The sequence below is a fragment of the Garra rufa genome, chromosome 1, assembly GCF_049309525.1.
Source record: "Garra rufa chromosome 1, GarRuf1.0, whole genome shotgun sequence".
Lineage (NCBI taxonomy): Eukaryota > Metazoa > Chordata > Actinopteri > Cypriniformes > Cyprinidae > Garra > Garra rufa.
The window spans coordinates 91,487,201-91,627,749 of NC_133361.1; the positions used below are offsets into that span (position 1 = coordinate 91,487,201).

Sequence of the window (140,549 nt, forward strand, 5' to 3'; positions counted from 1 at the left end):
AGTGAGTTCTGCTTTCGCCCACTAGAAAAGCGAAATAGTGTAGTGATGGGTACTCGCGTCACAGATGACGTAATGATTCTTGGATCACATGTCACTTAATGTGTGGTAATGAGTACATCACATAAGAAAGATTGGTGGGATATCTAGCTTGTAGAACCTCTCACTGTATTATCAACACAAGGAAGACACAAGTGTAATAAAATAAATTTTATTAACAAATGATAGACAAGAGTAATCAACTATTAAATGAATACAATAAATGCAAAAGGAATAAAGTGCATAAGATGCATAAAATGTGGTTCAGTTGGGTGTTACTATGTCATAGCTATGTTATCTTATGGAAAGATAAACTGTTGCTACTCTGAAACAAATAAGGTGAAGAACCTTATTTTGCATCAAACAAATAAATGAGCTATTATTTGTTATCAACTGCAATCAGCTATACAATATCTAATGTAAATTAGAAAAATCATATACTGATAGTACACAACAATGCCAAGGTCTCTGGAAGAGGATTGGAAGTGATATTTACGTTCTCTGTGGTTGATTGAGCAGTCCGGTAGCGGTGAATTCTTCCACTGGTTGTGCTTGGAGCAGTCAGTGGGAAAAGGAGCAGGAACCGTTTCGACAGCCTTGAGCATGAAGCGCTGTAGGATGCTGTTCTCCTGGAGCACCAAAGGGTCCTAAGATCTGGAACACGCAGATGTGGCCCTGGTGTAGGTGCTGAAGGCCCTTAGCTTGGAACACGCAAGCAAAGGTACCTGAAGTGAAGGTTTGCTTGCTGGAGCTCAACCTTGTTGCAAATGTCTGTTGGTCTTCTGCCTCTCTGGGCTAGAGACTCAGAACTTGTTCAATCCGCTTTGTCTCTCTCGGATGGAGACTTAGGACGTGCTGCATCTGTTGTTGCCTCGCTGGACGAAGACTCTGAACGTGGAAAATATCTCTTTCTTCACAGACAGAACGTGGTCGTATCTGCTGCTGCCTCAAAGCTGGAGACTTGAAGCGTGGAGCGTCTGTTTCTGTCTCTCTGGACAGTAGGCTCAGAATGGTTGTGTCTGTTAGTGTCTCTCTCTTGTGGAGCTGGAGACTCAGAATGGAGGTATCTGTTGCTGCCTTCCCAGTAACGGGCCGCAGACTCAGAAAGAAGTTTGATCTGTTACCGTCCCCTGGACGTGCTGGAGACTCAGAACTTTGGTGTTCTGTTAGTGTCTCTTCCTTCACAGGCCTCAGACTCAGAACTTTGTTGCTCTGTTAGTGTCTCTTCCTTCACAGGCCGCAGACTCAGAACTTTGTTGCTCTGTTAGTGTCTCTTCCTTCACAGGCCGCAGACTCAGAACTTTGTTGCTCTGTTAGTGTCTCTTCCTTCACAGGCCGCAGACTCAGAACGAAGTTTGATCTGTTAACGTCTTACCCTGCCGGGCCTCAGACTCAGAACTTTGTTGCTCTGTTAGTGTCCCTTCCCCTACGGGACTCAGACTCAGAACTTTGTGTAACTGTTATGTCTTTCCCCGACGGGACTCAGACTCAGTACTTTTGGTGCTCTGTTATTGTCTCTTCCTTCACAGGCCGCAGACTCAGAACTTTGTGTAACTGTTATGTCTTTCCCCGACGGGACTCAGACTCAGTACAAGGAGTGTCTTTTGGAGAGGTACCTATTATAACTTTCCGATGAGGAGGAGATTGCATTTTGGTGCTTCTCCATTTCCATGCTGTGATTGGCTGGTTCCATCAGAGCGGGGGACATGGGGTAGCCCACCCTTCTTTCCTCTTGTGGAAGTCATTTGCATAGTCCAAACACAAAGTTAAAAAAGGTGTCAATAATGTTTTACTGGTGCATTTCTCATTTTCCAAAACACAATCAGAAAACATTTGGTCATGTAATGAACACATTAAGTCCAAACATGATGGGAAAAGATTGAACTGTCATGCATGCATTAATTTGTCCATTAACAGCTGAGTTTGTGTAAGATGTTGCACTACACATCGCTGTCAGTGAGAATACTTATTTCTCTGAATAAGTATAAGATGTGTGTGTTATGGTTCGCATCAGTTCAAGGTTTGAAAACATAGTTATGAATGGATTTGGATGGATCTTTGTGATCTCTCTTTGTTTCCCCCACTGCGTGCTGCGTCTGGAGATCCTAAGGAATTTTTATGGCCACCACAGGCCAAACCTTAGGAAACAGTATCAAGGTGGGTGAAGGGCAGAAACTGCGTCTTGACCAATAGGAAGTTCTGTTCTTCCTGGGTTTTTGTCCCAAAGGTCTCTTCTTGCCCTCTAAGAGGTGTCTGGCAGTTGTCCTGGCATCCTTATCTGATGGCGTTGGACAGTTTGCTTATGTTAGTCCACCAAGATCCAATCAAAATGTAGCAAACCTTTGTCCACTATTGTGGCCAGGGAGGGGCCCTCGCCATAAACTGGGCCCTGGAATGCGTGGTCCACTACATCCCCCCCTGATCGGCTTGATCGAGGACCTGAAGTCGTTGATCTGGGCGATGCACTAAAAGGAACAGCAGGAACAAAACACACACACCCCACCTCCTCCATCTGACCATTGGCATTCAAGTACAATTTGGCTCAATATGTTCTATATAGAGCTAAATTAACTAAATAAGTGGGTCATGAGAATCATTTCTAAACAGGTTAGAAGTATTCTGGAGAAGGTTCTTATAGGTGTAAGGAAAAATTGTCCTAAAGATAATTAAAGGCTATGTTTAAAATCTCTAAAGAAGTATCAAGGTAAGAGTAAACATCAAAACTGTTTGGGCAGATTTAGCAGGAAACCAATTCCTTAAATGTCTGGATTGACATAATTTGGTATGGCACTCTTGAAGCTGTAAGCTACGTGCACCTGCAATGTTTACATAGTTCCTTGCAATGCCTGAATAGAGAATCCTCAACTTGTTCGCTTGGTACCACAAATGACAAGATTGTTTATATTGTCTAATTATTGGGAGCAAAGCTCACTCAAATCATTAGTATATATTGCATTAATATACAGACCAATTAATGAGAGTGGTCATGTTGTATGACATTCATTATCCTGGCTACCCAGTGAATGGTGCGACTCAAGGGGCTGTATATTGACCAGCAGTGTAGGTTGTAAATTTGAGTGTCCTGTCTAAAATCTGCAGCTGCCTCTAGAGGGCTGCCTCACGGGTCCAATCAACTACACCTTTCTTTGGAAGGATTCCTTGTAAGGGAGATTGGTTAGAACTGACAACAACAAATTAGAACAACCCTGACTGTGATCTGCAATGTTTTACTTTACATGTGGGAAGTAAACTAGTTGATCAGTAGTCTCATAGGGGCTTGACCCCCCTTTACCTGACATCCAAAGGGATTGTCATGGGCATACAAAATTATAACCTTGTAGGTTATAGACACTGACTGAAAAGTCTAAACTAGAAACAAACTGAAGTGGAAAGTAAAGAACCCTTCTTTGGTTGAAGGTGATGTCTTGTGTGATACAAGGACTGGGTGTCTGCTGACACGGATAGACCTTGTTCAACTATGGGGTACCCCCCTTTCCCCATGTCTCTTGTCAACACTCTGATGTTAGGTGGAGGGGGAGGGGCCCCCAACCTGGTTATGCTGAGAAGACCAGGTCTCTGTCAGTGAAGGTGTTCTCCCCTGACTTGAGATCCTTGAGGGCTTTTTGAAGTAGGCGCTGGATCTCTGCTAAGTTCTCAGCATCCTTACTCTCAGTTCCTCTAGATTTCCTACTTCTGTAATTACTACAATGTTTGTGGCCATTCTCATAGCCATCTCTACCCTTCTTCTGTCTTTGCTCTCTGTCCTCCCACTGTCTGCTCTCCTTTCTGGGGGCATGTCTGTGATTGTTATGTCCCCTGTAACCTGAGAACCTAGGGCTCTGGCTGTTCTGCTGGAGATTGCTGGAATGGACAAACCTGTTCCTGGGAAGTTCTGACACTTCCATTTTCAGGGGAGCCTTACAGTCATTTCCTGGTTCGAGCACAGATGTATCTGGCTCTCTGTCTTTCCTGTTTGTGCCTACCCTCTCACTGTCCCATGCTCGCACTGCAAGCTGTCTCAGTTCTCCTGCAGACATACGGTCAACATCTACCAGAAGTATGAGTGGTTTTCTAACAGTTGGGTATAGATTACTCACAAACAAACTCTTAAACATGACATCCTCCTCTGCCCTGGGGTCATCTCTGCCAGCAAAATACATTTTCCTCAAGCGCTCATAGTACTCTCTGGGAGATTCATGACGGCCTTGCTTGATTCGGAAAGCTGAGAAACGAGAGGCAGATGGGTTCTGATACAGAGTATATTCTAACAGAAGGGCTTTACACAATTCGTCATAATTGTTAGCGATAGCTGGGCTCTGTCTATCTATGAAACCATGGACGGTTCGTGTGGTGGTCTTTCTCAGAAGAAAGACTTTGTCAGCCATACTTGCCTCAGGGAAGTAAGTCAACGCTGCATTAACATCCTTTAAATACAACTCTATGTTGTTATCAGAAGTCTCGGGGTTAAACACATCTATGTCACGTGCTAATTCTCTAAGAATATGCAGGCGGCTGTCTCTAGATGGCTGTGTGCTAGGAGACTCAGGTAAGGAATAGCTAGCTTTTCTACCTAGGGTGGAGTTAGAAGCTGCATTATAGGAGTGAGTGAAATCAGCACTCATGGTGAGGCTGTTAGGGGCTGTAAAATTACCATTTTCCTGGTAAGACTGTCCCTGTGAAAGATTCACCAGGGGTTCCCTCACAGCTGAACTGGTGGAGTGGGTATGCACCTTCTGTGGTTCAAGTTGCTTGTGGGGGAGGTGCCTGCGTTTTTCTAATTCACTCATCCTTGTTCCTATTACTTCACATCTCTGTTCTGCAATGCCATCTTTATTTGCTAACACAGATGTTCTAGCTGAAGCTTCAGCTCGTACTCTACTCAACTGTTCCCTATGCTGGACTTGAGTAACGTTCGAGTTAGAAGTTTGTTGCGTGAGCAGATCACAATTCTTGCGTCTAATTTCTTGTTGCCTTTTCAGCTCAGAAATTTCAAGCAATGCTGACCTTAACTCAGCTTTGGTCTCACTCAGATTAGTACTTACTGCACTTAATGTCTCTGTCTGTACTGACATGTCTTTATGGGAATGGGTCAACTCTGTTTGCAGAGTGGCCATGTCAGTTTTCAGCTTTTTCAGCTCTACTTCCTGACTATCAGTAAAAGACTGTAAGAACTTAGTATCTGAAGACAATCTGCATACTTTAGCTCTTAACTTCAAATTGTCCTTACGCAACTCAGCCAACTCGTTTTTGAGTTCCTGAAACTTTAAATCCCTATCTTTATCCTGGTCATGGGCAAAGGTTAATTTGTCTATGGCCTGGTTTGGTTGGATAGGCCAGTTTAGTGCTAGGCTGGATAGAAGCTTTAATAGTGAAGCGCCCTTTAAGGCCTGGTTCACTGCTTCAGTGGTCAAGTCAGCCATATTTATTTAGTATATAAATACTTGTGTGTATGTATATAATAAATAAATACACCACCTGTATTAGTTAGCTCTTAAAGTTCACCACAAGTGTGAGTAGCTCTGAGCTATTAGGACAACGAATGTCACACACAGACAAGGGGTGCGAATTCTAGCATGCGTCTATAAATTGTCAGAGGGCGTTACCCTTACCTGACAGGATCACATAAAAAAAAATTCTAGAAACTATAATAGACTTACAAGGTGGAAACTCTATGCTATATTTCTAGTAGCAATTAGTTATAATCAACAATTACAACTAGGCTAACAACAATTTGGGAAAAATATCTGCAAGTTCTATGCAGCAATAAAAATCACAATTCTATACACTTTGCAACCGATCCTATTCATAAATAGTACCAAAGTTGAGCAGGGAAACTATCAATCAGGCTTAGAGGAAAACACTCTTGCTATGCAATTGGTTTTTGACTCAGTGAAAGACTTAGTTGCCTGCTAAAGTTACTTCTATTGTTATCTTTAGTGTATTGACTTGAGTTGATAAAACAGGAAGCTCATTTCATTCTAAGCTAGCCCACCCAGGGACGCCAATTTATGTAGTGAATTTTACAGGAGACTCAACTCATTTTAACTTGGTCCACCTAGGGACGCCAATTATGAAGTGAGTTCTGCTTTCGCCCACTAGAAAAGCGAAATAGTGTAGTGATGGGTACTCGCGTCACAGATGACGTAATGATTCTTGGATCACATGTCACTTAATGTGTGGTAATGAGTACATCACATAAGAAAGATTGGTGGGATATCTAGCTTGTAGAACCTCTCACTGTATTATCAACACAAGGAAGACACAAGTGTAATAAAATAAATTTTATTAACAAATGATAGACAAGAGTAATCAACTATTAAATGAATACAATAAATGCAAAAGGAATAAAGTGCATAAGATGCATAAAATGTGGTTCAGTTGGGTGTTACTATGTCATAGCTATGTTATCTTATGGAAAGATAAACTGTTGCTACTCTGAAACAAATAAGGTGAAGAACCTTATTTTGCATCAAACAAATAAATGAGCTATTATTTGTTATCAACTGCAATCAGCTATACAATATCTAATGTAAATTAGAAAAATCATATACTGATAGTACACAACAATGCCAAGGTCTCTGGAAGAGGATTGGAAGTGATATTTACGTTCTCTGTGGTTGATTGAGCAGTCCGGTAGCGGTGAATTCTTCCACTGGTTGTGCTTGGAGCAGTCAGTGGGAAAAGGAGCAGGAACCGTTTCGACAGCCTTGAGCATGAAGCGCTGTAGGATGCTGTTCTCCTGGAGCACCAAAGGGTCCTAAGATCTGGAACACGCAGATGTGGCCCTGGTGTAGGTGCTGAAGGCCCTTAGCTTGGAACACGCAAGCAAAGGTACCTGAAGTGAAGGTTTGCTTGCTGGAGCTCAACCTTGTTGCAAATGTCTGTTGGTCTTCTGCCTCTCTGGGCTAGAGACTCAGAACTTGTTCAATCCGCTTTGTCTCTCTCGGATGGAGACTTAGGACGTGCTGCATCTGTTGTTGCCTCGCTGGACGAAGACTCTGAACGTGGAAAATATCTCTTTCTTCACAGACAGAACGTGGTCGTATCTGCTGCTGCCTCAAAGCTGGAGACTTGAAGCGTGGAGCGTCTGTTTCTGTCTCTCTGGACAGTAGGCTCAGAATGGTTGTGTCTGTTAGTGTCTCTCTCTTGTGGAGCTGGAGACTCAGAATGGAGGTATCTGTTGCTGCCTTCCCAGTAACGGGCCGCAGACTCAGAAAGAAGTTTGATCTGTTACCGTCCCCTGGACGTGCTGGAGACTCAGAACTTTGGTGTTCTGTTAGTGTCTCTTCCTTCACAGGCCTCAGACTCAGAACTTTGTTGCTCTGTTAGTGTCTCTTCCTTCACAGGCCGCAGACTCAGAACTTTGTTGCTCTGTTAGTGTCTCTTCCTTCACAGGCCGCAGACTCAGAACTTTGTTGCTCTGTTAGTGTCTCTTCCTTCACAGGCCGCAGACTCAGAACGAAGTTTGATCTGTTAACGTCTTACCCTGCCGGGCCTCAGACTCAGAACTTTGTTGCTCTGTTAGTGTCCCTTCCCCTACGGGACTCAGACTCAGAACTTTGTGTAACTGTTATGTCTTTCCCCGACGGGACTCAGACTCAGTACTTTTGGTGCTCTGTTATTGTCTCTTCCTTCACAGGCCGCAGACTCAGAACTTTGTGTAACTGTTATGTCTTTCCCCGACGGGACTCAGACTCAGTACAAGGAGTGTCTTTTGGAGAGGTACCTATTATAACTTTCCGATGAGGAGGAGATTGCATTTTGGTGCTTCTCCATTTCCATGCTGTGATTGGCTGGTTCCATCAGAGCGGGGGACATGGGGTAGCCCACCCTTCTTTCCTCTTGTGGAAGTCATTTGCATAGTCCAAACACAAAGTTAAAAAAGGTGTCAATAATGTTTTACTGGTGCATTTCTCATTTTCCAAAACACAATCAGAAAACATTTGGTCATGTAATGAACACATTAAGTCCAAACATGATGGGAAAAGATTGAACTGTCATGCATGCATTAATTTGTCCATTAACAGCTGAGTTTGTGTAAGATGTTGCACTACACATCGCTGTCAGTGAGAATACTTATTTCTCTGAATAAGTATAAGATGTGTGTGTTATGGTTCGCATCAGTTCAAGGTTTGAAAACATAGTTATGAATGGATTTGGATGGATCTTTGTGATCTCTCTTTGTTTCCCCCACTGCGTGCTGCGTCTGGAGATCCTAAGGAATTTTTATGGCCACCACAGGCCAAACCTTAGGAAACAGTATCAAGGTGGGTGAAGGGCAGAAACTGCGTCTTGACCAATAGGAAGTTCTGTTCTTCCTGGGTTTTTGTCCCAAAGGTCTCTTCTTGCCCTCTAAGAGGTGTCTGGCAGTTGTCCTGGCATCCTTATCTGATGGCGTTGGACAGTTTGCTTATGTTAGTCCACCAAGATCCAATCAAAATGTAGCAAACCTTTGTCCACTATTGTGGCCAGGGAGGGGCCCTCGCCATAAACTGGGCCCTGGAATGCGTGGTCCACTACAATTGCCTGAACCAACTTTGTTCTGCGCTGAAACGCTGTTTTCTGACATTTCAGGGTCTAACTTCAAAAATCATGCAAAACACTTCTAACACCTTCAGATATGTTTCTCTGTGTTGCAAAATAGCTTTTATTCATGCACAGAGTGTAAATTTAAAGTGGGACAGAGATTCAGCTTGCATTGCCTGAACCAACTTTGTTCTGCGTTGAAACGCTGTTTTCTGACATTTCAGGGTCTAACTTCAAAAATCATGCAAAACACTTCTAACACCTTCAGATATGTTTATCTGTGTTGCAAAATAGCTTTTATTCATGCACAGAGTGTAAATTTAAAGTGGAACAGAGATTCAGCTTGCATTGCCTGAACCAACTTTGTTCTGCGCTGAAACGCTGTTTTCTGACATTTCAGGGTCTAACTTCAAAAATCATGCAAAACACTTCTAACACCTTCAGATATGTTTATCTGTGTTGCAAAATAGCTTTTATTCATGCACAGAGTGTAAATTTAAAGTGGAACAGAGATTCAGCTTGCATTGCCTGAACCAACTTTGTTCTGCGCTGAAACGCTGTTTTCTGACATTTCAGGGTCTAACTTCAAAAATCATGCAAAACACTTCTAACACCTTCAGATATGTTTCTCTGTGTTGCAAAATAGCTTTTATGTATGCACAGAGTGTAAATTTAAAGTGGGACAGAGATTCAGCTTGCATTGCCTGAACCAACTTTGTTCTGCGCTGAAACGCTGTTTTCTGACATTTCAGGGTCTAACTTCAAAAATCATGCAAAACACTTCTAACACCTTCAGATATGTTTCTCTGTGTTGCAAAATAGCTTTTATTCATGCACAGAGTGTAAATTGAAAGTGGGACAGAGATTCAGCTTGCATTGCCTGAACCAACTTTGTTCTGCGTTGAAACGCTGTTTTCTGACATTTCAGGGTCTAACTTCAAAAATCATGCAAAACACTTCTAACACCTTCAGATATGTTTCTCTGTGTTGCAAAATAGCTTTTATTTATGCACAGAGTGTAAATTTAAAGTGGGACAGAGATTCAGCTTGCATTGCCTGAACCAACTTTGTTCTGCGCTGAAACGCTGTTTTCTGACATTTCAGGGTCTAACTTCAAAAATCATGCAAAACACTTCTAACACCTTCAGATATGTTTCTCTGTGTTGCAAAATAGGTTTTATTCATGCACAGAGTGTAAATTTAAAGTGGGACAGAGATTCAGCTTGCATTGCCTGAACCAACTTTGTTCTGCGCTGAAACGCTGTTTTCTGACATTTCAGGGTCTAACTTCAAAAATCATGCAAAACACTTCTAACACCTTCAGATATGTTTCTCTGTGTTGCAAAATAGCTTTTATGTATGCACAGAGTGTAAATTTAAAGTGGGACAGAGATTCAGCTTGCATTGCCTGAACCAACTTTGTTCTGCGCTGAAACGCTGTTTTCTGACATTTCAGGGTCTAACTTCAAAAATCATGCAAAACACTTCTAACACCTTCAGATATGTTTCTCTGTGTTGCAAAATAGCTTTTATGTATGCACAGAGTGTAAATTTAAAGTGGGACAGAGATTCAGCTTGCATTGCCTGAACCAACTTTGTTCTGCGCTGAAACGCTGTTTTCTGACATTTCAGGGTCTAACTTCAAAAATCATGCAAAACACTTCTAACACCTTCAGATATGTTTCTCTGTGTTGCAAAATAGCTTTTATTCATGCACAGAGTGTAAATTTAAAGTGGGACAGAGATTCAGCTTGCATTGCCTGAACCAACCCAGCAGGCACACAACGTCATAAGACGTTAATATTAGGTTAGATTTAGGTCGTGACGTCAGGTAACCAAAATCCAACGTCTAGCCAGCATCTAAGGACAACGTTATTTTGACGTCCAATATCGACGTCAAATGACGTTGATATTTGGTTGATTTTAAGTTGTGTTGGAAAGTGACCAAAATCCAACGTCGAGCCAACATCTTAAGCCAACGTCATATTGACGTCAAATACTGACATTTATTCGTCAGGTATGGCAACCAAAATCCAACGTCTGATAGACGTCATAGTGGTAACGTCCACACAACGTCAAACTCTAACATCATTAGACGTTGATATTTGGTTGTTTTTTGGTTGTGTTGGAAAGTGACCAAAATCCAACGTCGAGCCAACATCTTAAGCCAACGTCATATTGACGTCAAATACTGACATTTATTCGTCAGGTATGGCAACCAAAATCCAACGTCTGATAGACGTCATAGTGGTAACGTACACACAACGTCAAACTCTAACATCATTAGACGTTGATATTTGGTTGATTTTAAGTTGTGTTGGAAAGTGACCAAAATCCAACGTCGAGCCAACATCTTAAGCCAACGTCATATTGACGTCAAATACTGACATTTATTCGTCAGGTATGGCAACCAAAATCCAACGTCTGATAGACGTCATAGTGGTAACGTCCACACAACGTCAAACTCTAACATCATTAGACGTTGATATTTGGTTGTTTTTTGGTTGTGTTGGAAAGTGACCAAAATCCAACGTCGAGCCAACATCTTAAGCCAACGTCATATTGACGTCAAATACTGACATTTATTCGTCAGGTATGGCAACCAAAATCCAACGTCTGATAGACGTCATAGTGGTAACGTACACACAACGTCAAACTCTAACATCATTAGACGTTGATATTTGGTTGATTTTAAGTTGTGTTGGAAAGTGACCAAAATCCAACGTCGAGCCAACATCTTAAACCAACGTCATATTGACGTCAAATACTGACATTTATTTGTCAGGTATGGCAACCAAAATCCAACGTCTGATAGACGTCATAGTGGTAACGTCCACACAACGTCAAACTCTAACATCATTAGACGTTGATATTTGGTTGATTTTAAGTTGTGTTGGAAAGTGACCAAAATCCAACGTCGAGCCAACATCTTAAGCCAACGTCATATTGACGTCAAATACTGACATTTATTCGTCAGGTATGGCAACCAAAATCCAACGTCTGATAGACGTCATAGTGGTAACGTCCACACAACGTCAAACTCTAACATCATTAGACGTTGATATTTGGTTGATTTTAAGTTGTGTTGGAAAGTGACCAAAATCCAACGTCGAGCCAACATCTTAAGACAACGTCATATTGACGTCAAATACTGACATTTATTCGTCAGGTATGGCAACCAAAATCCAACGTCTGATAGACGTCATAGTGGTAACGTCCACACAACGTCAAACTCTAACATCATTAGACGTTGATATTTGGTTGATTTTAAGTTGTGTTGGAAAGTGACCAAAATCCAACGTCGAGCCAACATCTTTAGCCAACGTCATATTGACGTCAAATACTGACATTTATTCGTCAGGTATGGCAACCAAAATCCAACGTCTGATAGACATCATAGTGGTAACGTCCACACAACGTCAAACTCTAACATCATTAGACGTTGATATTTGGTTGATTTTAAGTTGTGTTGGAAAGTGACCAAAATCCAACGTCGAGCCAACATCTTAAGCCAACGTCATATTGACGTCAAATACTGACATTTATTCGTCAGGTATGGCAACCAAAATCCAACGTCTGATAGACGTCATAGTGGTAACGTCCACACAACGTCAAACTCTAACATCATTAGACGTTTATATTTGATTGATTTTAAGTTGTGTTGGAAAGTGACCAAAATCCAACGTCGAGCCAACATCTTAAACCAACGTCATATTGACGTCAAATACTGACATTTATTCGTCAGGTATGGCAACCAAAATCCAACGTCTGATAGACGTCATAGTGGTAACGTCCACACAACGTCAAACTCTAACATCATTAGACATTGATATTTGGTTGATTTTAAGTTGTGTTGGAAAGTGACCAAAATCCAACGTCGAGCCAACATCTTAAACCAACGTCATATTGACGTCAAATACTGACATTTATTCGTCAGGTATGGCAACCAAAATCCAACGTCTGATAGACGTCATAGTGGTAACGTCCACACAACGTCAAACTCTAACATCATTAGACGTTGATATTTGGTTGATTTTAAGTTGTGTTGGAAAGTGACCAAAATCCAACGTCGAGCCAACATCTTAAGCCAACGTCATATTGACGTCAAATACTGACATTTATTCGTCAGGTATGGCAACCAAAATCCAACGTCTGATAGACGTCATCGTGGTAACGTCCACACAACGTCAAACTCTAACATCATTAGACGTTGATATTTGGTTGATTTTAAGTTGTGTTGGAAAGTGACCAAAATCCAACGTCGAGCCAACATCTTAAGCCAACGTCATATTGACGTCAAATACTGACATTTATTCGTCAGGTATGGCAACCAAAATCCAACGTCTGATAGACGTCATCGTGGTAATGTCCACACAAAGTCAAACTCTAACATCATTAGACATTGGTATTTTGTTAGTTTTAGGTTGTGGCATTAACCCTTTAATGTGTATGTTTACATCATTGTGATCACCACTGGCTTGGTGTAAAAAAATTGCATTTTTCAAAATATAGCTGTACATTTAATAATAATTTGGATTTGTCTGTGCATGTTTTTGTTTACTTTTAAAGGTCTGGTGCAAATCTATGTCCATTATTTGGCTGACAGACTGCAACGATTTTCGTTAAAAAATCTTCGTCGCTCTGATTACGTCACCTTCTTCGTTGCTCTGATTGGTTGTAGCAATATCCTATTGCGTGGAGAGGGAGTTTGAAAGACAACCGTTTATCCCACCCCTCCGGTTGAGCCCTGTCTATGGAGAGTGCCCAGACCCTACATTTATGTGGGTCTGGCTTGTCAGGCTAACAGAATGCAGTAGCTGCACAACTCTCTCTAGGTCGAAACTTTCAGGCCTCTGCCTACACATCAGTTGATTCAAATAGCTTTACAAAGGAAATTGTGAGCAGAGAAAGTAGAAATAATCTTTAAAAGCTCAAACTCTCCAAAAAACAAACAAAAAAACATTGACCAACACGTCATACAGCCATCGTAAAGTATTGGTATGTTATCTGATCTGATCAGAATATGCATTTTTTTTGTGTGAGAGAAACCCTATACCTATGGGAAATTTGAAATCAGAAAAAAAAAAAAAAAAAACAGCATAGAGAAAAGGGTCTGAAAGGACTGGAATGCATACAAGGGTGCAATGTGTAGAAAACGCACAATCAAATATGAAAAAAAAATTGAATCCTCAATTTGTTTGTTACTAGGAGTGCCTCTGTGACTCCCTTTTCGGGCCATCAGAGGGAATTTTCCCCTTCCCCATTTTGACTTCACTACATTTCACATAATCTCCATACCTGGTACTGATCTTGCATGCCACCTGTAGCTCAATACCTGCTTTACTATCACAAATACAGCTGCAAATGGATCCCAGTCTGATTGATCACTATATTGTCATATGTGCATGTTTGCATTAAGGAAACACCTTGCAGTGAGGTGCCAGGTTAACCACTGAATCATCTTGCTGCTGCAAGCAATGCAGTGACAAAATTAATAAGAGTACAAGTCAGATGATGTCATCAGTGTGATTTTTATTTCAAAATAACAGATTTTTGTTAAAGGTAACAGTGAACTCCAGGGGACCACTGTTTGCATTATATATTTTATAATATTTTAATATTTATTCAGCATTTTGTTTTATTATGCCATTTTTATCATATATTAGATAATTATGAATACATTATTGTGTTGATAAATTATTTTAAATGACAGAAAAACCTGTTTTTTTTTTTTTTTACTTCAAAATAAAGCACTTTCCTGCTGAACATGGCTGTGGGGACAAGCAATATTGTGGTGCTTGGAATTATTTATAATTAAAACCAAATATTGTCTCAGTGATGGAGCAAAAAAGTCTAATTGTTCAAATAAGACATTGTTTTAATGTGAAAAAAAAAAGAAAAAAAAAAAAAAAAAAAAAAAAAAAAAAATATATATATATATATATATATATATATATATATATATATATATATATATGTAGCCTATTGTATATAATTCAACCCCAATGTGTTTTTCATTTGTAATATTTACAAGGTTAGGGTCAGAAAAGGTAATGCATACATCTATGTTAGCCTACATATATGATGGAACATATTGCTTCTTTAAAATATATATAAAAAAACAATTTCTGTCAGTAGAACTAATTTAAATAATAGTATTATTATTATTGTTATTATTATTAAAATCATATAACAAGTTTACTTTTTAACTTATTTATTTATTTTTGAATTGCGAACTCCCATGCCCCCCTTGTGCAAACATGCAACACGGTAACGCCCTTGCGCCATTTTGTACTTGGCGGTCTTTTTTTATTTTTTTTGGAGGATCAATTTATCACGAGGTCTGAGGTGCACAGCTGGCAGCTAACTGTGGTAAGTACATTTGGAAATTTGATTATATATGATGTAAAACTGTTTACTACAGCCTATATAATATTACATGTACGTATTTGAAAGAAGATGCGTAAAGGTAATTAAAGGTGTTAATATTCCTGAAATAAAAAATGCACATTAGTAAGCCATAAAAGCCATGTAGCGCTGGAAAACTGCAATTTCTCGGATAAAATGCTCGCACAGTAGTTATGCAGATATGCACATAACGCATGCACAGTGGTGGACTGGCTATCCAGAGTACCGGGAGTTTTTCCCCTTTGTGTAACTTAATGTAAAATTGATTGTAACGTTAGTTACGTTATATGTATATTCTACCATCGGCCCAGCACGCGGCCCACTTCAAACAAAAATTCGAATTAATATAGCACGCTCTGGCTCAGTGCAGCGGTTCAAAGGCGCTGGTCATTAGCAAAATGTTTGAAATGACCAATCAAAGTGTAGAACGCAGGATTTAGGGACGCTGAGCTGCGCACGACTTGAATGCCGTTTGCGAAAAACGATGAAGGAAACTAATTGCAAATGAAATGTAAACTACTAGGGACCCTTTCAAAATTCTCAGACTTCTCAGACTGTCATTTACGTTATTCGTCACAATGTAGGTTATAGCAGTTTTCTATTTAAAATGTACCTAATTTATTTCTTATTTCCAGTCTTCAGTGTCCCTTCAGAAATCATTCTTATGCTGTTTAATTATTATGAGTTAGCCTATTATTTGTGATATATTGGTTGTATTGTTGGTGTAATGGTTTTCAGTTAAAGAACAGCAATTAATTAATAAGTGTAAATATCAATCATATCAGACTTTTTACATTCTATATTTGTTTTAATGCAACATTGTTGAAAAAAGTATTAATTTATGTCTTTTCATCTTACACAAGACTGAATGGCATCCCATTTTTCACAAAAAATATGAAGCAGCACAGCAGTTTTTAACACTGATAATAATCAGAAATGTTTCTTGAGCAGCAAATCAGCATAGAATGATATTTGAAGGATCACGTGACACTGAATTGGAATAATTACGCTGAAAATTCAAATTTGCAATCAATTATATTTGACTAAATATTTGCATAAAAGACAGCTATTTTAAATTGTAACATCATATATTTCACAGTACTGTTTACTGTATTTTTCATCATCAAAATAATTTGTATACTCTTATCCACAATTGGAGATAATTTCCTTAAATGATTTCCCCCACTCATAGCTGCTGCTTTTGTGAAAAGAGGGGAACATACTTTTCTAGCTTTAATGATTTATCTATATTTAATTTTAAATTTAGTGTTTGATAACTTCAGTTTCAATTTCTGCATATTTCTGATGAAGGGTACAGGTAAATATAACACTTATTATAATGGGTTTATGTGAAAATTGTTTTAAGTTCAATAAAATTATAAGTTTATTTTCTAATAAATGTTAAAAATGATAGCTCTCAGTAATACTGTAATGTTGCATGGCTATAGTATATTTAAAAACTTTAAGTAGGATGACTTGTGATTCATTTTGGAAAAATGTGCAATTGATTTATTATTATTTTTTGACAGTACTAATTATTAGTAGGCTATTTAAAATTGTGTGATTTCAGATGTTGTGGAGCTATGAAATACGAGGTTATAACATTCGTTTTGTTTCTGCTTCATGCTTTTATCTCCTTGCCATGGTCTGAAGAAGCTGTATTGTTGCAAGGTATGTTTTTTTGTTCATTTATAAATGAGCTGCTAAAGAACACTGATGGTTGTACATGTACATAAATTATTATATAACATTAATTTGATTAAAGGTATTAGATTGAAGGTAGTTAATCTGATTCTCCTGTAACCTTGTCACTCACAGTGGGTTTTCTTGTGTTCTCTTGTTTGCGTATTATTTATGTTTTATAGACGACTTCAAAGTGTGTGAAAAACTGTGACTTCACAACCACAGAAGCTGAAGAAGGTTCACTGCAACCAAAAAGAAGAAAAATATCAAAAACATTTAAGGACTGTTTGACAGGTATGCTTTTTACTTTGCAGTTGTCAATATTTTACTAAGTTGTACTATCATTTATGAATCAACAATATCTCATAAAGCTATGATGGATTTGCATAAATTCCAGGATTCCTGCCTGATTTCTTCAAAGTCTTGCATTTCTCAAATAATGTAAAAAAAAAAAAGGCTACAGATAATATATATAAAATACATTTAAATAAAAATGCCATGCTATGTTGCTGGTTTAATTATTTTCTGCTTGAATGTCTGAGTATTGGAGACTGAGAATGATTCCCATGATCCTCAATCTCTAGTGCTTTGGCTCTGAGGAAAGGATGCAGTTAATGTAAATGAAAGGGTGTTTGACCCCCCTTTTAGATTTCAAACTTTGTAGGTTGTTTTCATTCACTTAGAGCTGTGTTACACACTGCATGAATGGTCATTCTAATGGTCATCTAGCACCAACAAGCTATGTATGATATCTGCATTACAGTAGATGATGATGAACCTAAGACAAACACAAACAACTGGCTAATAATGTGTCATGTATAATTAATTATGTATTACTCTTGTATCTACAGGTTGATGACAAATGAGGTCAATATGAAGGGGGGGGCAAACTTGCCTTCATCAAGCTCAAACTGTACACTGTTGTCACAGGTAAAGAAACCAAACTACCTAAATAATAAGAATATTAGTGTTGCATGACTGTGATAGATTTGTTTAGCTTACTTTTTGGTTGTTAAGTGAAAACCACATATTGTAGTCAGCAGGTTGGTCAGCTGAGTAGATCAATTTAAATGATACCCACAAAAACTGTCACATCACTGCACTTTTTTAAAATTGTTTTCTTTATTGTTTTCAGTGTGGGCCTGTCAAAACTATTTTTTCAGAGTTACTTATGTCACACAGAAATAACACAAATGTTCAAATATACACTGATTTCTTGATTGGCCGGTCATTCCTGTTGCTAGTCTACCTTTCTGTTTGAGATATTGTTAGTCAGAACTTGAACAATTGTTTTTGCATTCATACTGATGTCTTTCATCTATTGTGAATTTACCTTAAAACACTCTTATTTCTTACAGAGAGTGTCCAGGAAACATCAAAAGAGACAGAGGCAAATATTGCAGCAGTCATCGCCTTCTGTTTAAAATATGCCAAAGACAGAGTAGGTGGATGTGGCAGAAGAAAAAGCTGTGAATAAAATTCATGTTAATATGTTTTGAAAAATATTGGAATTACAGGTGGATCTTGACCTCTGTCCAATCTTACTGTAACACTCTCACTCTCTCTCTCTCTCTCTCTCTGTGTATATATACAGTGGGTACGGAAAGTATTCAGACCCCCTTAAATGTTTCACTATTTGTTTTATTGCAGCCATTTGCTGAAATCATTACAGTTCATTTTTTTCCTCATTAATGTACACACAGCACCCCATATTGACAGAAAAACACAGAATTGTTGTCATTTTTGCAGATTTATTAAAAAAGAAAAACTGAAATATCACATGGTCCTAAGTATTCAGACCCTTTGCTCAGTATTTAGTAGAAGCACCCTTTTGATCTAATACAGCCATGAGTCTTTTTGGGAAAGATGCAACAAGTTTTTCACACCTGGATTTGGGGATCCTCTGGCATTCCTCCTTGCAGATCCTCTCCAGTTCTGTCAGGTTGGATGGTAAATGTTGGTAGACAGGTCTCTCCAGAGATGCTCAATTGGGTTTAAGTCAGGGCTCTGTGACTGTTCTTGAATGGCCCAGCCAGAGTTGTTGTGAAGCCACTCCTTCGTTCTTTTAGCTGTGTGCTTAGGGTCATTGTCTTGTTGGAAGGTAAACCTTCGGCCCAGTCTGAGGTCCTGAGCACTCTGGAGAAGTAGTACTTGATCGCATTCATCTTTCCCTCAATTGCAACCAGTCGTCCTGTCCCTGCAGCTGAAAAACACCCCCACAGCATGATGCTGCCACCACCATGCTTCAGCGTTGGGACTGTATTATAAAGGGTCTGAATACTTAGGACCATGTGATATTTCAGTTTTTCTTTTTTAATCTGCAAAAATAGTTTTTCTGTCAATATGGGGTGCTGTGTTACCCTGGAAATCCAGAGGTCTCGCGAGAGCACAATTTGAATTGTCTCTGCAAGACACTCTGGTATCGAGCAATGATCCACATTACTGCATTACGTAAGCAGTTCTGGGAACCAATCAAATCGGTGTATCTGATGTAGGCGGGCCAGAGGCGAACTAAACTGATGACGACTGCGCTCCGACGTCCGGAATCATTTAGTAAACAGATGAACACCCGTTGCTTGAAACGGCTTTGGCCGCTACAATGAACGAGTTAGACTTGGCTTTTCATATAAAAGATGAACAGTAAACCGCGCTCGAACCGTTAGTTTGCTAGAAGGACGTTTTTGCTGTTTTGCCGACTGGATACGGCAAGAGTTTAATCTATCAGTTCGCTCCGCTGGTAGCTAAGCGTATGGGGTTTAGTGAAAACTTAGTGATTGGTCGTGGCGTGATCCAATTGCGTGCAGTGAGAGTTTCAAATGCATGCTTGGTGCCGCCCCTCGAGCTAGGCCCTTTTCATTGCTCGATGCCAGACTCTTAATCTTAATAGATTAGGGTCTGGATTTTTGCAGGCTAGTGCTGTGTACATTAATGAGGAAGAAAATGAACTTCAGCAAATGGCTGCAATACAACAAAGAGTGAAACATTTAAGGGGTCTGAATACTTTCCGTACCCACTGTATGTGTGTATATATATATATATATATATATATATATATATATATATATATAGATAGATAGATTCCAATTTGCTGCTTATTATTTAGATTTTTTTAAGGTTTGACGTCATGCCAACAAAATCCATATTAAAGGGATAGTTCACTCAAAAATGAAAATTTGATGTTTATCTGCTTACCCCCAGGGCATCCAAGATGTAGGTGACTTTGTTTCTTCAGCAGAACACAAACAGATTTTTAACTCAAACCGCTGCCATCTGTTAGTGATTTAATGGTATTGGATGATCACCAAACCTTTGAAAGAAAAAAAACAAAAAAACATGCACAGACAAATCCAAATTACTCGCTGCGGCTCGTGAAGATACACTGATGTCCTAAGACACGAAACGATCAGTTTTCGTGTGAAACTGAAAAGTATTTATATAATTTTTTTACCTTTGATATACAGCCATGTCCAACAACTGTCCCGAGCGCGTGCTTAGCATCTGGCTTGTTACACGTGTACGCGCTCTGGCGTAGTATACGCAAACTCTGTAAGCGATCTGTCGCGTGTGTAAGACCTTCATTGTTTACACAGAGCACAGAGATTGTGGGTATAACGGCTATTCAAAATGGTAATTACTTGCGCTTATCCTGACTGTTCAAACCGATTTAAAGCTAAAAGATTAAGTTTACTTGCACAAACTCATCCGGGTCTGTTGACATTTCACTGATTTTTCCTTATGGTGTTTGTGTATACTACGTCAGAGCGTGTACACAGGTAATGCGCCGGATGATGAGCTGAGTTGGACATTGTATATCAAAGGTAAAAAATTATATAAATTATATAAATACTGTTCAGTTTCTCACAAAAACAGATCATTTCATGTCTTAGGACATCAATGTATCCCCACGAGCCGCAGGGTGTCATTTGGATTTGTTTGTGTGTTTTTTTTTTTTTTTTTTTTACTTTCAAAGGATTGGTGCCCATCCACTGCCATTAAATGACTAACAGACTGCAGCAGTTTTCTTTAAAAATCTTCATTTGTGTTCTGCTGAAGAAACAAAGTCACCTACATCTTGGATATCCTGGAGGTAAGCAGATAAACATCAAATTTTCATTTTTGGGTGAACTATCCCTTTAACCACATTTTTCTTTAAAGTTGGAATTTGACAGCTTAACAATTGGATGTTAATGTTTTGAAAAATGTTGGAATTACAATTGGAAAAAGGTTGATTTTTAAAAATGTTATTTTGAAAATGTTCTATTTCAATAATGCTAATATAATAAAACAAATATTTTAATATATAATCCAGTCATCTCTTTTGTCATTTTTCTGAAATAACCACCCCACATTTGTGGATTCCACTTTCAGATTAAGTTAAATTCTTTTTACTAATGTCTTAAAAATTTTTGTCTTAAAGCCCGATTTTCATTTCCAACCAAAATGCAACGTCTGACTTACGTTGGACATTGACGTCGGTCTGACGTTGGGTTCTGACGTCAGCCCGATTTTCATTTCCAACCAAAATGCAACGTCTGACCAACGTTGGACATTGACGTCGACCTGACGTTGTGTTCTGACGTCAGCCCGATTTTCATTTCCAACCAAAATGCAACGTCTAACCAACGTTGGACACTGACGTCGGTCTGACGTTGCATTCTGATGTCAGCCCGATTTTCATTTCCAACCAAAATGCAACGTCTGACCAACGTTGGACATTGACGTCGGCCTGACGTTGGGTTCTGACGTCAGCCCGATTTTCATTTCCAACCAAAATGCAACGTCTGACCAACGTTGGACATTGACGTCGGCCTGACGTTGGGTTCTGACGTCAGCCCGATTTTCATTTCCAACCAAAATGCAACGTCTGACCAACGTTGGACATTGACGTCGGCCTGACGTTGGGTTCTGACGTCAGCCCGATTTTCATTTCCAACCAAAATGCAACGTCTGACCAACGTTGGACATTGACGTCGGTCTGACGTTGGGTTCTGACGTCAGCCCGATTTTCATTTCCAACCAAAATGCAACGTCTGACCAACGTTGGACATTGACGTCGGTCTGACGTTGGGTTCTGACGTCAGCCCGATTTTCATTTCCAACCAAACTGCAACGTGTGACCAACGTTGGACATTGACGTCGGTCTGACGTTGGGTTCTGACGTCAGCCCGATTTTCATTTCCAACCAAAATGCAACGTCTGACCAACGTTGGACATTGACGTCGGTCTGACGTTGGATTCTGACGTCAGCCCGATTTTCATTTCCAACCAAAATGCAACGTCTAACCAACGTTGGACATTGACGTCGGGCTGACGTTGGGTTCTGACGTCAACCCGATTTTCATTTCCAACCAAAATGCAACGTCCCTACGACGTTGGGGTACAACGTCAATCTGACGTCATGTTGACGTCCTGTGCCTGCTGGGCTACATCTCTGTTCTGCTCTCCAGAGCAAATACAGAGCAGTGAAACTCTCGATAAATGAGCGATCAACAACAGACATCTTGTAAAAAGATGGCTGCCAACGGGGTTCGAAACTTTTTGAAACTTTCGCCTCTGACGCACCTGACGTACGTAAATTTCGCTTCAAACTTTTGTTTTTATGCGCGTCCATTTCGCTCTTGATGGGTGAATGAACACAAAGTGGTCACGTGTATAAATAGAAGCGGCAGGCGAGAATTTAGACGCGTATTCGCGTTTGGTGTGAATTTAGCATAAGGCGCTGGATTAAGGCTCCAGTCTCTTCAGGGGTGTGGGTTTGAATCCCACTGCTGCCAAGACAGAGTTTTGGAAGGCTATTGTGCATACCCCCCAAAAAAAAAAATTCTTTGCCCGCATTCCAGAGGCTTTGCAAAGAAGGTCCGGCGGCCGACGTTCTCTCTATCTTTGGGGTGGGGGAAGAGGGCAGAAAACGTCCCACAAAAGTGCAAATCGCAGGGTAGCGTAGCCGAATGGTCTAAGGCGCTGGATTTAGACTCCAGTCTCTTCGGGGGCGTGGGTTCGAATCCCATCGCTGCCAGCAGCCATTTTAACCAAGGCAGGGAGGTCGTCTAACCCGCTTGGCAGCGGGATTATTTCTCGCAAACAGGATTAGACTGCAGCAGTTCTGCAGAGTAAGTATTAGGGAGGCCGTTCCACGTGTCGAAGAGACCCTTGGAACGCAACCCGACGAGGTAGCATGGCCGCGCGGTCTAATGCTACATTCACACCAAACGGGAATATGCGTCTGGTCCGAGTGATTTCAATGTTAAGTCAATGGTAAGACGCGTTAACACGCGCCTGGAGTTCTTGCGGCGCGAATGAGGCGCGGCACGGTAGACGCGAATTCGCCTCATCCGCGTGTCTAGTTCGCGCGTCTGGCGCGTTAGGTGCGTTAAGCGCGAATTGTGCTTTTTTGTGAATCACGCATCTGACAAGAATTTGCGTCTGCTACCCGAGGTGAAAAATCTGAACTTCTGTGTCACTTCACGCCGTGTTAACCAATCAGGAGCTGCTTGATGCTGACCTCCACTCTACAGGAAGGGGGCCACCAGGAGTAGGACTGCATACCCCTGTATAAAGGATGCCTTTACGGCGGCGAATTACAAGGCATCAGCTTGCAGCGAAGCGCGACAAAAAAAAAAAGGGCCCACGAGGGTGAATGTGCCAGGGTAGCGTGGCCGAGTGGTCTAAGGCTCTGGATTAAGGCTCTAGTCTCTTCGGGGGTGTGAGTTGAATCCCACTGCTGCCAAGACAGAGTTTCGGAAGGCTATTGTGCCTACACAAAAAAAAAAAACGTTCTTTGCCCGCACTCCAGAGGCTTTGCAAAGAAGGTCCGGCGGCCGACGTTTTGTCTATCTTTGGGGTGGGGAGAAAAGGGCCCACGAAGGTGAACATTCCAGGGTAGCGTGGCCGAGTGGTCTAAAGTCTCTTCGGGGGCGTGGGTTCGAATCCCATCGCTGCCAGCAGCCATTTTAACCAAGGCAGGGAGGTCGTCTAACCCGCTTGGCAGTCAAACAGGATTAGACTGCAGCAGTTCTGCAGAGTCAGTATTAGGGAGGCCGTTTGACCTGTCGTAAAGACCCGTGGAACACACCATGACAAGATAGCGTGGCCGAGCGGTCTAAGGCGCTGGATTAAGGCTCCAGTCTCTTCGGGGGCGTGGGTTCGAATCCCGACGCTGCCAGGGAAGTCTTTTGGAAAGCTCCTGAGGCTGCGAAGCGACTGGAGAAGTGACGCTGCATGCTCATCCAAACTTAGCCGCTTTCGCATTCTTGGCCATTTAGCAAAGTCAGTGCTGGAAGCTTGTCCCAGCCTCTGCTCCATTCCAACAGAGGCACACCAATAATTTACAATCATAGGAGAGGTGCAATAAAAAACAAACAAACAATTCAACGAATTTGAAAATTATATTAATGAAAAACAATGAGTAGTCTACAAGAATGGAGACAACCCATGTCACTCATGGAAAGTTTTGGGTGAAATAACAGCTGCCTGATCATTTTGATTTTAAATGCAACACAGCTGGCTATCGTTTTCACATAAGCCCCAAAGGCCTTGATTAGCGGATTCAGGTGTGCTTGATCAGAGATGGACCTCCACTCCACAGGGAGGGGGCCACCAGGAGTAGGACTGCATACCCTGTATTAAGGATGCCTTTACGGCGGGGAATTACAAGGCATCAGCTTGTGGCGAAGCACAACCCAAATACAGCGACGATGATCACTACATCTCTGTTCTGCTCTCCAGAGCAAATACAGAGCAGTGAAACTCTCGATAAATGAGCGATCAACAACAGACATCTTGTAAAAAGATGGCTGCCAACGGGGTTCGAAACTTTTTGAAACTTTCGCCTCTGACGCACCTGACGTACGTAAATTTCGCTTCAAACTTTTGTTTTTATGCGCGTCCATTTCGCTCTTGACGGGTGAATGAACACAAAGTGGTCACGTGTATAAATAGAAGCGGCAGGCGAGAATTTAGACACGTATTCGCGTTTGGTGTGAACTTAGCATAAGGCGCTGGATTAAGGCTCCAGTCTCTTCAGGGGTGTGGGTTTGAATCCCATTGCTGCCAAGACAGAGTTTTGGAAGGCTATTGTGCATACCCAAAAAAAATAAAAGTTCTTTGCCCGCATTCCAGAGGCTTTGCAAAGAAGGTCCGGCGGCCGACGTTCTCTCTATCTTTGGGGTGGGGGAAGAGGGCAGAAAACGTCCCACAAAAGTGCAAATTGCAGGGTAGCGTGGCCGAGTGGTCTAAGGCGCTGGATTTAGACTCCAGTCTCTTCGGGGGCGTGGGTTCGAATCCCATCGCTGCCAGCAGCCATTTTAACCAAGGCAGGGAGGTCGTCTAACCCGCTTGGCAGCGGGATTATTTCTCGCAAACAGGATTAGACTGCAGCAGTTCTGCAGAGTAAGTATAAGGGAGGCCGTTCCACGTGTCGAAGAGACCCTTGGAGCGCAACCCGACGAGGTAGCATGGCCACGCGGTCTAATGCTACATTCACACCAAACGGGAATATGCGTCTGGTCCGAGTGATTTCAATGTTAAGTCAATGGTAAGACGCGTTAACACGCGCCTGGAGTTCTTGCGGCGCGAATGAGGCGCGGCACGGTAGACGCGAATTCGCCTCATCCGCGTGTCTAGTTCGCGCGTTAGGTGCGTTAAGCGCGAATTGTGCTTTTTTGTGAATCACGCGTCTGACAAGAATTCGCGTCTGCTACCCGAGGTGAAAAATCTGAACTTCTGTGTCACTTCACGCCGTGTTAACCAATCAGGAGCTGCTTGATGCTGACCTCCACTCTACAGGAAGGGGGCCACCAGGAGTAGGACTGCATACCCCTGTATAAAGGATGCCTTTACGGCGGCGAATTACAAGGCATCAGCTTGCAGCGAAGCGCGACAAAAAAAAAAAGGGCCCACGAGGGTGAATGTGCCAGGGTAGCGTGGCCGAGTGGTCTAAGGCTCTGGATTAAGGCTCTAGTCTCTTCGGGGGTGTGAGTTGAATCCCACTGCTGCCAAGACAGAGTTTCGGAAGGCTATTGTGCCTACACAAAAAAAAAAAACGTTCTTTGCCCGCACTCCAGAGGCTTTGCAAAGAAGGTCCGGCGGCCGACGTTTTGTCTATCTTTGGGGTGGGGAGAAAAGGGCCCACGAAGGTGAACATTCCAGGGTAGCGTGGCCGAGTGGTCTAAGGCATTTGAGTTAGGCTCCAGTCTCTTCGGGGGCGTGGGTTCGAATCCCATCGCTGCCAGCAGCCATTTTAACCAAGGCAGGGAGGTCGTCTAACCCGCTTGGCAGTCAAACAGGATTAGACTGCAGCAGTTCTGCAGAGTCAGTATTAGGGAGGCCGTTTGACCTGTCGTAAAGACCCGTGGAACACACCATGACAAGATAGCGTGGCCGAGCGGTCTAAGGCGCTGGATTAAGGCTCCAGTCTCTTCGGGGGCGTGGGTTCGAATCCCACCGCTGCCAGGGAAGTCTTTTGGAAAGCTCCTGAGGCTGCGAAGCGACTGGAGAAGTGACGCTGCATCTCATCCAAACTTAGCTGCTTTCGCATTCTTTGCCATTTAGCAAAGTCAGTGCTGGAAGCTTGTCCCAGCCTCTGCTCCATTCCAACAGAGGCACACCAATAATTTACAATCATAGGAGAGGTGCAATAAAAAACAAACAAACAATTCAACGAATTTGAAAATTATATTAATGAAAAACAATGAGTAGTCTACAAGAATGGAGACAACCCATGTCACTCATGGAAAGTTTTGGGTGAAATAACAGCTGCCTGATCATTTTGATTTTAAATGCAACACTGCTGGCTATCGTTTTTATATAAGCCCCAAAGGCCTTGATTAGTGGATTCAGGTGTGCTTGATCAGAGATGGACCTCCACTCCACAGGAAGGGGGCCACCAGGAGTAGGACTGCATACCCTGTATTAAGGATGCCTTTACGGTGGCGAATTACAAGGCATCAGCTTGTGGCGAAGCGCAACCCAAATACAGCGACGATGATCCCTACACCTCTGTTCTGCTCTCCAGAGCAAATACAGAGCAGTGAAACTCTCGATAAATGAGCGATCAACAACTGACATCTTGTAAAAAGATGGCTGCCAACGGGGTTCGAAACTTTTTGAAACTTTCGCCTCTGACGCACCTGACGTACATCAATTTCGCTTCAAACTTTTGTTTTTATGCGCGTCCATTTCGCTCTTGATGGGTGAATGAACACAAAGTGGTCACGTGTATAAATAGAAGCGGCAGGCGAGAATTTAGACGCGTATTCGCGTTTGGTGTGAATTTAGCATAAGGCGCTGGATTAAGGCTCCAGTCTCTTCAGGGGTGTGGGTTTGAATCCCACTGCTGCCAAGACAGAGTTTTGGAAGGCTATTGTGCATACCCCCCAAAAAAAAAAATTCTTTGCCCGCATTCCAGAGGCTTTGCAAAGAAGGTCCGGCGGCCGACGTTCTCTCTATCTTTGGGGTGGGGGAAGAGGGCAGAAAACGTCCCACAAAAGTGCAAATCGCAGGGTAGCGTAGCCGAATGGTCTAAGGCGCTGGATTTAGACTCCAGTCTCTTCGGGGGCGTGGGTTCGAATCCCATCGCTGCCAGCAGCCATTTTAACCAAGGCAGGGAGGTCGTCTAACCCGCTTGGCAGCGGGATTATTTCTCGCAAACAGGATTAGACTGCAGCAGTTCTGCAGAGTAAGTATTAGGGAGGCCGTTCCACGTGTCGAAGAGACCCTTGGAACGCAACCCGACGAGGTAGCATGGCCGCGCGGTCTAATGCTACATTCACACCAAACGGGAATATGCGTCTGGTCCGAGTGATTTCAATGTTAAGTCAATGGTAAGACGCGTTAACACGCGCCTGGAGTTCTTGCGGCGCGAATGAGGCGCGGCACGGTAGACGCGAATTCGCCTCATCCGCGTGTCTAGTTCGCGCGTCTGGCGCGTTAGGTGCGTTAAGCGCGAATTGTGCTTTTTTGTGAATCACGCATCTGACAAGAATTTGCGTCTGCTACCCGAGGTGAAAAATCTGAACTTCTGTGTCACTTCACGCCGTGTTAACCAATCAGGAGCTGCTTGATGCTGACCTCCACTCTACAGGAAGGGGGCCACCAGGAGTAGGACTGCATACCCCTGTATAAAGGATGCCTTTACGGCGGCGAATTACAAGGCATCAGCTTGCAGCGAAGCGCGACAAAAAAAAAAAGGGCCCACGAGGGTGAATGTGCCAGGGTAGCGTGGCCGAGTGGTCTAAGGCTCTGGATTAAGGCTCTAGTCTCTTCGGGGGTGTGAGTTGAATCCCACTGCTGCCAAGACAGAGTTTCGGAAGGCTATTGTGCCTACACAAAAAAAAAAAACGTTCTTTGCCCGCACTCCAGAGGCTTTGCAAAGAAGGTCCGGCGGCCGACGTTTTGTCTATCTTTGGGGTGGGGAGAAAAGGGCCCACGAAGGTGAACATTCCAGGGTAGCGTGGCCGAGTGGTCTAAAGTCTCTTCGGGGGCGTGGGTTCGAATCCCATCGCTGCCAGCAGCCATTTTAACCAAGGCAGGGAGGTCGTCTAACCCGCTTGGCAGTCAAACAGGATTAGACTGCAGCCGTTCCGCACAGTCAGTATTAGGGAGGCCGTTTGACCTGTCGTAAAGACCCGTGGAACACACCATGACGGGGTAGCGTGGCCGAGCGGTCTAAGGCGCTGGATTAAGGCTCCAGTCTCTTCGGGGGCGTGGGTTCGAATCCCACGGCTGCCAGGGAAGTCTTTTGGAAAGCTCCTGAGGCTGCGAAGCGACTGGAGAAGTGACGCTGCATGCTCATCCAAACTTAGCCGCTTTCGCATTCTTTGCCATTTAGCAAAGTCAGTGCTGGAAGCTTGTCCCAGCCTCTGCTCCATTCCAACAGAGGCACACCAATAATTTACAATCATAGGAGAGGTGCAATAAAAAACAAACAAACAATTCAACGAATTTGAAAATTATATTAATGAAAAACAATGAGTAGTCTACAAGAATGGAGACAACCCATGTCACTCATGGAAAGTTTTGGGTGAAATAACAGCTGCCTGATCATTTTGATTTTAAATGCAACACTGCTGGCTATCGTTTTTATATAAGCCCCAAAGGCCTTGATTAGTGGATTCAGGTGTGCTTGATCAGAGATGGACCTCCACTCCACAGGAAGGGGGCCACCAGGAGTAGGACTGCATACCCTGTATTAAGGATGCCTTTACGGTGGCGAATTACAAGGCATCAGCTTGTGGCGAAGCGCAACCCAAATACAGCGACGATGATCCCTACACCTCTGTTCTGCTCTCCAGAGCAAATACAGAGCAGTGAAACTCTCGATAAATGAGCGATCAACAACTGACATCTTGTAAAAAGATGGCTGCCAACGGGGTTCGAAACTTTTTGAAACTTTCGCCTCTGACGCACCTGACGTACGTCAATTTCGCTTCAAACTTTTGTTTTTATGCGCGTCCATTTCGCTCTTGATGGGTGAATGAACACAAAGTGGTCACGTGTATAAATAGAAGCGGCAGGCGAGAATTTAGACGCGTATTCGCGTTTGGTGTGAATTTAGCATAAGGCGCTGGATTAAGGCTCCAGTCTCTTCAGGGGTGTGGGTTTGAATCCCACTGCTGCCAAGACAGAGTTTTGGAAGGCTATTGTGCATACCCCCCCAAAAAAAAAAGTTCTTTGCCCGCATTCCAGAGGCTTTGCAAAGAAGGTCCGGCGGCCGACGTTCTCTCTATCTTTGGGGTGGGGGAAGAGGGCAGAAAACGTCCCACAAAAGTGCAAATCACAGGGTAGCGTGGCCGAGTGGTCTAAGGCGCTGGATTTAGACTCCAGTCTCTTCGGGGGCGTGGGTTCGAATCCCATCGCTGCCAGCAGCCATTTTAACCAAGGCAGGGAGGTCGTCTAACCCGCTTGGCAGCGGGATTATTTCTCGCAAACAGGATTAGACTGCAGCAGTTCTGCAGAGTAAGTATTAGGGAGGCCGTTCCACCTGTCGAAGAGACCCTTGGAGCGCAACCCGACGAGGTAGCATGGCCGCGCGGTCTAATGCTACATTCACACCAAACGGGAATATGCGTCTGGTCCGAGTGATTTCAATGTTAAGTCAATGGTAAGACGCGTTAACACGCGCCTGGAGTTCTTGCGGCGCGAATGAGGCGCGGCACGGTAGACGCGAATTCGCCTCATCCGCGTGTCTAGTTCGTGCGTCTGGCGCGTTAGGTGCGTTAAGCGCGAATTGTGCTTTTTTGTGAATCACGCGTCTGACAAGAATTCGCGTCTGCTACCCGAGGTGAAAAATCTAATCTTCTGTGTCACTTTACGCCGTGTTAACCAATCAGGAGCTGCTTGATGCTGACCTCCACTCTACAGGAAGGGGGCCACCAGGAGTAGGACTGCATACCCCTGTATAAAGGATGCCTTTACGGCGGCGAATTACAAGGCATCAGCTTGCAGCGAAGCGCGACAAAAAAAAAAAGGGCCCACGAGGGTGAATGTGCCAGGGTAGCGTGGCCGAGTGGTCTAAGGCTCTGGATTAAGGCTCTAGTCTCTTCGGGGGTGTGAGTTGAATCCCACTGCTGCCAAGACAGAGTTTCGGAAGGCTATTGTGCCTACACAAAAAAAAAAAAAACGTTCTTTGCCCGCACTCCAGAGGCTTTGCAAAGAAGGTCCGGCGGCCGACGTTTTGTCTATCTTTGGGGTGGGGAGAAAAGGGCCCACGAAGGTGAACATTCCAGGGTAGCGTGGCCGAGTGGTCTAAGGCATTTGAGTTAGGCTCCAGTCTCTTCGGGGGCGTGGGTTCGAATCCCATCGCTGCCAGCAGCCATTTTAACCAAGGCAGGGAGGTCGTCTAACCCGCTTGGCAGTCAAACAGGATTAGACTGCAGCCGTTCCGCACAGTCAGTATTAGGGAGGCCGTTTGACCTGTCGTAAAGACCCGTGGAACACACCATGACGGGGTAGCGTGGCCGAGCGGTCTAAGGCGCTGGATTAAGGCTCCAGTCTCTTCGGGGGCGTGGGTTCGAATCCCACGGCTGCCAGGGAAGTCTTTTGGAAAGCTCCTGAGGCTGCGAAGCGACTGGAGAAGTGACGCTGCATGCTCATCCAAACTTAGCCGCTTTCGCATTCTTTGCCATTTAGCAAAGTCAGTGCTGGAAGCTTGTCCCAGCCTCTGCTCCATTCCAACAGAGGCACACCAATAATTTACAATCATAGGAGAGGTGCAATAAAAAACAAACAAACAATTCAACGAATTTGAAAATTATATTAATGAAAAACAATGAGTAGTCTACAAGAATGGAGACAACCCATGTCACTCATGGAAAGTTTTGGGTGAAATAACAGCTGCCTGATCATTTTGATTTTAAATGCAACACAGCTGGCTATCGTTTTCACATAAGCCCCAAAGGCCTTGATTAGCGGATTCAGGTGTGCTTGATCAGAGATGGACCTCCACTCCACAGGGAGGGGGCCACCAGGAGTAGGACTGCATACCCTGTATTAAGGATGCCTTTACGGCGGGGAATTACAAGGCATCAGCTTGTGGCGAAGCACAACCCAAATACAGCGACGATGATCACTACATCTCTGTTCTGCTCTCCAGAGCAAATACAGAGCAGTGAAACTCTCGATAAATGAGCGATCAACAACAGACATCTTGTAAAAAGATGGCTGCCAACGGGGTTCGAAACTTTTTGAAACTTTCGTCTCTGACGCACCTGACGCACGTAAATTTCGCTTCAAACTTTTGTTTTTATGCGCGTCCATTTCGCTCTTGACGGGTGAATGAACACAAAGTGGTCACGTGTATAAATAGAAGCGGCAGGCGAGAATTTAGACGCGTATTCGCGTTTGGTGTGAACTTAGCATAAGGCGCTGGATTAAGGCTCCAGTCTCTTCAGGGGTGTGGGTTTGAATCCCATTGCTGCCAAGACAGAGTTTTGGAAGGCTATTGTGCATACCCAAAAAAAAAAAAAGTTCTTTGCCCGCATTCCAGAGGCTTTGCAAAGAAGGTCCGGCGGCCGACGTTCTCTCTATCTTTGGGGTGGGGGAAGACGGCAGAAAACGGCCCACAAAAGTGCAAATCCCAGTGTAGCGTGGCCGAGTGGTCTAAGGTGCTGGTTTTAGGCTCCAGTCTCTTCGGGGGCTTTGGTTCGAATCCCATCGCTGCCAGCAGCCATTTTAACCAAGGCAGTGAGGTCGTCTAACCCGCTTGGCAGCGGGATTATTTCTCGCAAAAGGGATTAGACTGCAGCAGTTCTGCAGAGTAAGTATTAGGGAGGCCGTTCCACCTGTCGAAGAGACCCTTGGAGCGCAACCCGACAAGGTAGCATGGCCGCGCGGTCTAATGCTACATTCACACCAAACGGGAATATGCGTCTGGTCCGAGTGATTTCAATGTTAAGTCAATGGTAAGACGCGTTAACACGCGCCTGGAGTTCTTGCGGTGCGAATGAGGCGCAGCGCGGTAGACGCGAATTCGCCTCATCTGCGTGTCTAGTTCGCGCGAATGGCGCGAATTGAGCGTCTGGCGCGTTAGGTGCGTTAAGTGCGAATTGTGCTTTTTTGTGAATCACGCGTCTGACAAGAATTCGCGTCTGCTACCCGAGGTGAAAAATCTGAACTTCTGTGTCACTTCACGCCGCGTTAACCAATCAGGAGCTGCTTGATGCTGACCTCCACTCTACAGGAAGGGGGCCACCAGGAGTAGGACTGCATACCCCTGTATAAAGGATGCCTTTACGGCGGCGAATTACAAGGCATCAGCTTGCAGCGAAGCGCGACAAGAAAAAAAAAGGGCCCACGAGGGTGGATGTGCCAGGGTAGCGTGGCCGAGTGGTCTAAGGCTCTGGATTAAGGCTCTAGTCTCTTCAGGGGTGTGACTTGAATCCCACTACTGCCAAGACAGAGTTTCGGAAGGCTATTGTGCCTACACAAAAAAAAAAACGTTCTTTGCCCGCACTCCAGAGGCTTTGCAAAGAAGGTCCGGCAGCCGACGTTTTGTCTATCTTTGGGGTGGGGAGAAAAGGGCCCACGAAGGTGAACATTCCAGGGTAGCGTGGCCGAGTGGTCTAAGGCATTTGAGTTAGGCTCCAGTCTCCTCGGGGGCGTTGGTTCAAATCCCATTGCTGCCAGCAGCCATTTTAACCAAGGCAGGGAGGCCCTCTAACCCGCTTGGGAGCGGGTTTGTTTTACGCAAACAGGATTAGACTGCATCCGTTCCGCAGAGTCAGTATTAGGGAGGCCGTTTGACCTGTTGTAAAGACCCGTGGAACACATCATGACAGGGTAGCGTGGCCGAGCGGTCTAAGGCGCTGGATTAAGGCTCCAGTCTCTTCGGGGGCGTGGGTTCGAATCCCACCGCTGCCAGGGAAGTCTTTTGGAAAGCTCCTGAGGCTGCGAAGCGACTGGAGAAGTGACGCTGCATGCTCATCCAAACTTAGCCGCTTTCGCATTCTTTGCCATTTAGCAAAGTCAATGCTGGAAGCTTGTCCCAGCCTCTGCTCCATTCCAACAGAGGCACACAAATAATTTACAATCATAGGAGAGGTGCAATAAAAAACAAACAAACAATTCAACGAATTTGAAAATTATATTAATGAAAAACAATGAGTAGTCTACAAGAATGGAGACAACCCATGTCACTCATGGAAAGTTTTGGGTGAAATAACAGCTGCCTGATCATTTTGATTTTAAATGCAACACTGCTGGCTATCGTTTTCACATAAGCCCCAAAGGCCTTGATTAGTGGATTCAGGTGTGCTTGATCAGAGATGGACCTCCACTCCACAGGAAGGGGGCCACCAGGAGTAGGACTGCATACCCTGTATTAAGGATGCCTTTACGGCGGCGAATTACAAGGCATCAGCTTGTGGCGAAGCGCAACCCAAATACAGCGACGATGATCCCTACACCTCTGTTCTGCTCTCCAGAGCAAATACAGAGCAGTGAAACTCTCGATAAATGAGCGATCAACAACAGACATCTTGTAAAAAGATGGCTGTCAACGGGGTTCGAAACTTTTTGAAACTTTCGCCTCTGACGCACCTGACGTACGTAAATTTCGCTTCAAACTTTTGTTTTTATGCGCGTCCATTTCGCTCTTGATGGGTGAATGAACACAAAGTGGTCACGTGTATAAATAGAAGCGGCAGGTGAGAATTTAGACGCGTATTCGCGTTTGGTGTGTATTTAGCATAAGGCGCTGGATTAAGGCTCCAGTCTCTTCAGGGGTGTGGGTTTGAATCCCACTGCTGCCAAGACAGAGTTTTGGAAGGCTATTGTGCATACCCCCCAAAAAAAAAAATTCTTTGCCCGCATTCCAGAGGCTTTGCAAAGAAGGTCCGGCGGCCGACGTTCTCTCTATCTTTGGGGTGGGGGAAGAGGGCAGAAAACGTCCCACAAAAGTGCAAATCGCAGGGTAGCGTAGCCGAATGGTCTAAGGCGCTGGATTTAGACTCCAGTCTCTTCGGGGGCGTGGGTTCGAATCCCATCGCTGCCAGCAGCCATTTTAACCAAGGCAGGGAGGTCGTCTAACCCGCTTGGCAGCGGGATTATTTCTCGCAAACAGGATTAGACTGCAGCAGTTCTGCAGAGTAAGTATTAGGGAGGCCGTTCCACCTGTCGAAGAGACCCTTGGAGCGCAACCCGACGAGGTAGCATGGCCGCGCGGTCTAATGCTACATTCACACCAAACGGGAATATGCGTCTGGTCCGAGTGATTTCAATGTTAAGTCAATGGTAAGACGCGTTAACACGCGCCTGGAGTTCTTGCGGCGCGAATGAGGCGCGGCACGGTAGACGCGAATTCGCCTCATCCGCGTGTCTAGTTCGCGCGTCTGGCGCGTTAGGTGCGTTAAGCGCGAATTGTGCTTTTTTGTGAATCACGCGTCTGACAAGAATTCGCGTCTGCTACCCGAGGTGAAAAATCTGAACTTCTGTGTCACTTCACGCCGTGTTAACCAATCAGGAGCTGCTTGATGCTGACCTCCACTCTACAGGAAGGGGGCCACCAGGAGTAGGACTGCATACCCCTGTATAAAGGATGCCTTTACGGCGGCGAATTACAAGGCATCAGCTTGCAGCGAAGCGCGACAAAAAAAAAAAGGGCCCACGAGGGTGAATGTGCCAGGGTAGCGTGGCTGAGTGGTCTAAGGCTCTGGATTAAGGCTCTAGTCTCTTCGGGGGTGTGAGTTGAATCCCACTGCTGCCAAGACAGAGTTTCGGAAGGCTATTGTGCCTACACAAAAAAAAAAAAAACGTTCTTTGCCCGCACTCCAGAGGCTTTGCAAAGAAGGTCCGGCGGCCGACGTTTTGTCTATCTTTGGGGTGGGGAGAAAAGGGCCCACGAAGGTGAACATTCCAGGGTAGCGTGGCCGAGTGGTCTAAGGCATTTGAGTTAGGCTCCAGTCTCTTCGGGGGCGTGGGTTCGAATCCCATCGCTGCCAGCAGCCATTTTAACCAAGGCAGGGAGGTCGTCTAACCCGCTTGGCAGTCAAACAGGATTAGACTGCAGCCGTTCCGCACAGTCAGTATTAGGGAGGCCGTTTGACCTGTCGTAAAGACCCGTGGAACACACCATGACGGGGTAGCGTGGCCGAGCGGTCTAAGGCGCTGGATTAAGGCTCCAGTCTCTTCGGGGGCGTGGGTTCGAATCCCACGGCTGCCAGGGAAGTCTTTTGGAAAGCTCCTGAGGCTGCGAAGCGACTGGAGAAGTGACGCTGCATGCTCATCCAAACTTAGCCGCTTTCGCATTCTTTGCCATTTAGCAAAGTCAGTGCTGGAAGCTTGTCCCAGCCTCTGCTCCATTCCAACAGAGGCACACCAATAATTTACAATCATAGGAGAGGTGCAATAAAAAACAAACAAACAATTCAACGAATTTGAAAATTATATTAATGAAAAACAATGAGTAGTCTACAAGAATGGAGACAACCCATGTCACTCATGGAAAGTTTTGGGTGAAATAACAGCTGCCTGATCATTTTGATTTTAAATGCAACACTGCTGGCTATCGTTTTTATATAAGCCCCAAAGGCCTTGATTAGTGGATTCAGGTGTGCTTGATCAGAGATGGACCTCCACTCCACAGGAAGGGGGCCACCAGGAGTAGGACTGCATACCCTGTATTAAGGATGCCTTTACGGTGGCGAATTACAAGGCATCAGCTTGTGGCGAAGCGCAACCCAAATACAGCGACGATGATCCCTACACCTCTGTTCTGCTCTCCAGAGCAAATACAGAGCAGTGAAACTCTCGATAAATGAGCGATCAACAACTGACATCTTGTAAAAAGATGGCTGCCAACGGGGTTCGAAACTTTTTGAAACTTTCGCCTCTGACGCACCTGACGTACGTCAATTTCGCTTCAAACTTTTGTTTTTATGCGCGTCCATTTCGCTCTTGATGGGTGAATGAACACAAAGTGGTCACGTGTATAAATAGAAGCGGCAGGCGAGAATTTAGACGCGTATTCGCGTTTGGTGTGAATTTAGCATAAGGCGCTGGATTAAGGCTCCAGTCTCTTCAGGGGTGTGGGTTTGAATCCCACTGCTGCCAAGACAGAGTTTTGGAAGGCTATTGTGCATACCCCCCCAAAAAAAAAAGTTCTTTGCCCGCATTCCAGAGGCTTTGCAAAGAAGGTCCGGCGGCCGACGTTCTCTCTATCTTTGGGGTGGGGGAAGAGGGCAGAAAACGTCCCACAAAAGTGCAAATCACAGGGTAGCGTGGCCGAGTGGTCTAAGGCGCTGGATTTAGACTCCAGTCTCTTCGGGGGCGTGGGTTCGAATCCCATCGCTGCCAGCAGCCATTTTAACCAAGGCAGGGAGGTCGTCTAACCCGCTTGGCAGCGGGATTATTTCTCGCAAACAGGATTAGACTGCAGCAGTTCTGCAGAGTAAGTATTAGGGAGGCCGTTCCACCTGTCGAAGAGACCCTTGGAGCGCAACCCGACGAGGTAGCATGGCCGCGCGGTCTAATGCTACATTCACACCAAACGGGAATATGCGTCTGGTCCGAGTGATTTCAATGTTAAGTCAATGGTAAGACGCGTTAACACGCGCCTGGAGTTCTTGCGGCGCGAATGAGGCGCGGCACGGTAGACGCGAATTCGCCTCATCCGCGTGTCTAGTTCGTGCGTCTGGCGCGTTAGGTGCGTTAAGCGCGAATTGTGCTTTTTTGTGAATCACGCGTCTGACAAGAATTCGCGTCTGCTACCCGAGGTGAAAAATCTAATCTTCTGTGTCACTTTACGCCGTGTTAACCAATCAGGAGCTGCTTGATGCTGACCTCCACTCTACAGGAAGGGGGCCACCAGGAGTAGGACTGCATACCCCTGTATAAAGGATGCCTTTACGGCGGCGAATTACAAGGCATCAGCTTGCAGCGAAGCGCGACAAAAAAAAAAAGGGCCCACGAGGGTGAATGTGCCAGGGTAGCGTGGCCGAGTGGTCTAAGGCTCTGGATTAAGAATCTAGTCTCTTCGGGGGTGTGAGTTGAATCCCACTGCTGCCAAGACAGAGTTTCGGAAGGCTATTGTGCCTACACAAAAAAAAAAAAAACGTTCTTTGCCCGCACTCCAGAGGCTTTGCAAAGAAGGTCCGGCGGCCGACGTTTTGTCTATCTTTGGGGTGGGGAGAAAAGGGCCCACGAAGGTGAACATTCCAGGGTAGCGTGGCCGAGTGGTCTAAGGCATTTGAGTTAGGCTCCAGTCTCTTCGGGGGCGTGGGTTCGAATCCCATCGCTGCCAGCAGCCATTTTAACCAAGGCAGGGAGGTCGTCTAACCCGCTTGGCAGTCAAACAGGATTAGACTGCAGCCGTTCCGCACAGTCAGTATTAGGGAGGCCGTTTGACCTGTCGTAAAGACCCGTGGAACACACCATGACGGGGTAGCGTGGCCGAGCGGTCTAAGGCGCTGGATTAAGGCTCCAGTCTCTTCGGGGGCGTGGGTTCGAATCCCACGGCTGCCAGGGAAGTCTTTTGGAAAGCTCCTGAGGCTGCGAAGCGACTGGAGAAGTGACGCTGCATGCTCATCCAAACTTAGCCGCTTTCGCATTCTTTGCCATTTAGCAAAGTCAGTGCTGGAAGCTTGTCCCAGCCTCTGCTCCATTCCAACAGAGGCACACCAATAATTTACAATCATAGGAGAGGTGCAATAAAAAACAAACAAACAATTCAACGAATTTGAAAATTATATTAATGAAAAACAATGAGTAGTCTACAAGAATGGAGACAACCCATGTCACTCATGGAAAGTTTTGGGTGAAATAACAGCTGCCTGATCATTTTGATTTTAAATGCAACACAGCTGGCTATCGTTTTCACATAAGCCCCAAAGGCCTTGATTAGCGGATTCAGGTGTGCTTGATCAGAGATGGACCTCCACTCCACAGGGAGGGGGCCACCAGGAGTAGGACTGCATACCCTGTATTAAGGATGCCTTTACGGCGGGGAATTACAAGGCATCAGCTTGTGGCGAAGCACAACCCAAATACAGCGACGATGATCACTACATCTCTGTTCTGCTCTCCAGAGCAAATACAGAGCAGTGAAACTCTCGATAAATGAGCGATCAACAACAGACATCTTGTAAAAAGATGGCTGCCAACGGGGTTCGAAACTTTTTGAAACTTTCGTCTCTGACGCACCTGACGCACGTAAATTTCGCTTCAAACTTTTGTTTTTATGCGCGTCCATTTCGCTCTTGACGGGTGAATGAACACAAAGTGGTCACGTGTATAAATAGAAGCGGCAGGCGAGAATTTAGACGCGTATTCGCGTTTGGTGTGAACTTAGCATAAGGCGCTGGATTAAGGCTCCAGTCTCTTCAGGGGTGTGGGTTTGAATCCCATTGCTGCCAAGACAGAGTTTTGGAAGGCTATTGTGCATACCCAAAAAAAAAAAAAGTTCTTTGCCCGCATTCCAGAGGCTTTGCAAAGAAGGTCCGGCGGCCGACGTTCTCTCTATCTTTGGGGTGGGGGAAGACGGCAGAAAACGGCCCACAAAAGTGCAAATCCCAGTGTAGCGTGGCCGAGTGGTCTAAGGTGCTGGTTTTAGGCTCCAGTCTCTTCGGGGGCTTTGGTTCGAATCCCATCGCTGCCAGCAGCCATTTTAACCAAGGCAGTGAGGTCGTCTAACCCGCTTGGCAGCGGGATTATTTCTCGCAAAAGGGATTAGACTGCAGCAGTTCTGCAGAGTAAGTATTAGGGAGGCCGTTCCACCTGTCGAAGAGACCCTTGGAGCGCAACCCGACAAGGTAGCATGGCCGCGCGGTCTAATGCTACATTCACACCAAACGGGAATATGCGTCTGGTCCGAGTGATTTCAATGTTAAGTCAATGGTAAGACGCGTTAACACGCGCCTGGAGTTCTTGCGGTGCGAATGAGGCGCAGCGCGGTAGACGCGAATTCGCCTCATCTGCGTGTCTAGTTCGCGCGAATGGCGCGAATTGAGCGTCTGGCGCGTTAGGTGCGTTAAGTGCGAATTGTGCTTTTTTGTGAATCACGCGTCTGACAAGAATTCGCGTCTGCTACCCGAGGTGAAAAATCTGAACTTCTGTGTCACTTCACGCCGCGTTAACCAATCAGGAGCTGCTTGATGCTGACCTCCACTCTACAGGAAGGGGGCCACCAGGAGTAGGACTGCATACCCCTGTATAAAGGATGCCTTTACGGCGGCGAATTACAAGGCATCAGCTTGCAGCGAAGCGCGACAAGAAAAAAAAAGGGCCCACGAGGGTGGATGTGCCAGGGTAGCGTGGCCGAGTGGTCTAAGGCTCTGGATTAAGGCTCTAGTCTCTTCAGGGGTGTGACTTGAATCCCACTACTGCCAAGACAGAGTTTCGGAAGGCTATTGTGCCTACACAAAAAAAAAAACGTTCTTTGCCCGCACTCCAGAGGCTTTGCAAAGAAGGTCCGGCAGCCGACGTTTTGTCTATCTTTGGGGTGGGGAGAAAAGGGCCCACGAAGGTGAACATTCCAGGGTAGCGTGGCCGAGTGGTCTAAGGCATTTGAGTTAGGCTCCAGTCTCCTCGGGGGCGTTGGTTCAAATCCCATTGCTGCCAGCAGCCATTTTAACCAAGGCAGGGAGGCCCTCTAACCCGCTTGGGAGCGGGTTTGTTTTACGCAAACAGGATTAGACTGCATCCGTTCCGCAGAGTCAGTATTAGGGAGGCCGTTTGACCTGTTGTAAAGACCCGTGGAACACATCATGACAGGGTAGCGTGGCCGAGCGGTCTAAGGCGCTGGATTAAGGCTCCAGTCTCTTCGGGGGCGTGGGTTCGAATCCCACCGCTGCCAGGGAAGTCTTTTGGAAAGCTCCTGAGGCTGCGAAGCGACTGGAGAAGTGACGCTGCATGCTCATCCAAACTTAGCCGCTTTCGCATTCTTTGCCATTTAGCAAAGTCAATGCTGGAAGCTTGTCCCAGCCTCTGCTCCATTCCAACAGAGGCACACAAATAATTTACAATCATAGGAGAGGTGCAATAAAAAACAAACAAACAATTCAACGAATTTGAAAATTATATTAATGAAAAACAATGAGTAGTCTACAAGAATGGAGACAACCCATGTCACTCATGGAAAGTTTTGGGTGAAATAACAGCTGCCTGATCATTTTGATTTTAAATGCAACACTGCTGGCTATCGTTTTCACATAAGCCCCAAAGGCCTTGATTAGTGGATTCAGGTGTGCTTGATCAGAGATGGACCTCCACTCCACAGGAAGGGGGCCACCAGGAGTAGGACTGCATACCCTGTATTAAGGATGCCTTTACGGCGGCGAATTACAAGGCATCAGCTTGTGGCGAAGCGCAACCCAAATACAGCGACGATGATCCCTACACCTCTGTTCTGCTCTCCAGAGCAAATACAGAGCAGTGAAACTCTCGATAAATGAGCGATCAACAACAGACATCTTGTAAAAAGATGGCTGTCAACGGGGTTCGAAACTTTTTGAAACTTTCGCCTCTGACGCACCTGACGTACGTAAATTTCGCTTCAAACTTTTGTTTTTATGCGCGTCCATTTCGCTCTTGATGGGTGAATGAACACAAAGTGGTCACGTGTATAAATAGAAGCGGCAGGTGAGAATTTAGACGCGTATTCGCGTTTGGTGTGTATTTAGCATAAGGCGCTGGATTAAGGCTCCAGTCTCTTCAGGGGTGTGGGTTTGAATCCCACTGCTGCCAAGACAGAGTTTTGGAAGGCTATTGTGCATACCCCCCAAAAAAAAAAATTCTTTGCCCGCATTCCAGAGGCTTTGCAAAGAAGGTCCGGCGGCCGACGTTCTCTCTATCTTTGGGGTGGGGGAAGAGGGCAGAAAACGTCCCACAAAAGTGCAAATCGCAGGGTAGCGTAGCCGAATGGTCTAAGGCGCTGGATTTAGACTCCAGTCTCTTCGGGGGCGTGGGTTCGAATCCCATCGCTGCCAGCAGCCATTTTAACCAAGGCAGGGAGGTCGTCTAACCCGCTTGGCAGCGGGATTATTTCTCGCAAACAGGATTAGACTGCAGCAGTTCTGCAGAGTAAGTATTAGGGAGGCCGTTCCACGTGTCGAAGAGACCCTTGGAACGCAACCCGACGAGGTAGCATGGCCGCGCGGTCTAATGCTACATTCACACCAAACGGGAATATGCGTCTGGTCCGAGTGATTTCAATGTTAAGTCAATGGTAAGACGCGTTAACACGCGCCTGGAGTTCTTGCGGCGCGAATGAGGCGCGGCACGGTAGACGCGAATTCGCCTCATCCGCGTGTCTAGTTCGCGCGTCTGGCGCGTTAGGTGCGTTAAGCGCGAATTGTGCTTTTTTGTGAATCACGCATCTGACAAGAATTTGCGTCTGCTACCCGAGGTGAAAAATCTGAACTTCTGTGTCACTTCACGCCGTGTTAACCAATCAGGAGCTGCTTGATGCTGACCTCCACTCTACAGGAAGGGGGCCACCAGGAGTAGGACTGCATACCCCTGTATAAAGGATGCCTTTACGGCGGCGAATTACAAGGCATCAGCTTGCAGCGAAGCGCGACAAAAAAAAAAAGGGCCCACGAGGGTGAATGTGCCAGGGTAGCGTGGCCGAGTGGTCTAAGGCTCTGGATTAAGGCTCTAGTCTCTTCGGGGGTGTGAGTTGAATCCCACTGCTGCCAAGACAGAGTTTCGGAAGGCTATTGTGCCTACACAAAAAAAAAAAACGTTCTTTGCCCGCACTCCAGAGGCTTTGCAAAGAAGGTCCGGCGGCCGACGTTTTGTCTATCTTTGGGGTGGGGAGAAAAGGGCCCACGAAGGTGAACATTCCAGGGTAGCGTGGCCGAGTGGTCTAAAGTCTCTTCGGGGGCGTGGGTTCGAATCCCATCGCTGCCAGCAGCCATTTTAACCAAGGCAGGGAGGTCGTCTAACCCGCTTGGCAGTCAAACAGGATTAGACTGCAGCAGTTCTGCAGAGTCAGTATTAGGGAGGCCGTTTGACCTGTCGTAAAGACCCGTGGAACACACCATGACAAGATAGCGTGGCCGAGCGGTCTAAGGCGCTGGATTAAGGCTCCAGTCTCTTCGGGGGCGTGGGTTCGAATCCCGACGCTGCCAGGGAAGTCTTTTGGAAAGCTCCTGAGGCTGCGAAGCGACTGGAGAAGTGACGCTGCATGCTCATCCAAACTTAGCCGCTTTCGCATTCTTGGCCATTTAGCAAAGTCAGTGCTGGAAGCTTGTCCCAGCCTCTGCTCCATTCCAACAGAGGCACACCAATAATTTACAATCATAGGAGAGGTGCAATAAAAAACAAACAAACAATTCAACGAATTTGAAAATTATATTAATGAAAAACAATGAGTAGTCTACAAGAATGGAGACAACCCATGTCACTCATGGAAAGTTTTGGGTGAAATAACAGCTGCCTGATCATTTTGATTTTAAATGCAACACAGCTGGCTATCGTTTTCACATAAGCCCCAAAGGCCTTGATTAGCGGATTCAGGTGTGCTTGATCAGAGATGGACCTCCACTCCACAGGGAGGGGGCCACCAGGAGTAGGACTGCATACCCTGTATTAAGGATGCCTTTACGGCGGGGAATTACAAGGCATCAGCTTGTGGCGAAGCACAACCCAAATACAGCGACGATGATCACTACATCTCTGTTCTGCTCTCCAGAGCAAATACAGAGCAGTGAAACTCTCGATAAATGAGCGATCAACAACAGATATCTTGTAAAAAGATGGCTGCCAACGGGGTTCGAAACTTTTTGAAACTTTCGCCTCTGACGCACCTGACGTACGTAAATTTCGCTTCAAACTTTTGTTTTTATGCGCGTCCATTTCGCTCTTGACGGGTGAATGAACACAAAGTGGTCACGTGTATAAATAGAAGCGGCAGGCGAGAATTTAGACGCGTATTCGCGTTTGGTGTGAACTTAGCATAAGGCGCTGGATTAAGGCTCCAGTCTCTTCAGGGGTGTGGGTTTGAATCCCATTGCTGCCAAGACAGAGTTTTGGAAGGCTATTGTGCATACCCAAAAAAAATAAAAGTTCTTTGTCCGCATTCCAGAGGCTTTGCAAAGAAGGTCCGGCGGCCGACGTTCTCTCTATCTTTGGGGTGGGGGAAGAGGGCAGAAAACGTCCCACAAAAGTGCAAATTGCAGGGTAGCGTGGCCGAGTGGTCTAAGGCGCTGGATTTAGACTCCAGTCTCTTCGGGGGCGTGGGTTCGAATCCCATCGCTGCCAGCAGCCATTTTAACCAAGGCAGGGAGGTCGTCTAACCCGCTTGGCAGCGGGATTATTTCTCGCAAACAGGATTAGACTGCAGCAGTTCTGCAGAGTAAGTATAAGGGAGGCCGTTCCACGTGTCGAAGAGACCCTTGGAGCGCAACCCGACGAGGTAGCATGGCCACGCGGTCTAATGCTACATTCACACCAAACGGGAATATGCGTCTGGTCCGAGTGATTTCAATGTTAAGTCAATGGTAAGACGCGTTAACACGCGCCTGGAGTTCTTGCGGCGCGAATGAGGCGCGGCACGGTAGACGCGAATTCGCCTCATCCGCGTGTCTAGTTCGCGCGTTAGGTGCGTTAAGCGCGAATTGTGCTTTTTTGTGAATCACGCGTCTGACAAGAATTCGCGTCTGCTACCCGAGGTGAAAAATCTGAACTTCTGTGTCACTTCACGCCGTGTTAACCAATCAGGAGCTGCTTGATGCTGACCTCCACTCTACAGGAAGGGGGCCACCAGGAGTAGGACTGCATACCCCTGTATAAAGGATGCCTTTACGGCGGCGAATTACAAGGCATCAGCTTGCAGCGAAGCGCGACAAAAAAAAAAAGGGCCCACGAGGGTGAATGTGCCAGGGTAGCGTGGCCGAGTGGTCTAAGGCTCTGGATTAAGGCTCTAGTCTCTTCGGGGGTGTGAGTTGAATCCCACTGCTGCCAAGACAGAGTTTCGGAAGGCTATTGTGCCTACACAAAAAAAAAAAACGTTCTTTGCCCGCACTCCAGAGGCTTTGCAAAGAAGGTCCGGCGGCCGACGTTTTGTCTATCTTTGGGGTGGGGAGAAAAGGGCCCACGAAGGTGAACATTCCAGGGTAGCGTGGCCGAGTGGTCTAAAGTCTCTTCGGGGGCGTGGGTTCGAATCCCATCGCTGCCAGCAGCCATTTTAACCAAGGCAGGGAGGTCGTCTAACCCGCTTGGCAGTCAAACAGGATTAGACTGCAGCCGTTCCGCACAGTCAGTATTAGGGAGGCCGTTTGACCTGTCGTAAAGACCCGTGGAACACACCATGACGGGGTAGCGTGGCCGAGCGGTCTAAGGCGCTGGATTAAGGCTCCAGTCTCTTCGGGGGCGTGGGTTCGAATCCCACGGCTGCCAGGGAAGTCTTTTGGAAAGCTCCTGAGGCTGCGAAGCGACTGGAGAAGTGACGCTGCATGCTCATCCAAACTTAGCCGCTTTCGCATTCTTTGCCATTTAGCAAAGTCAGTGCTGGAAGCTTGTCCCAGCCTCTGCTCCATTCCAACAGAGGCACACCAATAATTTACAATCATAGGAGAGGTGCAATAAAAAACAAACAAACAATTCAACGAATTTGAAAATTATATTAATGAAAAACAATGAGTAGTCTACAAGAATGGAGACAACCCATGTCACTCATGGAAAGTTTTGGGTGAAATAACAGCTGCCTGATCATTTTGATTTTAAATGCAACACTGCTGGCTATCGTTTTTATATAAGCCCCAAAGGCCTTGATTAGTGGATTCAGGTGTGCTTGATCAGAGATGGACCTCCACTCCACAGGAAGGGGGCCACCAGGAGTAGGACTGCATACCCTGTATTAAGGATGCCTTTACGGTGGCGAATTACAAGGCATCAGCTTGTGGCGAAGCGCAACCCAAATACAGCGACGATGATCCCTACACCTCTGTTCTGCTCTCCAGAGCAAATACAGAGCAGTGAAACTCTCGATAAATGAGCGATCAACAACTGACATCTTGTAAAAAGATGGCTGCCAACGGGGTTCGAAACTTTTTGAAACTTTCGCCTCTGACGCACCTGACGTACGTCAATTTCGCTTCAAACTTTTGTTTTTATGCGCGTCCATTTCGCTCTTGATGGGTGAATGAACACAAAGTGGTCACGTGTATAAATAGAAGCGGCAGGCGAGAATTTAGACGCGTATTCGCGTTTGGTGTGAATTTAGCATAAGGCGCTGGATTAAGGCTCCAGTCTCTTCAGGGGTGTGGGTTTGAATCCCACTGCTGCCAAGACAGAGTTTTGGAAGGCTATTGTGCATACCCCCCCAAAAAAAAAAGTTCTTTGCCCGCATTCCAGAGGCTTTGCAAAGAAGGTCCGGCGGCCGACGTTCTCTCTATCTTTGGGGTGGGGGAAGAGGGCAGAAAACGTCCCACAAAAGTGCAAATCACAGGGTAGCGTGGCCGAGTGGTCTAAGGCGCTGGATTTAGACTCCAGTCTCTTCGGGGGCGTGGGTTCGAATCCCATCGCTGCCAGCAGCCATTTTAACCAAGGCAGGGAGGTCGTCTAACCCGCTTGGCAGCGGGATTATTTCTCGCAAACAGGATTAGACTGCAGCAGTTCTGCAGAGTAAGTATTAGGGAGGCCGTTCCACCTGTCGAAGAGACCCTTGGAGCGCAACCCGACGAGGTAGCATGGCCGCGCGGTCTAATGCTACATTCACACCAAACGGGAATATGCGTCTGGTCCGAGTGATTTCAATGTTAAGTCAATGGTAAGACGCGTTAACACGCGCCTGGAGTTCTTGCGGCGCGAATGAGGCGCGGCACGGTAGACGCGAATTCGCCTCATCCGCGTGTCTAGTTCGCGCGTCTGGCGCGTTAGGTGCGTTAAGCGCGAATTGTGCTTTTTTGTGAATCACGCGTCTGACAAGAATTCGCGTCTGCTACCCGAGGTGAAAAATCTGAACTTCTGTGTCACTTCACGCCGTGTTAACCAATCAGGAGCTGCTTGATGCTGACCTCCACTCTACAGGAAGGGGGCCACCAGGAGTAGGACTGCATACCCCTGTATAAAGGATGCCTTTACGGCGGCGAATTACAAGGCATCAGCTTGCAGCGAAGCGCGACAAAAAAAAAAAGGGCCCACGAGGGTGAATGTGCCAGGGTAGCGTGGCCGAGTGGTCTAAGGCTCTGGATTAAGGCTCTAGTCTCTTCGGGGGTGTGAGTTGAATCCCACTGCTGCCAAGACAGAGTTTCGGAAGGCTATTGTGCCTACACAAAAAAAAAAAACGTTCTTTGCCCGCACTCCAGAGGCTTTGCAAAGAAGGTCCGGCGGCCGACGTTTTGTCTATCTTTGGGGTGGGGAGAAAAGGGCCCACGAAGGTGAACATTCCAGGGTAGCGTGGCCGAGTGGTCTAAGGCATTTGAGTTAGGCTCCAGTCTCTTCGGGGGCGTGGGTTCGAATCCCATCGCTTCCAGCAGCCATTTTAACCAAGGCAGGGAGGTCGTCTAACCCGCTTGGCAGTCAAACAGGATTAGACTGCAGCAGTTCTGCAGAGTCAGTATTAGGGAGGCCGTTTGACCTGTCGTAAAGACCCGTGGAACACACCATGACAAGATAGCGTGGCCGAGCGGTCTAAGGCGCTGGATTAAGGCTCCAGTCTCTTCGGGGGCGTGGGTTCGAATCCCACCGCTGCCAGGGAAGTCTTTTGGAAAGCTCCTGAGGCTGCGAAGCGACTGGAGAAGTGACGCTGCATCTCATCCAAACTTAGCTGCTTTCGCATTCTTTGCCATTTAGCAAAGTCAGTGCTGGAAGCTTGTCCCAGCCTCTGCTCCATTCCAACAGAGGCACACCAATAATTTACAATCATAGGAGAGGTGCAATAAAAAACAAACAAACAATTCAACGAATTTGAAAATTATATTAATGAAAAACAATGAGTAGTCTACAAGAATGGAGACAACCCATGTCACTCATGGAAAGTTTTGGGTGAAATAACAGCTGCCTGATCATTTTGATTTTAAATGCAACACTGCTGGCTATCGTTTTCACATAAGCCCCAAAGGCCTTGATTAGTGGATTCAGGTGTGCTTGATCAGAGATGGACCTCCACTCCACAGGAAGGGGGCCACCAGGAGTAGGACTGCATACCCTGTATTAAGGATGCCTTTACGGTGGCGAATTACAAGGCATCAGCTTGTGGCGAAGCGCAACCCAAATACAGCGACGATGATCCCTACACCTCTGTTCTGCTCTCCAGAGCAAATACAGAGCAGTGAAACTCTCGATAAATGAGCGATCAACAACTGACATCTTGTAAAAAGATGGCTGCCAACGGGGTTCGAAACTTTTTGAAACTTTCGCCTCTGACGCACCTGACGTACGTCAATTTCGCTTCAAACTTTTGTTTTTATGCGCGTCCATTTCGCTCTTGATGGGTGAATGAACACAAAGTGGTCACGTGTATAAATAGAAGCGGCAGGCGAGAATTTAGACGCGTATTCGCGTTTGGTGTGAATTTAGCATAAGGCGCTGGATTAAGGCTCCAGTCTCTTCAGGGGTGTGGGTTTGAATCCCACTGCTGCCAAGACAGAGTTTTGGAAGGCTATTGTGCATACCCCCCCAAAAAAAAAAGTTCTTTGCCCGCATTCCAGAGGCTTTGCAAAGAAGGTCCGGCGGCCGACGTTCTCTCTATCTTTGGGGTGGGGGAAGAGGGCAGAAAACGTCCCACAAAAGTGCAAATCACAGGGTAGCGTGGCCGAGTGGTCTAAGGAGCTGGATTTAGACTCCAGTCTCTTCGGGGGCGTGGGTTCGAATCCCATCGCTGCCAGCAGCCATTTTAACCAAGGCAGGGAGGTCGTCTAACCCGCTTGGCAGCGGGATTATTTCTCGCAAACAGGATTAGACTGCAGCAGTTCTGCAGAGTAAGTATTAGGGAGGCCGTTCCACCTGTCGAAGAGACCCTTGGAGCGCAACCCGACGAGGTAGCATGGCCGCGCGGTCTAATGCTACATTCACACCAAACGGGAATATGCGTCTGGTCCGAGTGATTTCAATGTTAAGTCAATGGTAAGACGCGTTAACACGCGCCTGGAGTTCTTGCGGCGCGAATGAGGCGCGGCACGGTAGACGCGAATTCGCCTCATCCGCGTGTCTAGTTCGCGCGTCTGGCGCGTTAGGTGCGTTAAGCGCGAATTGTGCTTTTTTGTGAATCACGCGTCTGACAAGAATTCGCGTCTGCTACCCGAGGTGAAAAATCTGAACTTCTGTGTCACTTCACGCCGTGTTAACCAATCAGGAGCTGCTTGATGCTGACCTCCACTCTACAGGAAGGGGGCCACCAGGAGTAGGACTGCATACCCCTGTATAAAGGATGCCTTTACGGCGGCGAATTACAAGGCATCAGCTTGCAGCGAAGCGCGACAAAAAAAAAAAGGGCCCACGAGGGTGAATGTGCCAGGGTAGCGTGGCTGAGTGGTCTAAGGCTCTGGATTAAGGCTCTAGTCTCTTCGGGGGTGTGAGTTGAATCCCACTGCTGCCAAGACAGAGTTTCGGAAGGCTATTGTGCCTACACAAAAAAAAAAAAAACGTTCTTTGCCCGCACTCCAGAGGCTTTGCAAAGAAGGTCCGGCGGCCGACGTTTTGTCTATCTTTGGGGTGGGGAGAAAAGGGCCCACGAAGGTGAACATTCCAGGGTAGCGTGGCCGAGTGGTCTAAGGCATTTGAGTTAGGCTCCAGTCTCTTCGGGGGCGTGGGTTCGAATCCCATCGCTGCCAGCAGCCATTTTAACCAAGGCAGGGAGGTCGTCTAACCCGCTTGGCAGTCAAACAGGATTAGACTGCAGCCGTTCCGCACAGTCAGTATTAGGGAGGCCGTTTGACCTGTCGTAAAGACCCGTGGAACACACCATGACGGGGTAGCGTGGCCGAGCGGTCTAAGGCGCTGGATTAAGGCTCCAGTCTCTTCGGGGGCGTGGGTTCGAATCCCACGGCTGCCAGGGAAGTCTTTTGGAAAGCTCCTGAGGCTGCGAAGCGACTGGAGAAGTGACGCTGCATGCTCATCCAAACTTAGCCGCTTTCGCATTCTTTGCCATTTAGCAAAGTCAGTGCTGGAAGCTTGTCCCAGCCTCTGCTCCATTCCAACAGAGGCACACCAATAATTTACAATCATAGGAGAGGTGCAATAAAAAACAAACAAACAATTCAACGAATTTGAAAATTATATTAATGAAAAACAATGAGTAGTCTACAAGAATGGAGACAACCCATGTCACTCATGGAAAGTTTTGGGTGAAATAACAGCTGCCTGATCATTTTGATTTTAAATGCAACACTGCTGGCTATCGTTTTTATATAAGCCCCAAAGGCCTTGATTAGTGGATTCAGGTGTGCTTGATCAGAGATGGACCTCCACTCCACAGGAAGGGGGCCACCAGGAGTAGGACTGCATACCCTGTATTAAGGATGCCTTTACGGTGGCGAATTACAAGGCATCAGCTTGTGGCGAAGCGCAACCCAAATACAGCGACGATGATCCCTACACCTCTGTTCTGCTCTCCAGAGCAAATACAGAGCAGTGAAACTCTCGATAAATGAGCGATCAACAACTGACATCTTGTAAAAAGATGGCTGCCAACGGGGTTCGAAACTTTTTGAAACTTTCGCCTCTGACGCACCTGACGTACGTCAATTTCGCTTCAAACTTTTGTTTTTATGCGCGTCCATTTCGCTCTTGATGGGTGAATGAACACAAAGTGGTCACGTGTATAAATAGAAGCGGCAGGCGAGAATTTAGACGCGTATTCGCGTTTGGTGTGAATTTAGCATAAGGCGCTGGATTAAGGCTCCAGTCTCTTCAGGGGTGTGGGTTTGAATCCCACTGCTGCCAAGACAGAGTTTTGGAAGGCTATTGTGCATACCCCCCCAAAAAAAAAAGTTCTTTGCCCGCATTCCAGAGGCTTTGCAAAGAAGGTCCGGCGGCCGACGTTCTCTCTATCTTTGGGGTGGGGGAAGAGGGCAGAAAACGTCCCACAAAAGTGCAAATCACAGGGTAGCGTGGCCGAGTGGTCTAAGGCGCTGGATTTAGACTCCAGTCTCTTCGGGGGCGTGGGTTCGAATCCCATCGCTGCCAGCAGCCATTTTAACCAAGGCAGGGAGGTCGTCTAACCCGCTTGGCAGCGGGATTATTTCTCGCAAACAGGATTAGACTGCAGCAGTTCTGCAGAGTAAGTATTAGGGAGGCCGTTCCACCTGTCGAAGAGACCCTTGGAGCGCAACCCGACGAGGTAGCATGGCCGCGCGGTCTAATGCTACATTCACACCAAACGGGAATATGCGTCTGGTCCGAGTGATTTCAATGTTAAGTCAATGGTAAGACGCGTTAACACGCGCCTGGAGTTCTTGCGGCGCGAATGAGGCGCGGCACGGTAGACGCGAATTCGCCTCATCCGCGTGTCTAGTTCGTGCGTCTGGCGCGTTAGGTGCGTTAAGCGCGAATTGTGCTTTTTTGTGAATCACGCGTCTGACAAGAATTCGCGTCTGCTACCCGAGGTGAAAAATCTAATCTTCTGTGTCACTTTACGCCGTGTTAACCAATCAGGAGCTGCTTGATGCTGACCTCCACTCTACAGGAAGGGGGCCACCAGGAGTAGGACTGCATACCCCTGTATAAAGGATGCCTTTACGGCGGCGAATTACAAGGCATCAGCTTGCAGCGAAGCGCGACAAAAAAAAAAAGGGCCCACGAGGGTGAATGTGCCAGGGTAGCGTGGCCGAGTGGTCTAAGGCTCTGGATTAAGGCTCTAGTCTCTTCGGGGGTGTGAGTTGAATCCCACTGCTGCCAAGACAGAGTTTCGGAAGGCTATTGTGCCTACACAAAAAAAAAAAAAACGTTCTTTGCCCGCACTCCAGAGGCTTTGCAAAGAAGGTCCGGCGGCCGACGTTTTGTCTATCTTTGGGGTGGGGAGAAAAGGGCCCACGAAGGTGAACATTCCAGGGTAGCGTGGCCGAGTGGTCTAAGGCATTTGAGTTAGGCTCCAGTCTCTTCGGGGGCGTGGGTTCGAATCCCATCGCTGCCAGCAGCCATTTTAACCAAGGCAGGGAGGTCGTCTAACCCGCTTGGCAGTCAAACAGGATTAGACTGCAGCCGTTCCGCACAGTCAGTATTAGGGAGGCCGTTTGACCTGTCGTAAAGACCCGTGGAACACACCATGACGGGGTAGCGTGGCCGAGCGGTCTAAGGCGCTGGATTAAGGCTCCAGTCTCTTCGGGGGCGTGGGTTCGAATCCCACGGCTGCCAGGGAAGTCTTTTGGAAAGCTCCTGAGGCTGCGAAGCGACTGGAGAAGTGACGCTGCATGCTCATCCAAACTTAGCCGCTTTCGCATTCTTTGCCATTTAGCAAAGTCAGTGCTGGAAGCTTGTCCCAGCCTCTGCTCCATTCCAACAGAGGCACACCAATAATTTACAATCATAGGAGAGGTGCAATAAAAAACAAACAAACAATTCAACGAATTTGAAAATTATATTAATGAAAAACAATGAGTAGTCTACAAGAATGGAGACAACCCATGTCACTCATGGAAAGTTTTGGGTGAAATAACAGCTGCCTGATCATTTTGATTTTAAATGCAACACAGCTGGCTATCGTTTTCACATAAGCCCCAAAGGCCTTGATTAGCGGATTCAGGTGTGCTTGATCAGAGATGGACCTCCACTCCACAGGGAGGGGGCCACCAGGAGTAGGACTGCATACCCTGTATTAAGGATGCCTTTACGGCGGGGAATTACAAGGCATCAGCTTGTGGCGAAGCACAACCCAAATACAGCGACGATGATCACTACATCTCTGTTCTGCTCTCCAGAGCAAATACAGAGCAGTGAAACTCTCGATAAATGAGCGATCAACAACAGACATCTTGTAAAAAGATGGCTGCCAACGGGGTTCGAAACTTTTTGAAACTTTCGTCTCTGACGCACCTGACGCACGTAAATTTCGCTTCAAACTTTTGTTTTTATGCGCGTCCATTTCGCTCTTGACGGGTGAATGAACACAAAGTGGTCACGTGTATAAATAGAAGCGGCAGGCGAGAATTTAGACGCGTATTCGCGTTTGGTGTGAACTTAGCATAAGGCGCTGGATTAAGGCTCCAGTCTCTTCAGGGGTGTGGGTTTGAATCCCATTGCTGCCAAGACAGAGTTTTGGAAGGCTATTGTGCATACCCAAAAAAAAAAAAAGTTCTTTGCCCGCATTCCAGAGGCTTTGCAAAGAAGGTCCGGCGGCCGACGTTCTCTCTATCTTTGGGGTGGGGGAAGACGGCAGAAAACGGCCCACAAAAGTGCAAATCCCAGTGTAGCGTGGCCGAGTGGTCTAAGGTGCTGGTTTTAGGCTCCAGTCTCTTCGGGGGCTTTGGTTCGAATCCCATCGCTGCCAGCAGCCATTTTAACCAAGGCAGTGAGGTCGTCTAACCCGCTTGGCAGCGGGATTATTTCTCGCAAAAGGGATTAGACTGCAGCAGTTCTGCAGAGTAAGTATTAGGGAGGCCGTTCCACCTGTCGAAGAGACCCTTGGAGCGCAACCCGACAAGGTAGCATGGCCGCGCGGTCTAATGCTACATTCACACCAAACGGGAATATGCGTCTGGTCCGAGTGATTTCAATGTTAAGTCAATGGTAAGACGCGTTAACACGCGCCTGGAGTTCTTGCGGTGCGAATGAGGCGCAGCGCGGTAGACGCGAATTCGCCTCATCTGCGTGTCTAGTTCGCGCGAATGGCGCGAATTGAGCGTCTGGCGCGTTAGGTGCGTTAAGTGCGAATTGTGCTTTTTTGTGAATCACGCGTCTGACAAGAATTCGCGTCTGCTACCCGAGGTGAAAAATCTGAACTTCTGTGTCACTTCACGCCGCGTTAACCAATCAGGAGCTGCTTGATGCTGACCTCCACTCTACAGGAAGGGGGCCACCAGGAGTAGGACTGCATACCCCTGTATAAAGGATGCCTTTACGGCGGCGAATTACAAGGCATCAGCTTGCAGCGAAGCGCGACAAGAAAAAAAAAGGGCCCACGAGGGTGGATGTGCCAGGGTAGCGTGGCCGAGTGGTCTAAGGCTCTGGATTAAGGCTCTAGTCTCTTCAGGGGTGTGACTTGAATCCCACTACTGCCAAGACAGAGTTTCGGAAGGCTATTGTGCCTACACAAAAAAAAAAACGTTCTTTGCCCGCACTCCAGAGGCTTTGCAAAGAAGGTCCGGCAGCCGACGTTTTGTCTATCTTTGGGGTGGGGAGAAAAGGGCCCACGAAGGTGAACATTCCAGGGTAGCGTGGCCGAGTGGTCTAAGGCATTTGAGTTAGGCTCCAGTCTCCTCGGGGGCGTTGGTTCAAATCCCATTGCTGCCAGCAGCCATTTTAACCAAGGCAGGGAGGCCCTCTAACCCGCTTGGGAGCGGGTTTGTTTTACGCAAACAGGATTAGACTGCATCCGTTCCGCAGAGTCAGTATTAGGGAGGCCGTTTGACCTGTTGTAAAGACCCGTGGAACACATCATGACAGGGTAGCGTGGCCGAGCGGTCTAAGGCGCTGGATTAAGGCTCCAGTCTCTTCGGGGGCGTGGGTTCGAATCCCACCGCTGCCAGGGAAGTCTTTTGGAAAGCTCCTGAGGCTGCGAAGCGACTGGAGAAGTGACGCTGCATGCTCATCCAAACTTAGCCGCTTTCGCATTCTTTGCCATTTAGCAAAGTCAATGCTGGAAGCTTGTCCCAGCCTCTGCTCCATTCCAACAGAGGCACACAAATAATTTACAATCATAGGAGAGGTGCAATAAAAAACAAACAAACAATTCAACGAATTTGAAAATTATATTAATGAAAAACAATGAGTAGTCTACAAGAATGGAGACAACCCATGTCACTCATGGAAAGTTTTGGGTGAAATAACAGCTGCCTGATCATTTTGATTTTAAATGCAACACTGCTGGCTATCGTTTTCACATAAGCCCCAAAGGCCTTGATTAGTGGATTCAGGTGTGCTTGATCAGAGATGGACCTCCACTCCACAGGAAGGGGGCCACCAGGAGTAGGACTGCATACCCTGTATTAAGGATGCCTTTACGGCGGCGAATTACAAGGCATCAGCTTGTGGCGAAGCGCAACCCAAATACAGCGACGATGATCCCTACACCTCTGTTCTGCTCTCCAGAGCAAATACAGAGCAGTGAAACTCTCGATAAATGAGCGATCAACAACTGACATCTTGTAAAAAGATGGCTGCCAACGGGGTTCGAAACTTTTTGAAACTTTCGCCTCTGACGCACCTGACGTACGTCAATTTCGCTTCAAACTTTTGTTTTTATGCGCGTCCATTTCGCTCTTGATGGGTGAATGAACACAAAGTGGTCACGTGTATAAATAGAAGCGGCAGGCGAGAATTTAGACGCGTATTCGCGTTTGGTGTGAATTTAGCATAAGGCGCTGGATTAAGGCTCCAGTCTCTTCAGGGGTGTGGGTTTGAATCCCACTGCTGCCAAGACAGAGTTTTGGAAGGCTATTGTGCATACCCCCCCAAAAAAAAAAGTTCTTTGCCCGCATTCCAGAGGCTTTGCAAAGAAGGTCCGGCGGCCGACGTTCTCTCTATCTTTGGGGTGGGGGAAGAGGGCAGAAAACGTCCCACAAAAGTGCAAATCACAGGGTAGCGTGGCCGAGTGGTCTAAGGCGCTGGATTTAGACTCCAGTCTCTTCGGGGGCGTGGGTTCGAATCCCATCGCTGCCAGCAGCCATTTTAACCAAGGCAGGGAGGTCGTCTAACCCGCTTGGCAGCGGGATTATTTCTCGCAAACAGGATTAGACTGCAGCAGTTCTGCAGAGTAAGTATTAGGGAGGCCGTTCCACCTGTCGAAGAGACCCTTGGAGCGCAACCCGACGAGGTAGCATGGCCGCGCGGTCTAATGCTACATTCACACCAAACGGGAATATGCGTCTGGTCCGAGTGATTTCAATGTTAAGTCAATGGTAAGACGCGTTAACACGCGCCTGGAGTTCTTGCGGCGCGAATGAGGCGCGGCACGGTAGACGCGAATTCGCCTCATCCGCGTGTCTAGTTCGCGCGTCTGGCGCGTTAGGTGCGTTAAGCGCGAATTGTGCTTTTTTGTGAATCACGCGTCTGACAAGAATTCGCGTCTGCTACCCGAGGTGAAAAATCTGAACTTCTGTGTCACTTCACGCCGTGTTAACCAATCAGGAGCTGCTTGATGCTGACCTCCACTCTACAGGAAGGGGGCCACCAGGAGTAGGACTGCATACCCCTGTATAAAGGATGCCTTTACGGCGGCGAATTACAAGGCATCAGCTTGCAGCGAAGCGCGACAAAAAAAAAAAGGGCCCACGAGGGTGAATGTGCCAGGGTAGCGTGGCCGAGTGGTCTAAGGCTCTGGATTAAGGCTCTAGTCTCTTCGGGGGTGTGAGTTGAATCCCACTGCTGCCAAGACAGAGTTTCGGAAGGCTATTGTGCCTACACAAAAAAAAAAAACGTTCTTTGCCCGCACTCCAGAGGCTTTGCAAAGAAGGTCCGGCGGCCGACGTTTTGTCTATCTTTGGGGTGGGGAGAAAAGGGCCCACGAAGGTGAACATTCCAGGGTAGCGTGGCCGAGTGGTCTAAGGCATTTGAGTTAGGCTCCAGTCTCTTCGGGGGCGTGGGTTCGAATCCCATCGCTGCCAGCAGCCATTTTAACCAAGGCAGGGAGGTCGTCTAACCCGCTTGGCAGTCAAACAGGATTAGACTGCAGCAGTTCTGCAGAGTCAGTATTAGGGAGGCCGTTTGACCTGTCGTAAAGACCCGTGGAACACACCATGACAAGATAGCGTGGCCGAGCGGTCTAAGGCGCTGGATTAAGGCTCCAGTCTCTTCGGGGGCGTGGGTTCGAATCCCACCGCTGCCAGGGAAGTCTTTTGGAAAGCTCCTGAGGCTGCGAAGCGACTGGAGAAGTGACGCTGCATCTCATCCAAACTTAGCTGCTTTCGCATTCTTTGCCATTTAGCAAAGTCAGTGCTGGAAGCTTGTCCCAGCCTCTGCTCCATTCCAACAGAGGCACACCAATAATTTACAATCATAGGAGAGGTGCAATAAAAAACAAACAAACAATTCAACGAATTTGAAAATTATATTAATGAAAAACAATGAGTAGTCTACAAGAATGGAGACAACCCATGTCACTCATGGAAAGTTTTGGGTGAAATAACAGCTGCCTGATCATTTTGATTTTAAATGCAACACTGCTGGCTATCGTTTTCACATAAGCCCCAAAGGCCTTGATTAGTGGATTCAGGTGTGCTTGATCAGAGATGGACCTCCACTCCACAGGAAGGGGGCCACCAGGAGTAGGACTGCATACCCTGTATTAAGGATGCCTTTACGGTGGCGAATTACAAGGCATCAGCTTGTGGCGAAGCGCAACCCAAATACAGCGACGATGATCCCTACACCTCTGTTCTGCTCTCCAGAGCAAATACAGAGCAGTGAAACTCTCGATAAATGAGCGATCAACAACTGACATCTTGTAAAAAGATGGCTGCCAACGGGGTTCGAAACTTTTTGAAACTTTCGCCTCTGACGCACCTGACGTACGTCAATTTCGCTTCAAACTTTTGTTTTTATGCGCGTCCATTTCGCTCTTGATGGGTGAATGAACACAAAGTGGTCACGTGTATAAATAGAAGCGGCAGGCGAGAATTTAGACGCGTATTCGCGTTTGGTGTGAATTTAGCATAAGGCGCTGGATTAAGGCTCCAGTCTCTTCAGGGGTGTGGGTTTGAATCCCACTGCTGCCAAGACAGAGTTTTGGAAGGCTATTGTGCATACCCCCCCAAAAAAAAAAGTTCTTTGCCCGCATTCCAGAGGCTTTGCAAAGAAGGTCCGGCGGCCGACGTTCTCTCTATCTTTGGGGTGGGGGAAGAGGGCAGAAAACGTCCCACAAAAGTGCAAATCACAGGGTAGCGTGGCCGAGTGGTCTAAGGAGCTGGATTTAGACTCCAGTCTCTTCGGGGGCGTGGGTTCGAATCCCATCGCTGCCAGCAGCCATTTTAACCAAGGCAGGGAGGTCGTCTAACCCGCTTGGCAGCGGGATTATTTCTCGCAAACAGGATTAGACTGCAGCAGTTCTGCAGAGTAAGTATTAGGGAGGCCGTTCCACCTGTCGAAGAGACCCTTGGAGCGCAACCCGACGAGGTAGCATGGCCGCGCGGTCTAATGCTACATTCACACCAAACGGGAATATGCGTCTGGTCCGAGTGATTTCAATGTTAAGTCAATGGTAAGACGCGTTAACACGCGCCTGGAGTTCTTGCGGCGCGAATGAGGCGCGGCACGGTAGACGCGAATTCGCCTCATCCGCGTGTCTAGTTCGCGCGTCTGGCGCGTTAGGTGCGTTAAGCGCGAATTGTGCTTTTTTGTGAATCACGCGTCTGACAAGAATTCGCGTCTGCTACCCGAGGTGAAAAATCTGAACTTCTGTGTCACTTCACGCCGTGTTAACCAATCAGGAGCTGCTTGATGCTGACCTCCACTCTACAGGAAGGGGGCCACCAGGAGTAGGACTGCATACCCCTGTATAAAGGATGCCTTTACGGCGGCGAATTACAAGGCATCAGCTTGCAGCGAAGCGCGACAAAAAAAAAAAGGGCCCACGAGGGTGAATGTGCCAGGGTAGCGTGGCTGAGTGGTCTAAGGCTCTGGATTAAGGCTCTAGTCTCTTCGGGGGTGTGAGTTGAATCCCACTGCTGCCAAGACAGAGTTTCGGAAGGCTATTGTGCCTACACAAAAAAAAAAAAAACGTTCTTTGCCCGCACTCCAGAGGCTTTGCAAAGAAGGTCCGGCGGCCGACGTTTTGTCTATCTTTGGGGTGGGGAGAAAAGGGCCCACGAAGGTGAACATTCCAGGGTAGCGTGGCCGAGTGGTCTAAGGCATTTGAGTTAGGCTCCAGTCTCTTCGGGGGCGTGGGTTCGAATCCCATCGCTGCCAGCAGCCATTTTAACCAAGGCAGGGAGGTCGTCTAACCCGCTTGGCAGTCAAACAGGATTAGACTGCAGCCGTTCCGCACAGTCAGTATTAGGGAGGCCGTTTGACCTGTCGTAAAGACCCGTGGAACACACCATGACGGGGTAGCGTGGCCGAGCGGTCTAAGGCGCTGGATTAAGGCTCCAGTCTCTTCGGGGGCGTGGGTTCGAATCCCACGGCTGCCAGGGAAGTCTTTTGGAAAGCTCCTGAGGCTGCGAAGCGACTGGAGAAGTGACGCTGCATGCTCATCCAAACTTAGCCGCTTTCGCATTCTTTGCCATTTAGCAAAGTCAGTGCTGGAAGCTTGTCCCAGCCTCTGCTCCATTCCAACAGAGGCACACCAATAATTTACAATCATAGGAGAGGTGCAATAAAAAACAAACAAACAATTCAACGAATTTGAAAATTATATTAATGAAAAACAATGAGTAGTCTACAAGAATGGAGACAACCCATGTCACTCATGGAAAGTTTTGGGTGAAATAACAGCTGCCTGATCATTTTGATTTTAAATGCAACACTGCTGGCTATCGTTTTTATATAAGCCCCAAAGGCCTTGATTAGTGGATTCAGGTGTGCTTGATCAGAGATGGACCTCCACTCCACAGGAAGGGGGCCACCAGGAGTAGGACTGCATACCCTGTATTAAGGATGCCTTTACGGTGGCGAATTACAAGGCATCAGCTTGTGGCGAAGCGCAACCCAAATACAGCGACGATGATCCCTACACCTCTGTTCTGCTCTCCAGAGCAAATACAGAGCAGTGAAACTCTCGATAAATGAGCGATCAACAACTGACATCTTGTAAAAAGATGGCTGCCAACGGGGTTCGAAACTTTTTGAAACTTTCGCCTCTGACGCACCTGACGTACGTCAATTTCGCTTCAAACTTTTGTTTTTATGCGCGTCCATTTCGCTCTTGATGGGTGAATGAACACAAAGTGGTCACGTGTATAAATAGAAGCGGCAGGCGAGAATTTAGACGCGTATTCGCGTTTGGTGTGAATTTAGCATAAGGCGCTGGATTAAGGCTCCAGTCTCTTCAGGGGTGTGGGTTTGAATCCCACTGCTGCCAAGACAGAGTTTTGGAAGGCTATTGTGCATACCCCCCCAAAAAAAAAAGTTCTTTGCCCGCATTCCAGAGGCTTTGCAAAGAAGGTCCGGCGGCCGACGTTCTCTCTATCTTTGGGGTGGGGGAAGAGGGCAGAAAACGTCCCACAAAAGTGCAAATCACAGGGTAGCGTGGCCGAGTGGTCTAAGGCGCTGGATTTAGACTCCAGTCTCTTCGGGGGCGTGGGTTCGAATCCCATCGCTGCCAGCAGCCATTTTAACCAAGGCAGGGAGGTCGTCTAACCCGCTTGGCAGCGGGATTATTTCTCGCAAACAGGATTAGACTGCAGCAGTTCTGCAGAGTAAGTATTAGGGAGGCCGTTCCACCTGTCGAAGAGACCCTTGGAGCGCAACCCGACGAGGTAGCATGGCCGCGCGGTCTAATGCTACATTCACACCAAACGGGAATATGCGTCTGGTCCGAGTGATTTCAATGTTAAGTCAATGGTAAGACGCGTTAACACGCGCCTGGAGTTCTTGCGGCGCGAATGAGGCGCGGCACGGTAGACGCGAATTCGCCTCATCCGCGTGTCTAGTTCGTGCGTCTGGCGCGTTAGGTGCGTTAAGCGCGAATTGTGCTTTTTTGTGAATCACGCGTCTGACAAGAATTCGCGTCTGCTACCCGAGGTGAAAAATCTAATCTTCTGTGTCACTTTACGCCGTGTTAACCAATCAGGAGCTGCTTGATGCTGACCTCCACTCTACAGGAAGGGGGCCACCAGGAGTAGGACTGCATACCCCTGTATAAAGGATGCCTTTACGGCGGCGAATTACAAGGCATCAGCTTGCAGCGAAGCGCGACAAAAAAAAAAAGGGCCCACGAGGGTGAATGTGCCAGGGTAGCGTGGCCGAGTGGTCTAAGGCTCTGGATTAAGGCTCTAGTCTCTTCGGGGGTGTGAGTTGAATCCCACTGCTGCCAAGACAGAGTTTCGGAAGGCTATTGTGCCTACACAAAAAAAAAAAAAACGTTCTTTGCCCGCACTCCAGAGGCTTTGCAAAGAAGGTCCGGCGGCCGACGTTTTGTCTATCTTTGGGGTGGGGAGAAAAGGGCCCACGAAGGTGAACATTCCAGGGTAGCGTGGCCGAGTGGTCTAAAGTCTCTTCGGGGGCGTGGGTTCGAATCCCATCGCTGCCAGCAGCCATTTTAACCAAGGCAGGGAGGTCGTCTAACCCGCTTGGCAGTCAAACAGGATTAGACTGCAGCAGTTCTGCAGAGTCAGTATTAGGGAGGCCGTTTGACCTGTCGTAAAGACCCGTGGAACACACCATGACAAGATAGCGTGGCCGAGCGGTCTAAGGCGCTGGATTAAGGCTCCAGTCTCTTCGGGGGCGTGGGTTCGAATCCCGACGCTGCCAGGGAAGTCTTTTGGAAAGCTCCTGAGGCTGCGAAGCGACTGGAGAAGTGACGCTGCATGCTCATCCAAACTTAGCCGCTTTCGCATTCTTGGCCATTTAGCAAAGTCAGTGCTGGAAGCTTGTCCCAGCCTCTGCTCCATTCCAACAGAGGCACACCAATAATTTACAATCATAGGAGAGGTGCAATAAAAAACAAACAAACAATTCAACGAATTTGAAAATTATATTAATGAAAAACAATGAGTAGTCTACAAGAATGGAGACAACCCATGTCACTCATGGAAAGTTTTGGGTGAAATAACAGCTGCCTGATCATTTTGATTTTAAATGCAACACAGCTGGCTATCGTTTTCACATAAGCCCCAAAGGCCTTGATTAGCGGATTCAGGTGTGCTTGATCAGAGATGGACCTCCACTCCACAGGGAGGGGGCCACCAGGAGTAGGACTGCATACCCTGTATTAAGGATGCCTTTACGGCGGGGAATTACAAGGCATCAGCTTGTGGCGAAGCACAACCCAAATACAGCGACGATGATCACTACATCTCTGTTCTGCTCTCCAGAGCAAATACAGAGCAGTGAAACTCTCGATAAATGAGCGATCAACAACAGACATCTTGTAAAAAGATGGCTGCCAACGGGGTTCGAAACTTTTTGAAACTTTCGTCTCTGACGCACCTGACGCACGTAAATTTCGCTTCAAACTTTTGTTTTTATGCGCGTCCATTTCGCTCTTGACGGGTGAATGAACACAAAGTGGTCACGTGTATAAATAGAAGCGGCAGGCGAGAATTTAGACGCGTATTCGCGTTTGGTGTGAACTTAGCATAAGGCGCTGGATTAAGGCTCCAGTCTCTTCAGGGGTGTGGGTTTGAATCCCATTGCTGCCAAGACAGAGTTTTGGAAGGCTATTGTGCATACCCAAAAAAAAAAAAGTTCTTTGCCCGCATTCCAGAGGCTTTGCAAAGAAGGTCCGGCGGCCGACGTTCTCTCTATCTTTGGGGTGGGGGAAGAGGGCAGAAAACGTCCCACAAAAGTGCAAATCACAGGGTAGCGTGGCCGAGTGGTCTAAGGAGCTGGATTTAGACTCCAGTCTCTTCGGGGGCGTGGGTTCGAATCCCATCGCTGCCAGCAGCCATTTTAACCAAGGCAGGGAGGTCGTCTAACCCGCTTGGCAGCGGGATTATTTCTCGCAAACAGGATTAGACTGCAGCAGTTCTGCAGAGTAAGTATTAGGGAGGCCGTTCCACCTGTCGAAGAGACCCTTGGAGCGCAACCCGACGAGGTAGCATGGCCGCGCGGTCTAATGCTACATTCACACCAAACGGGAATATGCGTCTGGTCCGAGTGATTTCAATGTTAAGTCAATGGTAAGACGCGTTAACACGCGCCTGGAGTTCTTGCGGCGCGAATGAGGCGCGGCACGGTAGACGCGAATTCGCCTCATCCGCGTGTCTAGTTCGCGCGTCTGGCGCGTTAGGTGCGTTAAGCGCGAATTGTGCTTTTTTGTGAATCACGCGTCTGACAAGAATTCGCGTCTGCTACCCGAGGTGAAAAATCTGAACTTCTGTGTCACTTCACGCCGTGTTAACCAATCAGGAGCTGCTTGATGCTGACCTCCACTCTACAGGAAGGGGGCCACCAGGAGTAGGACTGCATACCCCTGTATAAAGGATGCCTTTACGGCGGCGAATTACAAGGCATCAGCTTGCAGCGAAGCGCGACAAAAAAAAAAAGGGCCCACGAGGGTGAATGTGCCAGGGTAGCGTGGCTGAGTGGTCTAAGGCTCTGGATTAAGGCTCTAGTCTCTTCGGGGGTGTGAGTTGAATCCCACTGCTGCCAAGACAGAGTTTCGGAAGGCTATTGTGCCTACACAAAAAAAAAAAAAACGTTCTTTGCCCGCACTCCAGAGGCTTTGCAAAGAAGGTCCGGCGGCCGACGTTTTGTCTATCTTTGGGGTGGGGAGAAAAGGGCCCACGAAGGTGAACATTCCAGGGTAGCGTGGCCGAGTGGTCTAAGGCATTTGAGTTAGGCTCCAGTCTCTTCGGGGGCGTGGGTTCGAATCCCATCGCTGCCAGCAGCCATTTTAACCAAGGCAGGGAGGTCGTCTAACCCGCTTGGCAGTCAAACAGGATTAGACTGCAGCCGTTCCGCACAGTCAGTATTAGGGAGGCCGTTTGACCTGTCGTAAAGACCCGTGGAACACACCATGACGGGGTAGCGTGGCCGAGCGGTCTAAGGCGCTGGATTAAGGCTCCAGTCTCTTCGGGGGCGTGGGTTCGAATCCCACGGCTGCCAGGGAAGTCTTTTGGAAAGCTCCTGAGGCTGCGAAGCGACTGGAGAAGTGACGCTGCATGCTCATCCAAACTTAGCCGCTTTCGCATTCTTTGCCATTTAGCAAAGTCAGTGCTGGAAGCTTGTCCCAGCCTCTGCTCCATTCCAACAGAGGCACACCAATAATTTACAATCATAGGAGAGGTGCAATAAAAAACAAACAAACAATTCAACGAATTTGAAAATTATATTAATGAAAAACAATGAGTAGTCTACAAGAATGGAGACAACCCATGTCACTCATGGAAAGTTTTGGGTGAAATAACAGCTGCCTGATCATTTTGATTTTAAATGCAACACTGCTGGCTATCGTTTTTATATAAGCCCCAAAGGCCTTGATTAGTGGATTCAGGTGTGCTTGATCAGAGATGGACCTCCACTCCACAGGAAGGGGGCCACCAGGAGTAGGACTGCATACCCTGTATTAAGGATGCCTTTACGGTGGCGAATTACAAGGCATCAGCTTGTGGCGAAGCGCAACCCAAATACAGCGACGATGATCCCTACACCTCTGTTCTGCTCTCCAGAGCAAATACAGAGCAGTGAAACTCTCGATAAATGAGCGATCAACAACTGACATCTTGTAAAAAGATGGCTGCCAACGGGGTTCGAAACTTTTTGAAACTTTCGCCTCTGACGCACCTGACGTACGTCAATTTCGCTTCAAACTTTTGTTTTTATGCGCGTCCATTTCGCTCTTGATGGGTGAATGAACACAAAGTGGTCACGTGTATAAATAGAAGCGGCAGGCGAGAATTTAGACGCGTATTCGCGTTTGGTGTGAATTTAGCATAAGGCGCTGGATTAAGGCTCCAGTCTCTTCAGGGGTGTGGGTTTGAATCCCACTGCTGCCAAGACAGAGTTTTGGAAGGCTATTGTGCATACCCCCCCAAAAAAAAAAGTTCTTTGCCCGCATTCCAGAGGCTTTGCAAAGAAGGTCCGGCGGCCGACGTTCTCTCTATCTTTGGGGTGGGGGAAGAGGGCAGAAAACGTCCCACAAAAGTGCAAATCACAGGGTAGCGTGGCCGAGTGGTCTAAGGCGCTGGATTTAGACTCCAGTCTCTTCGGGGGCGTGGGTTCGAATCCCATCGCTGCCAGCAGCCATTTTAACCAAGGCAGGGAGGTCGTCTAACCCGCTTGGCAGCGGGATTATTTCTCGCAAACAGGATTAGACTGCAGCAGTTCTGCAGAGTAAGTATTAGGGAGGCCGTTCCACCTGTCGAAGAGACCCTTGGAGCGCAACCCGACGAGGTAGCATGGCCGCGCGGTCTAATGCTACATTCACACCAAACGGGAATATGCGTCTGGTCCGAGTGATTTCAATGTTAAGTCAATGGTAAGACGCGTTAACACGCGCCTGGAGTTCTTGCGGCGCGAATGAGGCGCGGCACGGTAGACGCGAATTCGCCTCATCCGCGTGTCTAGTTCGTGCGTCTGGCGCGTTAGGTGCGTTAAGCGCGAATTGTGCTTTTTTGTGAATCACGCGTCTGACAAGAATTCGCGTCTGCTACCCGAGGTGAAAAATCTAATCTTCTGTGTCACTTTACGCCGTGTTAACCAATCAGGAGCTGCTTGATGCTGACCTCCACTCTACAGGAAGGGGGCCACCAGGAGTAGGACTGCATACCCCTGTATAAAGGATGCCTTTACGGCGGCGAATTACAAGGCATCAGCTTGCAGCGAAGCGCGACAAAAAAAAAAAGGGCCCACGAGGGTGAATGTGCCAGGGTAGCGTGGCCGAGTGGTCTAAGGCTCTGGATTAAGGCTCTAGTCTCTTCGGGGGTGTGAGTTGAATCCCACTGCTGCCAAGACAGAGTTTCGGAAGGCTATTGTGCCTACACAAAAAAAAAAAAAACGTTCTTTGCCCGCACTCCAGAGGCTTTGCAAAGAAGGTCCGGCGGCCGACGTTTTGTCTATCTTTGGGGTGGGGAGAAAAGGGCCCACGAAGGTGAACATTCCAGGGTAGCGTGGCCGAGTGGTCTAAAGTCTCTTCGGGGGCGTGGGTTCGAATCCCATCGCTGCCAGCAGCCATTTTAACCAAGGCAGGGAGGTCGTCTAACCCGCTTGGCAGTCAAACAGGATTAGACTGCAGCAGTTCTGCAGAGTCAGTATTAGGGAGGCCGTTTGACCTGTCGTAAAGACCCGTGGAACACACCATGACAAGATAGCGTGGCCGAGCGGTCTAAGGCGCTGGATTAAGGCTCCAGTCTCTTCGGGGGCGTGGGTTCGAATCCCGACGCTGCCAGGGAAGTCTTTTGGAAAGCTCCTGAGGCTGCGAAGCGACTGGAGAAGTGACGCTGCATGCTCATCCAAACTTAGCCGCTTTCGCATTCTTGGCCATTTAGCAAAGTCAGTGCTGGAAGCTTGTCCCAGCCTCTGCTCCATTCCAACAGAGGCACACCAATAATTTACAATCATAGGAGAGGTGCAATAAAAAACAAACAAACAATTCAACGAATTTGAAAATTATATTAATGAAAAACAATGAGTAGTCTACAAGAATGGAGACAACCCATGTCACTCATGGAAAGTTTTGGGTGAAATAACAGCTGCCTGATCATTTTGATTTTAAATGCAACACAGCTGGCTATCGTTTTCACATAAGCCCCAAAGGCCTTGATTAGCGGATTCAGGTGTGCTTGATCAGAGATGGACCTCCACTCCACAGGGAGGGGGCCACCAGGAGTAGGACTGCATACCCTGTATTAAGGATGCCTTTACGGCGGGGAATTACAAGGCATCAGCTTGTGGCGAAGCACAACCCAAATACAGCGACGATGATCACTACATCTCTGTTCTGCTCTCCAGAGCAAATACAGAGCAGTGAAACTCTCGATAAATGAGCGATCAACAACAGACATCTTGTAAAAAGATGGCTGCCAACGGGGTTCGAAACTTTTTGAAACTTTCGTCTCTGACGCACCTGACGCACGTAAATTTCGCTTCAAACTTTTGTTTTTATGCGCGTCCATTTCGCTCTTGACGGGTGAATGAACACAAAGTGGTCACGTGTATAAATAGAAGCGGCAGGCGAGAATTTAGACGCGTATTCGCGTTTGGTGTGAACTTAGCATAAGGCGCTGGATTAAGGCTCCAGTCTCTTCAGGGGTGTGGGTTTGAATCCCATTGCTGCCAAGACAGAGTTTTGGAAGGCTATTGTGCATACCCAAAAAAAAAAAAAGTTCTTTGCCCGCATTCCAGAGGCTTTGCAAAGAAGGTCCGGCGGCCGACGTTCTCTCTATCTTTGGGGTGGGGGAAGAGGGCAGAAAACGTCCCACAAAAGTGCAAATCACAGGGTAGCGTGGCCGAGTGGTCTAAGGAGCTGGATTTAGACTCCAGTCTCTTCGGGGGCGTGGGTTCGAATCCCATCGCTGCCAGCAGCCATTTTAACCAAGGCAGGGAGGTCGTCTAACCCGCTTGGCAGCGGGATTATTTCTCGCAAACAGGATTAGACTGCAGCAGTTCTGCAGAGTAAGTATTAGGGAGGCCGTTCCACCTGTCGAAGAGACCCTTGGAGCGCAACCCGACGAGGTAGCATGGCCGCGCGGTCTAATGCTACATTCACACCAAACGGGAATATGCGTCTGGTCCGAGTGATTTCAATGTTAAGTCAATGGTAAGACGCGTTAACACGCGCCTGGAGTTCTTGCGGCGCGAATGAGGCGCGGCACGGTAGACGCGAATTCGCCTCATCCGCGTGTCTAGTTCGTGCGTCTGGCGCGTTAGGTGCGTTAAGCGCGAATTGTGCTTTTTTGTGAATCACGCGTCTGACAAGAATTCGCGTCTGCTACCCGAGGTGAAAAATCTGAACTTCTGTGTCACTTCACGCCGTGTTAACCAATCAGGAGCTGCTTGATGCTGACCTCCACTCTACAGGAAGGGGGCCACCAGGAGTAGGACTGCATACCCCTGTATAAAGGATGCCTTTACGGCGGCGAATTACAAGGCATCAGCTTGCAGCGAAGCGCGACAAAAAAAAAAAAGGGCCCACGAGGGTGAATGTGCCAGGGTAGCGTGGCCGAGTGGTCTAAGGCTCTGGATTAAGGCTCTAGTCTCTTCGGGGGTGTGAGTTGAATCCCACTGCTGCCAAGACAGAGTTTCGGAAGGCTATTGTGCCTACACAAAAAAAAAAAAAACGTTCTTTGCCCGCACTCCAGAGGCTTTGCAAAGAAGGTCCGGCGGCCGACGTTTTGTCTATCTTTGGGGTGGGGAGAAAAGGGCCCACGAAGGTGAACATTCCAGGGTAGCGTGGCCGAGTGGTCTAAGGCATTTGAGTTAGGCTCCAGTCTCTTCGGGGGCGTGGGTTCGAATCCCATCGCTGCCAGCAGCCATTTTAACCAAGGCAGGGAGGTCGTCTAACCCGCTTGGCAGTCAAACAGGATTAGACTGCAGCCGTTCCGCACAGTCAGTATTAGGGAGGCCGTTTGACCTGTCGTAAAGACCCGTGGAACACACCATGACGGGGTAGCGTGGCCGAGCGGTCTAAGGCGCTGGATTAAGGCTCCAGTCTCTTCGGGGGCGTGGGTTCGAATCCCACGGCTGCCAGGGAAGTCTTTTGGAAAGCTCCTGAGGCTGCGAAGCGACTGGAGAAGTGACGCTGCATGCTCATCCAAACTTAGCCGCTTTCGCATTCTTTGCCATTTAGCAAAGTCAGTGCTGGAAGCTTGTCCCAGCCTCTGCTCCATTCCAACAGAGGCACACCAATAATTTACAATCATAGGAGAGGTGCAATAAAAAACAAACAAACAATTCAACGAATTTGAAAATTATATTAATGAAAAACAATGAGTAGTCTACAAGAATGGAGACAACCCATGTCACTCATGGAAAGTTTTGGGTGAAATAACAGCTGCCTGATCATTTTGATTTTAAATGCAACACTGCTGGCTATCGTTTTTATATAAGCCCCAAAGGCCTTGATTAGTGGATTCAGGTGTGCTTGATCAGAGATGGACCTCCACTCCACAGGAAGGGGGCCACCAGGAGTAGGACTGCATACCCTGTATTAAGGATGCCTTTACGGTGGCGAATTACAAGGCATCAGCTTGTGGCGAAGCGCAACCCAAATACAGCGACGATGATCCCTACACCTCTGTTCTGCTCTCCAGAGCAAATACAGAGCAGTGAAACTCTCGATAAATGAGCGATCAACAACTGACATCTTGTAAAAAGATGGCTGCCAACGGGGTTCGAAACTTTTTGAAACTTTCGCCTCTGACGCACCTGACGTACGTCAATTTCGCTTCAAACTTTTGTTTTTATGCGCGTCCATTTCGCTCTTGATGGGTGAATGAACACAAAGTGGTCACGTGTATAAATAGAAGCGGCAGGCGAGAATTTAGACGCGTATTCGCGTTTGGTGTGAATTTAGCATAAGGCGCTGGATTAAGGCTCCAGTCTCTTCAGGGGTGTGGGTTTGAATCCCACTGCTGCCAAGACAGAGTTTTGGAAGGCTATTGTGCATACCCCCCCAAAAAAAAAAGTTCTTTGCCCGCATTCCAGAGGCTTTGCAAAGAAGGTCCGGCGGCCGACGTTCTCTCTATCTTTGGGGTGGGGGAAGAGGGCAGAAAACGTCCCACAAAAGTGCAAATCACAGGGTAGCGTGGCCGAGTGGTCTAAGGCGCTGGATTTAGACTCCAGTCTCTTCGGGGGCGTGGGTTCGAATCCCATCGCTGCCAGCAGCCATTTTAACCAAGGCAGGGAGGTCGTCTAACCCGCTTGGCAGCGGGATTATTTCTCGCAAACAGGATTAGACTGCAGCAGTTCTGCAGAGTAAGTATTAGGGAGGCCGTTCCACCTGTCGAAGAGACCCTTGGAGCGCAACCCGACGAGGTAGCATGGCCGCGCGGTCTAATGCTACATTCACACCAAACGGGAATATGCGTCTGGTCCGAGTGATTTCAATGTTAAGTCAATGGTAAGACGCGTTAACACGCGCCTGGAGTTCTTGCGGCGCGAATGAGGCGCGGCACGGTAGACGCGAATTCGCCTCATCCGCGTGTCTAGTTCGTGCGTCTGGCGCGTTAGGTGCGTTAAGCGCGAATTGTGCTTTTTTGTGAATCACGCGTCTGACAAGAATTCGCGTCTGCTACCCGAGGTGAAAAATCTAATCTTCTGTGTCACTTTACGCCGTGTTAACCAATCAGGAGCTGCTTGATGCTGACCTCCACTCTACAGGAAGGGGGCCACCAGGAGTAGGACTGCATACCCCTGTATAAAGGATGCCTTTACGGCGGCGAATTACAAGGCATCAGCTTGCAGCGAAGCGCGACAAAAAAAAAAAGGGCCCACGAGGGTGAATGTGCCAGGGTAGCGTGGCCGAGTGGTCTAAGGCTCTGGATTAAGGCTCTAGTCTCTTCGGGGGTGTGAGTTGAATCCCACTGCTGCCAAGACAGAGTTTCGGAAGGCTATTGTGCCTACACAAAAAAAAAAAAAACGTTCTTTGCCCGCACTCCAGAGGCTTTGCAAAGAAGGTCCGGCGGCCGACGTTTTGTCTATCTTTGGGGTGGGGAGAAAAGGGCCCACGAAGGTGAACATTCCAGGGTAGCGTGGCCGAGTGGTCTAAAGTCTCTTCGGGGGCGTGGGTTCGAATCCCATCGCTGCCAGCAGCCATTTTAACCAAGGCAGGGAGGTCGTCTAACCCGCTTGGCAGTCAAACAGGATTAGACTGCAGCAGTTCTGCAGAGTCAGTATTAGGGAGGCCGTTTGACCTGTCGTAAAGACCCGTGGAACACACCATGACAAGATAGCGTGGCCGAGCGGTCTAAGGCGCTGGATTAAGGCTCCAGTCTCTTCGGGGGCGTGGGTTCGAATCCCGACGCTGCCAGGGAAGTCTTTTGGAAAGCTCCTGAGGCTGCGAAGCGACTGGAGAAGTGACGCTGCATGCTCATCCAAACTTAGCCGCTTTCGCATTCTTGGCCATTTAGCAAAGTCAGTGCTGGAAGCTTGTCCCAGCCTCTGCTCCATTCCAACAGAGGCACACCAATAATTTACAATCATAGGAGAGGTGCAATAAAAAACAAACAAACAATTCAACGAATTTGAAAATTATATTAATGAAAAACAATGAGTAGTCTACAAGAATGGAGACAACCCATGTCACTCATGGAAAGTTTTGGGTGAAATAACAGCTGCCTGATCATTTTGATTTTAAATGCAACACAGCTGGCTATCGTTTTCACATAAGCCCCAAAGGCCTTGATTAGCGGATTCAGGTGTGCTTGATCAGAGATGGACCTCCACTCCACAGGGAGGGGGCCACCAGGAGTAGGACTGCATACCCTGTATTAAGGATGCCTTTACGGCGGGGAATTACAAGGCATCAGCTTGTGGCGAAGCACAACCCAAATACAGCGACGATGATCACTACATCTCTGTTCTGCTCTCCAGAGCAAATACAGAGCAGTGAAACTCTCGATAAATGAGCGATCAACAACAGACATCTTGTAAAAAGATGGCTGCCAACGGGGTTCGAAACTTTTTGAAACTTTCGTCTCTGACGCACCTGACGCACGTAAATTTCGCTTCAAACTTTTGTTTTTATGCGCGTCCATTTCGCTCTTGACGGGTGAATGAACACAAAGTGGTCACGTGTATAAATAGAAGCGGCAGGCGAGAATTTAGACGCGTATTCGCGTTTGGTGTGAACTTAGCATAAGGCGCTGGATTAAGGCTCCAGTCTCTTCAGGGGTGTGGGTTTGAATCCCATTGCTGCCAAGACAGAGTTTTGGAAGGCTATTGTGCATACCCAAAAAAAAAAAAAGTTCTTTGCCCGCATTCCAGAGGCTTTGCAAAGAAGGTCCGGCGGCCGACGTTCTCTCTATCTTTGGGGTGGGGGAAGACGGCAGAAAACGGCCCACAAAAGTGCAAATCCCAGTGTAGCGTGGCCGAGTGGTCTAAGGTGCTGGTTTTAGGCTCCAGTCTCTTCGGGGGCTTTGGTTCGAATCCCATCGCTGCCAGCAGCCATTTTAACCAAGGCAGTGAGGTCGTCTAACCCGCTTGGCAGCGGGATTATTTCTCGCAAAAGGGATTAGACTGCAGCAGTTCTGCAGAGTAAGTATTAGGGAGGCCGTTCCACCTGTCGAAGAGACCCTTGGAGCGCAACCCGACAAGGTAGCATGGCCGCGCGGTCTAATGCTACATTCACACCAAACGGGAATATGCGTCTGGTCCGAGTGATTTCAATGTTAAGTCAATGGTAAGACGCGTTAACACGCGCCTGGAGTTCTTGCGGTGCGAATGAGGCGCAGCGCGGTAGACGCGAATTCGCCTCATCTGCGTGTCTAGTTCGCGCGAATGGCGCGAATTGAGCGTCTGGCGCGTTAGGTGCCTTAAGTGCGAATTGTGCTTTTTTGTGAATCACGCGTCTGACAAGAATTCGCGTCTGCTACCCGAGGTGAAAAATCTGAACTTCTGTGTCACTTCACGCCGCGTTAACCAATCAGGAGCTGCTTGATGCTGACCTCCACTCTACAGGAAGGGGGCCACCAGGAGTAGGACTGCATACCCCTGTATAAAGGATGCCTTTACGGCGGCGAATTACAAGGCATCAGCTTGCAGCGAAGCGCGACAAGAAAAAAAAAGGGCCCACGAGGGTGGATGTGCCAGGGTAGCGTGGCCGAGTGGTCTAAGGCTCTGGATTAAGGCTCTAGTCTCTTCAGGGGTGTGACTTGAATCCCACTACTGCCAAGACAGAGTTTCGGAAGGCTATTGTGCCTACACAAAAAAAAAAACGTTCTTTGCCCGCACTCCAGAGGCTTTGCAAAGAAGGTCCGGCAGCCGACGTTTTGTCTATCTTTGGGGTGGGGAGAAAAGGGCCCACGAAGGTGAACATTCCAGGGTAGCGTGGCCGAGTGGTCTAAGGCATTTGAGTTAGGCTCCAGTCTCCTCGGGGGCGTTGGTTCAAATCCCATTGCTGCCAGCAGCCATTTTAACCAAGGCAGGGAGGCCCTCTAACCCGCTTGGGAGCGGGTTTGTTTTACGCAAACAGGATTAGACTGCATCCGTTCCGCAGAGTCAGTATTAGGGAGGCCGTTTGACCTGTTGTAAAGACCCGTGGAACACATCATGACAGGGTAGCGTGGCCGAGCGGTCTAAGGCGCTGGATTAAGGCTCCAGTCTCTTCGGGGGCGTGGGTTCGAATCCCACCGCTGCCAGGGAAGTCTTTTGGAAAGCTCCTGAGGCTGCGAAGCGACTGGAGAAGTGACGCTGCATGCTCATCCAAACTTAGCCGCTTTCGCATTCTTTGCCATTTAGCAAAGTCAATGCTGGAAGCTTGTCCCAGCCTCTGCTCCATTCCAACAGAGGCACACAAATAATTTACAATCATAGGAGAGGTGCAATAAAAAACAAACAAACAATTCAACGAATTTGAAAATTATATTAATGAAAAACAATGAGTAGTCTACAAGAATGGAGACAACCCATGTCACTCATGGAAAGTTTTGGGTGAAATAACAGCTGCCTGATCATTTTGATTTTAAATGCAACACTGCTGGCTATCGTTTTCACATAAGCCCCAAAGGCCTTGATTAGTGGATTCAGGTGTGCTTGATCAGAGATGGACCTCCACTCCACAGGAAGGGGGCCACCAGGAGTAGGACTGCATACCCTGTATTAAGGATGCCTTTACGGCGGCGAATTACAAGGCATCAGCTTGTGGCGAAGCGCAACCCAAATACAGCGACGATGATCCCTACACCTCTGTTCTGCTCTCCAGAGCAAATACAGAGCAGTGAAACTCTCGATAAATGAGCGATCAACAACAGACATCTTGTAAAAAGATGGCTGTCAACGGGGTTCGAAACTTTTTGAAACTTTCGCCTCTGACGCACCTGACGTACGTAAATTTCGCTTCAAACTTTTGTTTTTATGCGCGTCCATTTCGCTCTTGATGGGTGAATGAACACAAAGTGGTCACGTGTATAAATAGAAGCGGCAGGCGAGAATTTAGACGCGTATTCGCGTTTGGTGTGAATTTAGCATAAGGCGCTGGATTAAGGCTCCAGTCTCTTCAGGGGTGTGGGTTTGAATCCCACTGCTGCCAAGACAGAGTTTTGGAAGGCTATTGTGCATACCCCCCAAAAAAAAAATTCTTTGCCCGCATTCCAGAGGCTTTGCAAAGAAGGTCCGGCGGCCGACGTTCTCTCTATCTTTGGGGTGGGGGAAGAGGGCAGAAAACGTCCCACAAAAGTGCAAATCGCAGGGTAGCGTAGCCGAATGGTCTAAGGCGCTGGATTTAGACTCCAGTCTCTTCGGGGGCGTGGGTTCGAATCCCATCGCTGCCAGCAGCCATTTTAACCAAGGCAGGGAGGTCGTCTAACCCGCTTGGCAGCGGGATTATTTCTCGCAAACAGGATTAGACTGCAGCAGTTCTGCAGAGTAAGTATTAGGGAGGCCGTTCCACGTGTCGAAGAGACCCTTGGAACGCAACCCGACGAGGTAGCATGGCCGCGCGGTCTAATGCTACATTCACACCAAACGGGAATATGCGTCTGGTCCGAGTGATTTCAATGTTAAGTCAATGGTAAGACGCGTTAACACGCGCCTGGAGTTCTTGCGGCGCGAATGAGGCGCGGCACGGTAGACGCGAATTCGCCTCATCCGCGTGTCTAGTTCGCGCGTCTGGCGCGTTAGGTGCGTTAAGCGCGAATTGTGCTTTTTTGTGAATCACGCATCTGACAAGAATTTGCGTCTGCTACCCGAGGTGAAAAATCTGAACTTCTGTGTCACTTCACGCCGTGTTAACCAATCAGGAGCTGCTTGATGCTGACCTCCACTCTACAGGAAGGGGGCCACCAGGAGTAGGACTGCATACCCCTGTATAAAGGATGCCTTTACGGCGGCGAATTACAAGGCATCAGCTTGCAGCGAAGCGCGACAAAAAAAAAAAGGGCCCACGAGGGTGAATGTGCCAGGGTAGCGTGGCCGAGTGGTCTAAGGCTCTGGATTAAGGCTCTAGTCTCTTCGGGGGTGTGAGTTGAATCCCACTGCTGCCAAGACAGAGTTTCGGAAGGCTATTGTGCCTACACAAAAAAAAAAAACGTTCTTTGCCCGCACTCCAGAGGCTTTGCAAAGAAGGTCCGGCGGCCGACGTTTTGTCTATCTTTGGGGTGGGGAGAAAAGGGCCCACGAAGGTGAACATTCCAGGGTAGCGTGGCCGAGTGGTCTAAAGTCTCTTCGGGGGCGTGGGTTCGAATCCCATCGCTGCCAGCAGCCATTTTAACCAAGGCAGGGAGGTCGTCTAACCCGCTTGGCAGTCAAACAGGATTAGACTGCAGCAGTTCTGCAGAGTCAGTATTAGGGAGGCCGTTTGACCTGTCGTAAAGACCCGTGGAACACACCATGACAAGATAGCGTGGCCGAGCGGTCTAAGGCGCTGGATTAAGGCTCCAGTCTCTTCGGGGGCGTGGGTTCGAATCCCGACGCTGCCAGGGAAGTCTTTTGGAAAGCTCCTGAGGCTGCGAAGCGACTGGAGAAGTGACGCTGCATGCTCATCCAAACTTAGCCGCTTTCGCATTCTTGGCCATTTAGCAAAGTCAGTGCTGGAAGCTTGTCCCAGCCTCTGCTCCATTCCAACAGAGGCACACCAATAATTTACAATCATAGGAGAGGTGCAATAAAAAACAAACAAACAATTCAACGAATTTGAAAATTATATTAATGAAAAACAATGAGTAGTCTACAAGAATGGAGACAACCCATGTCACTCATGGAAAGTTTTGGGTGAAATAACAGCTGCCTGATCATTTTGATTTTAAATGCAACACAGCTGGCTATCGTTTTCACATAAGCCCCAAAGGCCTTGATTAGCGGATTCAGGTGTGCTTGATCAGAGATGGACCTCCACTCCACAGGGAGGGGGCCACCAGGAGTAGGACTGCATACCCTGTATTAAGGATGCCTTTACGGCGGGGAATTACAAGGCATCAGCTTGTGGCGAAGCACAACCCAAATACAGCGACGATGATCACTACATCTCTGTTCTGCTCTCCAGAGCAAATACAGAGCAGTGAAACTCTCGATAAATGAGCGATCAACAACAGACATCTTGTAAAAAGATGGCTGCCAACGGGGTTCGAAACTTTTTGAAACTTTCGTCTCTGACGCACCTGACGCACGTAAATTTCGCTTCAAACTTTTGTTTTTATGCGCGTCCATTTCGCTCTTGACGGGTGAATGAACACAAAGTGGTCACGTGTATAAATAGAAGCGGCAGGCGAGAATTTAGACGCGTATTCGCGTTTGGTGTGAACTTAGCATAAGGCGCTGGATTAAGGCTCCAGTCTCTTCAGGGGTGTGGGTTTGAATCCCATTGCTGCCAAGACAGAGTTTTGGAAGGCTATTGTGCATACCCAAAAAAAAAAAAGTTCTTTGCCCGCATTCCAGAGGCTTTGCAAAGAAGGTCCGGCGGCCGACGTTCTCTCTATCTTTGGGGTGGGGGAAGACGGCAGAAAACGGCCCACAAAAGTGCAAATCCCAGTGTAGCGTGGCCGAGTGGTCTAAGGTGCTGGTTTTAGGCTCCAGTCTCTTCGGGGGCTTTGGTTCGAATCCCATCGCTGCCAGCAGCCATTTTAACCAAGGCAGTGAGGTCGTCTAACCCGCTTGGCAGCGGGATTATTTCTCGCAAAAGGGATTAGACTGCAGCAGTTCTGCAGAGTAAGTATTAGGGAGGCCGTTCCACCTGTCGAAGAGACCCTTGGAGCGCAACCCGACAAGGTAGCATGGCCGCGCGGTCTAATGCTACATTCACACCAAACGGGAATATGCGTCTGGTCCGAGTGATTTCAATGTTAAGTCAATGGTAAGACGCGTTAACACGCGCCTGGAGTTCTTGCGGCGCGAATGAGGCGCAGCGCGGTAGACGCGAATTCGCCTCATCTGCGTGTCTAGTTCGCGCGAATGGCGCGAATTGAGCGTCTGGCGCGTTAGGTGCGTTAAGTGCGAATTGTGCTTTTTTGTGAATCACGCGTCTGACAAGAATTTGCGTCTGCTACCCGAGGTGAAAAATCTGAACTTCTGTGTCACTTCACGTCGCGTTAACCAATCAGGAGCTGCTTGATGCTGACCTCCACTCTACAGGAAGGGGGCCACCAGGAGTAGGACTGCATACCCCTGTATAAAGGATGCCTTTACGGCGGCGAATTACAAGGCATCAGCTTGCAGCGAAGCGCGACAAGAAAAAAAAAGGGCCCACGAGGGTGGATGTGCCAGGGTAGCGTGGCCGAGTGGTCTAAGGCTCTGGATTAAGGCTCTAGTCTCTTCGGGGGTGTGACTTGAATCCCACTACTGCCAAGACAGAGTTTCGGAAGGCTATTGTGCCTACACAAAAAAAAAAAAACGTTCTTTGCCCGCACTCCAGAGGCTTTGCAAAGAAGGTCCGGCAGCCGACGTTTTGTCTATCTTTGGGGTGGGGAGAAAAGGGCCCACGAAGGTGAACATTCCAGGGTAGCGTGGCCGAGTGGTCTAAGGCATTTGAGTTAGGCTCCAGTCTCCTCGGGGGCGTTGGTTCAAATCCCATTGCTGCCAGCAGCCATTTTAACCAAGGCAGGGAGGCCCTCTAACCCGCTTGGGAGCGGGTTTGTTTTACGCAAACAGGATTAGACTGCATCCGTTCCGCAGAGTCAGTATTAGGGAGGCCGTTTGACCTGTTGTAAAGACCCGTGGAACACATCATGACAGGGTAGCGTGGCCGAGCGGTCTAAGGCGCTGGATTAAGGCTCCAGTCTCTTCGGGGGCGTGGGTTCGAATCCCACCGCTGCCAGGGAAGTCTTTTGGAAAGCTCCTGAGGCTGCGAAGCGACTGGAGAAGTGACGCTGCATGCTCATCCAAACTTAGCCGCTTTCGCATTCTTTGCCATTTAGCAAAGTCAATGCTGGAAGCTTGTCCCAGCCTCTGCTCCATTCCAACAGAGGCACACAAATAATTTACAATCATAGGAGAGGTGCAATAAAAAACAAACAAACAATTCAACGAATTTGAAAATTATATTAATGAAAAACAATGAGTAGTCTACAAGAATGGAGACAACCCATGTCACTCATGGAAAGTTTTGGGTGAAATAACAGCTGCCTGATCATTTTGATTTTAAATGCAACACTGCTGGCTATCGTTTTCACATAAGCCCCAAAGGCCTTGATTAGTGGATTCAGGTGTGCTTGATCAGAGATGGACCTCCACTCCACAGGAAGGGGGCCACCAGGAGTAGGACTGCATACCCTGTATTAAGGATGCCTTTACGGCGGCGAATTACAAGGCATCAGCTTGTGGCGAAGCGCAACCCAAATACAGCGACGATGATCCCTACACCTCTGTTCTGCTCTCCAGAGCAAATACAGAGCAGTGAAACTCTCGATAAATGAGCGATCAACAACAGACATCTTGTAAAAAGATGGCTGTCAACGGGGTTCGAAACTTTTTGAAACTTTCGCCTCTGACGCACCTGACGTACGTAAATTTCGCTTCAAACTTTTGTTTTTATGCGCGTCCATTTCGCTCTTGATGGGTGAATGAACACAAAGTGGTCACGTGTATAAATAGAAGCGGCAGGCGAGAATTTAGACGCGTATTCGCGTTTGGTGTGAATTTAGCATAAGGCGCTGGATTAAGGCTCCAGTCTCTTCAGGGGTGTGGGTTTGAATCCCACTGCTGCCAAGACAGAGTTTTGGAAGGCTATTGTGCATACCCCCCAAAAAAAAAAATTCTTTGCCCGCATTCCAGAGGCTTTGCAAAGAAGGTCCGGCGGCCGACGTTCTCTCTATCTTTGGGGTGGGGGAAGAGGGCAGAAAACGTCCCACAAAAGTGCAAATCGCAGGGTAGCGTAGCCGAATGGTCTAAGGCGCTGGATTTAGACTCCAGTCTCTTCGGGGGCGTGGGTTCGAATCCCATCGCTGCCAGCAGCCATTTTAACCAAGGCAGGGAGGTCGTCTAACCCGCTTGGCAGCGGGATTATTTCTCGCAAACAGGATTAGACTGCAGCAGTTCTGCAGAGTAAGTATTAGGGAGGCCGTTCCACGTGTCGAAGAGACCCTTGGAACGCAACCCGACGAGGTAGCATGGCCGCGCGGTCTAATGCTACATTCACACCAAACGGGAATATGCGTCTGGTCCGAGTGATTTCAATGTTAAGTCAATGGTAAGACGCGTTAACACGCGCCTGGAGTTCTTGCGGCGCGAATGAGGCGCGGCACGGTAGACGCGAATTCGCCTCATCCGCGTGTCTAGTTCGCGCGTCTGGCGCGTTAGGTGCGTTAAGCGCGAATTGTGCTTTTTTGTGAATCACGCATCTGACAAGAATTTGCGTCTGCTACCCGAGGTGAAAAATCTGAACTTCTGTGTCACTTCACGCCGTGTTAACCAATCAGGAGCTGCTTGATGCTGACCTCCACTCTACAGGAAGGGGGCCACCAGGAGTAGGACTGCATACCCCTGTATAAAGGATGCCTTTACGGCGGCGAATTACAAGGCATCAGCTTGCAGCGAAGCGCGACAAAAAAAAAAAGGGCCCACGAGGGTGAATGTGCCAGGGTAGCGTGGCCGAGTGGTCTAAGGCTCTGGATTAAGGCTCTAGTCTCTTCGGGGGTGTGAGTTGAATCCCACTGCTGCCAAGACAGAGTTTCGGAAGGCTATTGTGCCTACACAAAAAAAAAAAACGTTCTTTGCCCGCACTCCAGAGGCTTTGCAAAGAAGGTCCGGCGGCCGACGTTTTGTCTATCTTTGGGGTGGGGAGAAAAGGGCCCACGAAGGTGAACATTCCAGGGTAGCGTGGCCGAGTGGTCTAAAGTCTCTTCGGGGGCGTGGGTTCGAATCCCATCGCTGCCAGCAGCCATTTTAACCAAGGCAGGGAGGTCGTCTAACCCGCTTGGCAGTCAAACAGGATTAGACTGCAGCAGTTCTGCAGAGTCAGTATTAGGGAGGCCGTTTGACCTGTCGTAAAGACCCGTGGAACACACCATGACAAGATAGCGTGGCCGAGCGGTCTAAGGCGCTGGATTAAGGCTCCAGTCTCTTCGGGGGCGTGGGTTCGAATCCCGACGCTGCCAGGGAAGTCTTTTGGAAAGCTCCTGAGGCTGCGAAGCGACTGGAGAAGTGACGCTGCATGCTCATCCAAACTTAGCCGCTTTCGCATTCTTGGCCATTTAGCAAAGTCAGTGCTGGAAGCTTGTCCCAGCCTCTGCTCCATTCCAACAGAGGCACACCAATAATTTACAATCATAGGAGAGGTGCAATAAAAAACAAACAAACAATTCAACGAATTTGAAAATTATATTAATGAAAAACAATGAGTAGTCTACAAGAATGGAGACAACCCATGTCACTCATGGAAAGTTTTGGGTGAAATAACAGCTGCCTGATCATTTTGATTTTAAATGCAACACAGCTGGCTATCGTTTTCACATAAGCCCCAAAGGCCTTGATTAGCGGATTCAGGTGTGCTTGATCAGAGATGGACCTCCACTCCACAGGGAGGGGGCCACCAGGAGTAGGACTGCATACCCTGTATTAAGGATGCCTTTACGGCGGGGAATTACAAGGCATCAGCTTGTGGCGAAGCACAACCCAAATACAGCGACGATGATCACTACATCTCTGTTCTGCTCTCCAGAGCAAATACAGAGCAGTGAAACTCTCGATAAATGAGCGATCAACAACAGACATCTTGTAAAAAGATGGCTGCCAACGGGGTTCGAAACTTTTTGAAACTTTCGCCTCTGACGCACCTGACGTACGTAAATTTCGCTTCAAACTTTTGTTTTTATGCGCGTCCATTTCGCTCTTGACGGGTGAATGAACACAAAGTGGTCACGTGTATAAATAGAAGCGGCAGGCGAGAATTTAGACGCGTATTCGCGTTTGGTGTGAACTTAGCATAAGGCGCTGGATTAAGGCTCCAGTCTCTTCAGGGGTGTGGGTTTGAATCCCATTGCTGCCAAGACAGAGTTTTGGAAGGCTATTGTGCATACCCAAAAAAAATAAAAGTTCTTTGCCCGCATTCCAGAGGCTTTGCAAAGAAGGTCCGGCGGCCGACGTTCTCTCTATCTTTGGGGTGGGGGAAGACGGCAGAAAACGGCCCACAAAAGTGCAAATCCCAGTGTAGCGTGGCCGAGTGGTCTAAGGTGCTGGATTAAGGCTCCAGTCTCTTCGGGGGCTTTGGTTCGAATCCCATCGCTGCCAGCAGCCATTTTAACCAAGGCAGTGAGGTCGTCTAACCCGCTTGGCAGCGGGATTATTTCTCGCAAAAGGGATTAGACTGCAGCAGTTCTGCAGAGTAAGTATTAGGGAGGCCGTTCCACCTGTCGAAGAGACCCTTGGAGCGCAACCCGACAAGGTAGCATGGCCGCGCGGTCTAATGCTACATTCACACCAAACGGGAATATGCGTCTGGTCCGAGTGATTTCAATGTTAAGTCAATGGTAAGACGCGTTAACACGCGCCTGGAGTTCTTGCGGCGCGAATGAGGCGCAGCGCGGTAGACGCGAATTCGCCTCATCTGCGTGTCTAGTTCGCGCGAATGGCGCGAATTGAGCGTCTGGCGCGTTAGGTGCGTTAAGCGCGAATTGTGCTTTTTTGTGAATCACGCGTCTGACAAGAATTCGCGTCTGCTACCCGAGGTGAAAAATCTGAACTTCTGTGTCACTTCACGCCGCGTTAACCAATCAGGAGCTGCTTGATGCTGACCTCCACTCTACAGGAAGGGGGCCACCAGGAGTAGGACTGCATACCCCTGTATAAAGGATGCCTTTACGGCGGCGAATTACAAGGCATCAGCTTGCAGCGAAGCGCGACAAGAAAAAAAAAAGGGCCCACGAGGGTGGATGTGCCAGGGTAGCGTGGCCGAGTGGTCTAAGGCTCTGGATTAAGGCTCTAGTCTCTTCGGGGGTGTGACTTGAATCCCACTACTGCCAAGACAGAGTTTCGGAAGGCTATTGTGCCTACACAAAAAAAAAAAAACGTTCTTTGCCCGCACTCCAGAGGCTTTGCAAAGAAGGTCCGGCAGCCGACGTTTTGTCTATCTTTGGGGTGGGGAGAAAAGGGCCCACGAAGGTGAACATTCCAGGGTAGCGTGGCCGAGTGGTCTAAGGCATTTGAGTTAGGCTCCAGTCTCCTCGGGGGCGTTGGTTCAAATCCCATTGCTGCCAGCAGCCATTTTAACCAAGGCAGGGAGGCCCTCTAACCCGCTTGGGAGCGGGTTTGTTTTACGCAAACAGGATTAGACTGCATCCGTTCCGCAGAGTCAGTATTAGGGAGGCCGTTTGACCTGTTGTAAAGACCCGTGGAACACATCATGACAGGGTAGCGTGGCCGAGCGGTCTAAGGCGCTGGATTAAGGCTCCAGTCTCTTCGGGGGTGTGGGTTCGAATCCCACCGCTGCCAGGGAAGTCTTTTGGAAAGCTCCTGAGGCTGCGAAGCGACTGGAGAAGTGATGCTGCATGCTCATCCAAACTTAGCCGCTTTCGCATTCTTTGCCATTTAGCAAAGTCAGTGCTGGAAGCTTGTCCCAGCCTCTGCTCCATTCCAACAGAGGCACACCAATAATTTACAATCATAGGAGAGGTGCAATAAAAAACAAACAAACAATTCAACGAATTTGAAAATTATATTAATGAAATACAATGAGTAGTCTACAAGAATGGAGACAACCCATGTCACTCATGGAAAGTTTTGGGTGAAATAACAGCTGCCTGATCATTTTGATTTTAAATGCAACACAGCTGGCTATCGTTTTCACATAAGCCCCAAAGGCCTTGATTAGCGGATTCAGGTGTGCTTGATCAGAGATGGACCTCCACTCCACAGGAAGAGGGCCACCAGGAGTAGGACTGCATACCCTGTATTAAGGATGCCTTTACGGCGGCGAATTACAAGGCATCAGCTTGTGGCGAAGCGCAACCCAAATACAGCGACGATGATCCCTACACCTCTGTTCTGCTCTCCAGAGCAAATACAGAGCAGTGAAACTCTCGATAAATGAGCGATCAACAACAGACATCTTGTAAAAAGATGGCTGCCAACGGGGTTCGAAACTTTTTGAAACTTTCACCTCTGACGCACCTGACGTACGTAAATTTCGCTTCAAACTTTTGTTTTTATGCGCATCCATTTCGCTCTTGACGGGTGAATGAACACAAAGTGGTCACGCATATAAATAGACGTGGCAGGCGAGAATTTAGACGCGTATTCGCGTTTGGTGTGAACTTAGCATTAGGCGCTGGATTAAGGCTCCAGTCTCTTCAGGGGTGTGGGTTTGAATCGCACTGATGCCAAGACAGAGTTTTGGAAGGCTATTGTGCATACCCAAAAAAAAAAAAGTTCTTTGCCCGCATTCCAGAGGCTTTGCAAAGAAGGTCCGGCGGCCGACGTTCTCTCTATCTTTGGGGTGGGGGAAGAGGGCAGAAAACGGCCCACAAAAGTGCAAATCCCAGGGTAGCGTGGCCGAGGGGTCTAAGGCGTTGGATTTAGGCTCCAGTCTCTTCGGGGGCGTGGGTTTCGAATCCCATTGCTGCCAGCAGCCATTTTAACCAAGGCAGGGAGGTCGTCTAACCTGCTTGGCAGCGGGATTATTTCTCGCAAACAGAATTAGACTGCAGCAGTTCTGCAGAGTAAGTATTAGGGAGGCCGTTCCACCTGTCGAAGAGACCCTTGGAGCGCAACCCGACGAGGTAGCATGGCCGCGCGGTCTAAGACTTGTTAAGTCATAATTTCGACTTTTTATCTCGTAATTATGACTCAAGTATGTCATAATTTCGACTTTTTAAGGCATGGATTTTTTTCTGACCTGGCGGAAACGGGCTTCCATATTTATTCATTACTTCATTAAAAAAAAAAATTATGTTTGTTTAACTAAAAATATCATTAATTATTAGTCAGCATTTATCATTGTTATTGTTGGAGTGGGCTAGCAATGCATTCTAAAGTTATTTTAATTTCCAAGTAGTAATACTTACCTTTTCCGAGTGTAAAATCAACAGTCTTCTCCAAAGGTAAGATCTTTGAGCAACTGATCGACGTCTCCTTTGTGCAGATGTTGCAAACATAGATGAAAGCGTACTAGGTAGGGTTGTTGTGTTACTGATGCCATGAGGTGTCGCTGTCGCTCAAATTTTTGTATTATTATTTTTTTTCAATATTGATTTTTATTGGTTTTATTACAACAACAACATACCAACGAGAAACAAAACAAAACAAAAACAAACAAAACATACACACCCACACAAAAAAGGGCCAGAGTACATTGCAAATGACATAAGTGCCTAACATAATTACGAAGGAGAAAGATCAAACACACAAAAAAGGGGAGATAAAAATCAGCGTAGAAATTACAGTGTTATAAATGCGTCAAAGTCCATTACATACTACTGTTATTAAGTTGTTGGAGGAAGGGACCCCACATCTTAGAAAACTTATTAAGAGACTTTGCTTCATTAAACCTCATTTTCTCAAGATGAATGACAGCAGCCATTTCAGCAAGCCATCTCTGAAAACATAAGGGAAGAGTGGATTTCCACTCCCTCAATATAATTCTCTTAGCCACCACCATACCCAGCATTAATGCCAATTGCACATAATAAGGAAAAGATGAAACTGTGCCAGAGTAGCCAAAGATGGCCAATTCTACTTCAGGCAAAACAGCCAGTTTATATGCCGCAGAGTACCACGAAAATATATCCTGCCAATACCTATGGAGTTTTGGACAGAGCCAAAAAGAATGAGATAAAGTTCCCTCTGCGCCCTGACATCGATCACAAACTGGAGACACTTTTGGGTAGATCTTGTGGAGTTTGACTTTAGAATAGTGCAGTCTATGTACAATTTTGAACTGAATTAACTGAAGTCTTGCATTAACAGAACAGCTGTGTATTCGCTGTAAGATTTCAGACCAGAGGTTGTCAGATATGTTGATTTCAGCATCCTTTTCCCAAGCTACCTTAAGATAATCAGAAGAAATGTTTAATTGTTAAGAGAAGAGAGAAACAAATTGCGAAACCATATGCCTAGATTCAGGTGCTTGTCGCACTAGGTTAAAGAAGCGGTGTTCTTCCTGATGAGTCCTATAATCACAAAATGCTTGCTGAGCATAATGCCGAATCTGCAAGTATCGATAGAAATGAGAATGAGAAAGACTATATCTACCAAGAAGGTGATCAAAAGAGGCAAAGCGACCATCTGTGTATAGATCATTAAATGTGGAGAGACCCTTGTTATTCCACAATTGAAAAATTCTATCGCTCAGACCAGGTGTAAAATTATGATTCTTACAAATGGGAGAATGTACGGAAGGCCGTGTGATACCAAGAAATTTCTTAATTTGTTTCAATATTCTCAAAGAGCTATGTACTACAAAATTATTAGTAATAATCTTTAAAGGAGTGTTTAAATTAGAAAGTAATAAAGCAGGAAGAGAGCTCTTGATTACAGAATGAGATTCCATGTGAATCCAGGTAGGAAAATCATCAGTCTCATTACAACATAGCGAATCTTTACTCCAATACATCAAGGCTCTTACATTTGCAGCCCAATAATAATGTTGAAAGACTGGCATCGCCAGTCCCCCAATCTCTTTAGATTTTTCGAAGTGTGCCTTCGAGATACGATGAGTCTTAAAACTCCAAATGAACGGGAAAATAATAGAGTCTAGATTTTTAAAAAACGATTTAGTAAGATAAATGGGTAGGTTCTGAAACAAATATAAAAACCTTGGAAGGACCATCATCTTTATAGCATTCACACGGCCTATCAATGATAAAGGTAAAAGCCTACATTTTTCAATCTTGGATTTAAGGCTCTTTATTGCATCCTTACAAATCTTTTCTTGCGCATGCAAATTTAATGTACGCTTGCAATCTTATGTACACTTGCACAACGCTTACTCTTCACATGCAAATCTTTATGGCATTATTTTATCTCCATGGGGGGGTTTTCCCACAGATAAAAAAAATGATGTACCAACAACATTTTTAGGTACTGATTTTGGACTCGCAATTCGCACAATTTGAAACCAACTATGGCTTTGTGGAGCGAAGCTATTGAAGATGAGCTGGTCAATTTGTTTGATCCAAGACAGGCCAGCGCTGTACGACACACAGAAAAACATTATGCAAACCATGTGGAGAAAGTGGTATCCAAAGTTTACAACACACAAACTATTAAGCCTGTTAACTTGAATGAATTGTAAGATTAAGGCTGCAGTCATTTAATATGACTTATGAACAAAAATAAAATTGTAAACAAATGTATGATTTAATGATATATTTGCTGTGTACACAACATGCGTTATCTTTGAATGATAGAAATAGATAATACTATTTGTATTTGTAAGGATGCCCTGTTGAAACTCCTTGTTGGGTCAGTTTTATTTTTACTAGTCTTGTTCTTCTGGGAGAAATGAGGACCAGGTGATAATGTTCAAGAATGTAGAGACATTAGTGCTATTAGCAATCAAGTACAGGACACAATAAGCTTGGCAGGCGGTAATGTCTGAATTTTTAAATGTGTGAATATTGGGTCTTTAGAGATAAGTGGCCATTTTACGCAGCAATATACTTTCATTGTTATGCAATGAATAGTTATTTGCAAGAATAACGGTGATTACTGTTTGAAATTTCAAATGAAAATAAGTACATTCAAAAATGCTGCCATATATATTATATATATATATATATATATATACACACACACACACACACACACACACACACATATATATATATATATATATATATATATATATATATATATTAAAATGTATATGTATATTCATACATTGACAGCCTGTTTTTATTTTATTTAATGCCTGAGATAGACATCTGAATGGCATTTGTATTGTACCGCTAGATGTGAAATTTTTGGACCTGTGAAAGATGGACAAGATGTGGATTGCAAAGTTGAAACTTAAAGACCGGGACACACCAACCCGACGCCAACCAACTAGCGCAGTATATATACACACAGACACACACACATACATAGAGAGAGAGCAGATAATTAATAATAATTGTATATATGTGTGTGCGTACAACATGTGTTATACTTATATTGATATTGATTGTACTGATATATAGTACAATTTCCCACTTTTACTTTTAGGAAAAAAAAAAAAAAACGCCTGGTGTACTTTTATGTCCTTTTTTATTGTGTAAAGTGTCAAAATATTATGTGGTGTGACTGTCTAACCATAGCCATAATTGCTTTTTCTGGAAATTTCTTTTAATTAAATAAATTTTCTAAAAAAAAAAGAAAAGAAAAGATTGCATACACTATTACATTACATTCTTATTGTTAAAACAATTCCAATTTTACATCACTGACCATATATGTGTAAATACATACTATTGAAGATAAAAATACTTTTGTTATTCATTTTTTAGATTACGAATAACACTAAAAAACTATTATAAAGTTTAAATGTTTTATTTAGCAATTGCACTCTGTAGTGAAAATTCTGAAAATATTTACAAGGCCCAGTGTTGTACACAATTATGCAATGTAAATCAAATATACACTAGAACTAGATTTTGTTGTATTGAAAAGGCACTGCACCAATTTCAGTGATAAAATTCTGGCACAATTTTTCTCTGTACTGCCATCTGCAGGTACGCAACGGTGTATCTCCTCATGCATGCGCGAAAAGCATGTTCTAGTTTGTAGTCGGCTTTCGTCAGTTCGGTGTGTTCGAGCTCAGTTTAATCGCCCAGACGCCCGCAGACGCAGCCGACTAGAGGCGACAAGACGGTCGGCTTTCATCGGCGCTAGTTGGTTGGCGTCGGGTTGGTGTGTCCCGGCCTTTTAGTTTCAACTTTGCAAACCACATCTTGTCCATCTCTTTTACAGGTCCAAAAATTTCTCATCTAGCGGTACAATACAAATGCCATTCACATGTCTATCTCAGGCATTACATAAAATAAAAACAGGCTGTCAATCAACTCTGATTATCCTATGAAAATGCTAAATTTACCTTGCCTGAAATTAAATCATTAACCACACATTCCAAAGAAATAGTTTTAAGCATTATGACAACAACAAATTAATACAATCGAGTGTCTAAATATACGTAACAATTAGAATATCACGGTTCTAGAACTTTAGTTCTGTCTCTGGGACATTTCCACTATACATATGAACCATAGTTGCCTTTGCTAAAATATCTGCCTGCTATTTTAAACAAAAACATTGATGTCATTTTATATCACACAAACATTTCTTTTTTAACAATAACCATGATTTCACAATTATTGCAACTAAGTAAAATCACAAGAGCTTTAAATAGTTACATATTATGTCCATTAAAGTTTTAATGCTGAAGAAACAATGCTTGTAAAAGAAATAAAATAAAATGTGACCTAGGGGAATTAGCAACACTAAAATGCCAGATTAGGAGAAAATGGCTAAATCAAACAAAGGAATGGTAATAAAAGAATCTTGAGGATTAAGTCTCACACTCCTTGGATGTGTGAAGGGTTTGTTTAGGGACCTTGTAAGAAATGCAAACGGCCCATTTTCACATTTACATCTGAAACTCAACATTAGTCCCACCCATTAGTCTTATTTCAATGCCTGTTTCATTTCAGTTACAGAAAAATCTGCATTTCTATACCAAAAAATTAGGCCAATTGTCGGCCTTTCCAAAGGACCAATCATTGCCCAGATACAGTGTATATATATCCGTGGTCCTAACATACTCTTCTCCTTTCCTATTTGGAAGACCACAACTTTGGAAGACTATAAGCTTCAGCTATATTGTTTCCTACATTGCCTACATTCAGAATTTAAAACTGTTTTGTCTAGTTCATTTGTTAATCTACACTGTGTTCACCTACAAGGGACTACATAGGAAAAACTGTGCTTTCTAAACAATTTCTTATCTCATCTTTTTCTCTACAAAATAAAAGGTAAGTTGCACATTCTTTATATTATGATATTTAATGATTGACATATGCAGATCTTTTATAAAACATTCTTCCATTTTTTTTAGAAAATGAGACCCGGAAGCGTTTGTCCTGAAAAGGAAGCTTTGCACTTCATTGCTTCTGGGAAGGATAAAGACTCGTTTGAAAAAAGATTCATCAGTCAAGAAAAAGGTAAGTTGCGATTCTACCCTCAATACTATGTGGCTTTGCAAAACTAAATTAAAACTCAGTTTAGTAGCTAATGAATGTTGGATGGTGAAGAGGTTTTAGCTATCTGTTAACCCACTGCCAGTGTTACATGTTAAGATAAGACGCTGATGTTTCTACTTAATATCTGTTGTGTAGGTGTGTTTGTGTTCTCTTTATGTTTTGTAGTAGTTTTCAGTTGGAAAAAAGTGGACTGTATATGCAGATATTTTGAAATAGTGATTTTAATGAACAAGTTGACTCTGGTCCCCTGTTGGATTGTGAATTGCAATGTGTTTTTAGTTTGCTTTGTCATTTCTTACTTTAACTTAAGGTTACTAAGGTTTAAACTTAAACTTTTATGTTGACTTAATGTATAAAATATTGTAAGTTAGTTTTATTATATTTTGTGAATTGAATAACATTATAACATTGATACTTTAATTCAAGTAAAGATATGTAATACAACAGTCAACATAAAGCTTTAAGTTTATACCGTCAACATCTTTCATAGAGATTTTTAGATGGCTAAAGCTGATGTTTAAGTGTCACTGTGATTATTTTTTTCTTTTTATAACAGGGAACTGGTGTCTCTTTGTGTAGTAAAATCATTAAACCAAAAATTGCTCTGACACTTCATAGTGTTTTCAATGGTTTTAGCTATCTGTTAACCCCATGCCAGGATTTATGTTAAGATAAGATACAGGTGTCTCTACTTCAATATCTGTAGTGTAGGTGTGTTTGTGTTCTCTTTATTTTTTCACGTAGTTCTCAGTTGTAAAGAAAGTGGACAGTGCTTTTATGTTAATTAGTGGTGCTTGCCATAGGCAAAGCATCACTATTACTATTCGACATACTTATTCTTCTTCTTCTTCTTACTTCTTCCGTACGTTTTTCGGCGCGTAACTAGTCCCGCAGTTTTTGTCGTAGACCCTCGAAACGGGCGTCAAATCGTGCGTCCTATATAGACTCGGTGTGCTATGACTTTTATAAGGGATCGGGGGTACGATGATGTCACACGGGGCAAAAAACCACCCCAAAATTTACAACGACAATGCATTACGGCCAACTTTAACGGGACGTAGCGCAGACCCAGAATTTCGTAGAAACATGTGATTCATCACAACTGGAGAGGCTGTCAACCTGTGCGAGAACACATCTCGCAATGGGGTGTAAGTTGTACCCCTGGGGCGCAAATGCCCCTCTTTCGTTCAAATTTTGGCGCGCCCCTCGTCCCGCAATTTTTGACGTAGACCCTCGAAATGGGCGTCAAATTGTGCGGCCAATACGGGAATGTAGATCCCCGACTTTTATAAGCGATCAGGGGTACGATGATGTCACAGCCAATTTTTATTCGGCCCCAAAATCCCATAGACAACGCATTGGGACGAATTTTGACGGGACGTAGCGCCAAGCAAGAATTTCGTAGAAACACGTGATTCGCCACATCTGGAGAGGCTATCAAGCTGTGCGAGAAGACTCCTCGCAATGGGGTAAAAGTTGTACCCCTGGGGTGCAAGAGCTCTCCAAATTTCCCCCATTGACTTATAATGGTGAAGGGACGTCCCATGAAAACCCATGTTAATTTACATAGAGATTTTGCATTGGGCATAACTCAGCATCACATTGGCCTAGAGACATGGAGACGGGCTCATTTTACTCAGATGGCCAATCAGACTCTCCGGATCATCATGAAGGTGTCAAGCCACGCCCTAGCAACCATTTAGGGCACCCTAGCAACTGATCCCATAGACTTCCATTATAAGGGCCCAGATGCATATCTCTGGATCAGAGTGTCATAGAGACATGGGGGCGGACTCCTTTGAGTCGGGGCAGCAAACGCCCAATCACCAATCAACATTGACACTCCCTAGCAACCAAACAGAGTACCCTAGCAACCCAAAGCCACACAGGCATATCTTCAGACCTGAATGTCACAGAGACATGGGGGTTGGTTTATATCACTCATACTGGCAACTACACTTTACAGTGTCGTCATTGGCCACTCCCTAGCAACCAAACAGAGTACCCTAGCAACCCAAAGCCACACAGGCATATCTTCACACCTGAATGTCACAGAGACATGGGGGTTGGTTTAAATCACTCATACTGGCAACTACACTTTACATTGTCGTTATTGGCCACTCCCTAGCAACCAAACAGAGTACCCTAGCAACCCAAATCCACACAGGCATATCTTCAGACCTGAATGTCACAGAGACATGGGGGTTGGTTTATATCACTCATACTGGCAACTACACTTTACAGTGTCGTCATTGGCCACTCCCTAGCAACCAAACAGAGTACCCTAGCAACCCAAAGCCACACAGGCATATCTTCACACCTGAATGTCACAGAGACATGGGGGTTGGTTTAAATCACTCATACTGGCAACTACACTTTACATTGTCGTTATTGGCCACTCCCTAGCAACCAAACAGAGTACCCTAGCAACCTAAAGCCACACAGGCATATCTTCTGACCTGAATGTCACAAAGACATGGGGGTTGGTTTATATCACTCATACAGGCAACTACACTTTACAGTGTCGTCATTGGCCACTCCCTAGCAACCAAACAGAGTACCCTAGCAACCAATTATCAAGACCTATATTTTTGTATCAGAATGTCGCATAGACATGGGAGTTGCTACTTTTGACTCATGCTAGCAAACTCTCAACAAGCTACACATGCTAGCACTCAATAGCTTCATGCTAATAGCAATTAGCTAAGGGCTAATCAGGAAAAGACCTCTATAACACTCCATAGTAATGATCTTTGACAAGTAGCAACTGCATACCAATGCCATAGCAACTAGCCCGGTTACCTTAGCAACGGCCCTAGCAACCACCCAAGTACCCTAGCAACCGCATAGCAACGGCCCTTGTAACCACCCGAGTACCATAGCAACCGCATAGCAACACCTTAGCAACCACCCTGGGTACCCTAGCAACGGCCCTAGCAACCACCCCGGGTACCCTAGAAACCGCATAGCAACACCCTAGCAACCACCCCGGGTACCATAGCAACGGCCCTAGCAACCACCCCTGGTACCATAGCAACCGCATAGCAACACCCTAGCAACCACCCCGGGTACCCTAGCAACGGCCCTAGCAACCGCCCCGGATACCCTAGCAACCGCATAACAACACCCTAGCAACCACCCCGGGTACCCTAGCAACCACATAGCAACACCTTAGCAACCACCCTGGGTACCCTAGCAACGGCCCTAGCAACCACCCTGGGTACCCTAGCAACTGCATAGCAACACCCTAGCAACCGCATAGCAACGCCTTAGCAACGGCCCCAGCAACCACCCTGTGTACCCTAGCAACCGCATAGCAACACCTTAGCAACCAGCTCAGGTGCCATAGCAACGGCTCTAGCAACCATCATGGGTGCCATAGCAACTGCATATCAATACCCTAGCAACCGAGGGCCGAGTTTTGCCACTGCAAGCACCACTCACATTTTCTTCAGGAAATGTACATATCTAGTCTTATGAATACTCTCTTTACTAGGTTATGGGGTATTTGCCACCAAGAACATTGAGCCAGGAGAATTCCTGTTGGAGTTTGCTGGAAAACATATCACTGGATCTAAAGGAGAGGCTCTTTTCAAAGAGTACTCAGCTGAAGATGCAGTATTTTTGTATTTCTACTCCTTACAGGGACAGTCTTACTGGTAAGACATTAATGAACTAATTAATGAGATAATTAAAGATAATTACACATTTTAATAATTCAACATTGTTTCTAAAAACATTTGACCACACAGTGTTGATGGCAGCAAGGATACAGACAGACTTGGAAGATTTATAAATGATGATCACATAAAGCCAAATAGCAAAATTAAAATAGTAAGTCTATAAATATTTTCTTATACTTTTCCTTGTTTTCTTTCATACAATCCCATCTCGAATGTAACATGATTACAAAATATGTAACTTGTAAGTGTTTATTTGATTTTTTTTTTTTTTTTTTACCAATAGGTAATGGATGAAGAGGAAAGACCACATCTGTGTGCATTTGCCATAACAAAATTAAATGCAGGACAAGAAATTATGTATGACTACGGAGATCCTGACTGCCCACGGAGACATGTATGTACCACGTCTTCTAATATTATAATTATCTTATCCTCTGCAATACTGCTGTGCAAATTGTATTTATTTTTTTGAACAGAAAATAGTGAGGAACTAACACAATACAATTGTTACAGTATTTGTTCATTTTTTTATGTTAATTTATAATCCATAAGTATGATAACAAATTATTATTTACTTACTAAGACAAATACATGCTGTTGAAGTAGTTAATTGTTAGTCTGTTAACTAATTACTGTAACCATGATAAATGCATTGACACTCAAAATATCAATGCTTTTAATAGACTGTTTCCCAGAAAACCTCCTCATGCGGAGAGAAAAGTGAAAATAAGGTAAATATATATAGAGATGTCTGTTTCATTAATTGATTTGTCTAAGGAATACACTGTATGGTCATTTTACAGTTAAATATGATATTAAATTATTTTCCCATTATGCTTTTATGCATTTTACAGGAATCACGATGGATGGGATCATTTGAAAACCTGGACTCAAAGCCTGGCGTGATTCAAATTGATGACCTTTTCATCAACACAGACATGAAGATTGCAAATGGATGCAATGCTGCAGAGATATTCACAGGACTCTTTTGCAAAAAAAAAGTTGCAGTGAAACGAGTGGCAAAACATGTTGCCAAAACTGAAATAGAAATGGCTAATTTCCTTTGTTCAAATATTTTACAAGCAAAACATCTTTTACAACCTATTAAAGTGTTGGAAGACTCTTACTTTGCCTATTTTGTCTCCCCTCTTTGTGAATACAGTTTGATGGAACTCATTGAAAACAAGGATTTTCCTGAAAGAAAATGCTTGACAGACAGCCGAAGACTAGAGATATGCCAGCAATTGCTAAAAGGACTTCAGGAACTGCATTCATGTGGGATTTTGCACAGAGATCTGAAGCCGGAAAACATTTTATTTGGTAAGAGCAGTCTGTGTCACAGCGGTGATTATCCTATAATATAGATTTATAAGCAGATATTTGCATTTAAAATACGTGAGCATATGAGGATGTGGGTTTTTATGAAAATTTGTACCTTTCTACAGATATCTCCAATAAACTATACATCGCAGACTTTGGAGCAAGCAGGAAACTGGATCTGGCCCAAGCCACATTGCACTCTCAAATGGCTGGATCATTTTCTTGGTCAAGTTATGAAGATGTTGGAGGCATGCAATGCAAGTACAAGAAAGAATCTGATATCCAGGTAAGTCAGGTTTAAAAAAAAAAGTTTAAACCTATTAACCTGGATGAGGATGATATCCCATCAAGGTGTTCTTTATTTAAACTAGTTCAAAGTTTAAACCAGTGTGCAATTGTGCAGTGAAAAGGCAAAATTAAAGTTATAACAAAACAATAGACCTAATTGATAAATAGCATTTAAGAGTCTTATTTAAAGGAGCTGTGTTTAATTTTTAGGAGGATCCATTGACAGAAATGCTAAATTATATACAAAACTATGTCTTCAGTGGTGTTTAAAGACGTAGGTAATAATTTGTTATATTTCCGTAGAATAAGCTGTTTATGTCTCCACACCACAGACACACAGATGGAATTCACAATGTTCCACCACCATGTTTTGTGTAGATAACTGAGAGACTGGTTGTAATTCTTAGTCACCGCTGGAAATACCAGACGGCTCCTTTAAGTAAAATAGTTTTATTAAATTAAATGTTATATTATTATTTGCAATTGGCAACCTCATGAACTATATTTGTTTGATTTGGGAAATTGGGATCCTTTGGTTTGGGTGAGAATTCAGCCTGGGACCACTGTGATTTCTCAAAAGAAAATATATAATTTAGCCAAAAAATTCACACACTATGTTCAACGTCCTTCATGTCGACATTTAAAGCAAGTGTTATATAACCACAAAAGGAATTCACTGAATTATGTTTTCTTCATTCTGTACATTTTTATTAGGTGGTCATTACTGGGCAGTGTTTGAAATGTGCTTTCTGTATTGTAGGTAGCAGGATGCTTGGTGCATTACATCCTGACAGATGGGCAACACCCATTTCAGACATGTTTACCCTACTCCAAGGATCCAGTTGGGCTATCCCAAAATGTCAGAATGGGTAACTTTACTCTTCAATGTGAAGAAATATGGTCAAGACAAACACAAGTTATACGCAGAATGCTGTCTAAATCGATTCAAGAACGTCCCTCCATTGAGGAATGCCTGGAGTCTATTACATGTATGTGCAAAAACTTTCCTTTTCTCTTCACATCGTTGATAAAAGGTATTGTATGTTGTATAAGAATGTAAGTATTTAAAGTATTCGATGTCATATACAGGTTTTACACACCAGTCTGGAACCAAAGACAACGGCAGCAAAAACAATGAGATTGAAGTAAGTACTTGGATATTTATTTAGGCAGTTTAATTATAGTTTTATGGGCATTTGAAGTCTTAAAAAGACTGGTATGAGATAAACAGCAGGCTTCTAGAGTGGTGTAAAAAATCTGATATTTGTTACATGGATTAACAGACTTTTATTGTTTTACAGGTCAGATCCCATACATCTAATCCCCAACAATCAGAGGAAATAGACATCCTGGGGAGAACTGACAAAGAGAAGCCAGAGGGTGTTTGTGACAACATGGATTCATCTTTTAATTTTGAAGAGGAATTATCGCAGTGTAAAATGGTAATAAGAGGTGTAATTATATGTATGGGAGATGAGTACTGCATAAACTATTATTATATTAGAAACAGTTTAATTTATAAAGTTGTTATTGTCGCATTCTCATTTAAGTTGTGTTTCTGTAATGCAGAACAACACTGAACACCAGTTTACACTGGAAATGTCAGAAGAAAAAATGTCAGAAGAAGTGTCAGAAGAAGAAATGCCTGAAGTGCCAGAAGAAGAAATATCAGAAGTGCCAGAAGAAATTTCAGAAGAAGTGCCAGAAGAAGAAATCTCAGAAGAAGTGTCAGAGGAAGACATTTCTGAAGAAGTGTCAGAAGAAGACATTTCAGAACAAGAAGTGTCAGAAGTGCCAGAAGAAGTGTCAAAAGAAGAAATTTCAGAAGAAGTGCCAGAAGAAGACACTTCAGAAGAAGTGCCAGAAGAAGAAATTTCAGAAGAAGTGTCAGATGAAGACATTTCAGAAGAAGTGTCAAAAGAAGAAATTTCAGAAGAATTGTCAGAGGAAGACATTTCAGAAGAAGACTTTTCAGAAGAAGAAGTGTCAGAGGAAGACATTTCAGAAGAAGTGTCAGATGAAGACATTTCAGAAGAAGAAGTGTCAAAAGAAGATTTGTATGAAGCTCAAGCTAAAGGACAAGTAGCAGAAGTTATCCAAGGAAAATCACTTTGGAGGAAAATGGTTGAAGATTCTGGCTGTAGCTCTCACCAACAAAATATCCCAGTGAAGACATCCTCAAACACTGCACATCAACGTATCTATGACAAAAAGAATTACTGTCTTTACTGTGAGAAGGCCTATGTAAAAATTGCAAGACATCTTACACAGAGACATTCTGGAAAAGTTGAAGTTGCAAAGGCACTGGCACAAAGGAAAGGCTCCGCGATGCGAAATCTTTTGTTAAGCAAGATCAGAAACATGGGAAACTACCACCATAACATTTCAGTCCTATCCACTGGGAAAGGGGTAATTGTACCAAAAAGGCAAGCAACGTATCATTCAACATCACATGACTATCTGCCGTGCAAGTTTTGCTATGCTATGTATGTCAAAACAGACCTTTGGAGACATCACAAACGTTGCAAGTTACAAGTTAAAGACTGTATGCCAGTAAATCGAAAAGTTCAAGCAAGTTGTTCCCTGTTGTTACCCATGGACTGTACAGTTTCCAGTGGATTAAAAAAAATGATTGAAGACATGACATATGATGCTGTAACTCAAGTGGTGAAATCTGACCAGCTGATTCTCTCACTTGGTGAAAGGATGTTCCTCAGAAATGGAGAAGTTCCACGGTACCGGGCAGACATTAGAAATAAGATGAGAGAACTTGCCAGACTTCTTATGACGGCAAGAAAAATTGACAAAGGCATTGTTACTTTAAAAGACTTGATAAATCCAGGAAAGTTTAACACAGTACTGGAGGCAGTAAAACTCATGACTGGATTTGATAGGTCGACGAACCGTTTCTCTGTTCCATCAACAGCCCTAAAACTGCGACACTCCCTTGTGAAAGTGTCACATATTTTGCAGGGAGAAGCTTTACGTCAAGAGGACGATGCCTTAAAGAGCCGAGCTGAGCACTTCAGTAAATTAATTGAACTGGAATGGACAATCCATGTTTCATCAAATGCATTGAAAACATTATATCAGAAAAAGTGGAACAGCCCACAAATGCTGCCTTTAGCAGAAGACATTAAAAAGCTCCAGGATCACCTAAAGTGTCTTGAGGAGACAAACAAAGAAACACTCACTGACCACCCATCACAAAGATCATGGAGTGATCTCTCCCAGGTGACTTTAACACAGCTGATATTATTCAATCGTCGACGTGAAGGTGAGGTTTCCAGGATGGAAATCAAAACATACCTGCAGAGAAACAACCACCAGATGCAGGATGAAATTTTGGAGAGCCTGTCAGCATTTGAGAAGAAACTTTGTGAGAACCTAACCCGAGTAGAGGTACGAGGAAAAAGAGGACGTAAAGTGCCAATACTATTGCCAGCAAATGTGAAGGAATCTGTGGACCTTTTAATTAAAACTAGGGAACATGTTGGGATTTCCTCTAGCAATCCCTACATATTTGCCCGTCCATTTTATGGATCACAGGAAAGCATCCGTGGTTGTGACTGCCTTAAACGCTATGCAGAAAGCTGTGGGGCTAAAAATCCTGAAAACATTACATCCACAAAGTTGCGAAAACATGTAGCCACAGTTTCTCAGCTACTAAATTTACAAACCCATGACCTAGACCAACTAGCAACTTTCATGGGACATGACATTGAGGTCCACAGAGAATTTTACAGACTGCCAGAAGAAACTTTGCAAATGGCAAAAGTTGGCAGAATTCTTTTTGCGCTGCAAAGTGGAATAGGCCAATTTAAAGGAAAATCCCTAGAGGACATAACACCAAACATCAACTGTAAGTCAATTATTTGTATGTACCTGTCTTTTTAAACAATTCAAACTGTCAGTGATTTGTAAAAAGTTACTGTCAGTTTTAAAAATGTGTTTGATTGTTTTGTTACAGTTGAAGAGGGCACCAGTGATTCCGAATCGGAGGATGCTGAATCTAATAAAAGGAGGGCAAAGGATAATTATCTCGAAAAAGGGACTGCCACTTCAAGAAAGACTGGATCAGGGGAAGCATCTGCATACCCGAGGAAACCAAGACTGCCAATAAATCGAAAGGGTATAATATTTAACTTATAATAATGAATATCGTCCACATTTATCGTGTAATTACTGTCCTTTTTACTTTTGAAATATGTAAATTATTTAATTATTATTAATAATTTGTCCAGTTAATCTTATTTATTTTAATAGGAAAATCCAGAAAAGCCTGGACAGAAGTGGAGAGTAAAATGATTGAACACCACTTCAAAAACTTCCTAAAGAAGATGAAAGTCCCTGGAAAAAATGACTGTGAAAGATTCCTAAATGAAAACCAATCTCTAAAGAATAACGAAAGAGACTGGATAGCAGTGAAGTACTTTGTGCATAACAGAATAATTACCATGAAGAGAAATTTGTGTCAAAAGTATACTACCTAGAAATATTGAGAATTACGCTATGGGTTGTCAATGTAAAATGTTACAATACTTGGAGCTTACGTTATGGGGTATCAGTGTTGTCACATGAAAACATGTCATTGCATTGGTAGTTCATATAAATGGAGCGTCAGTGTGTCATTGCATTGGTAGGTCATTTAAATGGAGGGTCAGCATTGGTAGTTCATATAAATGGAGCGTCAGGGTATCATTGCATTGGTAGTTCATATAAATGGAGCGTCAGTGTGCCATTGCATTGGTAGTTCATATAAATGGAGCGTCAGTGTGCCATTGCATTGGTAGTTCATATAAATGGAGCGTCAGTGTGTCATTGCATTGGTAGTTCATATAAATGGAGCGTCAGGGTGTCATTGCATTGGTAGTTCATATAAATGGAGCGTCAGTGTAAATTTCCTTTAAACAAATCTGTATTTTAGAGTATCTCACATTTTTATTTCATGGTATCTTGTCATTTATATTCTGTGTTTTGTTAATTGAAAACATTTTCTTTGATTTATTCGGAGCAAATCTGAAAAGTAAAACAGTTTTTATTTATTATTTTATTTATATTTTGTTGTAAGCATTCATCACTGATGGTGGAAAGTCTGCACTACAACAAGGGGGCTCTTTTAGTGAGCTTAAGAGTTTTTTATATTATAAACGTGATTGTTTATCATGTGGAAGACCATTTCCGTTGGCAGGAGTGCAGCAAAAGCAAGTGTGAAACCTTCAGTTTAGGAATGTTTGTGGATGTTAAATAAACTTTATTTAATTTAATATACTGTCGTTATTCCTTTTTTCAATATTTTATTCTGATCGCAAGAATTGTTTTATTAATGCTAACATTAGTATTACACGTTAAAGAGGTCTAAATAAATTTTTTATGTTGACTTAAGGGGAGACACTACAGGTGAATAGGGTAAAAAATTTTACTAGCAGATATAATCATGAAACTTTCCCAGTTGATTACCTACATTAAGATGAGAAAAAAATGTATTACAAAGTTTCTGTAATTTTATGTTTAAATATGCAAATTATGCGCTAATTTGCCTATATTTAAAAAAAAACGAAATCCCAGAATTGGATAAAGCCAAGTTCAAAATTAAATTTTCATTGTGTCCACGTATTAGATGCAAAATTACAGAGGGATTTATGGATATCTACTTTTGTTATCCTGTAAATCAGAATATACTGTCAGTAGCCTTAAAAAAAATTATTTTCACCATGTTTTTTGGAATAAAATGTTAAAGAAATCAGGCTAGGAATAATATATTTACAAACTCCTCTGTACTTGTCTCCATAATATAACTAGTTACAAGACTGGAAAGTTTGGTGTATATAGATGCTACTGAAGTGGTGTCATGATCGGGGCTGTGGGTTTTCCCTCAGCCACCTGAGGTCGCTGTGTTTGCACTGCACTACTCTGATTGTTCACGCCTGTCTTGTCATTTGCACTGATTCACTCACAACTGCTCACTATCTGGACTCTGTATAAGAACACTCATTCTTCATTCCGTTTTCATGGCTGCATTGTCTTCTGTCAACTGTCTGTCTGCTCTGCGTTCCTGTATTCCTGGCCTTGGTTTTTGTTTATCTAGTATTTTAGTTTATGTTATGTTCTGCTGTGTTGGCTTTTTGTTTGTTTGTTTATTTTGTTATCATCATTAAAAATTCTTACCTGCACTTGGACCCAGACCCTTCCCTTTCTCGCACGTGACAGAATGCAGACTCCACAGATGGGTCCAGCGGGAAGACATTTTTTTTGAGGCGGCGACCATCCCCTCTGCTCCCAAGACGGAGGGGATGTCCTTTGAGGCGGCGTCTGCAGCGCGCTTCGACTACATCTACGCCTGCCTGGCGATGGATGCCCGTGTTGACGAGGAGATGCGAAGGCGCCCCTTCTTTGCGGTGGGGGTGGAGACGGAGTTTCGTGGGAAGGCGGCGGCTTCCACTTTCCCTGTTCCTGACGCTGAGGCGGCTGCGCGTCCTGTTCCTGGCGCTGAAGCGGCTGCGCGTCCTGTTCCTGACGCTGAGGCGGCTGCACGTCCTGTTCCTGACGCTGAGGCGGCTGCACGTCCTGTTCCTGGTGCTGAGGCGGCTGCGCGTTCTGTTCCTGACGCAGAGACGGCTGCGATTTCTGTTGCTTGCGTGGCGGGGACTGCGCTCTCTATTCCTGACGCGGAATCAGCTGCGCTCACTGTTTTTGACGCGGAGGCGGCTGCGCTGCACGGGCCTGGCCCGCCATCCCTCCCCCTGAGTTGCCTTCCTCCGTACCTCCTCCCTCCAGACTTTGGGAACGTCTGGAAGCCGTTCCGTAGGGAGGGGGTACTGTCATGACTCTGGGCTGCAGCCTTTCCCTCCACCACACGATGTCGCTGTATTCCCTTCCCTGATTGTTGCACCTGCCATATTTTCTACTCGTCCTTCACACTGTGAGTCTGCATTATTTTTGATGTTTCCTGTTTCGTGTCTCCAGCTCTGTGTTATCCTGCTCCTGCTCAGTTCTTCTCGTGTGTGCCGTGTTGGTCTTTGTTTTGTTTGTTTATTTGTGTGTAATTGTTCATTAAATTACTTACCTGCTTTTGGACCCAGACCTCACTTTCTCGCACGTGACAAGTGGAGATTTCGGACTTGGAGTATGAGAGAAAAGTCATTTTGAGAAAATGGGCTTTAAAGATTTATATTGTAAAAATTCCACACATTTTTATACGAAAACATTGCTAACAAGCAAAACAACTGGCCAAGTAATTGTTTATAACAATGTAGACCAGGAACAATGACTACTGAATAAAACAAAATTGCCAAACAAGACCTTCAACTAACCACAGGGAACCACAAATACAGACACAAACTTATCTTCAGAACTGCAACTCTAGTCATCTATGTCAATCGGAACACAAAGTTCACCTAAAGGGTTGAAAGCCTAGCTCACCGTGTCGCACCATATGTAGGCCCCTTACCCCTCTCTTGCTGATGCCTTTTCAGCTTTTTAGCTGTGCTCAGAGTATTTCTGCAATGTTTTACACTCTCAGACTGGATGGATTCGGCTTTTGTGATCCTCAGCATATCGGTTTCCATGATGGTGGTGACGGAAACGACAGTGCTTTCCAGCCAAAGCTTATCCATAATGGCAAGCATGGCAGAGGACCCTTCATTAAAAGGAAAAATGGCCATACTTGCAGCTGCCTCAACTCTACTCTTACCTACAAACACTGTTTTTGGACAGCGGGCCCAATTGACGGAGTTGAGGCACTCATTCGCATTTTGAGTGCCACTATGCTGCATGCACTGCAGCAGGCTGTCACTTTACATGCGGTGGTATACAGGTATCAGCTTCTGGCCCATCTCCCAAGTTTCCTGCATGGAGCCTGTGGCCCTCTGGAGTTTCTCCAATTTCCTCCGCCCTCCTATACCCACAGCAGGACATGCTATGGAGGAGACCAGCCCAGATCTCATTTTTCATTTTCTCTATGGAACCCTGGTTATTTAAAATTGCCCCCCCTGTAAAAATTTTGTAATGTTTTACATTTTTTGGCCGTTAATTTTCCCAGACCCTTCCCCCCAATTTGCGTTCAGCACTTAATTTTCGTAGTGCTGTACCCATACGCTTATGGGCATGGTTGATGCATTCTAATTTTACTACCTCATGCCCAGGGTATGGGTTGAGGGATACCACCTCCCTGAATGCAGCACTGTCCCCATCTGACAGCATCTGAATGTATCTTAGCTGGTGGCGACTCACAGACCTGGCCAACATCCTTTTCGCTGCCTCCTGCTCCATAGCCTTGCTTGAGCCCCTAAAATTTCTCTCCAGCTGTTAATTTCCTCATCTGTAATCTTTCCCTCATGCCTGGCAGCTTCTTTAAGGGCACAAGCATGGCAATAGGAGGATAGAACCTCAAAGTCGATCACCAGTCCCGTAAAAATATCGTTGCACACCCCGATCCCATAGTGTGTTGTGAACCCTCCTTTCTGCCAAGTGCCATCAAAGACACACTGATATTTATCACCGCATCTGCATCCTCTCTCAGCATATCTGCCACATCTGCATCAATACCTGCATAGGCCTGCCTGACCTGCTCCCTGGTCCTGTGAAGTGACTCAAGACCTCTCTCAATTTCTGCCATTAAAATGAAATGTGTATTGTATCAATAACTGTTCATTTTTGTTTTTATAGATACAGCACACAGAAATCTGTACTGTAAAAGTAAAACTGACCCCCGCAACACAACATAATGAATGCGATGGCACTTTGTTCTATTCTTATAAATCTTATAAATAAATAAATAAATATTTCATCGATACAAAACAAATATTGTTACAGTAATGTTATAATATGTTACAAGGTGGTACAGCCACACGTATTGGGCTATTTCTGACATAAGAAATTCAACAGACTGCTTAAATTTTTGGGATAGGCTACAATCCTTTTTCTGGACTCATCGCGTAGTCGCGTAGATGTGTACACGCTCATGCGGTACTTGTCATCTTTACACAGACAGCACTCGAGCAATAAACTGCTACAGAACCCTTGATTCTGTGGATCTACATTCATTTTTAGCCCTGACATACCACAATTTGGACAAGTTAAATCACCAATCAGCTCATTCAGTCATGCAACATGAACAAGCAGCCACTGTTGTGTAGAGTGCACTTGGCTTATATCTAAACCACCCTGGTTTCCTATCGACAGCTTTCGTTCAGATGCGCTTCCTGAGGGCATTTCACTGGGTAGTCCATCACTAATTTTCCTTTCCCCCTTGCAAGTGACAACTGCTGTACTCTTTTTGAGGATTGACGCAAAGTCATTTTAATTTATTCACTCAAAAGATACCGCGGAAAGCTAAACCAAACAAGGACGCGTCAAAACATACCATGTGAGGATTCTGAACTAATCACTTTGTCAGAAATTATCTTCAGCCAATGAGATTGCGCATTCAGAGTTAAATCCCCTCTTTTAATTTCACGATTGGTTGCTGAGAAAAAAGGAAATAACCATATTTGGATCTGACAGCATTGTACAGAAGAGAGAGAGCTTTCCAGCAGTGTACGTGATGACTGGGTACAGGCAGAGATCGCAGAGCAGCATGTTGATTTAGAACGCCAACTTTTGTTGAATTTATGAGAAATCTACAGACGCAAACAGACAAAGTGCAGTAAAATAAAGACCTAAATGTGTATTTCTGACTTTTTTTCACCACAAGTCTAAAAGAAGACACATTATTGAAGACAGATATCCAAAAATCTCAAAATTGAAGTTTTTGCCTGTCGTGTCTCGCCATAAAGGTGAATTGAATGTCAGTTTGGTAAGTGGTTAAGGTCCGGGCTGAGTGCTGAGGCCGAGTCCATATAGGCTGCTCCGCCATGGCTTTCCAAGTTTCATGATCCACCATGTCTTCCTAAACGGTTTGCTCCACCAAGGCTTCCCGAGCTTTTGTAATTCAACAATGGCTCCCCGAACTGTCTGTACAGCTCCCTGATCCGCCATGGCCCCCCAAGCAACACCCTGATCCGCCATGGCCCCCCAAGCAGCACCCTGATCCACCATGGCCCCCCAAGCAGCACCCTGATCCACCATGGCCCCCCAAGCAGCACCCTGATCCACCATGGCCCCCCAAACAGCACCCTGATCCACCATGGCTCCCCAAGCAACACCCTGATCCGCCATGGCCCCCCAAGCAGCACCCTGATCCACCATGGCCCCCCAAGCAGCACCCTGATCCACCATGGCTCCCCAAGCAACACCCTGATCCGCCATGGCCCCCCAAGCAGCACCCTGATCCACCATGGCCCCCCAAGCAGCACCCTGATCCACCATGGCCCCCCAAGCAGCACCCTGATCCACCCTGGCCCCCCAAGCAGCTCTCTGATCCACCATGGCCCCCCGGCCAGCACCCAGATCTGTCAATGCCCCTCGAGTACGCAGATCTGTCTCCAGGGGGCCAATCCCCCTCCCCAGTTGATTATGATACTGCGTCAGATGTACCCTCTGGGAAAGGGGAGTTATATCAAGTTTACAGACTGATTTTGCCTTATTTTTCACCTTTCTTTGTTTCTGTTTGTCTTAAATGTCTTTAGATTGTATTGCATATATGTTCCCCTGATTACCTGTGTGGATTACCCTTTGTGGATTTTATTAAAGAACTTTCATTTAATTCTAACCTCTTTGTTGCATATAGTCTTGATCCTATGAAGGTAATAGAGATATAAGGCTATAAGCTGTACAAAAAGAAGTGGACCACAACATGAAATCAAGACAAGAGCTGATAGATTCTTAAAGTACTGAGATTGTAGAGGCTGAAAGTGCAAAGAGTGAAAAGTTTTACACACTGTGTGAACAGTGTATGAGCGAACTGTGTAATTTGGCAACAGAAAAAATGCTGTGCAAATGTGAATAAAGTGTTTGAAGTATGTGCTTAAAGTGATGAGTTGTAAAATGTAGCTTGGCTGGGTAGCCAAAAGAAAATAAATATAATGGGCTGATGACAAGCTATGTGTGCATATATGGAGGAGGGGTATGAAAATGTGTTACTGCTGAATACAACTGGTTAATCAATTTTTAAAAAATACTTTCTTTTATGTATAATTATCAAGAAAATGAATGAAGGCCAACTGCTTCGGATTGTTTATTGTAGCAAATGAATTAGAAAGGAAACAGTACGTATATCTACTGTAAATACAGGCTACTGGAAGCACAACAAAGAATGAACTGTGCAGATTAAAAAACAGACCTGCACAAACCTAGTATAATATTTCAATGCTTCTCCTGATAAAGTCCATAATGTAAACAGATATAACAACATTAAATTGAAATCAACTAAACAATAAGCTAAAATACACTTAAAATCAATTTTGTTCAGTTTATGTCAATATATAATCTTCCAGTTACATTGCTTTTCCCAGCAAGGTAAAAAATGGTCTAATATTTTGATACAGAGAAATCAACACATGCAATTGAGTGACACACTAGTCATAGTCACACTTTGAGGGAATCTACTGTAATCACTTAATATTTGAAACGACAGTAAAGCAGATGATCAGGTATGGCCACAGTTAAAAAAAAAAAAAGCCTTATGGTAAACAAAAAGAGATGAAGGATGCATGAAAGTGATCAAATGTATCGCACATTCAGCTCCGGTGTGAACATCCTTGATTTCACACACCTTTTTTCTCATTACACTCTTGAACAAGGAACACAGACAAAGTCTGACATTTGCATGATTTTTCACATATCTGTAAATGTGATGGAAAATGTTTTTATTACTTTGACTACACTTGAATGTCTTTCAAAATGAATGAGCAGATGATTGTAGAAATTGCTCCTTTTTCTAAACCTCTTCTTGCACTCAAGAAAATGGCAGTTTCTTCCCAGAATGAGTTTGCAAATGACGTTTCATGTTGCTCTGACATGTGAAACTCTTCTCACACTGAAGACACTTGTACGGTTTCTCTCCAGTGTGAACTGTCATGTGAACCTTAAGGTTTACTTTATGCGTGAAACTCTTTCCACACTGAGAGCAGATGTAAGGTTTCTCTCCAGTGTGAATGCTCAAGTGAACATCAAGACTTGTTTTATACTTGAAACTCTTTCCACACTGAGGGCAGGTAAAAGGTTTCTCTCCAGTGTGAATTTTCATGTGGTTATCAAGCGTACCTTTCAGTGTAAAACACTTTCCACACTCAGGACATATGAATGGCTTCTTATCGGTATGAATTATCATGTGAGTCTTAAGAACTCCTTTTCGTGAGAAACTCTTCCCACACTGTTTGCACATGAAAGGCTTCTCTCCAGTGTGAGTTCTCATGTGGACAGTAAGGTATTGTTTCTGTGTAAAACTATTCCCACACAGTTTACAGGTGAAAGGCTTCTCTCCAGTGTGAGTTCTCACGTGGACAGTAAGGTTATTTTTGTTCGTAAAACTCTTTCCACACTGAGGGCATATGAACGGCTTTTTTTGGGTGTGAATTATCATGTGAGTCTCAAGAACTCCTTTTTGTGAGAAACTCTCCCCACAGAGTTTGCAGGAGTAAGGCTTCTCTCTAGTGTGAATTCTCATGTGGACAGTAAGGTTTTGTTTCTGTGTAAAACTCTTCCCACACAGTTTACAGATGAAAGGCTTCTCTCCAGTGTGAACTCTCATGTGGACAGTAAGGTTTTTTTTCTTTGTAAAACTCTTTCCACACTGAGGGCATATTACCGGCTTCTTTTCAATGTGAATTTTCATGTGACTGTTAAGATGTCCACTTAAAATGAAACTCTTCCCACACTGTTGGCAGCTGTAAGGTCTCTCTCCAGTCTGAATTCTCATGTTAGAATTAAGGTTTGTAGTTTTGGTTTTTTTACTTATTTCTGGTGAGGATGTTTTTTTATTCTGTGAGCAACTAATTGATTTTACTTCAGTTTTGAAATCATCTTTCTCTTCTGTTTCATTGAGTTCTTGACTCTCCTCTTTCAGAGTCATCAGGTCTGAGGTGAAATGAGAAAAATGTAAGTTAACAACAGTTTAAAGGCACAAAGCAACAGACATCAAAACACTTAGACTAATGCTGTCAATTAATTAAAAAACAATTTGACAATAAACAATTTCACATTGAATCTCCAAATTAATGTAAGAAAACATAAAGATTGTACATTTAAAATATGTGGCTTATTGGCATCTTTTTACCAAGTAGCCAATTGTTTTTGAAAACCAGTCTCATTGATACAAATACTGCTGCTGATCTGTCTCTATTAATCGCATTTCCTTCCAATTTTAATCATTAATTATAGCTATAACTAAAAACAATTATTTGTAACATGTATATTGTTGTGCTTTTATCACAACTACCATATAATGATAAAAAACACTCCTTTAAAAAAAACACACATAAAGTGCCATGTTCATCTTTATGTTAGGGCATTTAAAAGCAGCATTCAAGTAAGAAATATTTCCTAATTAAGGTTACGATGAGAGATTTTTGGTTTCTATTTATTGTTTGGCTCCAGAGTTGGAGAGTAACAAAGTACATGTAACGTCATTTCATATTTAAAATACAAAATGAGTAACTATTACAGAACATGTTACCTGTTTCAGATGCAGAACAGTTATTTGATGCATTCATGACGTCTAGACTGGACTATTGTAATGCACTACTATGTGGCTGTCCTGCATATCCAGTTAACAAGCTACAAGCTGGTGTTTCTGAAATATGATTATTTATTGCTTGTTGTAATGAACATTCACTGTCATTTACATTTTAATATCACACTTTTGATGATAGCAGAAAAATCACTTACAATTAAAACAAATGTCAAGTTAAAAACTGAAGTGTCATTGTTTGCTTCAAGCAAAATATTTTTTTTTTTTGTCAGATACAGCTTTTATTTTTTCTAATCAAAAGTAGATATTGTGTTTAATGTTACACAAATGTTTTTTTTTTTTCTATAGAGCTGGACATTTTAATATGGATCAAATTAGTGAGTCCAGCTTTGAGAATAAAAACCAACCTGTTTGTTCCTCAATATCTTCATGTTTGACTCTGAATGTTTCTAAAATCTTCATGTCTTCACTCTCCTCTTTAATAAATGCCATCTTTATAATAGTGTCACATGGATCTCAGTTGTTTCTCCAGGAGTTTTTCTGTGTGTTTGTACACTTTGTCCTGTTTGTCCTGTCAAACTCAATCTCTGGGTGAGTCTCAATCAGCTCCTAGTTCAGTAGTGCACTGGAAAGACAGTCAGAGAGTTAATACTAATTAATATATAAAAATTATAAAATATATACAAATAACACCAAAGGTTCATATTTAGATTATAATTTTAGGCTATTTTGATTTAAATTTGGTATTAAATTATTTGTTTTTTCATATCTAATATATTACAGTCTCATGCAATCATTCTCGGTTGTCATTAAACTCGTTTGTATTTGTTGTTGTCGTTTGTAGTCCGCGTGCCGCTGAATCGAATCACTGAATCATTTCACAAATGATTTGATTCAAATGATTCGGATTCTCAGTTTCTTTCATCACTTCTTATCATCACACGATTGATTCATGATAGAGAGAGAGAGAAATGAGACGCACATTCTCTGTTACTAAAGGCTAACGTCTTCAGTAACACTGGATAAAGAATTTCAACGTTATATTTAATAAGGATGATTTATTTTACATAGCTTGTAAAAACGCTTTAAAAACGCAACAATATCCATTGGTTTAAAAACTTTAAAAGCACAAACCTTTCTTCAGGCGACTCACAAACAGATGAGGAGCGCGGCGCATATTTATGACGTCACATCACCAGAGCAAAATAAAAGTCCCATTGATGCACTGCTCTCTAGAATCACAAACACATCATAGAAATGTTGTATATAGAATAGAATTTCGTACTCATGTGATGCTTTTCTAAAGTTAATAACATTGTAAATCTATTAATTAGGGGTGTGTATTGGCAAGAATCTGGCGATGCGATACGTATCACGATACAGTGGCAACGGTACGATGTATTGCGATATATTGCGATACTGTATGAACAACAATATATTGAGTTTCTTTTAAAAATTTAATTGTGAGAAAACTCATAGCATAGTAAACACACAATGCTGTTACATGCTTAACATAAGCTTACTGAATTCGAACACAGGGATCTATATTTGTGTTTCACAAAAGAAAAAATACAGGATTTGCTGGATTTTTTGGATAAACAAATGAAAAAAAAAATAAGTTAACAATTTCTTGACTCTGGTAAAAGGTTATCCCTTAACTGTAATAAGCAATAATAATAAGATAAAGTAATTAGGTTCAAATTTCTGAAGTTGAAAAAAAAGGCAAAGTCACTGCAACATCAGCTCTTTATGTTGAGGCTGAAGAAATTAATATCTGCCTTTCAGTAAAAGTCACAAATACATGCAGTCCCTGTACAATCTAACATAACAATACTTTTTCCTGCAATATCAACAGTCATTAACATGTACATGCTTAACATGTAGAAAAAATATGTAAACAATGTTACATGAAGGCTGTAGGTATTTTAAGATATCTGCTTAGAGGTTCATAACCAATGAGGAGTTTTTGATTTCAAAGTAACTATCAAAAGAAAATATGGTCTCTATACCTTCAAACGTCACAACACTTTTTCTGGCTGTTACCACAAAGACATTAGCATATACTCTTTCTATAATCAAATATGGAAGTGCTTGTGGGATTCTTAATATTAACAAAAAATGTAAACTCTTATTGACAAATTAAAGTTCAAAGCCCTGCAACATCCACTTTTTCAGTGTAATCTCAATAAAGGAATTTACCCATCTGCCTAAATAAATAAAAACTTGCAGGACTCAACTAAATTAAATATGGTAAACAGTGTCAGATACTGGATTTTACATGTTGTTCCAGTTTGTATGTCAGTGCTTATTTTTTAATCTCAAGGTTTTTGTGGAGGAATACAAGCTGGTCCACATGCCCAGCTTTCAGGACGCTTCTCTGTGCATTCACAATGTCTCCTGCGGAAGAGAAAACTCTCTCTGCAGAGACGCTTGTTCCAGGAATACACAGGAAACATTTTGCTACTCTGATTTGTAGTATTGCCCGAGTACTTGACTCTGGCGTTGCAGAGTTTACAGATCGCATGGCTCTTGTCGAAGTCGCAACTACCTTCCTTTGTTTTGAAACCAAAATATGCCCAAACATCCGCTTTAAAGGCTGCTTGAGCCGGCTGTATCCGCTCGTCCTCAGTCATCGCCGGTGAACTGTGCTAAATTAGCGGTTAGCATGCAGTTTGGCACAGACTGGCGCTCTCGCGGGGATTTCATTATTTCTTTAGCGCGTAGGACATACTAGGTGCGTTCGACTTCATGCAGCGCTGCGCAGACCGATCGGCGGCTGACTTGAAGTAGTGCATGCCGGTTAGAAATTTTGTCCGACTTGACGGCTCCGTTTTCAGCTCCTCCCCGACTGCTTTCGGCTAATCTCGCCGATCGGTCTGCGCAGCGCAGCATGAGCTCGAACGCACCTAATGACTGCTGCCCATGCTGCTCACCTAGCGGCCGGAGTTTTAATTGCAACACAAAAATGAACAAACGCCGTGAATATTGCATGTTAATTGTTAATAAAAAAATCGATACAGTACAGTTGAATATCGATACGGCATCGTAAAAGAAAATATCGCGATATTTAAGTGTATCGATATTTTCTTACACCCCTACTATTAATAATATTCTTTATTAATGTTCATTTATAAGACTATGCTTTCTGTTTATATACCTTGCCATTAAATTCACATTAAACCAGTCAATGCTGCTGTGTAACGTTTACCAAGGTTGTGTGATGGCAAATTTAAAAGGAATATAGTCCATTGATTATGACCTTTTCAGTTTCGTTAATTGGCAAAAACATATTCAGCTGTTACTCCTTATCTTCTTTTGTTAACATTGAAAAGTTTGGCTAATAAATACAAGACACATTAAACAGTTTATTAGAAACTTTAACTAGAAGTCCATCCATCAGGAAAAAAAAATCTAATATTTCATGTTGTATTAGTGTTATGATTTTAGTGAAGTTAGACGTTTTGAAAACAAAATACCTTTAATACACCTGCAGGAAAATGAAGATCAGGAGACTCTTGTTTGAGCTGGTCCTGTGTGTCGCTGCGGTCATCCAGACTGACTAAAACACTCAATCACTGGAGTTTTATTCATATTTCAGGAGGCCGTTGTTACAGGTGAAGACAAAGCTCTCAGATCACAAGCTTAAACACAGTATTCAAGGGATGTGAGCAGTTCGTTTTAAATGAATATATTTCTCTTTAGGAGTGTGTGAATATGAATGTGAAATGATGGTAAGTGTCATCTTTTGTCTTTATTGGCTGTTGATGTTTCTGCCTCATTTCTTTAATTGGTGTCTTTGTTTCTGATCAATATCTGAGTTAAATATGAATGCAGAGGCTGAAGGTGAGACTTTCCCTGATCTCTGTGATAATGAGTCTATAGTTCTGCTGATTGGATTAGAGTCGCTGAAAATCTGGACAAATTCCTGTAACTGCTTACATCCTTTGCATATTTTATCTTCTAATGAAGATCCTGAAATCTGTCTAAAACTCCAGTGATTGAGTGTTTTAGTCAGTCTGGATGACTGCAGCGACACACAGAAACATCTCAATCAAGAGTCTCCTGATCTTCTCTTCTGAGTTTACTACAGGTCTAATCTGGATGTTGCAGGTATTTTGGTGTTTTGGTTTCAAAACTTGTAACTTCACTAAAATCATAACACTGATAGTAGGCTACACAATTATACTTTTAAATGAATGCACTTCTAGAGATTGAGTTTCTAGTAAAGCAGGTATTGTATCTTATATTTATAAACTGAACTGATCACTGTTAAAAGGGAAGATGAGGAGTAACAGTGAAAAATGTTGATATGGTTTTTGCCAATTAAAGATGCAGAAAAGGTCATAATCAAGTTTAATAAAGGAATAGCAGAGAGGATGGGAAAATGAAATCAAGATTAGACACATTTCTCGGTTCAATCTAAAGTTAGAAACAAATGTTTTTGTACTTGTTCATCCTGTAGGGACTCAGTTAAACTGTAGATTGAGGTTGGGGCATTGTGGGTTAAATACTTTCTTGTATATTGTAGGAAAGCATAGTATTCTCTTTTTTTCTCCTTTAATATTCACAAAGACTGTTGATGCTGATTAAATACCATTATGCGAGTCTTAATTTGAAGTCATTTTCATTTATTTGTGCAGATCGGCTTAAAAAAAAAAAAAGAAATAGCGCACCTTGTAGACACACAAAGTCATTCCCCGTAATATCCTTTCGGCGCTTCACACTCCAGTCCAGCGGGTGGCACTAACACACACACTTCTGTTTGACAAACACCATTAAACCTAAGAAGAAGAAGATTAGTTTCACTGCGCTCTGTTGTTTTGTTGCGATTCGGTTTTAGTTCAGTCTGTGAGAAATGTAGTTTCTGTAAACAGAAAAATACCGTTTTTGAATCAGGTCAGTAAATATCTGTAATATCCTCATCCTCACAGCTGTGACTAGGTTTGGAAGCGAGCAGGAATATCTGGAGAAGTATGAGCTGAACTGAGATCTGCTGCTGTGAAGATGTTTGTTAAAGTGGAGAGTGAGGAGAACACGAGTGAACTAGAAACCTGGAGAATAAAACAGGAACCAGAACATTTGAGAATAAAACAAGAGGAACCAGAACCTTTGAGAATAAAACAAGAGGAACAAGAACCTTTGAGAATAAAACAAGAGGAACCAGAACCTTTGAGAATAAAACAAGAGGAACCAGAACCTTTGAGAATAAAACATGAGGAACCAGAACCTTTGAGAATAAAACAAGAGGAACCAGAACCTTTGAGAATAAACCTGGAGGAACCAGAACCTTTGAGAATAAAACAAGAGGAACCAGAACCTTTGAGAATAAAACTGGAGGAACCAGAACCTTTGAGAATAAAACAAGAGGAACCAGAACCTTTGGGAATAAAACAAGAGGAACCAGAACTTTTGAGAATAAAACATGAGGAACAAGAAGGTTGGTTTTTAATCTTCATTTCATCTTTAATGATTGTTTGTGGTACATCAGGCTTTCAAAGCTTTAATAATACTGACGCAATTAAAATGGAATATATCATATTACATATATATACATAGCCTATATATATATATATATTTATTTATTTTAGATTATATTACATTTTATTTGGATGGTCCCCCTAGTCTATTGACTAGGAGCAACTTTGCAACTACATGTCAACTAACACTCTTTAGATTATTAGTAAACTTAGATTAAGGTGAGGCTAGGTAGTAGATTCACATACTTGCAAAGTTACATATCAGTTTGTCTTTTGGTGAACCTTCAAAGTAGAGTGTTTGAATATATTTAGCATAATACTAATAATAATTACTGCTAGCTGACATGCAGTTGCAGAGTTAGTTCTCAAAAACTGTCTAAGACTGTGACTTATAAAACTTAAGTCATAACTATGAGGAGATAATCATAGTCTTAAAAGCTATAACCACAAATAAGTAAATATTATAATACATTAAAACAGTTCTTATTTATACTCTTGAGATGATACAACATACTATAAGTTTTTTTTATAATGCATTATGCATCCAATATAATGCACTAAGAACACTAAGAATGCACGTGTTTCAAAGAAAGTGTTACTCAATTCTTTTATGAACAGATCAAACAAGGCTGATGCTGGAACAGTAGTGTTAACTATAGTCATAGTGGTGCGGCAGAAATAGTCCAACATTAGTTCGTACAACATTTTAGGAGAGAAATTCAAGCACTTTTCAATGACTTTTAAGTATTTCATACAACTATTTACAGTACTTTATACCTCTAAAATCCAGTTTAAATTATATTTTTAATGGGACCAAACACAATATATATCAAAATAATGTTTTTGTGATAATTTTTTTATGTAAAATAACCAGTAGATGGCAGCAGAGGCGCACTTATTGATTCATTAGTCATTAATTTTGACTACCTTTATATTTTGAAATGATAAAATAACTATTTTAAAACAACACTTCATCAAAAAACTTTTTTTGTGTGTATAGTAAGAAAAGTCTCAAGACGCCAAACTTTTCTTCACTTTGCGACTGAATCGCACATCAATTATAATCACTTAAGTTGTTGGTCAGTTGATAATGGTACATGTTGTAAGAGTAGAATATAAACATTTTCTATATGAAAATTAGATTTTCATTTCACTAATGTCAATGAAAGTAAATTTTGCATGTCTCCTAACTCAAGTTCAGTGCTTCGTTGTCAAATGTGTCTTACAAAGAAATAGACGTAATATTTTTCAGTAACTGCGCTTATAAATTCAAAATAGTAGTAATTATATGATTGACTTTTTATGCACTTTTAAGCATCCTATGATGATGCTAAAAAGTGCATTATTTTGTGTATTTGTTGTGATGCAATGTGTTTATGCAGTTTGAGGTTTAAAAAACATGTTATTTTCCACATACTGAACATTATTGTTGCTCTTCTCTGCCCTCCCTTTTTGAAACGCTTTGATTTTTACAAAACACGTTGTTGATGGAAACCGAGGTGTTCTCTGATTGGCCAGCTATCTGTGCTTTGTGATTGGCCTGGTCTGGAATTCATGGCAGCTTTGATGAGTAGCGTCTTGCTGCAGCCTGCGGTGGACATCCAACCCCGCCCACATCCAAGTGTGACGCCACAGGCCACGCCCATGTTCAAACACGTCACACATCCAACATATTAAATAGTATTAACATATATTAAAATAGAGATAATATGATTAGCAATGTTCACATTTGTGGACATATCTTTAGAGAATTAGATGAAAATGAAAATATGCTAAGTGTTACTTTTACAATAACAAAACTTAATTGTCCGTCTAATCTGATCTTGTCTAAGCTATGTCAAAATCGATTATAATAAACGTGAATTTATGTCATTACACAAACAAATAGGGTAAGGTTTAAATGTTTTATTACCAATTACCATTTTCCTAACTTTAATCAACCAAAGCAAGCGTTTTACCGGCTGTTCGAATGTAATTAGTTGTAATTTGTATTATTTAATGCAAACTGTTTTGTTTACATCCCCGATACAACATACTTCCGCTATTCTTGCACATGCAACATCGGGATTCTTTTTTTTAAAAATTATTTTATTAAAGAATAATTGGACATTACAAATAGAAATCCAGATACACAAAATACAAGCTTAATCTGTATACAGTAATACAATATGTATTAAGAGGGGAAACTAATACCATAGAGAAAAAAAAAAAAACTTATAAAAAGTAAATAAATAAACAAAAACTAAATTAAAACCTAGAAACAACTAAACAATAGTTCAAATTTTCTTCCTTTTCCCTTACATATACAAAAATTATATTGTGGGAGCATAACCAGAAAATTTTTTTTTCTGTGAAATGTAACAACAAATGTATTCATTTGTTTTAAAGACTTTTTAAAAACTTCTATTTCTAATAAAAATAAATTACATTTTGGTATGCATTTAGCAAATTTCTGTTTATGATTATAATATTTGCCTTGCAAAATGACACAAGTCTTCCTCATGTGTGTTTTCAGAAAATGCAGGTATTATCAATGTCCATGAATTTAGAAAGAGCTACTTTACATTGATAAATTTCGTGAAGTATTTTGAAATGCACCGCTTTAAGGCTACCGATGGGGAGGGGAGTCACACGATGACGCATTGACGTGGGCGTGGTGTCTGACGTCACACATGGATGTGGGCGGGGTTGGATGTCCACCGCAGGCTGCAGCGAGCCCTACTTGGCTTTGATTGGCCAAGGCCCGCCCGCCCATAAGGCCGTTTGACAGACATGTCAAACAACCAATCACAGTTCGTTTCGTTCAGCGTCACGTTTCGGTGCGTGGAAATGCCCCCACAACGACAGACGGGCATGCAACAGTCAGTCACTGAAATAACCAGCATTGAAAGTTAAATAAGTAGAGGGAGAACAAGCAGTAAGTCAGTAATTTGTTTGTGAGCATCATAAATGTGTATAACAACAATGGCATCTGCATAAGCACATTTTAGCAAAACACAGAGTAAATCAGTCTGCGCTTTGTTTCCCAGCGGACCGAAAAATAAACGCAACACTCACGTCTCCTGGACATCCGATCTAATTCAACGAATCAGATGACGACTTCGACATTCCTGAAGTGTTTCCAGTACTGAATTCTTTAAATATGAAAATGTACTTAGAGGCCGTCAGTCATAAGCGCAGACTGTTAATGCAACATTGTGATTGGCCCACTTTATAGCCTTAACCCTTTGTGAACATCTGGCGTTGTGAGGTGCTCTCCCAGGTTCAGGAAACAGTCCTCTGTAAAATGCGCATTACACACTCGAATATTTGCCTTTCACTGTTCCAGAACAGTGTTGTAAATATAACTTAAAACACTGATTTCTAGTTGTTTTTGTATTTGAAAGGCCAAACAAAGAATGTATAGTTTTGCAATGAAACGGACTGCGTCTCCACAACATGGCGCTGCAAAACTAGTACAGCCGGTAAAGTCACGCCTTTTTTCTTTTCATATTCATATTTATATGGGTGGTGTTACGCACATTTACTCAACCGGTGACGTGGACAAGTGGGGGTGTGTTTGAACGAGCCATTTCAGGGAGTTGTGGCTTAAAGGTCCCATATTGTACACATTTCTGGTGGTTTATTTAAGTTGTTGATGTCCTTAAGAATATATATTCAGGAGCCTTTCTTCTGATTGGCCTGTTGTTTTCTGAGTGACACACAGCCAGGCCAACCTTAAGTAACTACGGTCATGTATGCTGTAGCCTAGCCCAGAGCTTGCTGTGGCTTGGTAATACTCAACAGGATATTTCAGAATGATCATTAATGTTTTCCCCTTTCACAATGAGCGCTGATTCCGGAAAATTACGGGTATGAGTGCTGTGTGAACAAAAGCCAGAACCAAATGCCATAAAGGCAGTGTTGCACTGATGATCTCACATCCAAATGTAGGGCTGGGCGGTATACCTTTTCATACCGAATACCGGTGTTTTTTTTTTTTTAATGATATTAATTTTTCAAATACCCCAATACCGGTGAGTGTGTGCGTACAAAGCGCTGGGAACACGTATGTTGACGCAAACAGAAACCGCAGCTTGCACGTGCTTGTCTGAAGCAACACATCTGAGGTGTGGACGTATTTCAGTATATCTGAGAAAGACCCAGGGTTAGCGATTTGCAAAACTTGTAATGCCGAAATTTCAAGAGGGGGTGTGTCTGCAGAGATGAGAGCAGAGATCGGCGCATTGTGCGCAGACAGTAGCTTTCAGTGAGAGAAAAACAATGGCTTTACGTTGGTGTTACGTCGCAATATTTTAAAGATATTTCTTTTCTATATACTGTATTTTTATTAATATTTATGCTTTAAAGCCAATGGATATCACACAAGCAACGTGGAAACTGATCAATATGTTAAAGTGAAAGTAAAAACTGACTTTCAGCATCTGATGTGCATTCTTTCAGACAATGAGAGACGATTATACTTCATATGCTGATATTAATTTAGTCCCTTAATATTTTTCTTGTGCCCCGAACATGGTGGGAAAAATAAATAAAAAAGAAACGTATTTTGTGTAAGGTTTGTTTTTGAAAGTCTTAAATAAAGCTCTTAATTTCCATTGATGACTGTAGTCTTATTAGGGGGTTATGAAAGTCATAATTATGATTTCAGGTGGTCTAAAATGTGGGGACTGAAAGACAAGAATTGCGATGAAACTTCAAAAGGCTATCCATTGAATAAAAAGTGCTGCACGTTTCAAAATAATTTGTTGCGCTACTTTGTATACCACCATTCTGACAGCGCCTCCTGCTGGAAGAGAAACGTGTAGAGTTGTAAATGTGAACTTGTGAAGAATGCACAATAAAGTGTTGTGTATTTTGACTGCAAATCATGAATTCTGATTTCTTCACCTCATTACAATTATGAGTGCCACTGTCACTTCTTTGTGAACAGCAGCATTTTGTGAGACCAATCAAACCTGGGTTAATACTAGTCCGGTCAATGTAAGCCAATATACTGCAGTAATTATTCTCTAATTTATTAGGATATGTGGTTAACACCTAATCATGCATGAAAAAAAATAATAATACAGTCATATACCGTGATACCGTATAATTTTGAAAAATACCGTGATATAAATTTTTGGTCATACCGCCCAGCTCTATCCAAATGTCACATGTTTTTATTTGATGTGTGTAGAGCACGCATAGATTCCGGAAAACAACTGTGAATGAACCAAATTAAACAATTCCGGAACAAATCATGGAACACATTAGAGGGCTGCATTGGGATTAGGACCCAACGCAAATCTCGCCGGAGCGGGCGGTTTGAACTTTGCTGCGTGCGGGAATGGGCCGCTAAAAAAAAAAACACTGCGGGATCGGACAAAAAGCAAAGCACAGACCGATTCGCAGATTGGAAAGACGATACATCCGTTGCTTCAGTGCCAAAGCCGGTGGATAATGAAATGACTGAATATCTCAGCTCCCGGCTCTCTGATAACCCAGACCCAGGCAGCGTGCTTTAGAGCCCTGCATTTGCGCCCGAGCACGTCGGGGCCCGACTTTTTTTTTTGCCCCTAGGGCCGGGCTTCGGGCCAATTTTCACGTCATAACTTGCACGCATATCGGGCTTCGGGCCTGCTTTAGAAAAAAAAAAAAAAATTTAATGAGATTTAATGCGTGCGGTCCCCGGAAGAGCCAGTGATGCCTAACTCGCGCATAGCAGAGTATGAGTGGAGCGGTGTGATTTTGAATCTTTAAAAGTCGGAGCCTCATGGTTTTCACACTCTCCAAGAGCGCTCCACCACCGCTCCATCATGCACAATTCATGCCAATGGTCCGTAATATAACTGCACATTAACCCTCATGTGGTGTTCAAAATCCTATTACACCTATGGTGTTCCCAGTCAAAAATGACAGGCCTATAAAAAATAGCTTATAAATCATTTAACCACATTTTCACCCAATCTTGGATTCAATCTTTTTGTCAACTTGTTTTCTGTCAATTAGGACTGGTTTTATATTTCTATTTGCATCTAATTAATTGTGGGCCTCATTTATCTGAGAGTAGGCATCTAATTTTTTAAGTAAAAAAATGAGAACATCACAGTTCCAAAACAAAATGTCATAATATTTTGTCTGGAAGGTGTGATGAAACGAGAACATGAAAGAGAGATTCTTTTGAAGCAGGGTCACTGCAGTCACAGCCAGTTTGTGCGTGAGTGTGAGTTTAGGTGTGTGAGTGTGTGTTCGAATGTGGTAATGTCAGATTGATGAATGGATATTAGATTTAAAAAAATTATCACTGTGAAAAAGAATGTTTCTTTCAGAAAATAGTTTGTGTGTGTGTGTGGCATACATGTATCCATGCATGCACATGTCCAATGGCTCTATGTCTGCAAGCACACATATACATATGTGAACATGATAAACATGCTCCTGACAACTAAATTTTTCAATAATTTTCAGTCTCCCCCATTCACTTTCAATGACTAGGAGCTCAGATAAATGACTCCTACAATTAAACTGTTTGAAAATTGAATACAAAACCAGTCCTAATTGAAAGAAAACAAGTTGATAAAAAGATTGAATCCAATTTTGGGGGATCATATAGCATAACAAGTGATTTATAAGCTATTTTGTGTAGGCCTGTCATTTTTGACCAGGAACACCACAAGTGTGACTCTGTGTCATTTTGTACAAAATAAAAGAATTTCAAAAGAAATTTCCTGGTTAAACATTAAAGTAGACTAGTGTGATCAACAGTGCAATTTATTTTCATATTTTTCTCAATATTGCCAAAATTATTAACAAATAATGCTTTTTTCACTCAAAAACTGAGGTGCATAAGCTCGGATAAATGACTCCTACAATTAAACTGTTTGAAAATTGAATACAAAACCAGTCCTAATTGAAAGAAAACAAGTTGATAAAACGATTGAATCCAATTTTTGGGGGTAATATAGCATAACAAGGGATTTATAAGCTATTTTGTGTAGGCCTGTCATTTTTGACCGGGAACACCATAGGTGTAACAAGGTGAAAAAAACAACACAAAAAAATAAATAAATAAAAAATTTGGACAAGTTGTTATAGTCTCTGTGAACAAAGTCACTAAGTTTCAGTTCAATGCGATAACATTAACTATTATTTTCAGGAAAAAGAAAATCTTCTCCAGTCAAAAATGACATGAACACCACATGAGGGTTAAGCAGGAAATCATATGTTAAACATGTTTAGCTAGCGTGATAGAGATGGATTACTCAAATCAGAAATAATGTGATGTGTAGGTAAAATAACTGACGAAAACGTATTATTTTCATTACAAACTTTGCACTGGATAAAGCAGCAATACTCTTTTAATGCTGACAATTATTAGCTGTGGTCAGAACAAATATTGCACACTAGTGTTTGAAACTCTCCTGTTATTTTATTTTATTATATTTTATGAACAGGACTGTTACATTTCAAACATACTGAATTATATACAAAACATACTGACGCGGAGCGGTGTTTCTGATATCAGTGAGCGAGGAGTGGAGCTGGAGCGGAGCGATTATTAAATGCAAGGAGTGCGGGGGGAAATTGTTGCTGCCCCACTCCGCTCACATACTCTGCGCAGCACAGAGATTTCCAGCCACGTGGTAAAGTTGTGTTTTTGAAGTTTTCTATATTATTATTTATTCTTTATATTAGTGTTGTCACGATACTGGAATTTCTAACTTCGATACGATACCTTGAAAAAATATTGATATTTGATACTATTTTCGATACCACAGAGAAAAAAACTGCCACAATATTAAGGAGGTAAATTTATTTTTTAATTTAAAGATAAATATAGTCTAGAACATGACAATGAGGTATGCATTTGTACACTGCTACAGCCCTGTTCAGCTTCTTAGCTTCATTTGAGTTAGAGCTTCATACTTTATTCGCTGTTCAAATACAACTGGTAGTGTAGGTCGTAAACTTTTTTTTTCTTTTTAACCCACACATTTAAAATTAACTAAACTATCTGAATAATCTTAGAGTTTAAGTTAATGGTAAAAGATATTTGTTAGTTAACATGAATAAACAATGAAAAATACTTTCAAAACATTTATTAATCTTAGTTAACAGTTAATTTAAAGGTTGTATCAGCGATTTCTAGCCTTAAACATAAAGTGTCAATTTCAGCTGAACTTTCTTCACGATCCGCTCGCTGCCTGACCTATAAATTGTCTGTGAAAAAAACGCGTCCAAGGCTGACCAGAGAGACTCGTTTTTTTCACAGACAATTTATGGGGCAGGCAGCGAGCGGATCGTGAAGAAAGTTCAGCTGAAATTGACACTTTATGTTTTAGGCTAGAAATCGCTGATCACAACCTTTAAACTATAATTTACTAATACATTAATTAAAATCCAAAGTTATATCTGTTAATATTTTTTATTGGACCAGAGCTTACACATCTGTTGTATTTTTATTACCTACCATTATCAAAGATTCAAATATTCTGTAACAAATGCATTGCTCATCGTTCATAAATGCTGGTTAATAGATTAACATTATTTGATGAACAGATTTTAATGCCGGATTCATCAACGGATTAATCAACGATCAACGCAAGCAAACATGCGTGCATCACACACGAAAACAATGTTAAGTTGCTCACTGGTTCGACATTAAGACAAATAGCAGAATTTAAGTAATGATTTTTTATTTTAAATAAGCGCAGTTAATTAACATTTGACCGCAGTTAAAGTATTTACTCGTCCAGGATTCCTCAATCTGATTAAATTAACGAACTACAGTAAGAAACGGGATAACACTCAAATTAGCAACAATAATAGGCAATATTATTTAATGATTCAGTAATTTTAAAATGAGAACAGTTCTTCTTTATAAAAAATCCGGGTGTCTGTCTTTCAGGTGCTTTGCGAAATTAGTGGTGTTAGCGCCTTTTGTTAGCACTGCTCTGTAGCAACTCTTACATATTGGCTTGCTTGTGTACTTCGACTTTCCATGTTCATTTGTTTCATATCCGAAATATTTCTAGATAGCACTCCTGCTGTGTTCTTTATCAAACAAAGCCGGACGCGGGGTGAGACGAGACAGGCACTGCAGTCACGTGTGGTGTTTGTCAACTCACCTTTGTGAAGAAGTGAAAGTGACAGCTCGGCTATTATCGATACTTCGGGAAATTATTATTGGTATCGTTCAGATATTTCAGTATCAATATTTATCGATATTTCTGACAACACTACTTTATATATTTGTTCATTATTCATTTACTTTACCACTGCGACTTTGTATGTTCCGGTTTTGTGCAGCACAGCTGCCTGCCCTGTTCAAAATGCCTTTGTTCTGAGATGGTGATAATAAACTTTAAATGTATAAACTTTTATTGATGTTTGTTTTATATCTGGATTGCATTGTAGACTAGTCAAGTGTTGATTTGATATATAGGTTAAATTGAGTAAACTCACTGTGGACCACATACCGCCTGGATATCTATGTCACAAAACTAAAACTTACATTTAAAAAACAAACAAACAAAAAACTCCAAACATTTCTCTAAATTGTTCAGATAAAAAAACGAAACGACAAAACATAAACTTTCTATTAAATACAAATTCTGGTCTATTTTAATCTCTGTAACAGTATAAGCTGTTTGGCGGAAATAAAGATGGGCTTCGGGTCGGACTCGGGACAAAAATTTTGATAAGCTGTCGGACAAAGACCGGGCTACAGCCTGTGCGTCTCGGGCCAGGGCCGGGCTAGGGCTTAGATTTAAGGCCCGTGCAGGGTTCTAGCGTGCTTCCATGGTGGAAGTTCAACAAAGAGCGCTATCAAAGCTGGCACGTTTTATCTTTAGTATTCCCGCATCCAGTGCGCCTTCAGAGCGGGCCTTTAGTGTCTGTCGGCGCAAATTGGAAGAGAGACGCACGGGATTGGGACCGCAGTCAATCAGCAACATTCTCTTCCTCCACAGCAATTTCACGAGTTCGCACTTACATATAATAAACAGCGTAAAAGTTAAAGCAACACTAAGTAACTTTCCCTCAACGCTCAACGCTACAGGTTGGAAGGGGAATTGTCCATTACCGCTGTCTTAAATAATTTAGCCTACCGTCGTTTCACATGCACGTTATTTGTTTGAAGGCTATCCAGGACCGGCTTTTTGACAAGGTAGAGAATGTTGTATGACTTTATGAAAGTATGAAAACCTTTTGTGAAGCCTGCCCTAAAGCAGGTCGCATTTGTAGTCTTATTTGAACTAAAAAACCGCGACCCGACAACCCAAACTTACATAGTGCTGTTATGGCCGATAGAGGGTCGCAAAGCGAACACGAAAGTGCCATTTCACCGTTATGAGTTGATGCGCATAAGGGGAATAAGTGGGGGGCTCCAGCGGGGGCGGCGCAGCTGTGGCAGTGGGGGAAAAGAGGTGAGAGGACCCGCTGGAGTGGGACACAGAGGGGATGGTTGAAGCGGGCTAGAGATCAAGTGGACGGGAGTGGGCTGGCGTTAAAATGGGTTGACTGACTAGGGTTTGGTGGTTTCCTTGATGAAGGAGCTTTCTGCTCGGATGTAGCTCTTGAAAGCTTCTGATGACCAGCGGCTAAGTGCTTGGTTCTGCTGTAGGGAGAAGCCTTTTTGAGCGGCTGTGGCTGCTGCGCCTATACGGAAAGAATGGCTGGAAAAGTTGTCAGCTGGGGTACCAGAGAGAAGCAAGACAGACTTAAGGTGCTTTTGGAACCAGAAGTGTGTGGTGGGGCGGTTGAAGTCGTCTGTAAAGAGAGGGTCGGAGCTGGAGGAAGGCTAGGAGGGTTTGAAATCGTTGGAGGGGTGATTGAAGGTTTAAAATATAGATGAAGTGGCCTTTCTTTGTTTGATCTGTCTTACTTTGTTTTATGAAGTAAGAGATGGTTTCACCGTCTAGCACTGCTAGGTCGGAGATAGTTGGGTGGATGGGTGGTTTGAAGCCAGATGTAATGGCGAGCTCAGAGCATCTGAGGAAACCAAAGAAAGCCAGGATAAACATGGCGTCTAATGTGCAGGCAGTGAGGATGGAATGGTAACCTTTACGGAGGGTGGAGATGCAGTTGGTCAAAATTTTTAAGGTGATAGGTTATCTGGGGTCTGGGCGGTTGGGCTGGGTTTTTTTGGATACCTTTGATGAGAAGGGAGGTCTGCGAATTGGTTATATGGGATGAAGGTGAGCCATATAACAGTTTGTGGAAAAACTGGATTCTGCTTAGGTATCCTTTAATGGAGCTGGCTTGGAGGTTTTTATTGGAGTTGAGATGAGAGATAAATAAGCAGGGAAAAATCAGGCAAAGGCAAACTATAGGCAGAGGGGAAATGTTTAAAACATTTCCATGCTGTAAGATAGGATTGGAGAGTCCTAGGGGAGACAGTTTGGAGAATGGAATTGATGGAGGCTTCAAGGAGGGGTCTCAGAGGGTGGTTTACGGGAATATCAGTTCTGAATAAGGAGGAACTGGGGTTGGGGACGGGTCTGCCTCTGGTGCCAGCGATCTGAATTTCTGCCAGAATCTGGGTTCTGATGGAGTTGGGTACCGGGGGAGGTTCCTGCACTAGAGCATTTGGACATGCTGGAAGGGGCGTGGCTGAGGCTAATGAGAAGGAAAAGCGGGTCTGAGGAGGAGGAAAGGTGGCTACCGGGACTGTAAGTGGAGGTAAGTCTGCGCTGCGGCCGTCTCCTGGGACGGAAAAAAGAGGAGGAAAGAGAGGGAGAATGGCGAGCATCGGAGTCTGCGAGATTAGAGGCGGGCTTGCGCTAGGGACGGCTCCTGGGGCGGAGAAAAATAAAGAAGAGAAGAGAGGGGGTATGGGGGGCACCGGTGCTTGTGCCATGAGCAGGGGAATGCTCGTGCTATGATTGGACGGCGGTGCTGCGGGCCATGGGAGGGGAATGGAGTTAAGAGAATGGTGGGGCAAAAGCTGCGGACGGGAATTAGCCGCCGGTGTGGGCGAGTTCGTGCTACCGCGGCGGCTTGTAGAGGCCTGTTCTCCGCCGGCATGAGCAGCAAGCTTCCGCTTGGAAGATCGAGAAGGAGGGCAGTGGCTGGCGACTGCGGCGTTCGGGGCGTGGCCCAAGCTCTGTGATGGCTTTTTGCTGCGTCCTGGCGTAGAGTAGGGAGCCCTGTGCGTGCTCTGAGTGAGGCCCTGGAGGGAGGGGTGGACTTTGATTTCTCCTTCGGTTGGAGAGATGCGTAGAGGCCGTGGAGATCCGCTTTGGAGGAACAGTGTTGGAGGACGACGCCGGAGCTGGCGAGCACCTTGCGGAGCCCAGCTATAGTCCATTTCCCCTTGGCTGCGGCTGAGGAGAGGGCTGTAGCGTAAGAGGACGCTGGGGAAGATGCCTAACGCCTGGAAGGTGGTGGAGATGGCGTGATCTGGCGCCTTGGAGTGTAAGCAGCGGCTGCCAGGAGGGCATGCGGCCCCGCGATGCAGCCACAGGCTTGGTTGTTGGATCCTGCGGACGGCTGGTGGTATGAGCGGCGACCTAATAATTGCAAAACTGCTGTTTTCATGTAGTTTATCATTGTATTTTTTTGCAAAGCAGTCTATTTTTATGTGCCGTGTGATGGTGCAACATTTTTAATAAAAAATGAAATTATATTCAAATGTATTGTGTGTTTTGTCTTTCTGTGTTCTCATAGGCTAGCTACTTTCAGACATGCTTTCTGCACATTTACACCAGGACCATTCAAGCCTATGGAATACTTCAATAGCCAAAATCTAAGTACTTGAAGTCTAAAGAAATGCACGGTAGCCCAGGCTACTCTTCATCTTCCCTAACAGTGCGTCAGAATACCTGCAGGCCAAGGAAAGAAACAAACATGAATCTCTTGAATAATAGCAATACAAATACTTTTTTTCCCCTGTGGGACGGGAGAAGACACTAAATCAATGCATCTCTTATCGTGCGGGAATAAATTCAAAGAGTTTTGCGGGTGCAGGCGGGAGTGGAAATACATATTGCGAGAGTGTAACACACAAGTTGCGGGAGCGGGCAGTAATAGTCAGAATGGTAATGGTCAGAAATTCGGCAGGGGCGACGGGAGTGGGATAAAGAAAACAGTCCTGCGCAGGATTCTAGAACACATTATCCGTGTATTTTCCGGAATGGCTGTGTGAAAGAGGCTGAAGTTGACGTAACACTGGTCTCTTATATTTACGTTGTTCGAAAGCCTGTGCAATGATGTAGTTTTGACATCTATCGACTGAACAGGGTTTTCATACTTGTTTTTGTGTTGTTGCTGCTTAGCAATGAAATGGACGCAATGTTGTCGGGGTTTGACAAAAGGAGGGTGGGACGGTGGTTGGTATTCGGGGTGGTGACTAAAGGTGGTGACTGAGTAGATCGGACGTCACATTTTTACAGAAGTCACTGCGTCTTGTGAAAAGGAACAGCTACTTTAAGCAGGCTGTGTGCAGTTTACTGTGGATTGAAACTTATATGGTAGTTACATAGCCCCTAGACCTCAGTTATCATGAAAAAAGCCAGAAAATTTAGATTTTGACAATATGGGACCTTCAACTTTTATAATATATATCTCTTTGGTTTTGAGACTTTAGGCTTTGCAGCTTCACAAATCTTATTTAATGCACAAACAGCTTGTAACACTCCAAAGGAAACCGCGTCATATGCCCCTTTAAATTTTTTTTGTTATTGATATCCCACACACCATTTCTACCAAATCTGCTTCTGGCGCCACCATCTGTAGGACTTATTGGCACTACTCTCAAATGTTAGTTTTTCATGTTTTTCAGCTTATAACAAGTTACTGAAAATGAACCCTTCTTACTTTTATTTCAGAGTTGATTAAAGAAAAAGAGGAGAATGAAGAATCAAGTCAAGTTGAGGAGAAAAATCATTTTAAAACTGGAGAAAGACCTTTGAGTTACTCTCAAGCCAAACAGAAAGATTTAAAGAAAAGAAGAGCAGAGAAATGTTCCACCTGCACTCAGTGTGGAAAAAGTTTCACAAGAAAAACAGATCTTGAGCGCCACATGAAAATTCATACTGAAGAAAAACCATTTACTTGTGATCAATGTGGGAAGAGTTTTTCACGCTCATCAAGCCTTAAGGAGCACATAAACATCCACACTAGAGAGAAGCACACATGTGATCAATGTGGTAAAGTGTATTTAGCAGCTTTAGGTCTGAGTAATCACTTAAAAGTTCATACAAAGGTAAAGCCACATTCATGCCATTTGTGTGGTAAGAATTTTTGGCATCTACAGAGTTTGCAAGTATATGAGAATATTAATACTGGTGTGAGAGAATCCATGTGTTCCAAGTGTGAAAAGATTTCTACTTCAGTAACTTATTTAAAACTGCATAAGTTGATCCACACTGGAGAGAAATCCTATGAGTGTTCACACTGCAACAAGAGATTTAGTCGGTCAGGGGACCTGAAAATACACGAGAGGATCCACACTGGAGAGAAACCTTATGAGTGTTCACACTGCAACAAGAGATTTAGTCAGTCAGTACGTTTGAAAACACATGAGAGGATCCACACTGGAGAGAAACCTTATAAATGCTCACACTGCAAAAAGAGATTTAGTCAGTCAGTACATTTGAAAATACACGAGAGGATTCACACTGGAGAGAAACCTTATGAGTGTTCACACTGCAACAAGAGATTTAGTCGGTCAGGGGACCTGAAAATACACGAGAGGATCCACACTGGAGAGAAACCTTATGAGTGTTCACACTGCAACAAGAGATTTAGTCTGTCAGTACGTTTGAAAACACATGAGAGGATCCACACTGGAGAGAAACCTTATAAGTGTTCACACTGCAAAAAGAGATTTAGTCAGTCAGTAAATTTGAAAACGCATGAGAGGATCCACAATGGAGAGAAACCTTATGAGTGTTCACACTGCAAGAAGAGATTTAGTCGGTCAGTACATTTGAAAACACATGAGAGGATCCACACTGGAGAGAAACCTTATAAGTGTTCACACTGCAACAAAAGATTTAATCGATCATCATGTCTAAAAATACATGAGAGGATCCACACTGAAGAGAAACCTTATGAGTGTTCACACTGCAACAAGAGATTTAATCAATCATCATGTCTAAAAATACATGAGAGGATCCACACTGAAGAGAAACCTTATGAGTGTTCACACTGCAACAAGAGATTTAATCGATCATCATGTCTAAAAATACATGAGAGGATCCACACTGAAGAGAAACCTTATGAGTGTTCACACTGCAACAAGAGATTTAATCAATCATCATATCTGAAAATACATGAGATGATCCACACTGGAGAGAAACCTTATGAGTGTTCACACTGCAACAAGAGATTTAGTCGGTCAGTACATTTGAAAACACATGAGAGGATCCACACTGGATAGAGACCTTATAAGTGTTCACACTGCAACAAGAGATTTAGTCAGTCATCAGATCTGAAAATACATGAGAGGATTCACCCTGGAAAATAACCATATCATTGCACTGCACATGAGATGCATTTTATTCAATTATCTGCTATACACAGTCATGCAGAATATCTCTGGCAGATTTACACATACTGGTCTGGCATGTACTGTATATGTATACTCATCACTACTGGTAAATTAGAAGGAGAGAGATCAATCTCATTAGTTTTCACTTTTACTTTAAGTAGTTAATGATCATTTTGCTTTGAGCCATTATTAAATGTTACTTTTTTATTAATACATTATCTTTACTTTTTATATTTTATTAACAACATTTGTGGTCAACTGATGTATTTGCATAAGAAAAATAATTTTAGCTTTAATAGTTGAAAGCCAACTAAATAAAGCTTTTAAATCGAATTGAATTAAAAGTCTTTATTGTCTTTGTATTTTTTCATCATAAAGTGAAATTAGTAGCATTGCTTCTGACTAGTGTTAGAAAACATGTACCACAGACAGTTGTAATTTTAAACATTGAAATATATATATATATATATATATATATATATATATATATAGGCCTATTTAGGGGGCATGGGGAGGTACAAAATCTGGGGAGTGTATTTGAGGGTGGGGTGGGGGGACGTTTGAATTCCAGCTTCTTAAGAAGATATTCGTGAATCCGGCCCCAGGTCAGGGAAATGGGACAGCCATGGTAGAAGCTTTATTCTGTGCCCAGTGACACAATTTTTGTGTTGATTTTAATGTTTGTTTTGGATCATCGTCCTGCTGGAAGATGCAACCATGGCCCATTATAAGATTTCGAACAGAGGCCGTCAGGTTTTGTTTTTTTATTTGCTGGTATTTGATAGAATTCATGAAGTAATGTGTCTAAACAAGATGTACAGGGTCTACAGAAAAATAGGTCCACAACATTAAAGACCCAGCATTATTTTTAATTGGGGGCATGGGGTACTTTTTATCCCTGTCTGCACCAAAATCATCTGGAGGGTTAGCTGCAAAAAAAGCACATTTTTAGTTCCATCTGACCATAGAAGCCAGTCCTGTTTGAAGCTCCAATCATGTCTGACAAGTGAATACACTGGAGTTTGTTTTTGGGAAAGCCAGGAGGATTTGTTCTTGAAACCCTCTTGAACAACATGTGGTGATGTAGGGGCTGTTTTATCTTTTTTTTAGGCTTTCTGACCCCAAGACTCAACAATTCTCTGCAATTCTCCAACTGTGATCCTTGGAGAGTCTTTGGCCACTCAAACTCTCCTCCTTATCGTGTATTAGGATGATATAGGCACTTCCTCTTCTAGGCAGATTTGTAACATCTTTAGTTGATTGGAACTTCTTAATTATTGCCCTGATGGCGGGAATGGGGATTTTCAATGCTTTAGCTCTTTTCTTACAGCAACTTTCTATTTTGTGAAGCTCAACAAACTTGTTCTGCAAAAAAAAAATGGAACACTAAAATAACACATCTTTATCTCATTCGATAAGGCAAGGCTTTTTTTTTTTTCAGAATAATCCTTTGTTTTTATATACAGTACTGAAACTGTATTTTGGTATGTTTAATATACTGTGCCCACTTAAATTCATTCAACTCTGACACAGTTTTAGATAAAGGTATCAAATCAACTAAAAATCTCTAAATATTATTCCGTCATGCACAAGGATTGTTTTTTTTTTTTTTTCAGATTATTCCTTTTTTATGTTTGGTTTCATATTTTATATAAAATAAATGTGAAATTCATGTTTTTTCTGTAAGGTCTTGCTCTCACATTCTGCTTAGACTCAATTACGTTGGAACTTCCTCCTATACTTTGGTCGGGAGGATCAGAGTCAGATGTTAACGCCCGTGTCTGCAGCGACCACTTCCAGGGTGGCCGCGGATCCTTAAAAAGTCTTAAAAAGTCTTAAATTCCGTTGTCCTAAAATAAGGCCTTTAAATGTCTTAATTTGTCTTAAATCTAAATCCAAGGGTCTTAAATTTTTTACACTTTGAAAAGGAAAAGTTTATCGTTTTGAGGAGAATCTCCTGCGCAGGTTCTAAATCTGTTCTGTTGCTAGACACGCGCTTGCTTGACAACGCCTCAGTGTTGCCAGATTTAGCGGGTTTCCGCCCAACTACACGCATTTGAATCGCAGATTAGCTGTTAAGTTTAACCATCATAGAGTAAAAGTTTATAATTAGCACATGTTTTTACGTTGCCGCACACAACTGGCGCGAGCACGCGCAGAGAGAGAGAGAGGAGAGAGAGGCGCGCGGCGCGATTCACACAGATTGATTCCTCTTTAACTGCTATTTGAACGGAAACGTACATACCAAGTCATGTCTTAATACCCGTTTTGGTATTCTGTTTAACAGTCGTTTATGTCTTCAGTGAACCGAAACAGCTGAGAAAGAGATGCGTGCCAGTATTCGGTTTGGGCATTTGGCCTTAAAGAGACAGCGTCCTATAAATACCTGCAGTGAGAAACACTAGTTATTTTACAATTGATTATTAAATTTCCCCTCCTGAATACTAGTGTTATTGATTTTATTACTAACTTTATGTTGTATTCATTTACACTTGTCATTTGTGTAATTGTTCTTGTTTTGTTACTGAACTTTAGTTCAGATAGTAGTTTTTGCTGTGGATGAGAAGTAGCCTACCTAAAGTAAGCATTCAGTAATTAGGAAAAAACAAACTTTTTTTTTTTTTTTTTTTTTTTTTGCTGATCCGAAAAATGATCCGATCCATGACTCAAAATCCGTGTTTGTTACACTGTTACATTGGCTTCAAAGTGTGTTTTGTGCTAGACTTTTGCGGGACTTTCAATTTGGTCTTAAATTTAGTTTGAAAATGGTATTAAAAAGTCTTAAAATGTCTTAAATTTAACTTGGTCAAACCTGTACACACCCTGTCGGAGCTATGTTAGCTAGCCAACTTGTTTTTTATGTCTGTGTTCATATAGCATAAGGTTGTCTTAAATGCTCATTTACTTAGTAATGATTATTAAGTTACCGGTAGTCTAATATGGACTTCATTGGAGCTTTTTAGGCTGCCCTAGCGCTTTGGGTGATGTTGAGTCGGTAGATTGAGCTCCGACGGTCAACCTAGGGTACCAAAAAACTAAACCCAAATCAGAGGCGTCTCTTAAACGAGAGAAGAGGATGAAGCTCAAGAAAGACCAACAAAGACGGTCAGAATGTGCAGAGGCTATGTTGGATCTCCAACAGACAGATGAGAGCCCGGATCTGACACAGACAGCCGAAAGCTCCGAACCGAAGCAGCCAGCTGACAACAACCTACAATCAGAGGGGATCAGTGGGAATGGGACATTAAATGATCAAGGTGACCAGCATTATTATTCATTGTTACAAATGTTGACCAGAAAACTTGTACGTTTGTAAAAACGTTGTAAAAAAAAGATTACTTCAAAATAGTTCATATCAACTAAAATCACTCTGTATAATTGGACCAGGGAACTTGCATGTTTATAAAAAGGTTGTTAAAAAGATAACAATTCATATAATTCATATTCATGAATTAACTATTAGGCTTTTTTCACGAACGTTCGAACGCACATCTGGTGCAGTGATAGTTGTGTAAAGATACTTAGGGCGAAATGAAGTCAGGCGCGCTAACTTTCACAACTTCTTTGAATAATTTACCAGCATTTACATCAGCGGATGTTTTTCGTCTCGTGGACCTTCATGCAGCCGCTCCGCACTCAAAACTAATTTAATTTTTTAAATTACATCTTTAATTACGAAGGTAAGTCACGAACCATAAATTAGCATGGTTTAGCTAACGTGATACCGTAAATGTTATTTTTATACTCGCCTTTGTCAATTTGTAGACTCAGTAGTAGTTTAAAACAGATAAGAGTAGTCAAATGAGGTATGAAACTTAATATGGTATGTATAATAATATTTTTGTTATGCAATGTTCAGTGTCGAGTGTGAAAAACAGGGAGGTTATCCTGAGGTGTAGGTGTTTTAGGTCGATGAGGAAGCGCGAGGAGCCACATACATTGCAGGGTACCATAGAAAATTAAAGACCTGTTTATAAAACTCATCTCTTACACTAGAAATTAAGAAATTCTACGCCTAGCATGACACGATCACTGTTTGCATTTTCCAGTGCAGTACAGAATTGAAAAAAATAATGCTTATAGTGTAACGGATAGTTTTAAGTGACGTTAGTTTTTTTCATGCTGCGGTTGCAGATTTCTAAATAGATTTTTTTTTTTTCATTAAAAATGTTGTTTGATGGTTCACATCAATGTTCTTTCTGTAGTCTAAGCCTTACTTTATAAATTTGTACTGATACTGGCTTTTGTATTTTACTTTAGATCGGTTTAAAAGCTGACACAGTGCCTGTCGAGCTTACAAGCACATCTTGCACATGCACTGCAGGCAAAGCACTGTGCAATCATCTTGTAGCCAGGCACATGCAGAGGGGGGGAGGGAGGGTGCTCGAGGACCCGCCCCTTTTTCTCAAATACCCAAAGGCTGTGTCCAAATTCAGGGTCTACATCCTTCGGAGGACTCATTTGAAGGATGTTACGTCACAGCGCCGCGACGAAGGCTGTCCAAATTCGTAGGATCCTTCAAATGCGGCCCACAAATGCATCCTCCTTTTCCCCGAATTGGAAGGATGGGTCTGGTGGATCCTTTCCCATCCTACCTATCCCATAATTCCTTTCGGCAGAGCGCTTCCAGAATTTTCAAATAATGGCGGACGAAACTAGCGGTAGTAATGAAGTAAGTTTTTTTTTTAAAGTGTTAAGCTTTTTTTTTTTTTTTTACATGTGTATGTTTATATGTTTAAAAAAACATCAGTTTCGTAAACTAGCTTCTTTCTTACTGCCTGTGTGAATATCCCCTTGCACACAGCTAATTTCTTGTTAGTGATTGAAGCTGTTTTTAACGCTTTTAGGGACGAAAGAGCAGTTCTTTTGTTTTGTGCAGTACAGATAACCTTCTTGCTTAGCGCTGTCACGGTTGCTAGGCGACAGGATATGAGCAACGGGGAAGGGAGGGAACTGAAAGAAGTGTAGGCTGTCCAAATTCACAGACACCTACTTCCAGGTTTTGCGGTCTTCGGAGGACCCCTCCTCCTTCAACCTGGTAGGAAGGATCCTAAGGAGGATGCAGACCCTGAATTTGGACTCAGCCAAAGCGCCCCTTCTGTCAGAGGGCACCTGAAGGTCCTAAAAACTCCTTAATTTAGTTGTATCAAATTTAAGGCCACAAAAAGTTTGAAATATGTTAAATAGTATAAGAAAATACTTAATTATAATTTAGGAGGTCGTACATTTGGGGACGGAAAGATGAGAATCGCGATAGGGCTGGATTAAACTTCAAAAGGCAATGATGTCATTGAAAAAATATGCATGCTGTAGGTTTCAAAGTCAAAACGCGGCACTGATGTCTTTATATGAATGTATCTGAAGGGAACCGACTGTCCTCAGAAACATGTCGTCATTTTCATTTATTGCCTGATAAACAGCGTTAATGCTGATTTGTATACAGCCGTTACTAGGGAAACCTTAATATTTCAGCGCTCTTAAAGCGCCCCCTTGTGACAGAGAATGACTTTTTCTTTTCCACATTTTTTCAGCTCTTTATGGTCAAATTATTGTAATTATCGACCTACGTTGTTATGCAGCAAACACAGAGTTGTAAATGTGAAAGAAGTTAATGTGCCTTCTAAGAATCTAAACAAATAAGACAGTAATAGTTATGTTTTAAATAAATATAATAAATGATAAACTCGATTTATCCCTTTTAATGGTATAAAGGCTGAAATTCCATTGTATAAGATATTTTGTTTTATTTTGTGTAAAGCTGTATCTGAATTATAAATCATGCCATTTTATGCCTTAATATTGTACCGTACATTGTCAAATCCTACTCATACTGTTCATTTTACTTCTGCTGCTCTTAAAAAGGGTCACAATTTGCCTTAAATTGATATTTAAAATATTTTAAAATAGTGAAATAAAATTCCTTCCTTAATATGTTTGTTTTATTTTTATACTCTGCAGTACCACCTGGGACAAAAGGTCTTTCTCAACCAAAGACAATCGCCTCTGACTACCTGGCTACATGCTGAGTCCCAGATACATTGGACCATTTTTTTTTTTTTTTTTCAGATAACTGACCAGCTCAATTTACCTTAACAAAACCATAGGGATGCATGATATATCGGCATAAATATCGATATCGGCTGATGTTCGTCATTTTTCAACACATCGGCATCGGTCCGATGTGTAAAATTGGGCCGATAACTAGGGCTGGTCCGAATACCATTTTTTGAGCTTTGGAGGGAGGGGCTGAACATATTCTTCTATCTAATAAAAGGCAGGAATGTATTTCTGATTGCATTTTTATTATGTCTACAACAGTTAATCCAATCGATTTTTGCTGTGGATCCAAGGAAGTGCAGTGTTGCATTTTGGTGCAATATGGACACATAACATGTTCAGAATAAATTGTAATAGAACATTACAAGTTGGAAAGCGGCGCGCCTCACGCAGGCAGAGCTTGCTTCTAGAACGGACACTGCGCTAGTGATACAAAACACACAGGTCTGTTAAGAGCAATACTTTTAATAAGGTAGCCTAACATTTTTTAACAAACAAATCACTCCCAAATCAGAAATTAGCAGCACAGTAATTACTGACACCGTAAAGGGTAGGCTATTTAAATAAAAGAAGAACTAAAAAAATGGTGCGGTGTTTTTATAAATTTATATCTAAATAAATAAATATATATACTCATTATATATAACGTTTGCGTATATAGGCCTATATATAAAATACATATGTATATTATTTTGAAACCCAAAATAAATGAGGCTCAAACATTTTTATTTGTTTATTTGCGTGTTTATTTGAGCACTTCTGTCAGTGAACAAGCAGCCTACAAAATGCTAAAATAAATCAAATAAATAATACATTTAATTATTAAACTAGCCTAAATAAGAGTGTTAAATAGGCTATTAAACAATCATACGTTGCAATAATTCCTAAAACCTTGCGCGGACATTGTCTGACAGCTCATCAGAATTACTGGCCGAGTCCGACTGGAACCGGTCTTGTTTCTCTTTCTCTTCCCCATTACACAGCTGATGTTTTTAACAGCAATGTGATTACATTTATTTTCGTTTATTTAGGTTATAAAGTAAATTTAGAAATGTATTTGGAACTCTTTTTATTTGCTAAATTCAAGTTTTTGTTTTTTAAAGTAATGACCAAGCGGCCAGCGATCATCACGATTTCAATTAAAATCCATAGATATAAAAAACTGAAAGCATATCACAATTTAATTGTTTAAAAGTTAAAAAAAAAAGTTAAAAGTTTAATCGTTTAACCTAGAGAAATGTGTGCTATTAGGCGCATATCCAATCGTTTGTGCGCAGACCCCTTTTTCACACATAATCCGTATGCAGTCCGTGTGCGTTACGTATGCGGTGCAGAAGCAGCACGGACTCGTTTTGCTTTCACACAGGATGCGTTTGCAGTGTGTTCCTGATCCGCGAGAACACACCATTTATTATTTTAATTTCAAATCCAAACGTGCTTTTTCAGCATTTGGATACTCTTTTATCGCAGTACACTAATACAATAATATTAGACATACTCACGTTTAAACTCTACGTATTATAAACAACGTACAGTAGGCTATTATTCAATGCACTTGACTTCTAGATTTGTATATTAAGTTGCTCAAGCAAGTTGTAACACATTTAAACACAGCATAGGTAGGCTATAGCTTCCTTATCATATTGAAATTGGGCTATCACACATATTTTAAATTAAAACTTACCACAGACAGAAACAGTGCCTTTCTTTCGTATATTTTAAAGAACTTTTCTACCTGGACAAGTGCATGTATTATGTTGCCTTGTTTATTTAAAACTGCACTATTTTAAACCTAGCCAAAAAGCCACGTGTTGACTGAAACACCGTAGACTGCATTTATATGCATTTATGGTTAATTTCCGTGTCAATCCATGTTCATTTTTACAGCAAACAATGCGCTGTCACTTTAATTCAGCGCATGCAGCACAATGCAGCGCAGCAAAAATAGACTCGGTGCCAAGCACTGCTTCTGGAACGCACTACCGGACAGCAACCGCGTGCAGTGTAAACGCTCTAATCCGTTAACATGGGTGTGGAAAAAAATACACAACGCATACACACTGCAGGCGGAGTATGTGTGAAACAGGCGTAAAGCTGAAGCATGCTTTGCAGGACATGAAAGCGCTGGTGCGTTGTGGAACTTAATTTTTACTCATAAAGGTAAGAGTATGCGGAACTGTAAAGAAATAATTCAAATCGAAAACCAAAACTCTTTCATTAGCTATAGGCCTAATCCATAAAGATGCATTTAGACACTAAAGGCGCGTCCAGTGAGCAGATGGCGAGTCAGGATCGACAACTTCATCTTTTTGTCAAATACTAGTTTATTAATAAATAATATGAATATCTCCTTACTTTTTCCCCACACACATTCAAGGTAATTATTTTTGCTGGGGCTTTGGGGTCAGCTTCCAAAAAATCGATAACCACAACCGATGTGTATCCATCTAGTTGCTGTGTCAGGAGAGGGAGGGGGATCTGGGGCCGGATTCACGAATATCTTCTTAAGAAATAAATTAAGAAATTTCTTAAGATAAATTCTAAGAAGTTCGTAAGAATGTTCTTAAGTGCAATTCTTGAAAAAATCTTAAGATATTCTCAAATATGTTCTTAAGAACATCTTAATTTCTTTCTTAAGAAAAAAAAAGATACATCTATCTGAGTGAATACATGGCTGAAGACGCATTTATAAACACTTCAACGTCTTTTTTGCGGTTTCTGCAGATTATCCTAATAATCATAAGCACGCACATTTTCGTCACGACCGTGTCTGGCGCTCGGCTTCATGTTTTTAATGCGCGGTGTTTTTGAACCGTTACTTTTAAAGGGTCTGTCTTAAGCTTTGGCGATCAGTTTATTCACTTTTGTGTTGTATTTTGTTGCCTCGTCTGAATGAACGCTTCCGTTATGTGTGTGCGCTGCTACAGCAAACGCGTCCTGCACATGTGCTAAATACGGCCAAAGATTATGTCGTATTTTTATTTTATTTTTTTTATTAAATCTCCCTATCTGACTCGATTTTGTCGAGTTGCTACTAAGTTTTGATGACGGCAAAAAGTAGTGTCATACACAGGCTAATCATGACAGATCATTGTTTACATTATCAGTCATTGCTGTCACTTCAGCGAACTCTTGCTCATCTCTAATAATAGTCCTAATATGTATTATATGTAGCTAGTAGTGTTGCAATGCTTAAATATAACAGTTCATTTGAAATATTATTTTAAAAAATAAGAAGAAAATGGCAGTTAAGAAGAAATTTCTTCTTAAGAATGTTTCGTGAATCCGGCCCCTGGTCTTGTTTCAGGGTTTGGACATTTACATTCACATAAAAATGTGCACAACAGTCAGGTTATGTCTTGGATATTTTGATTTAGCCATTTTCTCAAATTTGAGTTAAACTAGAGTGCACAGAGCTGAAAACATGTCTCCATGAATACTGGCATGCTTTATAAGTGGTAAAAGTTGGTTACTTATGTTTTATGGTAGCCCTATAACCTTGTTATTTGAAAATAAAATACATTCTGAAAATAAAGGAAGAAATTAAGTATGTACAAACTTTTATCATCTCAGAAACAATTTTTAAAAACACATATCAATATTGGTAAATATCGGTCATCGGCCATAACAGAAAAATCAATATCGGATATCGATATCGGCCAAATTTTTCATATCGGTGCATCCCTACAAAACCATATTTTACCTATGTTCTGGAGTTGTGTTCTCTTCAAGAAAGACCGTTGAAGTCTTGTGTAGGCTGGTCTGTCCTCAGCTGCTCTATGAAGGTAAGGAAGAGAAAGCGTTAGTGCTCAGTCTCATGGAGATCGTTCTTACCGTGCTTTCTCTGCTTATAAGGACGCTGCTTGATGAGCTGTATCTGAGGCAGATCAGACAGTGACAAGGACGTGCAGATGTGGCTCATCTGTTTCCAGGGCGACGTTGATGAATCCTTGGGACACTTCTCACTATATGTTGTGTCACCTCGCTGGCTGGTAATGTATGTTTGTATTGTAATCGGGGTTTTTTTTCTTTCTAGAAAATACCAGTTTTATTACTGGCAGAAGTGTACACAACCAAAGGATTGAACGTCTTTGGCGGGACATCTGGTGTGCTGTCACCTCAAGTTATTATGCTGCATTGCAGTGCCTTAAAGAAAGTGGCACTCTGGACATTCAGAATGAAATGCGTGTTATATGCCTACACTATGTGATGCTGCCTCGGATCAACATGCACCTGGATCTGTTCCGGAGAACAAGGGATCAACACCCTCTCTCCTCTGAGGGAAACCGTTCTCCACAGCAGCTGTGGGTAGGAGGCCAGCTTCTAATTACAGAGATCCCGTTAGTAGCCTGAAACTTTTTTTTTTAGCATAACATCAAAATAATGACTTTATTCACTACAGGGGAATTTTTATAATGTGTGTCTTTTTGTTTTTTAGACTGATTCCACCTACTGTGGAGTAATTTGGGATGGTCCTGTACCACAGCCAGATGATGTTCAGAGTGTTGAAATCCTGGAATCGCCCAGGACTCATTGCTGGATATGCTTAATGAGAGTATTGATCCATTGATCCAAGAGGCTCTGAGACTGTGTGGGGCAATTCAGCCTACCTCATGTTGGCTTTTCAAAATGTTACAACCTTTGAGGATATTGTTACTGCTCTGTGTAAACGTTACAGTTTTTTACAATCGTTTTTGCACTAATAACAGAACCGTAATGTCATTTTTCAAAACTCTAGACACATAATTCACAACCAATGATCAAAATGCACATTTTTCAAAACACTTAACACATTTTTCAAATGCTTGGATACAATACATATAAGCCAAAGATCATTTGTTCATTGAACTTAAATCACTTGTTCAAAATGACACAACTTAACATCAAAGTATTACTATTTCAAAATGCAACTCACACATTACATCTGAGATGAGTGTGCATTCATTTCATTACAAAGATTGAACTGTCAGTTGATACATCTGCTTAAAATGATAAGTAACTGTTGCATTACCCTTGAAGCATAGCTTTTATGGAAAATAGTGCATGTTTCAGGATAGATCATTTGACACCAGTTACCACAGAATATGACCCAGATGGACCACACTACACTCTCAGAAAAAACGGTACAAAACTATACCTTTTAGGGTACAAGTAGCTGTCACTGGGGTGTTACCAAGGGTACAATTTTTTGGGTACATAATTGTACAATAAGGACCCACTGTGTACCTTTAAAGGTACCTTTATATGTTTTGTTGCCCAGGAACAAAATTGTACCTCTGCAGTACCTTTTTTTTTTAACTGTGTATCTATGGATGTCATATTTCATTCTTTATCAGATCTGGTTTCTATGGCCCCATGTACCTCTTTTACAGAACACATTTTCATATTCAACATTACTGAATGCAAGATGTCATTTTTATGTTATTGCTTTTGTGGTTTTAATGAGTTAATGGCTACCCTGGTAAAAAAAAAGAAAAAAAAAGAATGTATAAAGGACGTTGGTACACAAATTAGCCCTGCTGAAAAAAAAACATCCAAAACCAGCCCAGGCTGTTTGGCTGTTTTTAGCTGGTCATAGCTGGTCAGCAGGCTGGTTTTAGAGGGGTATTGGCCACTTTTCTGTCTGGTCAGGCTGGGAAACCACCAGCTAAAACCAGCCTGACCAGGCTGGGAGACCAGCTAAAACCAGCTAAGACCAGCCAAACAGCCTAGGCTGGTTTTAGCAGTTTTTTTTTAGCAGGGTACAGTATACTGTAAACTGTATTCTGTACCCTGCTGGAAAAAAAAACAGCTAAAACTTTGAATCTAAATTTTTCCTTTAGAAAACCTATGTTGAGATTTATTTTATCAGTAAATTCCACATTACAGTATTTCAATGATACCACTGTGTCTGTACTGTTCTTAGTCTAAAGTAAAAAAAAAAAAATGAAACCCGAATCACATATTTTGTATAACTATATTTAATGATTGTACTAGCAAAAACACATTGAAACTATGGGTAACTTGTGTATGGGTGATCTAAAGTAATGTTCCTAAAATATTTCATAATAAATTCGTTTTTTGAAACAATGCTTCTGCTAATGCAAGGCTTCTTTAAAGATATGAACACAATATGCAAAGTTTTAAACACTGGACAGCCTGTGTTACAAATAATGACTGTTTTGAGTTTTGTATCTAGAGTTTTGAAAAATTACATTAAGGTTCAGTTATTAGTGCAAAAACGATTGTAAAAAAACTGTAATTCAAAACAAGCCATATCTTGTGTATAAATATTATGTCATGTGGATACATTTCTAAAAAATATGTAAATATGCAGAGTTGAGCATCTCCTGTGCTTGTTCTCTCTCTCTCCCTCTCCTTTGAGCCTATGTGTACAATCATAAGTGATCTTTTTTATCAACTTGAATAAGTTGTGGAACCGCTAGCTGTGAATCGTGCAAAGACTAATTGTTTATTTTGGTTTATTTGTGCTAACACAGTTTTTTTTATTAGAAAGCTTTTGGAAGAGAGTGCCATTGTCTTTGTGTTTGAATTTAGCTTTTTATATTATACAGCTATGTATGCCTGGCCCTCTCCTGAAGTTTTGCTTCTTTTCTTTTGTAGATGTTTTCTTTTAATTAGTTGTACACCCATAGTTATATT

General features: G+C 43.7%; 2 protein-coding genes and 40 non-coding genes across 42 annotated transcripts; 41 read left to right on the forward strand and 1 right to left on the reverse strand.

The window, feature by feature from the left end:
• Positions 1–22,587: 22,587 nt before the first annotated feature.
• trnal-uag (transfer RNA leucine (anticodon UAG)) lies at positions 22,588–22,669 on the forward strand. Its single transcript has one exon. It is a non-coding gene; the product is annotated as a tRNA-Leu (tRNA).
• Positions 22,670–24,865: 2,196 nt separating this feature from the next.
• On the forward strand, positions 24,866–24,947 carry trnal-uag (transfer RNA leucine (anticodon UAG)). The gene has a single exon. It is a non-coding gene; the product is annotated as a tRNA-Leu (tRNA).
• Positions 24,948–26,021: 1,074 nt separating this feature from the next.
• On the forward strand, positions 26,022–26,103 carry trnal-aag (transfer RNA leucine (anticodon AAG)). The gene has a single exon. It is a non-coding gene; the product is annotated as a tRNA-Leu (tRNA).
• A 1,049-nt stretch (positions 26,104–27,152) lies between these two features.
• Positions 27,153–27,234, forward strand: trnal-uag (transfer RNA leucine (anticodon UAG)). The gene has a single exon. It is a non-coding gene; the product is annotated as a tRNA-Leu (tRNA).
• Positions 27,235–28,298: 1,064 nt separating this feature from the next.
• trnal-aag (transfer RNA leucine (anticodon AAG)) lies at positions 28,299–28,380 on the forward strand. The gene has a single exon. It is a non-coding gene; the product is annotated as a tRNA-Leu (tRNA).
• A 1,051-nt stretch (positions 28,381–29,431) lies between these two features.
• trnal-uag (transfer RNA leucine (anticodon UAG)) lies at positions 29,432–29,513 on the forward strand. Its single transcript has one exon. It is a non-coding gene; the product is annotated as a tRNA-Leu (tRNA).
• Positions 29,514–30,598: 1,085 nt separating this feature from the next.
• trnal-aag (transfer RNA leucine (anticodon AAG)) lies at positions 30,599–30,680 on the forward strand. The gene has a single exon. It is a non-coding gene; the product is annotated as a tRNA-Leu (tRNA).
• A 2,247-nt stretch (positions 30,681–32,927) lies between these two features.
• trnal-aag (transfer RNA leucine (anticodon AAG)) lies at positions 32,928–33,009 on the forward strand. Its single transcript has one exon. It is a non-coding gene; the product is annotated as a tRNA-Leu (tRNA).
• A 1,050-nt stretch (positions 33,010–34,059) lies between these two features.
• On the forward strand, positions 34,060–34,141 carry trnal-uag (transfer RNA leucine (anticodon UAG)). The gene has a single exon. It is a non-coding gene; the product is annotated as a tRNA-Leu (tRNA).
• A 1,085-nt stretch (positions 34,142–35,226) lies between these two features.
• Positions 35,227–35,308, forward strand: trnal-aag (transfer RNA leucine (anticodon AAG)). The gene has a single exon. It is a non-coding gene; the product is annotated as a tRNA-Leu (tRNA).
• Positions 35,309–36,359: 1,051 nt separating this feature from the next.
• trnal-uag (transfer RNA leucine (anticodon UAG)) lies at positions 36,360–36,441 on the forward strand. The gene has a single exon. It is a non-coding gene; the product is annotated as a tRNA-Leu (tRNA).
• A 1,085-nt stretch (positions 36,442–37,526) lies between these two features.
• On the forward strand, positions 37,527–37,608 carry trnal-aag (transfer RNA leucine (anticodon AAG)). The gene has a single exon. It is a non-coding gene; the product is annotated as a tRNA-Leu (tRNA).
• Positions 37,609–39,855: 2,247 nt separating this feature from the next.
• trnal-aag (transfer RNA leucine (anticodon AAG)) lies at positions 39,856–39,937 on the forward strand. Its single transcript has one exon. It is a non-coding gene; the product is annotated as a tRNA-Leu (tRNA).
• A 1,050-nt stretch (positions 39,938–40,987) lies between these two features.
• trnal-uag (transfer RNA leucine (anticodon UAG)) lies at positions 40,988–41,069 on the forward strand. The gene has a single exon. It is a non-coding gene; the product is annotated as a tRNA-Leu (tRNA).
• Positions 41,070–43,265: 2,196 nt separating this feature from the next.
• trnal-uag (transfer RNA leucine (anticodon UAG)) lies at positions 43,266–43,347 on the forward strand. Its single transcript has one exon. It is a non-coding gene; the product is annotated as a tRNA-Leu (tRNA).
• Positions 43,348–44,402: 1,055 nt separating this feature from the next.
• trnal-aag (transfer RNA leucine (anticodon AAG)) lies at positions 44,403–44,484 on the forward strand. The gene has a single exon. It is a non-coding gene; the product is annotated as a tRNA-Leu (tRNA).
• Positions 44,485–45,535: 1,051 nt separating this feature from the next.
• trnal-uag (transfer RNA leucine (anticodon UAG)) lies at positions 45,536–45,617 on the forward strand. Its single transcript has one exon. It is a non-coding gene; the product is annotated as a tRNA-Leu (tRNA).
• A 1,083-nt stretch (positions 45,618–46,700) lies between these two features.
• On the forward strand, positions 46,701–46,782 carry trnal-aag (transfer RNA leucine (anticodon AAG)). The gene has a single exon. It is a non-coding gene; the product is annotated as a tRNA-Leu (tRNA).
• Positions 46,783–47,832: 1,050 nt separating this feature from the next.
• Positions 47,833–47,914, forward strand: trnal-uag (transfer RNA leucine (anticodon UAG)). Its single transcript has one exon. It is a non-coding gene; the product is annotated as a tRNA-Leu (tRNA).
• Positions 47,915–48,999: 1,085 nt separating this feature from the next.
• On the forward strand, positions 49,000–49,081 carry trnal-aag (transfer RNA leucine (anticodon AAG)). Its single transcript has one exon. It is a non-coding gene; the product is annotated as a tRNA-Leu (tRNA).
• A 1,051-nt stretch (positions 49,082–50,132) lies between these two features.
• trnal-uag (transfer RNA leucine (anticodon UAG)) lies at positions 50,133–50,214 on the forward strand. Its single transcript has one exon. It is a non-coding gene; the product is annotated as a tRNA-Leu (tRNA).
• Positions 50,215–51,299: 1,085 nt separating this feature from the next.
• Positions 51,300–51,381, forward strand: trnal-aag (transfer RNA leucine (anticodon AAG)). Its single transcript has one exon. It is a non-coding gene; the product is annotated as a tRNA-Leu (tRNA).
• A 2,247-nt stretch (positions 51,382–53,628) lies between these two features.
• On the forward strand, positions 53,629–53,710 carry trnal-aag (transfer RNA leucine (anticodon AAG)). The gene has a single exon. It is a non-coding gene; the product is annotated as a tRNA-Leu (tRNA).
• Positions 53,711–54,761: 1,051 nt separating this feature from the next.
• trnal-uag (transfer RNA leucine (anticodon UAG)) lies at positions 54,762–54,843 on the forward strand. The gene has a single exon. It is a non-coding gene; the product is annotated as a tRNA-Leu (tRNA).
• Positions 54,844–55,926: 1,083 nt separating this feature from the next.
• On the forward strand, positions 55,927–56,008 carry trnal-aag (transfer RNA leucine (anticodon AAG)). Its single transcript has one exon. It is a non-coding gene; the product is annotated as a tRNA-Leu (tRNA).
• Positions 56,009–57,058: 1,050 nt separating this feature from the next.
• trnal-uag (transfer RNA leucine (anticodon UAG)) lies at positions 57,059–57,140 on the forward strand. Its single transcript has one exon. It is a non-coding gene; the product is annotated as a tRNA-Leu (tRNA).
• Positions 57,141–58,225: 1,085 nt separating this feature from the next.
• trnal-aag (transfer RNA leucine (anticodon AAG)) lies at positions 58,226–58,307 on the forward strand. Its single transcript has one exon. It is a non-coding gene; the product is annotated as a tRNA-Leu (tRNA).
• A 1,051-nt stretch (positions 58,308–59,358) lies between these two features.
• Positions 59,359–59,440, forward strand: trnal-uag (transfer RNA leucine (anticodon UAG)). Its single transcript has one exon. It is a non-coding gene; the product is annotated as a tRNA-Leu (tRNA).
• A 2,197-nt stretch (positions 59,441–61,637) lies between these two features.
• On the forward strand, positions 61,638–61,719 carry trnal-uag (transfer RNA leucine (anticodon UAG)). Its single transcript has one exon. It is a non-coding gene; the product is annotated as a tRNA-Leu (tRNA).
• A 1,085-nt stretch (positions 61,720–62,804) lies between these two features.
• trnal-aag (transfer RNA leucine (anticodon AAG)) lies at positions 62,805–62,886 on the forward strand. The gene has a single exon. It is a non-coding gene; the product is annotated as a tRNA-Leu (tRNA).
• A 1,051-nt stretch (positions 62,887–63,937) lies between these two features.
• trnal-uag (transfer RNA leucine (anticodon UAG)) lies at positions 63,938–64,019 on the forward strand. Its single transcript has one exon. It is a non-coding gene; the product is annotated as a tRNA-Leu (tRNA).
• Positions 64,020–66,217: 2,198 nt separating this feature from the next.
• On the forward strand, positions 66,218–66,299 carry trnal-uag (transfer RNA leucine (anticodon UAG)). The gene has a single exon. It is a non-coding gene; the product is annotated as a tRNA-Leu (tRNA).
• Positions 66,300–67,385: 1,086 nt separating this feature from the next.
• trnal-aag (transfer RNA leucine (anticodon AAG)) lies at positions 67,386–67,467 on the forward strand. Its single transcript has one exon. It is a non-coding gene; the product is annotated as a tRNA-Leu (tRNA).
• Positions 67,468–68,518: 1,051 nt separating this feature from the next.
• trnal-uag (transfer RNA leucine (anticodon UAG)) lies at positions 68,519–68,600 on the forward strand. Its single transcript has one exon. It is a non-coding gene; the product is annotated as a tRNA-Leu (tRNA).
• A 3,395-nt stretch (positions 68,601–71,995) lies between these two features.
• On the forward strand, positions 71,996–72,077 carry trnal-aag (transfer RNA leucine (anticodon AAG)). The gene has a single exon. It is a non-coding gene; the product is annotated as a tRNA-Leu (tRNA).
• A 1,049-nt stretch (positions 72,078–73,126) lies between these two features.
• Positions 73,127–73,208, forward strand: trnal-uag (transfer RNA leucine (anticodon UAG)). The gene has a single exon. It is a non-coding gene; the product is annotated as a tRNA-Leu (tRNA).
• Positions 73,209–76,602: 3,394 nt separating this feature from the next.
• On the forward strand, positions 76,603–76,684 carry trnal-aag (transfer RNA leucine (anticodon AAG)). The gene has a single exon. It is a non-coding gene; the product is annotated as a tRNA-Leu (tRNA).
• A 1,050-nt stretch (positions 76,685–77,734) lies between these two features.
• trnal-uag (transfer RNA leucine (anticodon UAG)) lies at positions 77,735–77,816 on the forward strand. Its single transcript has one exon. It is a non-coding gene; the product is annotated as a tRNA-Leu (tRNA).
• A 3,396-nt stretch (positions 77,817–81,212) lies between these two features.
• trnal-aag (transfer RNA leucine (anticodon AAG)) lies at positions 81,213–81,294 on the forward strand. Its single transcript has one exon. It is a non-coding gene; the product is annotated as a tRNA-Leu (tRNA).
• Positions 81,295–82,343: 1,049 nt separating this feature from the next.
• Positions 82,344–82,426, forward strand: trnal-uag (transfer RNA leucine (anticodon UAG)). The gene has a single exon. It is a non-coding gene; the product is annotated as a tRNA-Leu (tRNA).
• Positions 82,427–101,121: 18,695 nt separating this feature from the next.
• LOC141322055 (uncharacterized) lies at positions 101,122–109,528 on the reverse strand. The gene is made up of 4 exons (XM_073833408.1): positions 109,285–109,528; positions 105,303–106,282; positions 101,562–101,787; positions 101,122–101,243 (listed from the first exon to the last, which is right to left on the reverse strand). The coding sequence occupies exons 1-4, from the start codon at positions 109,526–109,528 to the stop codon at positions 101,122–101,124; spliced, it is 1,572 nt and encodes a 523-aa protein (XP_073689509.1).
• A 2,278-nt stretch (positions 109,529–111,806) lies between these two features.
• LOC141340419 (uncharacterized) lies at positions 111,807–128,187 on the forward strand. Its single transcript, XM_073845382.1, has 2 exons — positions 111,807–112,332; positions 126,184–128,187. Exons 1-2 carry the CDS (start codon positions 111,900–111,902, stop codon positions 127,737–127,739), a joined length of 1,989 nt encoding a protein of 662 aa, XP_073701483.1. The 5' UTR covers positions 111,807–111,899; the 3' UTR covers positions 127,740–128,187.
• The last annotated feature ends 12,362 nt before the right edge of the window (positions 128,188–140,549 follow it).

Bases quoted from the DNA above. Each gene is read 5' to 3' on its own strand.
- LOC141322055 (XM_073833408.1), bottom strand. From the start codon at position 109,528: ATGACTGAGGACGAGCGGATACAGCCGGCTCAAGCAGCCTTTAAAGCG. The intron at 106,283-109,284 runs GTGAATGCACAG...ATTTCACCTCAG, and splicing joins TCTCTTCCGCAGGAGACATT to ACCTGATGACTCTGAAAGAG. The intron at 101,788-105,302 runs GTAAACCTTAAG...GGCACTTGGCAG, and splicing joins GAAAGAGTTTCACGCATAAA to AAAGGAGGGTTCACAACACA.
- LOC141340419 (XM_073845382.1), top strand. From the start codon at position 111,900: ATGTTTGTTAAAGTGGAGAGTGAGGAGAACACGAGTGAACTAGAAACC. The intron at 112,333-126,183 runs GTTGGTTTTTAA...CTTTTATTTCAG, and splicing joins AAAACATGAGGAACAAGAAG to AGTTGATTAAAGAAAAAGAG.